Source organism: Mytilus edulis, chromosome 12 (assembly GCF_963676685.1).
Source record: "Mytilus edulis chromosome 12, xbMytEdul2.2, whole genome shotgun sequence".
Taxonomy (NCBI): domain Eukaryota; kingdom Metazoa; phylum Mollusca; class Bivalvia; order Mytilida; family Mytilidae; genus Mytilus; species Mytilus edulis.
The window spans coordinates 10,225,377-10,340,234 of record NC_092355.1 but is presented as its reverse complement, the minus strand read 5'-3'; the positions used below and the strand labels follow the sequence as shown (position 1 = coordinate 10,340,234).

The window sequence follows — 114,858 nt, the reverse complement described above, 5'->3', positions numbered from 1 at the left end:
TCAATTATTTAATGCTGATTGGTCTGTAAGAATGTCTTTCCTTTGTTTACACTTTGAAAGATTGTGTTGCTGGAACTACTTTCTTACATTTCTGTCTAAACCCTGTTATTATTCCATTGTGATGAACTTATTGGCACAAAAGGTAAAAGTTTTTGTCAAACAAGAACTAATATTCATCAATGTTTGAAACTAAAGATTGTGACAAGGGAGATAGTTATCCATCATCAATATTTAACACTACAGTTTGTGATAATAGAGATAATTATTCATTATTAATGTTTGTCACTTAAGATTGTGACAAGGGAGATAATTATCCATCATCAATGTTTGACACTAAGAAAAAGACAAGGGAGATAATTATCCATCATCAATGTTTGACACTACATATTGTGACAAGGGAGATAATTATCCATCATCAAAGTTTAACACTAAGAAAGTGACAAGGGAGATAATTATCCATCATCAATGTTTGACACTACATATTGTGACAAGGGAGATAATTATCCATCATCAAAGTTTAACACTAAGAAAGTGACAAGGGAGATAATTATCCATAATCAATGTTTAACACTAAAGATTGTGACAAGGGAGATAATTATACATGATCAATGTTTAACACTGAAGATTGTGACAAGGGAGATAATTATACATGATCAATGTTTAACACTAAAGATTGTGACAAGGGAGATAATTATACATGATCAATGTTTAACACTAAGATTGTGACAAGGGAGATAATTATACATGATCATTGTTTAACACTGAAGATTGTGACAAGGGAGATAATTATACATGATAAATGTTTAACACTAAAGATTGTGACAAGGGAGATAATTATACATCATCAATGTTTAACACTAAAGATTGTGATAAAGGAGATAATTATCCATCATCAATGTTTGACAATAAAGATTGTGACAAGGGAGATAATTATCCATCATCAATGTTTTATACTAAAGATTATGACAAGGGAGATAATTAACCATCATCAATGTTTGACAATAAAGATTATGACAAGGGAGATAATTAACCATCATCAATGTTTGACAATAAAGATTATGACAAGGGAGATAATTAACCATCATCAATGTTTGACAATAAAGATTATGACAAGGGAGATAATTATCCATCATCAATGTTTGACAATAAAGATTGTGACAAGGGAGATAATTAACCATCATCAATGTTTGACAATAAAGATTGTGACAAGGGAGATAATTATCCATCATCAATGTTTTATACTAAAGATTATGACAAGGGAGATAATTAACCATCATCAATGTTTGACAATAAAGATTGTGACAAGGGAGATAATTATCCATCATCAATGTTTTATACTAAAGATTGTGACAAGGGAGATAATTATCCATCATCAATGTTTTATACTAAAGATTGTGACAAGGGAGATAATTATCCATCATCAATGTTTTATACTAAAGATTGTGACAAGGGAGATAATTATCCATCATCAATGTTTTATACTAAAGATTGTGACAAGGGAGATAATTATCCATCATCAATGTTTGATACTAAAGATTGTGACAAGGGAGATAATTATCTATCATCAATGTTTGACACTATAAAGATTGTGACTGATGATAATTCTTCGTTTACTTAGTATTATTAATTACCACGAGTAATTATATCTACAATTATACCAGACAGTGATGAAAGATATGCTTTATGAACAAATTAATACAAATGTACAATGAGTCAAATAACACCTGTTATGACAAAGTTTAATAAACAAATAAAAATCCATGAAAAACATTTAAAAAAACTAACAAAAAAAACCAACAAATATACATCTCCACCACTATCAAGGCATTTTTTATCAACAAAACTTCATGATTCTGTGACAAGTGTTAATTAACATCATGATCTGTAAAATTAGGCCACAAAACCCAAAATTGTCTGTCATTTGTATATGTAGAACAAATAGAGGCATGCTAAAGTCACATTCTTTCATCTGCGGAACACTTGGAAACAGAACATATTTACATCATGTCTGTCATTTACATTTGTAGAACACCATTAACACATAGAGTCATACCAAAATATAATTATGTTTGTGAAGTCTACAAGATTTTCTTTTTTCATTTACTATCATGACTGTTGTGCAAAAATGATGATAACCTGTTACTAAATAAACTCATCATAGATACCAGGACTAATATACATTTTTTTCTTAAAATTAAAAGTAAAAACCACCATGAAAATTTCAATTGACCAGTATTTGACCACTTGAAGAGTATTGTATGGGGCGGTAAATACCACTGGTAAATACTGGGGGTGGTATTACCTTGTTTTTAAGAGCATGTCTGCCTGTGTAAATCTAGTGTTTTTTGGTCATCAAACTCTGAATTACATAGAAAACATGTATACACTGTATGATCATCTTCACAATGCACACGCAGGAGCTTCTTTGAATGAAGTATTTTCTTGCAGACAGGACAGCGATACCCTTGACCCTTTATATATACACAGGCAATAGAATGTTGACACAAATCAACCATATTTGAAAAGAACGCTGGGCAGACAAAACACTGATAAGGAAAGTGCTTAGATTTAGCATGATAAGAAAAATCTTCAAAACAATCATTATCCTTCCCACATAATATACACCTAACAACACCAAAACCAGTTTTTATAATTTCAAAATGTACATTTTTACTCAACTTAAACTGTGTTATTAAATGTCTGTTATTTTTGCTTATTATTTCTGATTTCTGGTCTTTCTTTTTCACCTGATTACTTTTACATTCAATTTTATGTTGCAGTAAAGAATTCACAGTACAGAAAGCTGCTTTACAAACGGAACATAAATATGGATAACTTTTTTCTCTCTTTCTTTTCCTTCCTTTCTGTGGAATATCTTCATTTTCTACCTGAGAATTAGAATGCATTAATGTATTTATATCAAAAGTAACGTTGCTTTCACTTTTACATTTCAGCCTTTTCTTCATCCTGGATAAAGTTAAATCTGAACAGGGATGCTTATTCATTCCATTTTCTATTAAATCCACATGTACACTGTCTTTTTGAGGTTTAGTTTGTTTTACATTAACTGGATGCTTATTCATTTCATTTTTTATCAAATCCACACTGTCTTCTTTTTGAGGTTCAGTTTTTTTTACATTAACAGTAGTTGCCTCCCTTTCACAAGTATTATGATGTTTAATTAAGTCAATCATTCTAGGAAAAGCACTTGTACAGTTGCCACATGCATAATTATATTTGTACCAGGTTTTTTTCTTGATCTCCTGGTTTTGCTCTTTAATTGTGTGGTTGGAGTTCTTAACCATGATGACTTGATCATCTATGGTTGAATGACCATCATCATGATTAGATGCAGTAGGCGCCTGATGCATTGATGGTGTACAACTTGTACAGTCATCATGTTTAGATGCAGTAGACACTGTATGACTAGGGCTGTACTCTTCATCGAACCCAGAATTGTTTATTGGAAATAAGTTCTCTTGCTTTGTAGTATCATTTATGCACCTGTTTGTCATTTTGTTCATTAAAAGGTTCTGAAAAGCAGATTGGGCTACTGAGGCTTTTCCATTAGAAGGTTTACTAGTACTAATTTCTTTGACATTAGAAGGTCTACTGGCCCTAATTTTTTTGATATTAGTAGGTCTATTGGCCCTAATTTCTTTGCCATTAGATGTGTTGCTGTTGCCTATTTCGATTTCTACGTTCTGCACTTTCCCTGTTACTTGGTTATACATGAACACAGGACGTCCTATTTGAGACTTTCCTCTTTCTGTCTGACCTTGAACCTGGTCACACACCTTTATATATTCCTTCTCTTTGTTTTGTTTTGTTTCTACATTATATAAGAGAACATACTTTTCCTTTTCAGTTTCAGCCTTTTTTGTTATCTTAACATCATACCTATCAGGAAGAGCGTTCGTTTCAGAAGTTATTCTTTGTCCGCATGGCCATATTTCTTCAGGGGTCATTACATGTAACCTTGACCTATTGACATAACAAGGAAACTTAAAATGATTTTTTTGTGCATGTTTTTCAAACTGATTTCGGTTTTGAAAAATCTTTCCACAGAGCAAACATTTGTATTTGAATACTCCATCTCCTCTGATTTTAAAATGCTCTCCTTCTTTTAACAGATAACCCATTTTCTGAATTTCTTTTGGTTTGCTTTTCTGAGTTTTTATTTCTCTTTGGTTTGTTTTACTAGTTTTTGCTGCCTCAAAGTCGTTTTCTTTAACTATTGATTCTCCTTCAAACAGTTGTTTGTCCCCAGCCTCTGTTTCACATTCTATTATAAAAGCATTCATTTCAGCCTTTATGATAAGTACTTCACCTGTTTCAGGTTTAAACAAGGTAAAAGTTTTAGTGTTGTTTTCTGGTACCAGAGCGTCTGTTATTGGTATGATAGTTTCTACCAGTCTGTTGTCCTGTATCCCTGTTCCAGGGTTATTCAGTGTCAAAGTATTTGCAGTAGTTTTTAGTGGCTCCTTAGAATGATGAATATGCATCATATCAGCTGTCTTTTGGAAAACTGCAAAATAAAACATTTTTATATTACTGAAAATTCAGTTGCAATATTTACATTAGTGAAAAAATAAAGAGTTGACAATATTGTCTGATGAGGTTTGACACAACTTTCTTTTTATGATTCATTCCTAAAATTTATTATGATGTCGAATTTTGTTTGGAAGATGAAAAAAATCTGTATGGGGGGTGCTTCAATTCTGTATTCTTTTTTCTCTATTCTTTAAAATTTTTGCCCATTATTCCATTATAAACTTATTTACATTTTTGGTATTTAGCTGTATTTTGCCTCTGAATGACCTTATATCACCCCCGAATAACCTTTTGACGACAAGCAACTATCACTTTTTAATTGTGACGTCAAATGTTTTGAATTATGATGTCAAAGTTTAAGGGGACCTGTGTGATAATATGTAATGGCGAACAAATTTGCATACAAGTGTAAATATGTCTATTCATTTATGGCCACACTTAAAAATATTTTGATTTGCCCATTATTCTCAATTTATTACCATTGTTTATATATTTACTGTAATACATGTTAAGGAAGCTGGCTTGTCATGTTTTGGACTCTTTTTGTCAGATTTTCGGAATCCTCTGGTTTTATCCATTTGAATGCCTTAAAAATATTCGCCCAGTGACCCCCATTTTTGTTTTTGAAAATCTTTTACATGTATAATGATAAGCCATCAGTAAAAGTCTTATAAATTTTAATTACTTTTTAACAGCTTTAAAATTTTGAGAACTTCAACTTGTCAATGATAAAGCTATGAAAAGTCAAGAGAGAAATTTTTCTGGCCAAAATTTCAATGGCTCATATCTCGAAATCAAGCACAGTGACCTATTTTTTTTTTTTGCTCTTTGGATTCCTTTATTTATTTCCTATCAATATAAACTAGTGTTTTAAAAAGTTAATTACTCTGAAACTGAGAAGCAAACTCCCTTAACATTTGAACCCCATTATTCTCCTTTCTTTATCATGTTTATATTTTTAGTCTGTTTTTCTCTAATGTTTTTTTTTAGCATTTTAATCTGTACTTTTAATTTTTACCCACTATTCTCTTTTCTGTATATCATGTACATGTATATCCCATCCAGACCCTGATGTTTATTCTAAGATAACCATTGTATGAATTTTTGCATTATTGTAAAAATTCAAATGTATGTTTCATGAATTACAGTGTGTAATACAAATAATGTTGAAAATCAAGATTTTGGGTAAAATCAACATTTTGTTGAATTATTTGTTATTCAATGCATTTGCCTGTATAACTCTATATTTTTGTAATAATAAACCATTTTTTCTTTATTTTTCTTCACAACTACATTTGTACATGTACATGGCTGATATTATTTTCTTTTTCAATCATTTAAATGATGCTATAGAAAAAATTCCTTGGAAACGTCATGACGTCACAATACTTTAACGTAAATGGCACAATTAATTTAAACAAAAACTGCAATGTAAAATTGTGATTCATGTATAGCAAAGTAAAAATATCTTCTTATTTATCCCTTATTTCATTGTATTTCATTATTTTGTATTTGCATTGTGTCATAGATCAAATTTATTTGTTCAGTGTATGTTCACTTGTGTTTATATATCTTTCGTTTGGGTTAAGCTCTTTCAATTGATATTTTGTTGTGTGTCTTTCTGTGTATGTAATGTTATGATGTTTCAGGTAAGAGTGAACTTACAACTTACATGTACAGTAACTATTGAAACGTTTAAACCTGCTGCATTTGTTTGCACTGGTCCGTAGTCATTTAAGTCAGGAACCTGATGTTCAGTAGTTGTCGTTTGTTGATGTGTTTCTTGTCTTATATCATGTTTATAAAGATTAGACCATTGATTTTCCCATTTGAATGGTTTAATGTCATTCTTTGGGCCCTTTACAGCTAACTGTTGGGTGTGAGTCAACGCTCTGTGTTAAAGGTTGACTTTGACCTACATGTACATGTATAATGGTTTTTCTTTAATTTACAAACTGTGACTTGCATGGAGAGTTGTCTCATTGGCACTTATAATATATCTTCTTATACATGTTATATCTACATACTTGAGTTTTAATAGCCTACATGTTGGGCAAATTAATATTCAAACCTGAATAAAAAAAAAATTAAAAAATCTCACCTGCTAATTCTGTAGAATCTGGTTCCCTTTTCAACATCTTATTCTGGTCAAAGTCACATGAGTCATGCAAAGAACTTTCTAATTTTACTTCTTTATTTCCATCATCTTCTAGTATGCCTATAGATTGATTTTCACTTTTTACAGCCAAATTTTCATCAGTATCAGCTATCAGATGTCCGATATTCACCGAGTTAAGAGGCAGAGGTTCTGTTTTAATGGTTACATGGTTGTCATATTTTTGGCAGTTGTACTCTACATGTAACATAACATCCTGATTGAGTGCAAGGTTCATTTCATGTTTACTTAAATCTGTATTGGTTTCCATGGTAACAACATTTGCTAAAGTTTCTACTGAATCTTGCTGTTCTGTTTTGATGTGAAGTGCTACCATATTTTTGTTGTTGATATAATTTCACTTGTCAAAATTACTTCTTGTTCCTGATGAAGTTCAATCAGTTTCTGGTATTAACAAATGTAACTGTCTTAGTTCTTGTCTTCTCTGTGGTTTTTCTATTCCACCAATATTGATTTGACTGAGTTATCTTAGATATTAAAGTTTTTTTAATACACATCATCTCATCATACTCTGTAAAATATAAAAGATGTCAACCCTTAAAATCTTGTTTTCAAATATATAATATATATAGTTACAAATACAAATACATGTACATATATACAATGTATATTATATAAAAAAAAGAAATTATGATATGATTGCCAATGAGACTACTCTCCACAAGAGACTAAATGACACAGAAATTAACAACCAATAGTATACTAGTACAAAAACGTAAGTTACAGTATAAATAGAATTTAATGGAATATGAATTAATGGGTCTCCCCTTTTGTGGGAAAAATTTGGTTGATTATATACTAGGGAATCTGAAGCATGACTGGAGCCATACCTGCCAACTTTTTAAAATCTCCATGGGGGATTTTAAGCGTTAGATACATTGTAAGTATTTTTTAACTAATACTACATTGTTTGAATGAGCATGTATGTACTTAAATACCCCCCATTTTACTCATTTGAATGCCTGTTTTGAGTTGTTCAGTTAAAAAAATAATGAGTTCCCGTAACATGTAAGGTTCATATACATGTGAACTTTAGGATTATGTACATTTGTACATGTACCCTTGTGTTGATTCAATGCTAAACATAAATGCATAGAAATTTTATAGAAAATCCACTTGTACTCTTATCGATCATATTTGGCAATTCCATGCTTTATTGATTATTCCTTAAAACAAGTTTATAAATTTAAATATTGGTTAAAACAAATGTACATGTTAATATGGACCAATTCAAGTACACCTTCTAGGGTGTGCTCGACTTTAGTGGCTGAGCACGAGGTGTTTTTGGAATTTATAGGTTCTTTAGGACTTTTTGTAAACAATAAACGCTATCTGATCATAGAAAAACAAGTGCGTAATCTATGTTTGAAATATTATAACAAAAATCTCTGTCTGAAAGTCTCTGGATTTTCTACAAAATTCTTTGTTTTATTTTCAACAAATTTTCTTTTTCTACTAAATGCAATTATACTATAAATAATAATGCTTTGCATGAATTTTTCCCTTGTTATATTTACAAAATGGTCCATCCCTATTATTCATTATCTTAGCTGTTTTGATACTATTGCAGTTTGAAAATTTTGTAATTGACAGGCCACAGAAGAATTATAGTTATCTTGTACCATTGTAAACTCGTACCAATGTCAACTTGTACCACTAAAATAAAAGTCGTATCAATGCAAACTCGTACCACTTCTAACTCGTACAACGATAAATTCATACCAATGTAAACTCATACCAACTTACAAAAAATGTATTTAAATCATAAATGCATTCAAATGGAGTTTAATGATGAATATATACTTTAATTTCACTCAATATATACGTCTGAAGTTGTAAAATGTACATAATTTGAAATTACAATGACCAATTTGTACAGAGAAAACCGTGGCAGATTGTTTTTGTTGTCTCCCTTGAACAGACCCTTTTTTATTAAACTTTTACTGAAAACTATTTGATTTAATTTTTATCATTCAAAATTAGAAACATTGAATGATTTCGGTAATTTTCTATTGTTTCTAAACAAAAATGCTAAAGGGAGTTTCATTTAATGAGAGAATTTAATAATAAACATTATACACTTAACGTAACGTACCCAAATTGCACCGAGTACCCAAATTGCACCTATTTAGCAAAAATAGCAGCGGACATCTTACAAGATTTTCTAGAGACTACACAATTTGTGTTTTTATGATTTGACACTATGCACATCTTTCAACATAGGTGAAAATATTTAGATATATGCACAAAACGTTCACAGTATTTATCAATAGATGAAGTGTTTACTGAAAAAGCAAAATGTACTGAAACGTCGCCATGTGACGTCATCAAAACGTCATCTTTTTAAAATGATCAAATACAATATGTTACAAGTACCCATTTAAAAAAAAAATGAAGAGTAAGCATGGACTTATATCCAATTGTTCAAAATATTTGAAGAAATTAAATAAAAGCTCTGTTATTCGACTTTTGACGATGCGAAGGCATAGATGCAATTTGGGTACTCCTCGTTTCAGAATCATTGATGGTTTGGAGGTCAGTTTAGATCAATTTTTCTATGATTCCATATGGATTAAAAATCGAATTGGTATACCTATATAATAAAGAAGGATACGGCTACAAAATAAACACAGAATGGACATTATTGTCTTTATCATAAAAAAACGTAGGTGATAAAACTGTCAAAATAGGTGCAATTTGGGTACCGTCAAGTTACCTTTCAAGCTGTTATTAAAATTATATAACAACAATCAAAATATAATCAACCAGTAATCACATAATCAAAGGAATTTAATATATAAATTAGCATGGTCATTAAGAAATAACATTTGTATTTTTGTCTGTTTTCATAAAATCTGGTATAAAATTATGAAATTTAAAGATATTTAATTTTTTTTATAAAGATAAAAAAATAATAATCATAAAACATTCGTATTTTTGTCTCAGTTTTCATTAAAATCTGGTATAAAAATTTAAGTAATACAACTTTTTTTTAAGTTAAATTTACAAAAAATAATCAGAAAAAATTCGTATTTTTGAATATATTTAAAATGGTACGAGTTTGCAGTGGTACAAGTTCTGAATGGTACGAGTTTGCAGTGGTACAAGTTCTGAATGGTACGATTTTACATTGGTAGGAGTTAACGTGGTACGAGTTTTCCATGGTACGACTTGCTTAAACCTTAAATGGCTACATTGTACATATTCATCTCAAAATTTACTCAAGAGTACACAGTCACGCCTACACATCTTGTTTAAAGTAGAGCATGCCCTAGATAAATTAGATTCTATTGCATTGAATGTTTGAGCTAAAAATCAAATGGTAGCTCCCTAATTTAAAACTTAATTTGATTTTACAGTGTACTTTTTTCGTTCCTGCAGATCTATGAACATGATGAAAATGGCTAAATGCAGCCATTTTAGACGAAGGGTCCATGTGAACCTTAAAACATCTAATGCAGGAACTCCCCATAATTTGGGGGAAGGTCTATTAACAGGACAGATAAAACCAGGACAGTTATTTTCGATACCTTTTTATCTGTAACTTTTGTTTTACTCAACATATTGTTAAAATCTGCCAGACAGTTGTTTTGGAAAAAATATTTCAATTATAAGTAAACTTTTCTCGGCAATTTCAGCCATTTTTTTCATAAAATTAAACTGTCCTGGCAGATTTTTTTTAACTTAGTTATTATTTATTTTTATATTTTTTGCAAATAATATAAGTAAATACCATGTTCTTTATTATGCAATTTAAATTTTAACAATATGTTGAGTAAAACAAAAGTTACAGATAAAAACGTATCGAAAATAACTGTCCTGGTTTTATCTGTCCTGTTTTTAGACCTTCCCCATAAATTGGGATAGTGTGCAGGACTGAAAATTTGCAAAAATTAACAGCATTGGCGCATTTGGCTTATGAGCAATGCATTTTAATGGGTACATATGGTTGGAACAGCCACTTCTTATCCTGGGTTTGGAATCCCCTTTATAAATGGCTGGATCCTTCAAAAAGAACTTATAATATATATTTATATATTATACAGATAGAAACAAAAACAAAGTTTTTTTCTTACCGGAAATTGTATGGATATTACAAAATCAAAAACAAATTGGACGGGAGTCAGTACAAATTTCCGAAAGCAGGATCATCTTGTATTCGCTTCACTCAAACGTCTATGAACTAAGTGTAGTTGTCAGCCGAGAACCAGCTTAATGTAAGCTATGTGAACCCGATATTCATCCGTGTATTATCAAGGATTTGAATAGTAAAACTAGTCTTACTATAGAAATCTGTTTATCATAAAAAAAAAACTAAAAAAACATTAATCAAACAGATGATATAAAAAAATTAACATATATATATAAATATTCCTAATTGGGTTCTTTAATGAATAATATATTATGTTACGGGAATTTTCTAAATTTATACATTTTGTAAAATGTTTGAAAACTTTAGGCACAAGTTCTAAAATGCCTGCAAGATTCAGGCATTATTTATTTATACTGACTATTTTTTTCTAGTCATTTTTACACAAAATGCCTGAAAACAATGAGAATTGAAATGTAAAAGAAATTTGACAATTGAAAGCTTTGAACACTGGAGCAGTTTTATCTATGATGATTACTGAATTAAAAAAGAAGAGTTTAAATAATCAAGGATAACTTTTATTGAATTATTCCAAATTCACACACTATACATAATATTTATGTAAGCACAGAATTTGACAAAAATTTATAATTTCGAAAAAAGTGTGCATACTTGAATTTACTGGAGTCAGTAAAGTATGGAGATACTCATATATTGGCATCACAACCATTTATGGACAACAACCGATAAGGAAACCCGGGAAGTAGAATACAAACTTGAATACATTTATTTTTATGTAAAAATTGACACCATGATCGCTCACTATACAAAGCCCGGCTTTTTTTTTTACCGGATTACAATACTGAAATTCGCTGTTTGGTATTAACGTTGGAAACGCATTATGTCTGTTTTCTATACACATCGTTGTCAATATAATTGAATCATTTGATGCGGCTGTCATACAAGTGACAGGTTTAGCTAGCTTTTAAACAAGGTTTAACCCACTATTTTCTGCATAAGAAAATTCCTGTACCAAGTCAGGAATATGACAGTTGTTATACATTCGTTTGATGTGTTTGAGCTTTTGATTTTGCCATTTGATTAGGGACTTTGCGTTTTTAATTTTCCTCGGAGTTCAGTATTTTTGAGATTTTACTGTTTACATCTCCTGGAATTTAAAATCAATAAATACGAATTGATGTAAAACAACTGTCGGAAAATTAGTAGCCTACTGTGCCCTTACCAAGTTGGTCGTAGTCATGTCCTAGGGTTTCAAACTCAAATTGTCAACACTAACACTACTTTAAATATATTCGCGCTTAGTTCTATTTTGAAAATTCAATCCCTCTCAAGTAGCCGTAAATTTTATTTCATAATAGTACATTGATAATAGTGACTGTCACACATTCAGTATGCTGTTTTAATATAGTTGAAATAATTAAAAGATAGGCGAAAGATACCAAGAGATATTCAAACTCACAACTCGAAACTGACAACGCACTGTAAGGAGTATTAATCCAATATCGTGTTTTATCTGTTTCATTTCGATTCAAGTAGTTTATATGGGGCGCTTTTTCAAAATATAACATAAATATATCTGTAAGCTAACGTGTCTTTGTCGATGTTTTTGACGCAATCATTGATGACCGCCGTCCCCGGGATGACCGCACATAGTTGCAACTGCGATATTTACGAAAAGCATTGATGATAGTATTATAATAATCTGTACGGTAACAGATTATGTTAGAGCATCTTGCATAGAATGCATGTTTAAAAGACACTTGCCTAGTGTTAAAGTGCATGTTGAATATGGTGTTGACACTTGCCTATTGTTAAAGTTCTGGTTGAATATGGTGAATTCACTTGCCTACTGTTAAAGGTCTGGTTAAGTATGGTGTAGACACTTGCCTAGTGTTAAAGAGCTGGTTGAGTATGGTGAAGACACTTACCAACTGTTAAAGTTCTAGTTGAGTATGGTGTAGAAACTTGCCTCCTGTTCATGTTCTGGTTAGGTATGTTGTAGAACCTTGCCTAGTGTTAACGATCTATTTGAGTATAGTGTAGACCTTTGCCTACTGTTAACGATCTTGTTGAGTATGGTGTAGAAACATGCTAGTGTATACGATCTGGTTAAATATGGTGTAGACACTTGCCTAGTGCTGAAATCCATGTTGAATATAGTGTAGTCACTTGCATAGTGTTAAATGTATTGTTTATATGATGCAAACACTTGCCTAGTCTTAAAGTACATGTTGAATATGGTGTAAACACTTGCTTACTGTTAAAGATGTGGTTGAGTATGGTGTAGACACTTGCCTAGTGTTAAAGTTTATGTTGAATATAGTGTAGACACTTGCAACTATCTACTGTTTAAGTTCTGGTTGAGTATGGTGTAGACACTTGCCTAGTGTTATTAAAAGGTCAAGTTGAATATGATATAGAAACATGTCTACAGTTATAGCTCATTATGAATATGTTGTAGACACTTGCCTACTGTTTAGTTCGTGTTGAATCTGTGAAGACACCTTCCCATTGTTAAAACTAATATTGAATATAAAGATATTTTCTAACTGTTTAAAGTTTATATTTAATATGGTGTTGAGAGAGTTTGGCATTCATAAATTCAAGTCATGTGCCTGAAGCTCAATTATGGTAATCGGTTCATCTCTCTCAGATTTGTTTTTGGTGAAAAAAAAATCTACAATCATTGACAATCAGGCTGTTAGATTTCCCAATTGTTTTTCTCATTGTTGAAAGTCTATAATTGATAACATCCACTTCTATTTGAACTTGGATAGATAGTTGTCTCACCACACATCTCCTTATCTTTATATAGACACCTGCCTACTGTTAAAGTTCTGGTTGATTTCTATATGTTTGTTAGGGTTTGTTGTTTTGTTGGGCTGCTGTCTCATTGACATGCCAAAAAGGGTACTTTTTTCAGTCACAAATGAGATTTACAGATTAGAATATAATGGATGCGGGAGTTTCTCGCTTCATTGAAGACCCATTGATGGCCTTCGGCCATTATCTGCTCTGTGGTTGAGTTGTTGTCGCTTTGACACATTCCCCATTTCCATTCTCAACTTTAGATAAGGAGAAAAATAAGCCCTTTACTTACAAATAAACTTTTACATTGTGAACATTTGACAAGTCACGTTTTAGAACATGATAGTAAGTATTGAAACTTACATTTTTTTCTTAAAATGCCCTGTACCAAGTCAGCAAAATGGCCATTCTTATATTATAGTTCGTTTCTGTGTGTGTCACATTTAATGTTGTGTTTCTGTTGTGTCGTAATTCTTTTATATTTGATACATATCCCTCAGTTTTAGTTTGTACCCCGGATTGGTTTTTTATCTATCGATTTATGAAGTCCGAACAGCGGTATACTAATGTTGCCATTAATCATATTACGGCGAACGACAACAGGGACGTAGATCTGTAATAAAAATATACATGTTATGTTAGTATCTTATAAAACATCGTAGTATGACTACACGTTAATATGATAATCCACATAAATGTAAAGACATTGTACTTTGAGATTCGTTAGAATTAACCAGGAAATTTTGTTTCTTTAAATTCCTTATCCTTTACACATGTCTTCATGTAACGGTTGTTTTCATTGTTATCCCCTTCATCAACGATGAAACTATGTATTTCAGGATTGTCCATTTTACTTTTACTTCTAGTTTCTCCAATACTCCAATCTGTCTTCTTTCTAGCAATTAAGTAGGTCACGATTTCTACTATTAGAACAATGCATCTCAGACTGAGGCTGAAACCATAGATGGCATACCGAAAGTTCAAATTGTTGTACAACGCGCATGATCCCTTTACTCCACACCTAGAGCTCCATATTTTGCAACACATATCAATAATTTCTCCAAAAATAACAGGCCCTAAGAACCAACCTAAAATTTACATTAATTTGTTACAAAAGTTCTATTTACCACAATATCTATAGAAAACAACGATTATACTTGAAAAAAATAAACATGTAAAATGATAAGTACACTATAACTAATTCACACAAATCACTATCATTCTTATCGATGGTATCTAGAAATCAGCCATCGAAGACTTTAAACTATCTTTGAAACCGCCACCGTTTCTTACGATTAAGACCAACGAGACACGTGATACAGTTCTTATTTGCATTGAAAAAAATAATGATAATTTATAAGCATTTGCAATTGATGTACAATTGAAACTACAAAAATTATATAGGTTTGTATTGTACATATGATAGTTTTAGTAGAGTAAATTATAATCAACATGTAGGACGTAACATTATTTGAATTTTACTTTTTTTATGCATTAATATGAAGTCATTATTTTGTAAGACTTAGTGTGAACCAAACATATTATCAGTCTGAAAGTTGTAAATCTCATTTCGCTAAAAAAAATAAACAGACACTTTGCATCGCTGTACCTTAGTTTTTGTTCAGCCGTTACATTTTGTATTTACATGATATAGTCCATGATCAATACATTGCAAACAAAAAAAGTTCCTTTTGCATTTTGTTAACATATAATTTTTCATCCTGTTTTGAAGGCATTTGCTGTGGCAACAAGTACAATTATATTAACTCAATATTTCATTTGGTACACATATACCTGAAAGGGAAACAGAAACATTATGCCAATATAGTCTGACGATTATCTAACAGTGTGAAAAAAAAGTAAAATCACAAAAATACTGAACTCCGAGGAAAATTCAATTGGAAAGTCCCTATAATCACATGGCAAAATCAAATGACAAAACACATCAAAAACGAATGGACAACAACTGTCATATTCCTGACATGGTACAGGCATTTTCAAACGATGGATTTAACCTGGTTTTATAGCGCTTAACCTCTCACTTATACGACAGTTTCATCAAATTCCGTTATATGTGATTCAGTTATTAATTAGAGGATCAGACACATTCAGAAAAAATAACGGATATGACCAAAAGCATTCTCCCGGGCTGTATAGCGTTTTATGAATATTGTAGATTAAATGAGATTTTATAAATAGACGTTTAACAAACACATTCATCATAGATAACATGTTTACAACCGATTCCATTGAGTGTGAGACAAATAATTTTTTATTAGCTTGCTTGCTAGCTGAACCGTGAAGTCATTATTAGGTTAGGTAAACTACCCTCGTTTAAGAGTAGACTAATTAGACAGATAACATCTACAACGTATCTGTCTGTAGGACTTGGCAACCTCGAAAGGAGGCTAGTATACCTTAATACCTAAATAAAGGTAACAGTTGTATACTACTGCTCGAAATTCATAAATCGATTGAGAAAAAAACAAATCCGGCTTACAAACTTAAACTGAGGGAAACGCATCAAATATAAGGGGAGAACTACGACACAACAGAAAACAACATTAAAATGTAACACACACAGACACGAACTATAATATAACAATGGCCATTTTCCTGACTTGGTACAGTACATTTTAAGAAAATAAAAAGTGGGTTGAACCAGGATTTGTGGCATGCCAAACCTCCCGCTTTTAAAATTTGATATAAAGAAAACATGAAAAAGTTGTGAAATTTTTTGATATGGTTCCAACATTCAGGCGGAAACCCGGTTGAAATAGAACAAAAGAATCGAAGCTCTTTGTTAGAGAAGGCGATAAATGCTTACTGTAATGTTTACTATAGTAATAAAAAAAATAAAAAGTTAATAAAAGCAAATAAAATGAAATTTGTTTTCTCAATTACGAAGTGTTTTATTTTAAAAAGAACATTTGCATAAGTTTTCAATTTATCTATTACAAAGTTAAGCGATGACATTGGTATCTATCAAGTTGGATGACAAAAATGCATAATCTCCGATTTGAAAAAAAAAATTAACACGGACGGAGAACATATCAATCTATTAGTTCAGTAATTTTTGTGTTTGCCCTTCCATTATGTGACTCAAGAAAAAATTCCAAAAGATGGGTAATAATTATCTCGAAAAGAGAAAATCGAGTGCATCTTTTTATGTTAGGGCGTGTTAGAGTTGAATATTTTGTCTTAAAATCGTACAAAGCAAGAATATTTGATACATCATCTCGGTTCCGATTCTATTATTTTTATATATCAAAGCAACAGGTTCACTTTATAACATAAAATAATCACAGTACTAAAAGGTGAAGTATATGGGTCAAGTGAAATACCTATCTACTGAATCACAAAAAAATGCATATCTTCGAAAAAAATCAATATTTTGTGTGTGATAACTATAGTTTATAGTGACTTCATGGTTAAGCTAGCAAGCAAGGTAACCAAAGAAATTAAATTTGCATACATAATTAATTGAACCGGCTGTTAAATCATGTTCAACACGATGGTTTCGTCTACAAATCATTTCATCATTAACGTTCAAATAACAAAAAGTAAAACGGCAAAATTTAGTACAAATTGAGTACCATAAATTTCCGAAATATTATGTGAGGTTCAGCTTAATTTCTCTTTTATTATGTAGAAACAACCGCACTGCTTACCTAATAAAGTTGATATAAATGCGAACACTGCTATAGCTATTCCTTTCTGCTTTTCCTTAACTGATCTAAAACAAGAAATATAGTGTATTTAATACTAGTATGTTTTATATATGGCATTTGGCTGTTATCTGCTCTTTGGTGGGTTTGTTGTCTCTGACCCATTTCCATTCTCAATTCGATATATCTTTATGATAACCTACATACACAATCTTAACTTCATTATTACATTTCTTTCATACCCGTATTTGAGAATGTTTAAATGCATTGTGGACGCGGTGCTTTCGCCTATACTGAATTGTTTTTTAATTCTTGTCTATCAAATGTTCAATAATTCGATTTTTATAAATTATCAACTGTATTTTGCATTGAATAAGATAAATTGACATGATGATGATTAAGATTCAAATAATAATATATATAATATGAATAATAATAATTTTACTAATAATCAACTAACCTCAACATGAACATGAAACTTGGCATAATAACTAATGATTCGACCAAACTAAACACACAGGTTACGACAAGATATGGAACCAACATTTGACAGTCAGTGGAACATAAACCTGGGGAAGCTGTCGCTGTTGGATCTATACATGTACAGTTAGTAAATCCCTTTAAAAATAAAGTTAAAATTATTTACGTTGCAACTGCGCAATTTGCGCAGTCAAAATGGATAAATCGTATGACCATTGTCAACAACAAGTACTTATCGTATAAACAAGTATGAACTACAACATAACAAACACGAGTACAAAAATTCTTATCTCCTTCGTGTTTCTCTTTACGTATGTTGCTTGTTTTGCATGACATTGTATAAGTGCACAATTTATATCTTTATGTTCATGATGCATTATATCTTTATGCATGTTACTTATGAGTACAGATTTGTTGAGCCAATGACTGTCAAATTGAATACAGTTTTATCTTCTGTTGTGTTTTCACATACATTTCGCCGGATATGGGGACAGTTATTATCACGTACACATGTTTGATTCAGCTTCATTTTTTATCTTTATTTTGAAAGCAAGAAGTTTGCTAATATAGCAGCTTTTATCTGCAGTCTGTTTCTATGTATGTTGGTGTTTGAGTATGTCGTAGTACAGTGTATCTGTGACTGTGGTGTTTGCCTCTTATGCTTGATATTTCCATTGGTTATAGTTTAATACTCGGATTTGTATGGAATTCATTAATAACATCCGCTGCATTTTCTATGTGCCTGTTCAAATCAAGTAGTTTGTCAATCAGTGTATGGTTATTGTGTGGTCTAAATCTGTCTGCTATTCGTTTTGTATATTCAATACGGTCAGTGTTTTGCAAATAGCCAAAAAACAAACTGAAACAGCAATTAACAGCTCTAGGTCACCGTACGGATTTCAACAATAAGCATTTTTACGTCGTATTCTTTACTTAAACTTGTACCTGTGATTTGGATGTACCAGAACAGCCGGCATGACAAGGTGAAAAGTAATTCTTGTTATCCGAACCGCACACAGGAAAATAACCCTCAGAATTGCAGTTGCAATTACTTGTACAGATGTCCGATGCATTGGTGAAATTTCTAAAATTGAAAAAGAGATATGAGCTCTTGAGTATTATTGTATCATGTGTATAATTATTAGTGTTTAATGGTTTTTATCAACCTTACCTGTGTTGCATGATGTCTAACTCCCGACATTTTCACCAAAATATGCTTGCTATTCCCTTTTCTACTGTTTCCCGGATAAGAAAAGAAAAATCCATAAATGTCGAGTTGTTTCGGAACAATCGGCTTAAAAATGTGTTATCCATCAATCGATTAGATAGTGACGTAATAGCAGAACAATGTGACATACAACTTTAAATTCGGCAAAGTTCACGAATTTTAAAGCCATCTATTGAGAAATCGTACTATGCTTAACGTTTATAGCAGTTTATATTTCGTTTGTGGTTTCCTGTTGTGCTGGTGTGCTGTAGTTAATTCATGGGAGCTGTCCGTTCTTAATCTGTTTAACATCCGGATTTGTATTAGCTTAATCGAATCATACTTTTAAACAGCGGTATACAACTGTTGCCATTAACCTATCTGTATATATTTTCAATGCAACTTATAAAATCTTAACCTACAATGTAAAAGCCTGTGCCTGTATGCACAAAGCTACTTAAATTAAAAGTTATTCCGAACGGAAGGATTTTGCTACATGTCCAACGATAAATTAGTAATACCACTTGATATCTGTTTCGGAATTTCAAATATGACGTAATTTTTGTGCCTTTCCACCACTTCGTATGTGACGTCACTTTTTTCACTTTTGCGTTGAGGCCTTGACTAAGTAGGGTGTGTCTATTTTTTTGTGTTGGTCTTCGTAATGTATCAAGGTTTTGTTTTTTGTAATCAGTTAATACTTCAGTTTTATCATGTATATCTTTTATATTCATTTGATAAAATTTACTGTTTGTAGTAGCATAAATTGTTCTAAATAATAAGGATGTTCTTATCCCATACAGAAAACCCTAGCCGTATTTGGCACAACCTTTTTGAACTTTGGATTCTCAGTGCTGTACAACTTTGTACCTTTTTTACTTTCGAACTTTTATATATGGACGCCACTGGTGAGTCGTGTGTGGACGAGGCGCGTTTCTGGCGAATTGAATTAAAAACCTAATGCCTTTTGTTAGCTATTATATTCATGTGTTTCTTTGTCTACTATGTTCTCCTATTTATTTGTATTGTAGTCCTGTAATAATATGTTGTCATTTTAATGTTATATTTAACATTGCCATTAACGTGCGAGGTTTGGCATGCCACAAAACCAGGTTCAACCCACCATTTTGTTCTTTAAAAATGTCCTGTGCCAAGTAAAGAATATGGCCATTGTTATATTATAGTTCGTTTCTGTGTGTGTTACATTTTAACACTGTGTTTCCGTTGTGTCGTTTGTTTTTTCTTATATTTGAGTGTGAATTTACATTACTATAAGACGTGTCACGGTACTTTTCTATCCCAAATTCATGTACATGTATATGGTTTTGATGTTATATTTTTTATTCTCATCGGATTTTGTCTAATGCTTAGTCCGTTTCTGTGTGTGTTACATTTTAATGTTGTGTCGTTGTTCTCCTCTTATATTCAATGCGTTTCCCTCAGTTTTAGTTTGTTACCCCGATTTTGTTTTTTGGCCATAGATTTACGAGTTTTGAACAGCGGTATACTACTGTTCCCTTTATTTAACTTAAGCTGTTTTAGGTATACGGGCCCTGACTTATACACTATTTAGAGATGTGCTTGTATTTTAAAGTCAATTTTGCAAAACAAGTCTATTGTTTGTTTGCTTAATTTAGTTCTGTGTATGTACTTCGTTTTCGTTATTTAAGCTATGTGTAACCAGTAAGTAAGATTACTGTGATAATGATGTAAGGCAAAACAGATCCCAAAAGTCTTAGAACTCATATGGCCGAGATTATATATGGAACTTTTCTTAGTTTCGGTTAAAAAAAAAATATCAAAAAACTTTAATCAGATATTATTCTGACTCATTTCCTTTGAAGTTGTCATTGGTCATATCTATGGAGAATACTTCATTAAATAAACTTTAACAAAGAATAATAGCGTGAATATAAGTTCAAAATAAATGCAACCAAACCTGTCGTATCCAATCATTTTGGGAGTTGGACAACCGAGGAACATGAGTATAAAGTAGTGGACAATAGTGAATAATGACAAAATAACGATCAGTCTTCCACATCCTAGCGGCGAAAGTTTCTTTTTGGACGTTAGATATCCACCGACGAATGTTCCGAATGATACTGCAATAATACGGGTTACACCTGAAATAAACAATAACTTCAAAGTTAATTCGTAATAACTGCTGAGATATGTGTTGTGAATGATATCTATAGAACAAAAACATTTAAAAAATTTTGAAAACAACACGTTTAATAATTTCAATGAGTCCGAAGCGCTTTTCTGTATTTACTTTCATCAGGAACGCTCAAAGCCAAACATTTGAAATCCGAGGATATATAAGTACCGAAACCGATGACGAGCTATATGACAAATATACCTAAAATTGATAGCCAAATTCATCACTTATGTTCAGCCTTTATCGAATTGCTTTTGTTTTGTTGACATGATCAAACATCTTAGAATAGTCTCAGAGGTCGAAAACAGATTCTTATTTGCATTCCGATATACATAGTTAATAGTTTATTGATAAAGCTTCAAACTACCCATATAAAGGATAAACAGTTTTTAATTTGGAATATCGATTTCCATTTGAACTAATCTCATCCGATTGGATTTATTTCTATTCAAGCTAATATCTATGTGTATGGTATACTAGCTCAAAATTACTTTCAAATGGTAGAGGCAATTTGCATACAACCGTTCGCAATAGTCCTATAGTGAATTTGTAGATGCTAAACTGTTGATAAGGAAAATATTTGATATAACTTTTAAGTTATTTGTTATTGTTAAGTATGGATAATAAAGATACCTATAACTAAATTGGACTTCCAAGCCGGCAATGTGAATTGAGTTTCAATGTATTTTGGTCCAAATGCAACACTCCCGCTTACTGTAATAAGGATCATACACCTACTAACAATGATCAGTACATACAATTTGTTACGAAGCAGTCCAAATAGATCTTTAAAAAATCCTGAAAATAAAAATGCGTCAATGCATTACGCTGTGATATAATATATTTGTGATATTTCGTATTAAGGATGTTCTTAGGTGAAATTTAGAAAATTAAGAATTTCAAATTGATACTTTAAGACAGAAGAACAATAGTAAGGATCAGAATAAGCTTATTACTATGATATGTTATAGAGCTCATTTTCGAGTGCTGGAGGTCGTTGGTTCGAACCTCGGTCAGATTACAACAAAGACTTGAAAAGGGTATTTAATAAGCTACAGTAAGTAAGCGGCATTTATAGTGAGAGCAAAGACTGACCGGCTCATATTCAGAAATGTGTCCGAGTAAGGTTGCATGCTTTTCTTCAAGGTGTTATTGTATTAATCTACCTTAAAACAATCTGGCTCATCATGTCGGTCTAATACAATGCAGGTCATATTACATTAAAATTGAGAATGGAAATGGGGAATGTGTCAAAGAGACAACAACCCGACCATAGAAAAAACAACAGCAGAAGGTCACCATTTTACATTAACATGTTCTTGTTTTGAATATACAAACAATTTTGCCGTTGGACGATTACTAGCCTTTAATAATCTGTATGTAATTTGTTAAGGCATATATTTGTGCTATATTGAACACTTGTATGATTCATTTGTGATAACAACTGTTTTCTTTGAGATTTTATTTTATAATTCACCATTGTACCTCTAGTTCCTTCTATCATTCTCACTTTTCCTTTCTTCTTCAGTACTTTCGTGTTAACCGGGGTTTGTTTCACATGAAATCTTTTTGGAAAACACATGACCGGAAGTGCAGTTAATAAACTTCCTATTCCGAATGTTAGGAATCCAACCCACCATGCACCAATCCATCTTGGGTCACGTGGCGAAATATCAACATCTGCAATAAAATATGAAAAACCCATATTTTTAAAGATATTACATATTACATTGTGTTAATAGTAACCTATAAATGACATTTTAACTGTTAACTTACAAAAATATCATTCAGGGATGAGCGTTCGTGACTACGGTAAATAGATGTTTTGAGTCGGGAACGACAAATATGCTTAACCTTCAAGAATGCGTGAATATAAACCACACTGGAAAACTTTGGTAGTAAAACGTTCCCTAAACACATTTTCAGCTATAAACAAGTAACTTTGTAGAAGGAACTGTGTACAAGAACATTGTCATTTACTGGAATGTTAAACATTGCTTTTGAATATCGATTTAAATGTGTCATGCGTTATCAAGGTACCGTTTATTATTTGTTTGTGAGGGTCTGGTGAGGGGCAGATATTAAACAAAAACGCGTGTCATAACAACTTGCATCTTCATGTCTTTTCTTGCTCTAACTTCGATGTAGATTGTATAGCTCTTGTTATGTTAAAGCCTTCTTTAAAAAAAATACCTTCTAAGGTGACATAAATTTTACTGAATAGACCACCAAATCCAAATCCCAGTACCGGTCCAAATATAGCTACGGCCATTACACTACCTGTTGAAATAAATTGTATTAACCAAAAGTTCCCAAAAAGAAAATTTACACTATGCATATACACATGGCGATGTGTTTTACTTTTAAGTCGAATTCGCTAATTTGTCGTGTCTGCATTTAGAAGATACACCATTTTTTCTTGTTTCATTGGACTGAAGAAGAATTTAATGTTATCCCCTAGCTTGAAAACTAGGTTTAAAACACCATTTTCTGCATAAGAAAATGCGTGTACCAAGTGTCAGGGATATGACAGTTGTTATCCGTTCGTGTGATGTGTTTGATCTTTTGATTTTGCGATTTGATTAGGTACTTTCCGTTTTGAATTTTCCTCGGTGTTATTATTCATAGGATCACAGATATATACAATATTAAATCAATGTCAGAAAATTATAAACTTAATTGTGTAAGGCTGGGAAACTGGGGAATGGAGAGGTATTACCGAGCTCTTCCTCAGTTTTGTGCCGAATACAAAAAAGTTTATATTTTAATTACACCTGACCTAAAATTATTTTTATCCCGCTACTTATAATTAAACATTCATAGCTATTTAAATTGTTACACATATTCTAAATTTATTGTCATCCCGTAACGAACCCAAGATATGGGAATAAGTGATCCCAGATGATATTTACATTGCACAAATTAAAGCTATGTTACTATCTTTAGGAATTAAACACAACTAGTTGCAATATAAATTATTTGAATTACTCACCGATGTAAACAGCTGTTTGTGTTTTCTTAACATTATTGTCGATATATGTAGTAATAAAAGCATTTCTTGGAGACTTGCCAATCCCTTGAACTATCATTCCAATTGCAATAAGTGTCATTGCTACAGGAGTGAATTCGTTAGCAACGCCTAAAGAGGTATTGGAATCTGATTGTGAACTGCAGCTCATATTAGAATTTAATTGGTCAAAAGTTGATGACGCTTTACACAGTTGTCCTGATGACATCATCTTTCCGAAAAAATCTCCACTCCGACTTACATTCGAAGTTTTGGACAAAATCGCTTTTGAATACATTGGTGAAACAAAGTATGGTATTGCACAAATCATTCCGGCTGCACCGAATAATAATGTTGAAAAAGAAAGAACCCGAGGGGCATGCAATATATCTGCAAAATAGCTGACAAAGAGAGTCACAGCCAAGTAACCAATATCATTACAACTCATTAAGAGACCACTTTGAGTACTTGTAAATCCAAACTGTTTTTCTATCGTTGTGATCTGTGATGCTATATAAACGGATAGCGTCGACGTCATCAGAGCTGATATTGAATAAAACACAGTAAATATTTTTAAAGTCGCACAACATTGTAAACAATTCGGTTTAAAGATACCAATGCCACACTGTATCCCTAGATCTGTACTCATGACTGCATCGAAGCTATATTACTTATGGTGTGGAATATGGATCCTAAAACATGACAATTACAATTCAGTTTCAAAACTTGTAATGAATGTTATGAATATTACAGACATTTAAAATAGAAAAAATAACACGATTTCAATAATAATTCGATATCCTTTTTTTTTTATTTCGTCGCATAAAACAGTCAATTTTAAAACTAACCACTGATTCTAAAGTTTTGCCGAATACAGATGAGGTAATCTATTCCTGAGGTGAAAGGCCTAAAAGTTTGTATTTCAAAAACTTTTGTTATCAATTAAAAGAGGGACGAAAGATACCAAAGGGACAGTCAAACTCATAAATCCAAAACAAACTGACAACGCCATGGCCAAAAATGAAAAAGACAAACAGAAAAACAATAGTACACATGACACAACATAGAAAACCAAAGAATAAACAACACGAACCCCACCAAAACTAGGGGTGATCTCAGGTGCTCCGGAAAGGTAAGCAGATCCTGCTCCACATGTGGCACCGTCGTGTTGCTTATGGTAGCAATACACAGTTAGAAGTTTAGTTTCGCATTATGGCCCCTGTGAATTTTTTAAATATGAAAGTTTTTGTACAATAAAATTGATTTTTAGTGGGTTTATATGAACATTTAGATTGATTTTAACATGTTTTATAGGCCATTTCTATGATTGACAGTCCGTATTTTCCTATCCGTACCGTTCATAGGTCTATAAATTATTGTAGTGTTTATCAACAAAGATTTTGCGCTCGATCTTTTCAATTCAATTTTATGGAAAAACGAGCAGGAAAGCATATGATTTTTTTTGGACCACTTTATAGATATAAACCTATGGATTCAGGAAAGGTATCACTGTAATTCATTGAAATTTTCCTTTAGACCAAATTTTGGAGACTTTTGTGACCTGTCCACCCCCCTTTTTTGCTATATTTTGTATCTAAGAAATGCAGATTGTTGCCATGGTTACACCCAAAAGGGATTATATTTCACCCTTCTGACCATTAGAAATCAAATCTATGGAAGATTTTCTTTCTACAAGTATATACATGCATAACACACATATAAAGCCTTCTTTGTTAGACAGGAGGGGAAAGAGTGTGTTTAAAAATTATGAGTCTCAATTTTAAGTTTTTTTCCTAACTGTGTATTGCTACCTATGTGATTTCAAATCCGGTAAATAGTCTAATTCGGTAGGTCACATTCATGAAAGGGAAGGGAATTGTAGTTACGACGTTAGGAACATATCCGATATCATTTGTGAAACGGTTATTCCATAACGGTCAACCAACTCGTGATGGCGTCCTTAAAATTTACGAAGGGATGATTTCAACTTCACCATTTGGAACTCTTGGTTTAATAGCTTCCTTGTGAGCAGTAACCCTCTATCAAGAAAATCATGATAGGAAATGCAAGCACGGGAATATCGTATCAATTGGGAGATATATACCCCGTATGCAGGTGATGCTGGAATGTTGCTACTTAAAAATGGAAAGTTCACAATTGGAAAGCTGAAATCATCTCTTTTGTCGTAAAGTTTTGTTTTCAATCGACCCTCATTGTCAATTTCTAAATGTAAGTCAAGATATGAAGCCGACTTAACTATATCTGTAGTATCCTTTATCTCCAATTCGATGGGATAGATGCGTTCCACATCATGCGCATAGTCACCAAATTTTGAATTGTTTAGTGAAAGAACGTCATCTATATAGCGGAAAGTAGAGTTAAAGGATATTGTTGACTTCTTATCTTTCTTCCTAAGAAGTTCCTGCATGAAGTCAGCCTCATAATAATAAAGAAACAAGTCGGCAAGTAGAGGGGCACAGTTTGTTCCCATTGGGAAGCCGACAGTCTGTTGAAAAACACGTCCTCCGAACGTTACAAATATGTTGTCAATCAAGAAATCAAGCATCTTGATAATATCGGTTTCAGAGAATTTTTTGTTTGAATCAGAGTGATTCTTTACAAAGTATGATTTATCCCTCCCTAAGACAAGATACTTGTATCTACGTTGGCCATTCTTTTTTATGAAGCAAAGTAATACTAACTCTTTCAATTTGTCTTTTAGTTTGGAATGTGGAATACTTTGAAAAAAAGTAGAAAAGTCAAATGTTTTAATACTGTTATAAGATGAAAGAGAGTTAGATTGTATGTACTTTAAAAGATCTTTGGAATTTTTAAGTATCCACATTCACGCCACCTCTAGAATAGGCAGTTTCACAATAACTTTGAAGCCCGTCTTTGATTGCTGATAAAATAGATGTTAATAATTTAGAAAGAGGTTTCGTGAAGCACTTGGAAGACCCAGCAATATACCGTTGTTTGTAAGGACACTTATGTAGTTTAGGTGTCCAATACAGTGATGAAAGATCCAGTTCTTCATCTTTGATTGAAATACCAAAGGAACAAAGAACATACCTATGATTATCAAGGATTTTCTCTTTGGTAAGTGTCGTGAGGGTATATGTTGAGTTTCCAAGTGAATTGTCTATACCTAATTCGTTTATCAAGCAATTAATGTAACTTTTACAGACAAAAACGATGTTATTTGGGGCTTTGTCTGCAGGGACAACAACATATTTATCATGGAGGTCGGATAAGTGTTTAGCAACATTTGGGTCTTTAAAGATTGACGTAGCATGGGCATTGATGGACCCATTCAGTTTCTTGATTCTGATTTGTATTAACGACCTCACTGCCTTAATCCATTCGGATAGAGTGTCTACGTCTTCCTTTTCACGTTTAGCCCATTGCCTGGCATAATCCTCGACTGAGTCCATCAAAATTTTAAAGTTGTATTTCCAATTGATGGATTTAGGCTCACGATATTTCGGACCTTTCGATAACACATTTCGTAGAGAGGTGTTATTAACAATGTTAAGGTCACCGGTAATAACGTGGCCAGCAGGATTATATATGAATTGGAAACTAGCACAAGTGCAATCAGGAGGTTTAGACTTGAAGTCGTCAATATCGAGATTCTGCAAAACGCGTTTGTAATTGAAAATTTTAGTTGCAATAGGTTTGGTATAGGTATAAGAAATTATTGGTACAGACTGGTCTTTGAAATAAGGAGGTATTTTCGATTGAACTAATTTATGATGAAGGATATTGCCTAGGTTGACGCCATCGAGACCTTTGTTGGCAAAGGAAAGATTTAGAAAAGATCTTTTCTCTTTTTCATCTTTTCCAATGCGAACTAGTTTGAAAAGTCTGTGACTTGCAATATCCGAAATTATAGCTTGAAGTTTGTATTGGTTTGAATGAGGGTTTGTAACAGTGGATTCCAAACATAAATTGAATGATTATAACCATATCATCAATAATTCATGTCAACACAGAAGTGTTGACTATAAGGATGGTGAAACTCCCCGGAAATAAAAACTTCACAACAGTGGCTTCGATAAATTCTATCATCCGAAAAAATGTTACATCCGTACTTAAATAATAAGAAACATATCTAACCCCGCCCATTTCTTTATGCGTCTGTCAGTGGTCGTCGTTGGTTAATGTCTGTCATTTATTTTTGTAATTTTGTTTTGTTTGTTTTTCTCAATTGATTTATTCCATACTTTTTCAAATCTTTTTATTGCAGATTATACGGTATGTGTTTTTCTCATTGTTGAAGTCTGCACGATTACTAATAATTACTTACATCCATTTCATCTGAACCCTTATTTACAATAATACCACATCATGATAGTCGTTATGTATGTACGATGCAAAATTTTAAATAATCATGTATACGCATAAATTCATTAAAGGTAACCCAATAACTTGGCCTGATATCGAATATTTTTAAATATCAAAGTCCCTTTAAATTGTGTCACGTCATGTGATGGATATTTTATTATTGTGGGGTTCGTGTTACTTATTCTTCAGTTGTTGTGTCATGTGTACCATTGTTTGTCTGTTTGTCTTTTTCATTTTTAGCCATGGCGTTGTCAGTTTATTTTCGATTTATGAGTTTTAATGACCTGCTGGTATCATTCGTCCCTCTTTTATTGATATTTGTTTTTTTATTTTGTGTCATGTGTACTATTATTTGTCTGTTTGTCATGTCATTTTTTTATTTTTTGTTCGATCTATGAGTTTGACTGGCCCTTTGGTTTTACCCATCTTTTGGCAGTATCATCACCGCTAATCATACACCACATATCATATTTTCATTAATTATAGCCTTTGCAAATATAATGCTTTTCATATATGAAATATACGTTTAAAAGACTTAAATGCAAATAAATTTCCCTATCGAACATGTAGAAAAATAAAAATAAAAGTTCTAACTAAACGCAGTATACATATCTACGTACATAATACTCATATACTATAAACATTTCCCATATTTCAACTGACTGACCTTGATGGTTTTCTGATGACCTTATCAAAAATGTTAAATCCAAATCATACTATGGTTTCAACAGATAGAACGAGAGGTTTTAAAAAAGATGAGACGAGTACGTATCTACTCTAACGAAAATTATTACTTTATAAAATCATAAACAATGATAGAACATATATCGCAAGGCTTGACATTAATTCTAAACTTAAAGTCATAAGAAACGAGTGACCGGTGAAAAATAATGTTATTCCAATTCTTGAACCAATGCATACAAACATCATAAACTTAGTCTTCTGTGCACGAATTTATCATTTTTTTTTCGAATAAATGTCGTATAATCGTCATTTTTTTTTTCAATCGGTCAGTGTTGTTGTGAAAATATGGCAGGTATTTAAAGTTCGTGTTTTGAAGCAGAAGTTTAACGATTGTCACCTGTTTGTCAACAATCAACAAAAAATCAACAAAAAAGCATGGACATAGAGCACGTGTTAAACATGTTAAACATGTAAAATCAGATAATAGTTTATTTTAAGGCCATCCATGCGTATTAAGATCACCGAAATTTTACGAGATGGGTCACATTGAGGTCACTTTGCATACGGAAATAATGTCGGGTGAATAACTGTCTGGAAGGAAGCAATTAAAATAAAGTAAACTTCTTCTAAATATGAACAAATTAAAGAATTTTCTTCAGAAAAAAGTATATGTACATAAGTTTTATAATGAAAACTAACCATTGAGTTATAAAAAAAACATATGCATTATTTTTTTTCAATTTGAGGTTTCTTATGACTTTAACAGTGTTTTATATGATAACGATACATGTACATGATTAGTTAATTAATACTTTTATTATATGATAATTGACAAATAAAATCATTAAAGACTTTGGATTTCATTTGTGCACATGCATTTAAATTCTTGACGAAAAAAATACTAGTTTCAGCGGCATAGCATTCCGAAGGCACTTGAAGGCTTGAAAACATATTAGTTTTGGCGGCACAGACCTCCTCACTTGAGCAGGTGCACTTAAATTTATTAGAAAAAAATAGCTTTCTCGACAATGCATTCCGCAATTTTAGCAAATACAAAAAAATAATGTGTTCAAGAAAATGATTTAACTAATATGACAACTGCAATATTTACCTTGTTGATTGTTACCTTGTAGGGTATATTCTGACACAGTATAACTGTTATCTTACCTGTAGGGATCATGCGTTTCTTTCTTTATTAAAAAAAACATATTATGCAATATCATCTGTAACATGATACCATGTGTGACTGTCTACATGGGGTCGTTGATAATAAATGATTAATAGAACCATATAAATAAGGCGATGTGGTATAATTGACAATGAGAAGCTATACACATAAATTTAAATGATGTGGATGTCAGCAATAATAGGCAACAGTTCCACCTTCGACAATGATAATAACGCATGTCGTATAATCGGTTATAAAAAGTCCCGACATGAAAATATGAAATCGTTAAATTGATAAAAACTATTTGTTAGTTTTTTTCTGCCGTAGATGATTGGATTTTTCGTTGGCTTTTGACCACCCTGATAAATAAAAGAGGGCTACAACGTGACGTTAGAGACACACAAATTCACTCAATCACTCATATATACAATTATCCAAGCTGTATTTATATCAGAAACATAACATTGAAATATAATCAAACGGCAAGAATGTTCTACTGCAAAAAACTGTCAGATATTCGAATTTGTATGAATTTGCATTACATCTTGGTCAAGAAATATATTTTCGACAGTAACAAAAATAATTCATTGATTGATTGACTGTTACACTGACGTCCAATGACAATTATATCTTAACATGACCTAGACCTAAACTTTAATAAGATAGTCATAACATGAAATCACACATAAATCAATGATTTCTTTTAAAAAAAAACGAAAAACGATTTAAAAGTACATAAACTCTTTATTGATATTTAAATATCATGTATTAATTTGCCTATCAAAAATCCTATTTAGTCATAAAGGAATCATTTTCATCATCGCACGATTTAAACGTCTATTGTGACCTTTTCATTTAATTATTATGTTTAATTCATTCATTTAAATTGAAAGTTGTAATTTTGAGATTATTTTTTTTTTACTTTAATTATTAAATTCTTCGATCAAATGAGGATTATTCAATTATTTTTTTAACAACTTTGAAAGATTCAATACCATCAAATGTACTTGGCTCCTTTGTGAAAGATACTGAATCATTGAATATTTAAAAACGGCAATATATGCACTTTCTGTCCTGTACATAAAAGGTACGTGAAAGCCTGAGTAAAATTAACAATTCAAGACGTGATGTGCATAAAACTACTTCGGTTAAAATTTATTTCGAAAGGACAAATTTTGACGATATATTGGTATTATGATTATATTGCTAACTCAAGATGTTTTATGCGTATCATCTCCGATTTGTAGAGTGATACCAATAATAGTTCAAAATACAAAGAATGCGTATTGTTCTTTTCATGTTATAACAGTCCTCCCCATTACTAAATAGGACACTGACGATCACATATATGTCTTTAAAATTGAGAATGGAAATGGGGAGTGTGTCAAAGAGACAACAACCCGACCATAGAAAGAACAACAGCAGAAGGTCACCAACAGGTCTTCAGTGTAGCGAGAAATTCCCGCACCCGGAGGCGTCCTTCAGCTGACTCCTCAACAAATATATACTAGTTCAGTGATAATGAACGCCATACTAATTTCCAAATTGTACACAAGAAACTAAAATTAAAATAATACAAGACTAACAAAGGCCTATGGCTTCTGACTTCGGACAGGCGTAAAAATGGGGCGGGGTTAAACATGATTATGAGATCTCAACCCTCCCCCTATACCTCTAGCCAATGTAGAAAAGTAAACGCATAACAATACGCACATTAAAACTTTGTATGGTTTCAATTTGAGTTTAGACATTTTGTTAATTTTATAGACACACCCGTTTATAGGGTTTGATATTCAGTATCAAATTTAACCCGTCATACATGAATTAACGTATTATTATATAACCACACAACTAAAATGTGAGACATTGTTATAAAGATTCTTAAAAATATTGAGAAAATCTAATGCGATGAAATACATATTAAAGGGATTACACATATTTTTCTAGATTAAAGTGATCTACAACCAGTGTAAACTGGATCAATGTACTAAATAAAAGCAACAGTAGTATATAAATAAACTCATCATAGATACCAGGACTAAATTTAGCATATACGCCAGACGCGCGTTTCGTCTACAAAAGACTCATCAGCGACGCTCGAATCCAAAAGCATTGAGGACCAACGTTCCTAAAAGTTTAGCCAAATACATCTAATGTAATCTATGCCTGAGGTAGAAAAGCCTCAGTAATTCAAAAAATTCAAAATTTGTAAACATTTATAAATATAACCATATCAATGATAATTTATGTCAGCACAACAAGTGCCGACTACTGGGCTACCGCTGTTCGAAACTCATAAATCGATTGAGAAAAAAAACAAATCCGGGTTACAAACTAAAACTGAGGGAAAAGCTTAAAATATAAAAGGTGAACAACGACAAAACAGGAACAAACATTAAAATGTAACACACACAGAAACGAACTATAATATAACAATGGCCATTTTCCTAACTTGGTAAAGGACATTCTAAGAAAAAAATGGTCTGTTGAACCTGGTTGTTTGCATGTTTTTGGCAATGCTAAATATAACAACAAAATTACAACATAACATGACAGGACTACAATACAAATAAATGGGAGAACATATAAGACAGAGCAACACACGAATAATAGCTAATAAAATGTACGAGGTTTTAAATTTAATACACCAGCCGTGCTTTTCGTAAAATAAGATAACACAAATGGAGTGGACTTACTGCTTGCTACCTTTTATACTGTCTGGCATCTTAAAATCACTAGTGTACGTGATTAATACTATATTAACATTTAAAATTTCTTATGTGAGTAACTTTTGCAAATCCTCTTGATTTTGTTTTATTTATTTGTATCACCCAAAACAAATAGACAACTATCGGCGGCCATTAATCAAAACTTTACGTCTGGATCAACTTCTTGAATAATTCGCTGTTTTAAATCTATATGATAATTCACTAGTTTACACACATAGGATAGCTCTTGAATGGCTAATACGGAATCTCGTGTCAAACATTACGATGCTTTTATTCCCCAAAATTGACAGGAGCGATGAATAACCTTTACAAATTGAAGCCTCAAACAAATAATCCAACTATTCAACGGTGAAATATCCCGACAATTTGCAGCCTTGATCTAACAATCCTATTATTCACCGGTGAATAAACCTTGTCGTACTCAATGATAACGAGTTTTCTCCCTTTAAAGTATGACGTCAATTAACGTCAGATAAAAAAAAAATGGTGACGGCCAAGTTAGAAGTCCATCAAGTGACGAACAAACAAGACCATTCATGACTTGAAATTTCATCTAGTGTCAATTTTATCCCTTTTAAACGGCCGTTTTCAGGGCCATCGATATTTTACAGAAAGAGTCTACCTTAGTTGTACATACAGCCGGCCATACTAGTATAGTCTTGCATTGTTATATGTGCAGCCATTGAGTACAGCATTATACTGTTTAATTGCTTTTTTCAATAACAAAAAAATATTGCATGTTAGCAAATTAAATTTGAAGTACCACTTGTACATACTATGAATTTCTTATTGCAGTTTTTTTTTTTGCACATCAATTAGTAAACAATATACAGAAAGAATGACTGAAAAGGCTGAAAACTATTTTAAAACTTATAATCTATATCGTAAGTTGGTTTTTAAAAACCCGATTGTTAGAAATACGTTTGTGGTAAAAGTTATGAACACATTTTTCATCCAAATTTTTAAAAAGGATCTGTTTCTAATAATTAAAAGAAAAAATGAAGAAAATACACAAAACACACGATAAAACCCAATGACATGTTGAAGGTTGTACAGTAGCATATATCTGATAACTTCTACGACTTTTGGTCTAGGGTGGTGGACAGTTATCTCGTATTCATTCATACGACATTTATTATTTGTATTTTGATAACCATATTGCAATGTTAATAAAATTAACGGTACCAATTTTCTTGCACCAGATGCGCATTTCGACAATACATGTCTCTTCGGTGATGCTCGTGGCCAAAATATTTGAAATCCAAAGCTTATATAAAAGATGAAGAGCTATAATCCAAAAGGTCCAAAAAGTATAGCCAAATCTGTAAAAGGAATCAGAGCTTTGCATGAGGGAGATACATTCCTTAATTTATAATAATTTATAATATTTTGTAACAGCAAATTTTAATAACACAAAAAATCCGTATGTTCATGCCAGTACCGAAGTACTGGCTACTGGGCTGGTGATACCCTCGGGGACTAATAGTCCACCAGCAGAGGCTAAGTTAATCAGGTTTTGACTATGAATGAAAGACAGAACCTCTTTATAGGAAAACATTTTAAGGACAGAAAACTATACATTACAGAAATTTTTGTCCTTAATAGAAACGTTAGGTAATTATTAGATAATGGAATCTTAACCAATTAATGCTTCTGCACAAGATTAAAACAAAATGTTTAAGTTTACTGATTTAACAAGGAAGTGTATACTTGAATGTGATGAGTCTATATATTATTTTATTGTCAGATCTTTTAATTCAACCTGCGAACGATATGTGTTGCAGTGTTTATGATTGTATAAATTTTAATGAAAAAATATTCAAAATTCAGTCAGTTTGCAATACAGTGAAACCTGTTTAAACCGAACCTCTTCGGGACTTTTTGTTCGGTTTTGGCCGATGTTCGTTTTTTATCAGGTTCACAACGCATGCATTTTGATATGACGGTGCTTAAGAACATGTTTGATTTACACTGGTGTTCCGTTTATGCAGGATTCGGTTTAGTCAGGTTTTACAGTAATTTGAATAATTTGTAAAATTCCATCATTATGCAGTTAAACCATAAACCTGATAAAGGCAATTAAGATCCACATTCTACCAATCTAGCTTCAAACTGGTTGCATAAAGATTACTGTTTGAATTTAGCCTAATCGAGTAAAATGATTAAAATACATTTCGGAGTTTAACAAAGATAAAAAAAAAACAATAATTCAGGGCAGTTTTTGCGATTAGAAGGTTTAACTAATAATTTTATTCCTCTTGAATCAAAATCTAGTAAAACAATAACATTATTTGAAAGTATGACAAACAAAACAATACATACTCAGAGAAAAACAGGTTGTGTAACTACAAATTGAAAGGTAAATGCAATAATTGATGAATCAAAACTGTTCTTCTTTGATCCTCATATATTTACTAAAAATATGATATAGCATAATTTCTCAGTGTCTATGTGCATTACTCCAGTCAACATACGGATAGCCCGAACTTAAAAGTGAACGAACGCTCATTGAGCCTAGTAGTCATCACTTCTGTGTTGACTTGAGTTAGAATTGATATGTTCATAATTATAAATTAACTGTTAAAAAAACATCATATTTGAGAAAAAATTAGGTTTTTCTACCTCAGGAATAGATTACCTTAGCTGTATTTTGCAAAACTTTTAGGATTGTTGGTCTCCAATGCTCTTCAACTTCGTACTTTATTTGGCCATTTAATTATTTTTTTTATTCGAGCGTCACTGATGAGTCTTTTGTAGACGAAATGTGGGTCTGGCGATAATATAAAATTTTAATCCTGGTATCCATGATGAGTTTATTTGACTACTTAAGAAATTTTTAATTTCTGTTAAACATGTTAGGGTGGAACTTAACACAATAGAGATATGAAAATGATTTAGTAGCAATAATTTTAAAAACATAAAGATTTAAGCTGGTTCAATTTTTTTTATTGTTTAAAAGCCTGGAAAAAAATGATTACTTGATAATAGTATATCAATTTTGTTTTTATTAATTTGAGATTGCACTGGCATTATCTCTAGCTCGGTTCGGTATAATGCACTTATTGTAAATTTATTATTTAATGTCTGCTGGAAGTAATGCAGTATACATATGTAAGCATGAGACAAAACGTTTCAAACATAACCATTCTATAAGTCAACAAAAACAATAGCATGTGGCTTTTTAGAAGTAAAAGTTCGTTAAATATGATATCATATGATACGGAGGTTTTGATATAAAAAAAAAGCAAATACCATAGACTTTCAATCAAATGTTTGACTCATATTTGTGAATAGTTTAGCAAAACGAAATGTCTAGGTCCCAACAAATACATGTAACATTTGTTCTGTTTTAAAGATTAAGACCTTGCAGACGTCAACTTGGTAGTCTAGTATAAACTTTATTTATATTTCATATATTTGATATTTTATATTGTGAATGATAATTTCTCCATCGACTCTTTGTTTGAAACTGATGTAATTAGCACATCGTTTTTTGCCTTAATTTTAGTTAAATAATGTTTTAATTACTGAAGATATCGTTATAGTTTTATAGAAATAATGAATTATTGAAGTCACTTGATCATTATGTTACAGACATAGTTAGATGTGTGGATGTAAACTGTCAAAACAGACGTGGTCAAAAAGCATTTGAAAACTGCAGACAACAACTTGACGGCTTTGAATGCAACATAAGTGGCATGTCTAATTATGTCACGACAGGTAAAAAATTGTACAACAATCTAAAAGAATGTGCTTTAAAATGATTGTTCAGATATAGAAAAGTTTTTGATTGAAGTTTTAGTTTCTGTTTCAAAACTAGTTTTCTATTTAAATAGCACCACCGTCAGACATGGAATTATGTAATTGTGTTCCGTTTTCGCTATATTATGTTTTAAATTTTTCGAATATATTATGCATTTGGCATAGTCAAACAAGACTTCTTTGACTGTAAAACAGAGACTGAAAAAAAAACACTACAAGTTAAAGAGATGTTACCAAATATTCATAAAATGACAAAAGACAAAAGAATATAACAAATAAAAAGGACTCAAATGCAAAACAAAGCAATGGGAAAAGCATAAAATCTGAAAAAATTAAATGGCATTCATTAACGGAAAAATAAAGTAAAAACCAAACCGCGCCCGAAAAGGACGACACAAATGGGAATGATATAATTTGATCCGGAAGGGTAAATTGATACTGCTCTACATTTGAATCCTCTGGTATTTTCCCTACAAAAAAAACGAAAAATTTATTAAGGAGAATTAGACTGTTATCAAAGTGCGAGGGTTAGCGGTATAAAACTAGGTTTAATCCACCATTTTCTACATTTGAAAATGCCTGTACCAAGTCAGGAATATGACAGTTCTTGTCCATTCGTTTTTGATGCGTTATGTTATTTGATTTTGCCATGTGATTATGGACTTTCCGAATTGATTTTCCTCTAAGTTCAGTATTTTTGTGATTTTACTCTTTTTGTGCTTCTCACAATGTTCTCCATCCAAATTCTGTTCTTTTCTTCTGTAATATTCGTCACAGGTTTAATTTCGTCTTGCTACAATTATCTTTCATGGTGTTGAATCGTCAAGGCGATTCTACAATCATTCCATGGGTCCATCCTCAGGTTGTAACCAATCCAAATCCTTTGAATATTCTGTAGTAAAATTGGAAATTATAGTTGACCAAAATATCTTGAAAAATTCGACGCAAGTTCCTGTGTTAAAGGTGTTATTTCTTTCTACATCTGTCTTGCTTCTTGTGAGGTCTATGAAGTAATATAGAATAACACACATACTTGAGGGAGGACATTGAGCTTTACATTAATGCATTATCAAGTGATATTTTGCAGTTTAATTTAAGAAAAGATGTTCATTTCAGTAATACCACGTCCAACAAATGTGTTTGCATCAGCTATAATTAGTTCATCAGACTCCAGTTCTTCATATATTGAATACGTATCTTTAAACAAACAGTCTATAGCTAAAAGCACCGTCTTTATTAAGGGCAAAATATCAAGAATGTATGCACAGTCGAACTCAGAACATTCATTGTCATAGGCGGATCCAGGGGGGAGCCTGGGGGGCCCGGGCCCCCCTTTCGTTGGAAAAATTTGGTTGATTATATAGGGAATCACTGAAGCATGACTGGAGTGCCCCCCCCCCCTTAGGTCAGTCAGCGGGCCCCCCTTATGAAAAGTTTTAGATCCGCCACTGATTGTTGTCTTTACGTGTAAAATCAGGATCATTACTTAACACTAGGAAACACCCAGTCAGTGCTGCATCGGTAAAAAACAGTTTAATTATAACTAAATCAAATAATTTTGATATATCAATTATAGTGCATAGCTCATTTATCACGAATAAATACAAAATGGATTTAATAGAAAAAAATATTATACATGGTACAACAACCAGGAATCCAAATAGTTCAACAATCTAGAATAGGTATAACTATATATTATGTTGTGTGCAAGTCATATCAGGTTCTCCTTCTACTGCAACATTACAGTGACATCAATATTAATTTCAGTATATTTTTTTTACTGCAGTTAGAATATTGTTTATACTTCATTCTGTCAAAATGCTTGAAATTTCAAAATTTCATAAAACTGTTTGCCTGAATCATGTTCATCCATATAAAACCTTATATAATACTAACTGATAACAGAACATGTTGGATTATCTGTCTTGTTAACACACTTTTTAGACAGCTACTAGTAGTAGTTTCCTTTCAAAGCTTGAACTTATCCATGCAAGATGTTAAATGATTTACCCGATTTTATGTTTAATTTAAGATAAAACAAAAACATACCTAAATACGATTGTCGATCCAGTATGGTCAATATGCACAAAACATTTCAAACATGCGTAATGTTATAGTACACTTTATGTTCAATTCCTTTATTCATATAAGACATGTACATATATATAACATGTATAAGATGATGCGGTATAAGTGCTAATGAAACAACATGTGTTAAAAGTAAAACCATTCAAACAAGGGAACAAACAGTCTTACCCATCGAGTCCATTTTTTATTATACCCCACCTGCGATAGTAGAGGGACATTATATTTTCTGGTCTGTGTGTCCGTCCGTCTGTCGTACCGTCCATCCGTCCGCCGAACCGTCCTTTCCGTCGTTCGTCCGTCCGTCTGTCCCGCTTCAAGTTAAAGTTTTTGGTCGAGGTAGTTTTTGATGAAGCAGAAGTGCAATCAACTTGAAACTTAGATCTGATTTCACTGTCAAATTCACTGTATCTTCAGATAATTCAGGTTTTACTGTCAAATGTTTGTTACATCCAGGATTCACTGTAAATTCCTCATCATTGTCAGGTTCTGTTTTAATTGACATATTTTCACCCAATTCTGTAGTTTGAAATTCTATTTTGAAGTTTAGTCCCAGTGTCATTGAAGTCCTGTTATACAGACTCTTCTTTTATATTGATGTTTCTACATCTTTTGTCCTTAAAGTAGAATGTTTTTTTACGGTTAAACATTAACATGATTAACATAAATAATACTGATTATGTGTTTTACATTTTCAAATCAGAATGTCAGATTATTGATGACTATGGTATTTTGTTGTTATTATTCAAAGACACTATTTATTTTATAATTTTCCTCATAGTTTTGTTGAAGGGTACCGCTCATAATGTCATTGTAATAATCACATTTATATGTTTTCTTATTGTAAATCCTTCAGCATCCTTATTAAAGATCCATCTTGACTTTCTAGCATAAAAAATCTTAAAAATCTTAAAAATAGAAATTAACATTAAAACTTACAAAAGAAATTTTTTACATTAATATTTTGTCTTCTGAATAAAATAAGACCTGGATAAATGACAACAACCTTGGCACAAATAAAATAAATTTTTTTCTCAGCTTCGCCCTCTTAAGTTCTAAAAACATATTGATTAATTTTTAAGAATTTTTTATTTAATATTGCCAGTGGCAAATATTTCATGTATGTTCAGACCAACAAAAAAAATCTCTCCATTTTCCCTTAGGTAGAGGTGGAAGATATCAACATGTCAAAGGGAAATTAAAAAGCTTAAGTCCAAAACAAACTGACAAAGCTATGGCAAAAATGAACAAAAGACAAACAATATCTATGAAACACTAGAGATCAAGAATATTTACTAAAGACTAAATAACATGAACCCAACAAATCCCCAGGGGTGATATCAGGGGCTCTGGTAGAGTAAGAGTGACAGAGTAGAAAGTGTTATCCTTGTGGAAACCTACTCCCTACATCATGTGGTATTCATGTTATTCTTTCCATTGCCTTAGATACAACATGTATGCCTGATCTCACACACAAGCTATCCAAATTGTTCATGTTGATTCCCATTGCACAGTTTTTATTATCACGTTAATGGGATTCCCATTGTACAGTTTTTATTTAGTCCAAAGTCATGAGTCTTTATAATTTCAGAGGTTGTCATTAATTGATGTGTTAAATGTTTGTTTTTCATTCATTATTTTGTACATAAATAAGGCTGTTAGTTTTCTTGTTTGAATTGTTTTACATTTGGGTTTTTACTGGGCCTCCTAAGGTGGACTATGGGGTATGTATGGGCTTTGCTCCTTGTTGAAGGCCATACTGTTACCTATAGTATAGTTGTTCATTTCTGTGTTATTTGATCTCATATAAATAAAGGCAACAGTAGTATACCGCTGTTCAAAACTCATAAATCCATGGACAAAAAACAAAATCGGGGTAACAAACTAAAACCGAGGGAAACGCATTAAATATAAGAGGAGAACAACGACATAACACTAAAATGTAACACACATAGACAAAATCCCACGAGAATAACAACTATAACATATATATATAACATCAAAACCAAATACATAAATTTGGGATAGACAAGTACCGTGACACGTTTTATCGCAATGTGAATTTACACTCAAAAATAAGAGAAAACAAACGATACAACGTTATAATGTAATACACACAGAAACGAACTATAATATAACAATGGCCATATTCCTGACTTGGTACAGGGCATTTTTAAAGGAACAAATGGTGGGTTGAACCTGGTTTTGTGGCATGCCAAACCTCGCACTTTTATGGTTATGTGAAATATAACATCAAAATGACAACACAGGACTACAATATAAATAAATTGGAGAACACAATTGACAAAGAATAAAGTGTTGTATCATTGGCAATTATATCACATCTTTTTATTTATAGAATTATAAATAATCAAAGAATTCAAATAAAGAAAAATATCTAATAATTGATTGAACAACACATGTATTTACAATGTTAGTGTGAGCTTATTATCAGAGTACAATATTAGTGGGAGCTTATTATCAGAGTACAATATTAGTGAGAGCTTATTATCAATGTACAATATTAGTCGGAGCTCATTATCAGAGTATAATATTAGTGGGAGCTTATTATCAGAGTACAATATTAGTGAGCAATGTAAGTGGGAGCTCATTATCAGAGTACAGTATTAGTGCGAGCTCATTATCAGAGTACAATATTAGTGGGAGCTCATTATCAGAGTACAGTATTAGTAGGAGCTCATTATCAGAGTACAATATTAGTGGGAGCTCATTATCAGAGTACAATATTAGTGGGAGCTCATTATCAGAGTACAATATTAGTGGGAGCTCATTATCAGAGTACAATATTAGTAGGAGCTCATTATCAGAGTACAATATTAGTAGGAGCTCATTATCAGAGTACAATATTAGTGGGAGCTCATTATCAGAGGACAATATTAGTGGGAGCTCATTATCACAGTTTTTTGGGGTCCCTTTTATATTAGAATTTTTGGATATATAGACGTGGAAAGGTAACACATGCCCACCGAAAGCTCTTTTTTTGAGAGCCCAGGTGGTCGTGTGGTCTAGCGGGACGGCTGCAGTGCAGGCGATTTGGTGTCACGATATCACAGTAGCATGGGTTCGAATCCCGGCGAGGGAAGAACCAAAAAATTTGCAAAAGCAAATTTACAGATCTAACATTGTTGGGTTGAACCCAACAATGTTAGATCTATATATATATACAACTCGTCTAAACATCAACCCAACAATGTTAGATCTGTAAATTTGCTATCGCAAATTTTTAGTTCTTCCCTCGCCATGCTCGCCGGGATTCGAACCCATGCTACTGTGATATCGTGACACCAAATCGCCTGCACTGCAGCCGTCCCGCTAGACCACACGACCACCTGGGCTCTCAAGAAAAGAGCTTTCGCTGGCCGTGTGTTACCTTTCCACGTCAGTTTTAATCTAGCGGCGTACTGCAGTACATGATATATAAGGCATGAAGATGTTATGGTTACAGATCAGCTAAATTATCTATAGTAAAGGATCCTACAAATTAATGTAATATACAGTCACAGAAAATAATTATATATATATATATATATATAACCCTACAACAGATGTATCCATCGGATCGCCATCAATGATGGTGATACATGGCTGTGTACATAATGTATATACAATTCGTCTAAACATCAACCCAACAATGTTAGATCTGTAAATTTGCTTTCGCAAATTTTTGGTTCTTCCCTCGCCGGGATTCGAACCCATGCTACTGTGATATCGTGACACCAAATCGCCTGCACTGCAGCCGTCCCGCTAGACCACACGACCACCTGGGCTCTCAAAAAAGAGCTTTCGGTGGGCATGTGTTACCTTTCCACGTCAGTTTTAATCTAGCGGCGTACTACAGTACATGATATATAAGGCATGAAGATGTTATTGTTACAGATCAGCTAAATTATCTATAGTAAAGGATCCTACAAATTAATGTAAGATACAGTCACAGAAAATAATTATATTCATAAGTACGTCTGAGTCAGTGACAACCCTACAACAGATGTATCCATCGGATCGCCATCAATGATGGTGATACATGGCTGTGTACATAATGTATATACAATTCGTCTAAACATCAACCCAACAATGTTAGATCTGTAAATTTGCATTCGCAAATTTTTGGTTCTTCCCTCGCCGGGATTCGAACCCATGCTACTGTGATATCGTGACACCAAATCGCCTGCACTGCAGCCGTCCGGCTAGACCACACGACCACCTGGGCTCTTAAAAAAAGAGCTTTCGGTGGGCATGTGTTACCTTTCCACGTCAGTTTTAATCTAGCGGCGTACTACAGTACATGATATATAAGGCATGAAGATGTTATTGTTACAGATCAGCTAAATTATCTATAGTAAAGGATCCTACAAATTAATGTAAGATACAGTCACAGAAAATAATTATATTCATAAGTACGTCTGAGTCAGTCTGAGCAAATTTACAGATCTAACATTGTTGGGTTGATGTTTAGACGAATTGTATATACATTATGTACACAGCCATGTATCACCATCATTGATGGCGATCCGATGGATACATCTGTTGTAGGGTTGTCACTGACTCAGACGTACTTATGAATATAATTATTTTCTGTGACTGTATCTTACATTAATTTGTAGGATCCTTTACTATAGATAATTTAGCTGATCTGTAACAATAACATCTTCATGCCTTATATATCATGTACTGTAGTACGCCGCTAGATTAAAACTGACGTGGAAAGGTAACACATGCCCACCGAAAGCTCTTTTTTTGAGAGCCCAGGTGGTCGTGTGGTCTAGCGGGACGGCTGCAGTGCAGGCAATTTGGTGTCACGATATCACAGTAGCATGGGTTCGAATCCCGGCGAGGGAAGAACCAAAAATTTGCGAAAGCAAATTTACAGATCTAACATTGTTGGGTTGATGTTTAGACGAATTGTATATACATTATGTACACAGCCATGTATCACCATCATTGATGGCGATCCGATGGATACATCTGTTGTAGGGTTGTCACTGACTCAGACGTACTTATGAATATAATAATTTTCTGTGACTGTATCTTACATTAATTTGTAGGATCCTTTACTATAGATAATTTAGCTGATCTGTAACAATAACATCTTCATGCCTTATATATCATGTACTGTAGTACGCCGCTAGATTAAAACTGACGTGGAAAGGTAACACATGCCCACCGAAAGCTCTTTTTTTTAGAGCCCAGGTGGTCGTGTGGTCTGTTTTCGACAATTTGGCACAACTTTTTGGAATGCTCTTCAACTTTGTACTTGTTTTCTTTATAAATATTTTGATATGAGCGTCACTGATGAGTCTTAAGTAGACGAAACGCGCGTCTGGCGTACTAAATTATAATCCTGGTACCTTTGATAACTATTCGAGGGTAGAATTATTGTCTAACAATAAGGTATGCAGTCACTATTCGTGTGTCTTTATCTAAACATCATTTATCGCAGCTCAAATGTCATAAATCAATTTTCAATTTTGTAAAGCATTCCCAATCTGGAGTCTTTTCTTCTGTCAGAGAGACTGCGCCATTCAAGATGTTGTAACATGTTACCAACGCTTGAGGTGTTTCTGTATTTGTTGGTAACAAAACGTACAGCCCTCCTTTGAACTTTTTCAATGCTATCTATGTCTTGTTGTAAGTATGGATCCCAAACAGAGCAAGCATACTCTAGTGATGGTCTTACTAGGGACTTATATGCTTGCTCCTTAATAGTTATCAAAGGTACCAGGATTATAATTTAATACGTCAGACGCGCGTTTCGTCTACATAAGACTCATCAGTGACGCTCATATCAAAATATTTATAAAGCCAAACAAGTACAAATTGAAGAGCATTGAGGATCCAAAATTCCAAAAAGTGGTGCCAAATACGGCTAAGGTAATCTATGCCTGGGATAAGAAAATCCTTAGTTTTTCGAAAAATTCAACAGGAAATTTAATAAAATGACCACATTATTGATATTCATGTCAACACCGAAGTGTTGACTACTAGGCTTTAACAGATGTTGAACTTATGTTCATGTTCCTCCTAAGAAAGCCTCGTGTGCTATTAGCTTTCTTGCATATGTTGTTTATATGCACATCTCATTTAAGGTTGGAACTGATGGTGACCCCCAGATATTTTGCTGTTGTTACATGTTCTAATGAATTATTGTGTAATGTGTAGTTATCTGGGTGGAATGTCATTTTCCACTTTTTTAGCAAGCGAAACTAAACAATTAAACGAAAAACAACAGTTTACAAATCACAATAAAGAAAATCAAAGACTGAGCAACACGAACCCTAACCAAAACCGGGTTACGGCCTTCTCTATTTGAGTATCAACATTAAAAAATGTCAGTCTAAAAACAGAATAGAAATTAATATGAAAACCAACAGAAAGTCGGGTCGACTAAATGTATATTTCTTGCAACCATTCTTTCAACAGTGAAACAATGCCTTTAGAAATATTTTGATGCGGTACATTGGACCAGTAGTGTTAATTACATTAAACTTTCATAAATCTTTTGAAGATCTACTTGAAGTTTTCAATCACTTTGTAATGTATTTTTCCAAGCTAAAACTTTTCAGTTTCCAACGCTTTACACTTGTATAACCCATTTGTAATTGGATGATCGAGAAAATCGTCTAAGTAAGTGTCTTTGAATAAGTGCTGACTTCTAATAAATCCTAGTATATTTCTGATAAATATTGATAACGAAACTAAAAGATCTATTCATATATTGATATGATATGATATTGACAAACTTTCAAATTGTCAACTTCCCATTTCTCAGCAGTAACATATCAGTTGTTCCTTTGTATGGTGTCTACATAACTCTATTGAGATGTAACGCTTGTGAATACTCAAATCATTTGGGCGAAGTTTTCAAGGGTTTGCCACTTGCAAAATAAATTCTCCAAATAGTTATGAGAGTGAATGACTGAAAATTAAAGTTAAAAGAAACCAAAGGGACATTAAAACTCATTAGTCGAAAAAAAAGCCACCAAATCCATGGCTAAAAAGTAAAAGATAAACAGACAAACAACAGTACACATATCAAAACATAAAAATCTAAAGACTGAGCAAAACTTACCCCATCAAGACCTGGGGTGATCTCAGGTGTTCAGGAAGAGTAAGCGGATCCTGCTCCTAATGTGACATCCGTTGTGAAAACAAAATGAAAATCGACACAACATAATTGTTACAGTCATCATCATGAATTGATTGACCTACACGATTTTTCTGTTTCTTAACTCACTATCGACCTCTTGTCGCAGTCTAGGATATGCATACTTATAGATTATCGTTGATCGACTCAACTAAATTGATTTTCTGCTTGATTCGGTACGGCGAAAGTGAGAAAAGCAATCGAGTTGAGATGACCAATGATAATCTGTTTATCGCTATTTTACCTATGACGACGATGCCAATTTCATGTCAATTTCATTGACAACGCTGCGTGCCTCCTTAGTGTCTTACGATATTTTTTTATATCACTTGACTCAGCTGAGAAAGAATATTATCAGTCTGCAAGATCAAAAGGAAAATAGTGATAGAACAGCACAATCGTCTTAAATGTAGTTAATAAAACGCCTCTTTAAGATTTAGATGAAACATGATTTACAAGAAACATTTGTTTTCATTTAATTCAAAGTTGATAATATACTGTAATTGTGACGGTGCATAAGAAGCAGATACACCGTCTCGTTTTTTTTGTAATTTCGATAATGCAAATGTTGAAATTAAAATAGCAACACTAGAACATGTAAGTTTTGCAAATATTCAAAGTCAGTGAACCATGACTGAAGGTACATGGCTAAGCAATTCCCATGGAAATGAGATGTACCAATGGTAATTAAATACAACTGCATACCAAATACCATTGACTTACCATAAGTAGTTCCCTTTAAACAAACATAAACACAATTAATACATAATGACTGTGGGGGCGGGGTCAAATAATCTCCATGGTAATCGGAACTTCATCGGAACTTCAATTACAATGATCAGTTTAGTTAAACCAGTGATATCCATGCAAAAGTGCTGACTAAATGATATAAATATCCTTTAATTCTTTTGCTTTTTGTCACTAAAGAAGAAAAGACTTGTTTCATTTTATTGCATTGTTTATTTATTTTATTGCACATGCATAATCAATTGCTTGTGCACATATGTTGTCAGTTACAACAAAGTAAAACATGTTGACAATGAAAGTCATGTGATTAGGTCACATGCCACCACAAGTATCATGTGACTTAACATTCATCAACCATTCTCTTACACACATACACTAACAGAATGGATTAATTATATGTATCTACATGTGATTTATATCAATCAAGTATTAAATGTTAGTAGTTCAGATAAAATATTTCAAATAATTTGCCAAATATTCAGCCAATAAAAATTACCTTCTAGGAATGATATTTTTTTACACTTTTTATTGTATTTCAGAAAATTCAGCTAACAGAGAATATTTTTAGGTATTTCAAAGATGACAGGCTAATAAGAGGGTGGTAAAGGGTTATTTTTGTGCAACTTGTTTTGCCAAATTTTTTTCACATGCAGCCGTGAATAAGTTTGTTATGCACTGTGTTTTGTAAAATCGGTCAAAAGATCAACGTGCAAGAAATGTTTAATTATTCGTTCATCGTGAAATGGCAATTTTATTTCACATTCTTCCGTGCAAATGCCCCCTTTATCTCTTATAATCTTGATGCTAAATATGTTATTGTAATATTGACATGTTATTTAGGACTCAATATAAATCGGATTGAAATGTATGCTTCAAAGTAATAAAATTGAATCCAAGTTTAATAAACTGTTGAAACAGATATATGTCTCACTTTCTTGTAAGTTTGATAGCATAATGCAAAAATATTGAATTCAAAAAGTTAATATTCAAACATGTAAACTAGGCAGCACTATCAAACTCAATGGACCATGACTGAAGGTCCAGAGCCTAACAACCTCCATGGAACTGAGAAATGCCAATGCTTAAAAAAAACTGCAAACAAAATGCCGCTGATCTGTCATAAGTGGGTCTTTTAAAATGAACCAAAAATTAAACTTGCAAACTATCACAAAAGGTTTAGAGTCAATAAACATAAGGGCAGGGGGAAATGGGGGGAGGAAGGGGGGCTTATTATCTCTGTAGAACTATAACTTACTTATACAACTGCATACCAAATATAAATGCCTATCTTATTGCACATGCATAACCAATTGGCTGAGGGGACTGGGACAAATGATTTCCATGGGAATGAGAAGTTGCAGTTCTAATACAACTGCAATGGACAAAGAACTAATTTTATTGTTTTATAATTAAAGGTCAGCTTGATACCCATGAAGAAAGTACTTTCAAAGTAATGATTTCTTTCAATATAGGTCAGCCTGATAACCATGAAGAAATCAGTTCATAGTTATGATTTATGTCCGTATAGGTCAGCCTGATACCCATTAGGAAAGTAACCTCATGGTACAACTTTTATGTTAGAGGTCCTGATGTATTGTAGTATGAGAATATTAAGTAAGAACCTACTTCAACACAACAGTTAAAACAAAGTCTTTGGTTGTAATATAATATATGGCAACAATTGGATAACTAGGAGATAGCAATAGGATATAAATTAGTTCCATTAGAACTTGTCATTCAGAGAGATGATATACTGATGTAAATGGTCACTGCTATCTACATTAGGTTACTGGGAGAAAACTATCATTTTTTCTAAGTGAAAAGAAGACGGAATATCATAACAATGTTTTTTTGTCATATTTGAGATGTTTTTTTGTCACTTTTTGGGGTAGATCACAAATCATTAAATCGTCAATTTTTTTTTTTAAATCAGGTCTGTTGATATTTTCTATAATAAACAACAATATCTGTTTAAGTTAATCAGCTGATCTCTAAGAGATACAATGTTCTAAACAATCATACAACATTCCATTACATGGAATTCCAGGGTTAAAAATTAGAACAATTCTACCAAACATGCATATATCACAACACAGTGAATAAATTAATGATTAATCCATAACAAAATATACATCTAAACACCTATAAACAATATCATGAAAACCAGTACTGACAAAAAGTAAGGGGGAAAACATGTTTGTCACCCCGCCCCGAAAAAAAAAAGAAAGATTGCTATTACAGCTCTTCTATAAAAGCATACAAAGCAAACCTTTGATCAACTTGCTTGCTCTCTTTGTTTGGATGTTTGTAAACAACAGGTATGTAGTCTGTTAAAGTCTGTTTACTATATACTGGAGTTTGATTGGACAATAAACATTAATTTCTTTTCCTGTCAATTTTTATTGTCCAATCAAATCCCAGTATATATAAAACAGACTGTAACTCTGCCGACTGTATCTATTGTTTGCAAACATCTAAGCAAACACATCAAGCAAGTTGATTAAAGTTTTGTTTTGTATGCTTTTATAGAAGAGCTGTTAAGGAAATCAAATTTGTCCCAAAAATATATAAAACTTGCATGAATGAGAAAATTAAAATTTCTTTGTCAGTATTTTTTTAAAATTTAAACAATTCTTACGGTATCTAAACACAATAAGTTGAATTTCTAATTCAAGAATACAGTTTTGGGAATTGTTTTAAATTGACATATATCTGAGAACATTAGATGACTGATGAAAGACAGTTAATGGGAAGTACTTGTTCAAAGAACATCATAAAAATGATATCTACCACTAAAAAAACATGATATTGAAAAATGTCCCAAATTGAATAAATAGTGAATTTGACCAGCAAATTACTCCATACAATAACTAATGCTTTGACATTTGTAAAAAACATAAATGTAATGTTAAAAACTATTGAACCCTTAAATCCATTCAAAGAAATAATGCATATGACTCGTAACAAAAATAGTGATGTATATTTATGCACAATATTACAAATGGGAGGAAAAAGTCTTCATCTTTATAACGGAGAGAACTCTAAATCATTAATTACAACATATTTATTTCTCAGTTGGCACTGTTTACTTGCATCAATAATAATAAAACTTTTGGCAATGTTAAACGACTGTAGGCATAACTGTGTTTAAAGTATCCAGTTATTAAAATGTAACTAAGCAGCTTGCATACATTCTTTATCTCGTGATTTTAAGTCCAAATTTTTGGTAGGTTTCTTGTTGTGCAGTCTTTAGATTTCTATGTTATTTTTTTACTCTGATATTATATTTTTTTTATAGTTTTCGGATTATTTAGCATGTCAATGTTTTATGTTTTAGACTTGTGAGTTTGAATATCACTTTGGTATTTTTTCTTTCTGTGTTATGGTGTGTTTTCTAATAGACAGTTTCTAAAGTATTATTTTCACCAAAATAAAAAATTCACAGTATTATTACATTGTCTTCCATAACATTTAATTTACAAAAAGACAAAATGCCTCTCTTTAAAAAAAAAGAAATAATAATAAATTTATTATCTCCCTTTCCAACATGTCCCTTTTATATTAATATTTAGATTAAAATTCAATTTCTGCCCTTTGCATTGATTGGCAATAATGAAACAATGGAATTTCAAATTATGTGTAAACAAATGAATATCTATGAAAAAGTCTACATGTAAGTTACATATAGAAGTGGTAATATAAAAATCTGTTAATAGGGGTTCCCAGAAAACAAAACCTGTCATTGTTAATGCTAAATGGGCTGATCAATATTAAATTCAAACATTTTCCATACAATAATCAATTGCATTTAAAATAAAAACTTTTAACAGCAAACTATTAAAATCTCTTAAATCAACATACACATATTAAAAATCATATGCTCACACTTAACAAAAAAATGGCCATGTACAATAACATTTTCATTTAAAACAGTTATCATCACCATCTAATTAAAAATACTTAATCACATGAAGAACTACAATGTAAAACATTGTCATCAAAAGAGCACTTTTATCCACACTGACAACTGTCAGTAATTACTGACAATTACTGACAGTCAGTATTCCATCACTTTGATTGACAACATCCAGCACCAAATACACAAATCACAGATTCTAAGCAGCTCTTCAATTGGTCGAAATAACAACACTGATTATAAGCAGTTCTCCCATTGGTCGAAATAGCAGTACAGCTTGTTTCTGATTGGACTATCATTATAACAGCACAGCTGTTAACAACCTATAATTTCAGATCCATAAAGACAGATTCCTCGTTCAATTCCTAATTGTTCACTGAATATTGAATGTAAAAATGTGTTCGTTGCCACCAGTCAAGAAATGATTTCTCCCTTTGAAGGAAAAAATGAATTCTCCCTCTGATTGAGAAATATGTCCTCCTTCCGTGAATATGAGAAGATTTGAATAATTATTGGATATGTCCAACTACCAGATCAAGTTTCAATACTATTACCATCCTCGTCACCTTTGTGGAAATAAACTACTCAGAAAGTTAAATATAGATCCTATTAGGCTAGAGATGCCGTCCCAATTTCTGAACATCATCACAATACTGACAATAAGAACAGTCGTACTCAAAACTCTTGTCCTGAAAATACAGAAAAATACATTAATTACATGACTACATACAATACTAATCCATCAAAATGTTATATAACAGTTATTGCAGAAAAAAAATTGGTATAGGGTTTGTTATTTTTGGTGTTACTTCTGCAATTGGTGTATTGTTGACTGTAAACAAAAATAAGTTCATTTATCAGAATTTAAAAAAAAATCAAACTTTTTCTTTATCATGTTTATTGTAGGATTGGCATGTCTTGCTTTCCTCTACGTTATTTTCCTGGAATAAACCTAAATTCCATTCAAGGAATAAAACTTCCCCAAGTAGGAGAACATATACTGAAGGTAAAAATTGTACAAATTAAAAAAAAAATTATGATATCACAAAATGGCCCTTTCAGTTTGGCCTTTTCCAGATAAAACAGTATGGAGGGTCGGAAGGCACTTTTATCAAAATTTGATGGGTGGTGTTTAATTGCTTGAACATTTAAATGAAATGTCTTAAATAAAATTAATGCATGGTGGGGTCAAATAAAAAGTGCCTTCCCAACCCCCCATACAATTATCTTTGGAACAGCCCTTACTTGAAACAAGAGGCTCTCAAGAGCCTGAATCGCTCACCTTAATTCTTTTGGTTAAATCTCTCATCAATGATTATTTTGGCTTTTCAATTTATTTAAATGTTTTTTGGATCGTCCTATTTTCTTCAAAAGCCAAAAAAAATAATCATTTTCTCCAATGTTCTATTTTAGCCATAGGAGCTATGTTTCTTGACATACAAGGAAATAAAATATAAAATTTATACTAGATACTCTGAAACTCATTTAGCCTAAGTTTGGCTGAAATTGATACAGCAGTTTCAAAGGAGAAGATTTTTTAAAGTAAGTCAACATGATGAACAAATTGTGAAAAAAGTCTTTAAAGGGCAATAACTCCTTAAGGGGTCAATTGACAATTTTGGTCAAATTGACTTAATTGAAGATCTTACTTTGCTGAACATTATTGCTGTTTACAGTTTATTTCTATCTATAATTATATTCAAGATAATAAACAAAAACAGCAAAATTTCCTTAAAATTATCAATTCAGGGACAGCAACCCAACAACAGGTTGTCTGATTCATCTGAAAATTTCAGGGCAGATAGATCTTGACCTGATAAACAATATTACCCACGTCAGATTTGCTCTAAATGCTTTGGTTTTTGAGTTATAAGCCAAAAACTGCATTTGACCCCTATGTTCTATTTTTAGCAATGGCGACCATGTTTGTTGATAGATCATAACTTCGGATACAATTTACAAACTAGATACCCTAAGGAACATTCAGTTAAAGTTTGGAAGTATTTGGCCCAGTAGTTTCAGAGGAGAAGATTTTTGTAAAAGATTACTAAGATTTACGAAAAATGGTTAAAAATTGACTATAAAGGGCAATAACTCCTAAAGGGGTCAACTGACCATTTCCGTCATGTTGACTTATTTGTAAATCTTACTTTGCTGAACATTATTGCTGTTTACAGTTTATCTCTATCTATAATAATATTCAAGATAATAACCAAAAACAGCAAAATTTCTTTAAAATTACCAATTCAGGGGCAGTAACCCAACAACAGGTTGTCTGATTCATCTGAAAATTTCAGGGCAGATAGATCTTGACCTGATAAACAATATTATCCATGTCAGATTTGCTCTAAATGCTTTGGTTTTTGAGTTATAAGCCAAAAACTGCATTTGACCCCTATGTTCTATTTTTAGCAATGGCGACCATGTTTGTTGATAAATCACAACTTCGGATACAATTTACAAACTAGATACCCTAAGGAACATTCAGTTAAAGTTTGGAAGTATTTGGCCCAGTAGTTTCAGAGGAGAAGATTTTTGTAAAAGATTACTAAGATTTACGAAAAATGGTTAAAAATTGACTATAAAAGGCAATAACTCCTAAAGGGGTCAACTGACCATTTCCGTCATGTTGACTTATTTGTAAATCTTACTTTGCTGAACATTATTCCTGTTTACAGTTTATCTCTATCTATAATAATATTCAAGATAATAACCAAAAACAGCAAAATTTCCTTAAAATTACCAATTCAGGGGCAGCAACCCAACAACCGGTTGTCTGATTCATCTGAAAATTTCAGGGCAGATAGATCTTGACCTGATAAACAATATTACCCCATGTCAGATTTGCTCTAAATGCTTTGGTTTTTGAGTTATAAGCAAAAAACTGCATTTGACCCCTATGTTCTATTTTTAGCAATGGCGACCATGTTTGTTGATAGATCAAAACTTCGGATACAATTTATAAATTAGATACCCTAAGAAACATTCAGTTAAAGTTTGAAAGTATTTGGCCCAGTAGTTTCAGAGGAGAAGATTCTTGAAATAGTTTACGACGACAGACGACAGACGACGACAGAAGACGGACGACGACGGACGCCAAGTGATGGCATAAGCTCACTTGTCCCTTTGGGACAGGTGAGCTAAAAAAAAAAAAAGAAATATGGACCAAATGTATTAAATGAATTATTTTTTTAGCAAATAACATATGCATGTAGTAAATGTTATATATGAACAATTTAATTACCCATTAACCTAAAGTTTCATAATGGTGAACTTTTAGAGTATTTTAGCTTACCTGTTAGCTATAAATGGGGCAAGACAGTTGGCAACTGTGGATACAAAAACAAGTATAACAGCTAATATAGCCAAAACAACATTCAGTAACTTGGTCAACAAAGTTCGAAAGGTCACATTCTCAACCATCTCCATGGAGATAATCTGCTGCTGTTGCTGCTGGAGCTCCATCTTTGTGATCTAAAATATAAAATATCAGACCTAAAATAAACTTTTTACACATCGTGATATAATTGGTCAAGATTTACCCAAAATTGCTAATTGACCCACATTTACATATTTGTATCAAAGATCTTATACATCAAGAAACAAGGATATGCAGGCATCTGAGATCAGATTTAAAAACAAGAATGTGTCCCCAGTACACGGATGCCCCATCCCTACTATCATTTTTTATGTTCAGTGTACCGTAAAAAGGGGGGGGAAATCTCTAATTTGGCATTAAAATTAGAAAGATCATATAATAGGGAACATGTGTACTAAGTTTCAAGTTGATTGGACTTCCAACTTTATCAAAAACTACCTCGACCAAAAACTTTAACCAAAACTTTAACTTGAAGAGGGACAGACAGACGGACGAACGAACGGACGCACAGACCAGAAAACATAATGGCCATAAATGGGGCATAAAAATCATACATTTTATGTTGATCTTTAGCCATATGTACATGTTATAAGATCAACTGTTACCGCAATATATTTTTTGAGTCTTACCACTCTACAACTTGTTTTCAATTGTAATCATTCTGTCAAAGAATTCGGTAATATCACTGGTTCTCTCCAGTGACAATCTCTATGTATAACATACCCTTGTGGTACAGTTCTCTAACATGTCATGTATATCGCTGGTCCTCTCGTCAAGTCTGTATTCTGTTTTCTCCTCCATACCAGTTATATCCTGTTCAAGAAAGAAGAAAAATAACATTAGAAACTACAATTGATGCCGTGTCATGTTGCCTGCAAAATATTTATCAGTAAAATATAAAATACAATAGAAAATAAATTGAGAATGTGTCCCCAAGGACACAGATGATGCCCCCACTTGCATAAAGCATTATAAAGGGACATGACTCAAGAACTATAAAAGTGATGCTACAAAAATTTGTAATTGATCAGAGATTTGTGGTAATAAGTATTGCGTACAGGTCTCATAATATAAGGTTAGGACAAACTTAAGTTACAGAACAGGAACTAAATTTTTTAATTTATAAATAGCCATAATTTGATAATGATTAAAGTGACGCCACCAAATTTCAACTTACCTGAAGCCTGTTATCAAATTTCAAGAGATTTTATTTATAGTGTCTAAAGAAAAATGTGACTTATTACATAAATGGCCACTATGTGTTAGAAAACATCTAACGGGAGGCCTACAGACATACAAGGGTAAAACAGTAGAGACCCTTCCCCCCTCTTACCTGTCGTAGATTCTGTATTTCATGTTGCTGTAGTTCTGTCATGTCATTAATCTGTACTTCTAATCTTTCTACCCGGTAACGTTCTTCTTCTAATAAGGTTTTTAACATAGCTATATCACTCTGGGCAGTAATCTGAAAACAGAAAGTACACCTATATCAAACCTTAGTCACTCTACATAGCACCTCTTCTAATACCATTATAAATTTTATAATGGTATTAGTATAAATATAATATAAATATAAAAGTGAAGAAATTTGGTTTGATTGCCAAGGAGACAGCTATCCATCAGGGAATCTTTCCACAAAAAATGGTACAACTAAAATTGATTTGAATTTTACTTAAAATTTCCGTCTTTAAACTATGATTTCTATTTGTAAGATTTTTTGTGAAATGAGTCTCAGAGGTCAAGACATTGATGTAAGCAATTCCCTTTTCAGAATCTAATGCATTCTGAGTAATATTTCCAAAAGGGTACACCAAAACGTTGTGATTGGTTTAAAACGTAATGAGAAATTGAAATTCAACCAATAATGTAACATTATTTTCATTTTGGTTTATGCACAATGAGATAGTTCTTTAGACATGTTAGATTTTGAAAAGGTGAATTGTTTGATAGATTCCTGAATGACCTTGCTGATAAGAATCAGTCATACCTTATAAGTTTCAAACTCATCAGACAATTGTTGTACAGATTCCTGAATGATCTTGTTGGCCTCATGTGATTTCTGTAGTTCCTGGATGATTGGTTCTAGATTTATTGACTGCTGTATAACAGGAAGTTGTTGTGATGTATGCTGGGAGGCTGACTGTGGACTATTGTGATACAAGCCTACGGATCCTGATGTCACGCTGGAGTTATCATCGTCCGAAAATTTGAAACTAGAAAAAAAATAATAGTTTTACTAGTTACACTCTATAAAGCATGATTTCATTTTGTTAGTTTGTTTTTATAATTTTTTACGTTATTTCGAAAAGACAGAAAAAATATAAGTCATTCCTTATAACTTAATTCTAAATTCTGTTTCAAGCCAGAGAAAATCGTGAAAAATGTTGATGACGTGACGATCACATGACAAAATTATGTCTTTGAGCTAATAGACAAAACACTGTCAGCCAATCAGAATTATTTCCTATTATTGTTTTTTTTCCATAATCAAGCCAGAATTCTAATAATTTTACATAGGGATAGTTATTATTTCACCAATGCAATATATGTAGATGTATATATATATTTTTAGAAGTGCTGATATTTTTTCATTTGTGATGCTAAAGGGCCCCACATGTAGATCTGGATTTGCTAACCACTTTCTAAATACCCAAGATTACCTATTTGACTTATGAGTAATGATTTTTTTTAACTGTCTTTCACTTCTTTTCAAAAACAGTTAACTGTAGCAGACACAGCATTTTACAAGTGTTCAACATTCTTTGCAAAATAAATTATGGCGAATTTTTTCAAGGTGTTTTTTTTCCATATTGAAATTAATACTAAACTACCTAAGGATTTGATATCCCATTTTTGCAACAAATTAAATCTGGAGATAATCAAAGTGTTTCAAAGTTGAGAATATGTTTTATTCCTACAATTCCCGACCATGTCTGGCTATGTCAAAATTTCCAACCATTGTGTATGCACGTATTACATATCATCAGCATGCATGATACAGACAGAAAGCAGACGACATCAGACTCAGTCTCATTTGTAATTTAGAATTTGATGTGACTGTCATACAAGTGAGTGGTTTAGCTAGCTATAAAACCAGGTTCAATCCACAATTTTCTACATAAGAAAATGTCTGTACCAAGTCAGGAATATGACAGTTGTTATCCACTCGTTTGATGTGTTTCGAGTTTTTGATTTTGCCATTTGATTAGGGACTTTCTGTTTTGAATTTTCCTGGTGGTTCAGTATTTTCGTGATTCTACTTTGTACTTATAAGTGTATGTTTTTATATATATGTATGTGTGTATGTTGTGTGTGTTTTGATGTGAGTGTTATAAAGATGACATCAGCAGTCACAAACTTGAACTCACACCTAGCTAAAACTCTGTTGATTAAGGGAATGAGTGTGTGTATGTGTGTGCTAAAAAGATTTAAAAAAAAACACAAGACAAAATCCAACTCATTTGTACTCATAGCCAGTAAAATGTATTGGTTATGGATGTAAAGGTGTGTATGTGAAAAAAAGACAGCAGTTAACAGCAGACAAGTACTTGTACTAACACCTAGCTTAGGTAAGCAGTCTGTTGAATAGGAGTGTAAGTGTGTGTATGTCTGTTGGTTGCATCTGTATGTATGTATGAGTATTGCAAGTGTGCATGCTGTGTGTGTTTATTGTGTGTTTATTGTGTGTTTTTGTTGTGTATGCAATACAAACAGCAAGCAGTTGTCTCAAAGGCAATCATACCACATCTTCTTTTTTATATGTACCTGTAAGCATAACTAGCTGGCAGTGTTTATTGCATGTGTATGTATGTATGTATGTATGTTGCATGCATGCATGTTGTGTCTGTGTGTGTATATGTGTTACAGACAGAAAGCAGACGCCAGCAGACACGTACTTGTACTCATACCTAGCTGGTAATGTACTGGTCTGATTTTTTATCTCCCCTTCTGGAATACTCGTGTCTTCTATCGATGTCTCTGTAATATCAATTATATTTTAACAATTACTACACAAACATTTTTTCTTAATTTACCTGCAACTTATTCAAAATCCTAAACAAGTGCTTTCAAGGTTAAAAAACTTAAGACTGATCGTAAGTATACAGAATTGTACATGACCTACGATCAGTTTTTGAAAACAATGACTCCATGCCTTCAAAACATAGCAAAAGTTTAAACCTTTTGTGTATGTTAAAAAACTTTCCAAGGCAGATTTTTTACATAAACTAGTGAATGTAGATCTTAATTAATATATTATGGAACATAAAATTGAGATTGGAAACAAGGAATTGTCAAAGAGACAACAACCTAACCAAAGAGCAGAAAACAGTCCTACAAGCTATTTTCCAAGATACTTTGGAGCATGTTTTGATTTCCCCATTTACATACTGACAATGATAAATCTGTCTAAAACATTTGGGAACAAAAGAAAATCTGCAATTTTTCCACTTGTAAAGGGGCATAATTTTAGAACAGTAAAAGTGATGCCACTGAAATTCAAACTTTATTTGTGTTTTCTGCTTATCAGCATTGTATATAAGATTGATAACATTTGATTAAGGACAAGTTTTAAAAGTTAGAGAATGGAAACAGAATTTAGCAATTTTTCCATTTGCAAAGGGATATAACTCTAGAACCTTAAAAAGTGACGCTACCATAATTCAAACTTGATCTGTGTTTTGTGGTAATAAGCACTGTGCATAATTTTCATAACATTTTGTTGAGGTAAAGTAAAGTTAAGGAATGGAAACCAAATTGGGGACGTACAAACGTACAGACTTACAGACAGACAAGGGTAAACCTAGATGCATTAAAGCAGAGGCATAAAAATGTATATATAATGCATAAACTCTTAAATTATGCACCTTCATTAAAATTTTGAGGACCATAGAAACAGATGTAAAGGTCACATGACAATATTTTGACTATGGACTTAAAAACTTTCATCCAATCAGAAGACATGTGACATCCAAAACTAAATTATATACATGTAACACGAGCCTTAATACTTACTCAGTTGGCTGATATTATCAGCACTTCCAAATTTATTCTTTATCAAATGAGCTAACTGGCTTGGTTTGGCCTTTATATGACTGAAAATTTAAATTAGATAAATATTAGCATATCGTATTAGCACCATACATTTATAATTCAAAGCTATGTACGATCAAATTTTGTGGAATAGATTTTCAAATCATCATCTTTTTTTTGTCATGGTGTAGTTATATTCTTAACATATTTTAACTATATCCCTTATTGAATCATGCATTATTTGTGGAAAGTTTGTTTTTTTTTCATCTTTTTTCTTTGACCATCATGTTTTGTTGTCTTTTGTTGGCTTATGGGAGGGGAAGAAATGGGGTAACTAAGGAGTGGTTCATCCAGAATTCCAGAGAAAATTATGTGTCCAAAACCGAACTCCTGTGTTTTTTTCCTGTACCGCAATATTATTTATTCCTGAATAGCAAAATTCCTACTGAAATAACTGGCTATTTCCAAATTTCCATGAATTAAACTGCTAAATCCCCAATTACCTAGAAGGATCCTTTGGCTATTTTTGTAGCTTTCCTTGGTTCTTTTAACTTATTTCACAAAATTTCAGACAAAACGGCACATTTTTGGAAGAATGTGATTTCTAAAGAATGTGATCTAAAGCCAGAAATATTTCCCAAATTAAAAATACTAATTAAGTCTATACAGAAATATTCAAGAAAAGAATGAGAATTGGAAAAAAATAATTTGATCTCCCGCAACCAAAATCCTCCTCACAAATTACTTTCAAGACAAAAGGGGAACATTCTTTTGAAATTTGATATGCAAACTTTAAATTTTATTTTCAAGCCTCCAACTCCTTTCTTTAATAACTCTTATTTACAAACTATTAAAATTACATAATATCAACCAGTTAGCAATGGTTAGATCAATAACTGTATATTTATATAGATATCTAACCATCAGCTTGACATTCCACTGATATGAAAAATATCCACCTGAGATAATATTTCATTAAATAGACAACCTCCCACAATGTCAATAGAATGCAATGTATAACATTGATTTAAACTGTACAACATGCACATGGACTTATCAGAGGGTCTGGGAGGGGTTGACAGAATAATGAATTTGGCAGAAAAAAAGAACTAGAAAGGGAAAATATATAAATATTTGAGAAAAGAATGCTGAATTACAGAAAAGAGAATAATGAGCTAAATAAATAAAGGATACAGGAAAAAATGGTCAAACAATTTAAACTAACTAAGAAACAAACGACGCCCCCTTTCTAACCCCATCCAGATCCTCTTCTAACAAATTTCTCATTACTTTGTAGTATTAAGCTGTCATATTACATTTTGTCTGTTTAAATAATACTGGAGTATAAATTCAATAAATGATAAATAGCATTAATGGCAATACACTTCCTGAACTGTTCCATTGGAAACTTCTGATCATATTGATACATAAAGAGTATTATTGGTAAAATTGGATGATAAATGAGAAAATGACTTTTTCCCGGCTGTTAGGACAGAGAACATCAATAGAACATACGTTTATATGATAAATATATATGTACATATATATTATAGTTAATATAATTTATTTAACCTTATTCATTTATTGACTTCAGAAACTGAGATACTAAAGTTAAAATTGTGATCCGACACTTGAAGATGGTAGGATTGTTTTTGGGACCCTGGAATTTGGCTTTTATTATTGAGGAAATTTGGGATTGTCACTTTTCATGATCCATGAAAGAATGCCATATTTTTCAGTAATTCTGGATTTAGCTTGATTTTTCTGGGAATTCAAGACAACCTCCCCCAGTCTTCAACACATTTTTTTTGGGGGGGGGGGAATCAATTGTGTTGTTTTCTGTACACAACCAAATCAACAGAAAACAGTCAATTATTTCAATCTAACAGTACCTACAGTAATCTTTATTTTACTTTTTGAACCTGCTCTTACTTGACAGAGTAACAGGATATCCAACCACAGAGAGGGTTACCTGTCTAAAAATTATGTACTCCAGAATCAAAGGTCAGTTATTAGAAAGTAGTCTGTTTCAAATATAGATTAATAAGCCCTCTTCCCAAACAGAATATAAATAATTAGTGCTACTGAGATGCTTTGAATAAATTTGACAAAACCGTTTACACAAACATTCCACCAATTTTAAAGAGTTATGTCCCTTACAATCTAACTATATTTAATACTTACTCTTTAGCACCTTTGATATTTCCAACAACACCCCTGAAAAATACATAGATAAAATATTTAATGATGGGTCTATTAATACAGTGTCTTCAATTATTTTTTTGTGGGTACCAATTTTACATGAATAGCGGAAACTAGGATTTTCATGGTTTTATCTGCCACTCATTTAACATTTAAATTCATGGTTCGTCGGTACCCAGGAAATCCACGAAAATTAGTACCCAATGAATAATAATGAATCCACATTATAGAAAATCTTAATTTAAAAAGAATTTTTAGTGTGTTCGTCCATGCTTGTATTTGTTTCAACATAATGACTTTTAATAAAGGATGTCGTTCAAGTATGTAATATTTCTATGATATTATATACAATCCTATTTATTTATATACTTACCCAGAAAACCCTGTAATACCATCAACAATATTTGCACCAACTCCCCTACAAACATAGAAAATAAACAGTAAAGGTGAAAATCGTCAATATTGCAATTGACCTCCATTTCGTCTTCAGTGACAACATATTATATTTTGACATGTTTGCAAGCTTTATTGGAAACTGTTGGCAGCAGCCTATCTGCCCCACCTTACTTTAATAGTAAACTTGGTTAAAAATCACAAGTTTGAGGTCATATATCCTTCAGACAGTAATACTGTGATTAAAATTTCACTCCTTATGTTTTATAAGGTTAAATAGCATGCAATACAATATTATCTTAACCTTGTTCAGCATCTAGTACAAATACTTACTTAAAGCCTTGACCCAAGTCCCGTAACCGCTCTCTAGCCTGTTTATGCCCAGTAAATCCATATGTATCTAAGTCATTCATTCGTTTATGATAATTTTCTACTTTTTTAGTCAAAGCACTAATAGTTTGTGTTGATTTCTGATTTTTCTTTTCAAATATTGTCTTTATTCTTTGTAGTTGTTGTTTGTCAGCGTTTGACGCTAGTCGTAAATATTCATTCACATGTTCTGAAAAATAAACAGATTATTAATATTTTTCTATATAGCTATTTAGAGGTTGTTTCATCTATATATAACAAGATCCATATTTATCATAAGGTTATATCCTAACTATACGACTGCCTATCGTTCTTTTATTTTTAAGCCATGTTTTCTTTGACTGTCCATAGTGTAGTGTTAAAACACTAATTCTCTGAGATGTGTTTTAATTGATTCTTGTCTCTGATGAATGATTTTTAATTATCAATTATTTTTAGGGCTTTCACCTACACATACCTTCAAATAGTTCGTTCATGTAAATTTAACCTGTTGACATAATTTGTAATGCATTTTTTTAACAAGAGTGCACATGCTGAAGTGTCTCGCCTTCTTTACTAATCATTGATATTATGTTGATAGTCCTAAATATAAAGCTTTATTACAACTGTCACATAAACATAATTAACCAAGAAAACTAAACATTGACCAATGAACCATGAAAATTAGGTCAAGGTCAAATAAAACATGCATGACAGACAGATATATCATAAAAAATTTCCATACACTAAATATATTGAACCTATTGCAATTAGTATAAGAAAAAAAGACCAAAACTCAAAAAACTTAACTTTGACTACTGAACCATGAAAATGAGGTCAAGGTCAGATAACACCAGCCAGCTAGACATGTACACCTTTCATCATTCCATACACCAAATATGATAGACCATAAGCATACAGTATAAGAATAACAGACCAAAACACAAATTATAACTTATGTTTAACTATAACCACTAAACCATGAAAAAGAGGTCAAGGTCAGATGACACCTGCCAGTTGGACATGTACAAGTTAGTCCTTCCATACACCGAATATACTAGACCTATTGCTTAATGTATCTGAGATATGGACTTGACCAACAAAACTTAACCTTGGTTTCCTGTATGAATGGTTTTACAATACATGCAGTAGTCATTTTTAATGCCTTTTAAAGCCTGCTGTTTCGTGAGAGCCAAGACTCCCTGCCAAGTTTTGACCTATAACTTTACTTTTTACACATTAAGACTTTGATGGAGAGTTGTCTTATTGTCACTCATACCACATCTTCTTATTTCTTATAAATACTCTGCAATCTGTGTAACTACTGCAAATTCAGAAATATTTGCAAAATTATTTTTCTCTCACCTGTTTGTTTAATTGCTAATGTAAATTGCTAACCAAAATTGTATTTTTCAGAGTATCAAAAAGATGATTTTTTTACCTTCTTTGACAGCTTGTTCTCCTTTGATGTTTTCCATTGTTTTATTGATCTTAGTCTGTAGGTTCTCCTTGGCATGTTTTGTCCTCTCCACATCAGAGATAGAACACTCTGTCTGTCCATCAATTTCATCAAGGGCACCTTCTCCACTGCTACCATTGTCCCTGCTACTCACTTCCTCCTGTAACAAACATTATCATTGGTTACTAAATATGTAACATACATTGTGATTGGTTGTTCAATAAGTGAATGGTAACTGAATATGTAATGAACATTGTTACCAATTTGTGAGTACAATTCAAGATGACCACATGTTAAAAATTAAATCCTTTGCTGAGTGCAGCCTGATACGACTGCAGGGATCAAACCCTTAACAGTTAGGGCAAGTTTGGACATAATATAGGTTTCTGACACAAAATAAATGAGGTCAAAGATCATAGAAATTTGAAATATTGTCAGATATAATCAATGTTTAATGAAAAAAAATTAAATAAAAAAAAATGTCTGGAAATTTGAAAATTGCTCGTTTTTGTCCCTTTTTTGCACCTAATTCCTGAAAGTTTTGGGCAATTACCCCCAAACTCAATCTAAAACCTCCTTTTGAAATATGAAACCTTGTGTTACACTTTCAGAGAGATCCATACATTTACATACAAGTTATTGTCAAGAAACTACAAAAATGCTTATTTTGGCCCCTTTTCCCTAAACTGTAGATACTAAGTTGAACCCCCAAATCAACCCCTACCTTCCATTGTATGTACTATTTTTAAAGGTCACAGTCAACAGGAGGATATAGTAACTCTATATACACACTATATATCCTAAATCTGAACTGTCTTTCTTCTGCGATTAGTGCCGTTTTTTAATTCTTTGAATCAAACTTAGGCTGTAATTTTTCTTGTTTGCATTGTTTTACATTTGTCATTTCAGGGTCTATTATAGTGCGGAATGGCTGTTACTCATGGTTGAAGGTCATATGCTGACCAAATGTTCTGTGTCATTTGGTCTTTTGTGGAGACTTTTCTCAATAGCAATCATACCACATCTTCTTATTTTTATATCAAGACATCTTGCAAGTGAGGCAAGAGCAATATCTACAAAAAAGATAAAAATGAGAGAATAAATCCACCAAGTATCCACAGTTATATTATAAAATATCATCATGATCATAACAAAAAACTCACACTTTCTAAATCCTCTGTACTCCTATGGACCATTTCATCTGAAGGTGCTGTGACCGATAATGTCGTTAAATTAGTCTTGGGTGTTGTACCGACATTGTCAGGTGATGTCTGTCGTTTCTTGGCAAGATTGGGACTTTTTGGTGTTGTACTTTTCTTTGTCAAAGCTTTTAGTGCAGGGATTTTACTGGCGTCTGACTTTTTCCTGAAATAGAAAAAGCATTCATTACAAAAGAGATTGGTTAAACCTACCATAATATTCTCACAACTATTAAGTAAATCAATGGAAGGGTTGATCCCTATGACTAACAATCATTTTTTTTTAAAATGTAAAAAGCATTAGCATCAGTCACAGTTAATACTTAAGTATTCCGACTCAATTTCTGAAGTTATATCACCGTGTGTCACTACTACTACAGTTACCCTCTAAGTTTTGCAAGATGACACAAAATAAATTTGACAATATTATTTGACTGGTAAATCTTTTCAGTTGGGGTCTGTCTAATAATTCCTGCATCAATGGTAAGTTTGCACATAATTTAAATCACAATTTTTACAAACAATTTGAACAAATTTGTGAAATAAGAGAAAAATATAAGAGTGGTGAATTTTTCAATGATGACAGCATGTATTTTATGTACAAAATTTATGGTGAAATATTATCACATTTAAGCAGCTAATCATGCACTTACTGCCGTAAACTAAGAACAGAATTGCCACAGTAAGGAAGTGTGATTCTTAAGTGCTTCTCAAATACTGCACTAGTACAAATATAGAGTTCTAAACTTGGTTTATTTGTCAGCAAAATAAAAATTAAACAGAATATATAAATATGAAATGGCAAATTGAATAATAAGGGTTTTGTTTTCTCAGGCTGTTCAACACAATGCTCTAAGCTATAAAAGTCTCAAAATAAATAAAATGAGCAAATTGTCCATACGTCATTGTTACAGAAATTCCATAAATTAAAAAAAATATGTCTTGCCAACAAAACAAACTCTTTTATTAAGGAATCCATAGATTGACGAATAATTAAACAGACCAAAACCTATAATAATTGTTCCCATTGATGTTACTGTGTTATACAATTAAATAAATAATCACTTCTGGGATTATAACAGTCATTAGTATTTAATAGATCAGTACTACGTCCCACTTTACAGTAACGTCATTGCCAAGGTTTTATTGTTTGTTGGAATCAATGAAAGTATATATCTGGAGCATATTACAATGTATTAGCTGCTTTTGTAATCTTATCTTGTCAAGAAATTTTTAAATTCTTCATTTAAATTACTCTTTAATGAAGCCAATTTTGAAAATTACATTACACAACCTTCATTATGTTTGCAGAATATTTCTATTCAATAAATTTTTCAAATATAAAAATAAGATGATGTGGTACCATTGCCAAACTAATTTAAACTAGTTCTCCATACTTGCTTCTCATTTTAGTTTGGTTGTTTGCCTATATGTCGAGCGACATATAAAAAACCAAACTAAAATGAGGAGCAAGTGCGTAAAACTCATTTTTTATCGTACTTTACTAATGAGACAACTTGTCACCAGAGACCACCAAATAACATAGAAGAGTTAATCATTTAAGATCTGAACACAACCTTCAACAATGAGCAAAACCCATATGGAATATAAAACTTTATACAAAAGACCTTGAAATGACAAATGTTAAAGAACAATTCAAACAAGGAAAATTATGGCCTGACTTCTATACAAAACAATAAATGAAGAACAAATATAACAAACAGGAACTGAAAACTATTATTAAATGTTTATGGTTATGGTTTTGACATTTGACATGGAATTTTCTAAAGGTTTTTGAATGACATACATGTGAAAAGGAAAGACATTTGGGTTTTCACAAAACTTGGTGTTCCTCTTTTAGTTTTGATATGTTAGCATATATACTTGTTTTAATAATTTTTAAGAGATTTCTACAATATGTAAACATTGAAGGATGGCTTGAAGCTCTCTGAGAACTATCTAATTTGAGATAGAGACTGTAATCCTTATGTTCAAGATCCTACTTGTATGACTGTCTCTGGAATATGATATACAGCAACAAATGTATATTCCCCATAATATGAGCTGTGTAGGAGAGAAATTGATGTTAGGCAAATGAATATCAATTTATCTGTTAATCTATTTCAGGTTGAAAATAAACTCTATGGAAAGGGTGTAACTGTTTGAAAAGTGAGTTATTATAAGAACCCTTCAAAACAAACCAAAATTCATCTTTTATTTCTTATTTGAAAGTTCCAATATCCATCAGTCTTATCTACAAGTACATTTCTATTCTAAATTTTAACATGTATACATGCACTTATATGAGTTCAGTTTCTATCCAATTTAAACACAGCTCATATCTGTCATGATTCAGGAAATGTTAAGAATGAAAAAAAAAACCAGACTTATATAAGCTGGTATCAACAGTCAAACTATATATATATCGTTAGATGGACCAATATCTATACTATTAAACGAGAAGACCTCATTTTGTGTGTCGCTTCCCTTCCTTCCATAAAAAATTAATCATCATGCCTCTGTGTCCTATAGGTAACATGCATAGTTGCATTTGTCATCCTTTCTTATGATTATTCAGATTGAGTTATTTTGGGAGAAAAACGACAAAATAGGTGTCCGGATATTGTTTCGGTCATTAGACTGACTTTTAGTCATAGATGAGACTTCCGGTTTTAAACATGCACAAGAACAACCAATCGTATGATAGATTACAAAAATGAAAAATAATCCAATCAGAGCGTTCTCCATATCATGGTTTTTAGATCACAAGAACCACAACTATTATACGTCCTGAGAGACAATTATTTTTCACGTTTATCCACATGTAAACTACGATTATGCTTAGCTATAATATATAGAGACTCTCTGTATTCTGTCTACTGTTTTCTTTGAAATATTTAGTATCTAAGGGGTCATATCAATTGCATATATATTGAAATAAGTAAAATATGTAGAAACGAGAATGTGTCCATAGTATACGGATGCCACATCGGCACTATCATATTCTATGTTCAGTGGACCGTGAAGTGGGGTAAAAATCTTTAATTTTGCATTAAAATTAGAAAGATCATAATTATCATAGGGAACATATTTACACTTAGTTTCGAGTTGATTGAACTTCAACTTCATCAAAAACTACCTCAACAAAAACATTAACCTGAAGCTAGACAGATGGACAGACGGACGAACGAACTAGAAAAACATAATGCCCACAAATGGGGCATAACAAATTATTGTTGAAAGTGTAAGTAGTGATTTGGCCAAAATGAAAGTAGGGTAGAGGGAGGCAGGACTTTTTCGGGACGTCGGGATCGGGTGTTTTTAAGCTCGGGATTTCCGGATTGATCCTTACAGGCCTAGGATGCCTGTAAATTCAAATTCTACCATTGACATGTTAATAGGGCTCTCAAAAGGAAAAGCACTGATGGATAGTCCTAGAAGCATATTTTATTAGATAAATAATGGTCTATAAGCAGTTTCATTTATTTCATGTTCGAAGCGGTGCAAATTTTTAATTTAATTGGACTTTTACCAAAAAATGCATTATGTACATGTAGCAAAGGGGAAGAATAAGTGTGGTATAAGGCCTGAAACACGAAAATAAAAGAATTTAACAGAAAGGAAACAAATAACGGACTTTGGAAAAACGGGAGAGGGCTTTTGATACCTAATATGAAATTCTCCAGACATAATATATTTTACAAAAATTCATCCTACAACAGTTTACAAGCTGTTTATGCCCGAGATTTTGCGTGTGTGTTCTAGTCACATTTAAACCCCTTAGATTGAAATTACTTCAATTTAGAAAAAAATAACCATTATTTAACAGAAAAACAATTTATTTTCTAGAATCATATGTAACAAGAAGTAATTGTAACAGGATGCTGTTACGAAGTCTCCCAAACAAAGCTCTCATATTAATTTGACTTGTTTAATTGTCCTATACAAGAATATATATGGTTTAGGGGTGGGGATCTTGACCGTTTACAAGTTTTCAAACAAGAGTGGGTGGGGTGACCCCCTAGGGACTTCCCTTTTATTTCATTTCATTTATTTTAGTGTCCCCTACAAGAATATATATGGTTTAGGGGTGGGGATCTGGACCGTTTACAAGATAATAGAACATTCTCAAATTGAGCGGGGTAGGGGTAACCCCCATGGACTCTTCCTATATTTCAGTTGTTGTGTTTTATTGTTCCATACAAGAATATACATGGTTTAGGGGTGGGGATATGGACCGTTTACAAGTTTTCAAACACGGGGGGGTGGGGTGACCCCCAAGGGACTTCCTTTTAATTTCTTTTCATTAGTTTTACTGTCCCCTACAAGAATATATATGGTTTAGGGGTGGGGATCTGGACCGTTTACAAGATAATTTCACATTCTCAAATTGAATGGGGTGGGGGTGACCCCCAGGGACTTCCCTTTAATTTCATTCGATTTGTTTTATTGTCCCCTACAAGAATATATATGGTTTAGGGGTGGGGTCGACCCCCAGGGACTTCTCTTTTACATCATTAAATTTGTTTTATCGTCCCATTCAAGAATATACATGGTTTAGGGGTGGGGATTTAGACCCTTTACAAGATAATAGCATATTCTCAAATTTAAGGGGGTGGGGATGAACCCCTAGAGATTCCCCCTTTAATTCAGGTGATTTGTTTTATTGTCACTTGATCATTTTCGAAGACTGTGTGTGTTTATCACTTAAAGTTTTCAAGTTATATTCATTTGAAAATTTTCAAAAATAAAATCCCATAGGGTTCTATAGTAAACCCCTCCCTTCTTTCAGCCCCCCAAAATACCCCTTAATAGACCCCAATGCACAAACGAACGATTGATGGCTCACCTAGACATGTTAGTCTAACATTTTATGAAATCCTAAGTAAATCTGACGAGTGGTTTTGGAGAAACGCTGCGGACAAGTTCATATTTTAAAGTGGCAGAAAAAGAAAAAGAACTAGATTTGCCATTGCAAGCAATAGCGGATGGCACCCTTCCCCTATTGCCAGGTGAGCGGCAGCCATTTTGAAAATTCCAAAGTCAAAGATTGCATCTACAGATGTGTATTAACATTGTTGTAACGTTTCATTAATTTTGGAGCATTTTGAAATTTTTGAAGTTTTTGCTATTTCCATGGTAACGGGTACCATTTCTAAAATTCCAAAGACAGGTGCCACTTTGGGACATGCCATGTTACATATCTATAAAGTTTCATTGGGATTGATGCTATATTCTTCAAGAAAATGCATCTTTAATGTATTTTCCCATAGGGCCTATGTTAAACTTTCGCCCCGTTTCCATGACAATGGCGGCCATTTTGGAATTTTCTTATATTGTCACAACATCTAGGCATACCAAGGAACATTACCACTAAGTTTCATCCAGGTAGGTCTTATAATGAAAGATTTAAAATTTGCATTTTTTTTCACATTTGATCAGTTTCCATGGCAACGGCGGCCATTTTTTACCATTCCAATGTCTCTTGCACAACTTAACATGGCGGTTCATATTATGGTATAGTTCCATCAACATTGGTCTGACCAATTCTGAGAAATAGTATGGACAAAATGTGTGGAAGAATAAAAATAATAATAATAAAAAGAAAAAAAAGAAACGAACAATAACAAGATGTCACCCCAACTCCGTTGAGGGTGCCATAAAAAGAAAAAGAAGAATAATAAAAATAATAAGAACTGAGCAAAAACAATAAGTCTCCAAACTTTGTTTGGGAGACTTAAAAATGAAATTCCCCTATAATATTTCCTCTGTAACTGTAACACTATTTTGAACTATACACTTCATTTGCACTCTGATGGATAAATCATTGTCTTATTCATGGTAATCATATCAAATGCTTTATTTTTATATATTATCAAGCATGATATGAATTCAATTAATAGTCAATTATTATAATTTCATAAAAAATATTGAAAATTTGTCTTGAATCTTACGACTAGTATTGTAACAGCTGCTTGCTAATTCAATTCACAATTACATATTATGTTTATTTACATAAATATTTCTCTCAAGGGAGATCCACTTCATTTAAACTCTGGTGGATAGAAGATGTTTCGGTGGCAATCTCCTTATAAATTTTAAATGATATATATATTTTCCTACCTATGTAAAACTCACGAAAAATATATATCCTCAATACACGAAAAATATATCCTCAAAACTGACCGAACTCATAGTACAATAGACTATTATAAGACATTCAGAGTAACTTCCAGAGGACATTGATATAGTATATGTGTGTACAGTATAAAGAAAAACAATATCATCAAAACACGACAGAATATAATATGACTATCATGACTATAGATACTCTGAATGATGAACTAATCCTAAGCACATTGATCATTTGATAGAGGTATAATGTACGTACAATATAACGAAAAGCTGTATTAGCAAAACACAGCAGAATATAATATTATGACTATTACACTCAGTCAATAACTTCTAAGGAAGTTGATATAAGTATATGTATGACCAGTATAACGAAAATCTGTATCATCAAAACACAGCAGAATACACAGTACAATAGACTGTAAATACTAAGAATAATATCCTCTAGATTGTAAGTATATGTGTACTATTGTATAGTACATTAGGATGTTAGTGTATTAAATACAATTATCTATGATAGGCACAGCTGACATTAGTGAAGTACTTGATCAACACAGAATCTGATATGATAACCAAGTTATTTTCATTCATAAAAATATCTCATTGTTGTTGATGTTATTGGATAATTTACCATGTTTACCTACACAAAAGTACAATTACAGAATCAACCTGTGATTTAGAATCAAATCAGGAAAATCATTAATTGGAAGCTGCAATCAAAAACAGGTTGATCTTCCTCATTTGCATTGACTTCTACAGTTAATGTTTAAACTGTAACCTCATATTAATATATCCTTTGACCTTGAACTTTGACCACTTATGTTGAAATAAAAACCTGTTTCATTTTTCCATAATTACATATAAAAGCTGATTATTTTTTATATATTGTAATAGGCTTGATAGAGACTTTGTGCTTCCAAATGATAACAAGCCTTTAATGACGCACTGTGTAACACGTGTTTGACCTTTGACTTGTAGAAATTTTTTTACATTTGATATTGACTTAGGACATTTGAAATACAGTACATCGTAACAGAGCTTGTAACAAAAAAAACTGTCTTGGATGAAAAATAAACAACAGAACTGTGAAGAAGTAAACAAAAATAAAGTGCAATGAAATAAGGCATATTACAGCAAAATAGATAAAACATTTTTTTTTTTTAATTCAGTTAAGACAAATGATAAGCGTACACGTATGTTTGAACATATCCTGGAGAATAGTTGTAAAAAGCTGATAAAGTATTGATCATCTATACCTATAACATTTGTTTAATCATTGAAGAAGATATCCAAAATAGCTGACATAAGCATTATTGAATTCTTTTTGTTCCAGAATTAGACCATCATTCCAAATCAGTCAAGTGTTTTTAACTATTAATGACTTTATCATGGTTAGCTTATTTCCAATAATGGTATTCTTCAATGAATCTGATTAAATAAAAAGCCTAAAAATAGTTCACTTGGAGCATTTTTAGCGGGATATTTTTTTAGTTCTACCAATAGAACACTAATTCATCATTTATCTCTAAGTAAACCTGACAAGGTACATATTAGGATTTTGATTGTTTTAGGCCATATGGTTCCTGACATTTTTTATTCATAGGTTTGAGTTTTCCTGATGAAGGTTACGTTCATTAACCCTGTCACAATCATTTCTGAATTTACAGTAGATCATGAATTAAAGGGCTTTGAATGTAAGAAATAATAAATTTCATTTCTTAAATTCTTTTTATTTTAAATTAAAATTTTAAATTCAGCAACCTACTTACTTAAAATACTTTATATCTAACCGTCATCTTCATTTGAATCCCATATCAAAATCATTTTTATTTTTACATTAACCAAATAGGTAATGAAGAATATCAAAATTAAAAATAAATGTCCATATAAAGTAAAAAAAACAAAAAGTGCTAAAGAAGGAAAACTAAAATAGTATTTGATTGACATCACATGTATAATCCGTTTCCTGATACTAAATGATATTATAACACAATTATAGGATAATTACCACTGTATCTTCTTATAGCTAACAGGTGCCCTTTTTATAATCCTTCAGTAATGAGCTATATACAGATAATCTATTTATGTGGTAGTATATTACATTTATATTGAAGATTCATTTCCAGCTGATTATTTCACTTTTATAAGGTGATTGGCGTGTTGAACGCCTACAAGAGCCTGTAGGGGGATTACAGAACACAGAAAAATGACAAGAAAATTAAGAATAAAAAATAAACAGCTGGGCCATGAGCGCAGGTTGGTAATACGCCCGTCAATTTTTCAAAGAATAAAGTTCAGTAATCTATTAATGTCATATAAAAAATATCCCCATTTTTTAATGATTCCACCCCAGTATCTCAGAAACTTAAAATCTAAAATTTATATAACTCTTAAGCTCATGTCAATAGATATAATCAATTCTTCAAAATGTCTTATTTTTGGTGAGTGTTTTTGTGTTATTGTCTGAAAACTGAAAAATTCCTATATTTTAATGGGGGAAAAAATAAAACAGACATAAAAAAGAAATAAATATGGTGCTCAATTATAAAGCATTCAGAATAATTTGGCCAAAATTCAAAGAATGGAGAAAAATGGCAAAAAAATTGAAGAATGCAAAAAGATTGGACCTCATCTAAACCCTCGTTCATCATTTTGTAATGAAGCATTGAACTCTTTATTAGATATATACAAGTACAATAGATTACTATCTGTCTCTGTAGGACTTGGTGACTTAAATCAATATGATATATGAATGGAAATAGATGATTCAATGGTTTAGAAAATACATGTTAAGGAACTTCTCTGGTAAGTTTCAAAATTACAGGATCCAAAATATACATTTAAAAGTGGTCATTTTAGGTCATTGCATATAATATTTATTTTTTAAAATATTTGGTCAGAAACAACTAGGAGTTGAAAGTGACTTCAGATTGAATATCTAATACATATATTTTATTTCCAAAAACCATTTTGTCGCCAAATCTTCAATTTAACAAAAATGATAAACAAGTACATGTTTCATACTTATATAGTTATATTGTTTCAAAATTTAAAATGAAGAGAACATATATTTTTCTAAAAGCATTGCATATTGTCTATATATTTAACACAGTGAAATTCTAAACATTTCCCGGCACCTGAATAATACAACATTTATACATACAATAACAGTCTGACACCCATCAAGAAGTTTCCAGAACAGTTCGTAGCTATTAAACCTCTAAATTTTCTAATAAAAAACATAATGCCCATATTGTATCTGCTGTAATGTTACATGATAATCATGAGTAATAGAAAGAGTCATTTTTAAGAAACAGTATTTCAGAATTAAGTTTTCACCCAAGCCTCACTTTCACACAAAAATATGTAGAATATAGAAGTCATGGCATATATAAGCTGTAAACACATCAAATAAATATTTATAGATACATCATTCCAATACCTTGTAGAAAAGATGTGAAAAGTAATATTTCAGTTACAGAGTTGTGTCCCTTGGAAGAGTTATGTCCCTTAATTGGAAAACATTTGTTCAAGCAGTTTTTTTAAGGATAGCCTGATAAAAATATGGCAAACCGAGGATATAAACAGGTTATCAAGTAATATTTAGTTAGAGTTGTGGTCCTTGGCATAGTTATGTCCCTTAATATGAAAACGCTTGTGAAAGCAGCTTAGGCTAGGCTGATAAAAATGTGGCAAGCCAAGGATATTGATTAATATATTCAGTAAGAGTTGTGTCCCTTGGCAAAGTTATATGTCCCTTTATACGAAAACACTTGTGGAAGCAGCCTAGGCTAGCCTGCTAATAATGTGGTAAGCCAAGGATATAAACAGGCTATTAAAGCATGAGAACTAATACATTATTTGAAAAGGGAAGTAACTCATCTTCCAATGACATTCATGCTGTATAAACAGGCTAACAAGTAATATTTAGAGTTCTGTTCCCTAGTAAAGTTATGTCCCTTAATATGAAAACACTTGTGGAAGCAGCCTAGACTTGCCTGCTTAAATTGCAGCAAGCCAAGGAGATTGAGTGATATGTACATTTAGAGTTGTGTCCCTTGAAATAGTTGTGTCCCTTTATATGAAAACACTTATGGAAGCAGCCCTAGGCTAGCCTGCAAATAATGTGGTAAGCCAAGGATATAAACAGACTATTAAAGCATGAGAACTAATAGTATATTACTTGAAAAGGGAACTAACTCTTCCTCCCATGACATTCATGCTGTAAATGAAGGCAAATAAAATCATTTGACAGTGCGTAAAAATTGAAGCAGTTGATAATAAAATGATATGATTTGTGCTTTACAATACCTGAAAGCAGGAAGACTACCTCGTCTTAAAAGACGTTCCACATTCATTGAGCTTGAAAAAATAAATCTTAACATTTTTAAAACCTAATAACATTAGAATTTAAGTACAAAATGAACATAAGGAAGAATTGAGATAGAATGAAACTGAAGTCAGCCTCAAACATAATTAGAATTTAGCTCTAAAAAATATAGGTATAGACTTCAAATCATGACAGCTACTACAGACTGGGGTTTGTTTGTCTGTTTATTTGGGCATAATGTTGCCATACTTCAACTTTAACTGTTTCTATACCCCCCTTTTTATTTAAGAAGCTTTAAACATCTTTTAACATTATCACTGCATTAAACATTCAACCAAACACCAAATAAACAGAAATAACTTAAGAAAAGATTTAGCAGCCCATGCTCATAGCTTGCTTTCAAAAATAATCCAAAAGTTATCAAAAATACACAGACTAAGTTCAAAATAAATATCACTGTTTTAAAATTGACACAATAGAAAGTCAAAAAATTCTCAACACACCAAAATAAAACAAAGGGTCTGCAGGATTCCAGGAAGACTTGGGTAAAATGAAAATGTATTTCCCACCATTTATAGACCAAGATACCTCACCTAAACCTTCTCCTGAAAAGACAAATCTTTTAAAATCATTCTTTTTCAAAGGTATCATTTTTTTCATATATTTGGGATTACCCCGAATATTTCGGCTCTGTTAAAGCTAAATATTGATTTTTCATTGCTGAAAGATGTCTGCTCATAATATTCACGATATTAGTTATATTTCCATATTTGTGTGTACATTTTTTATTGGCGAATAATTAATTAATTTTTCCAATAAAATTACCAGTTTATGTGGATTTTGGGGGTAAATAAGACCTAAAATAAGTACCAATTTTCTACAGACAGGCAAAATCATAAAATCAAATATCCACCCCCCAAAAAAATCCTCAAAAAACAAATCCACAGTATCCTACATTTCATAAAGACCTCTACCATGCCATAAATAATTACAATGTACTACAAATTTTTGCAAAACCATGGCAACAAATATAAAAAAAAATACAATTGGTCTTGATCCTTGATCCACCAAAAAGGTGTACCCAAAAAAAATAAAAAATTCCACAGTTTTATACCAATATATGAAGCAGCATCATCAGTAAGGCACATGCAAATGGTATTTACAGTCTTTAATTAGAAGTTAATGTTAAATGTTACAAGAACAATGTTCAAAGTTAACTTGCTTGTTTGTTAGGTTGGTTAATATAAACTTAATAATAATAGTGTTTATAAATGAACATGATACGAATGTATGAAATCATGAAATGAGTAAACGGAGACTTTTGAACTAGTTATATATCACTTCAAACATGCTCTATACTTATACGTAGAGTATATTCCAGTGTGACACTGTGGTGTATATACAAGGACGTCTCCATTGGGCAAATCATCTTAAATTGTTTAGATGAGTTACCAATGTATCTATTTTTTCCCTTCCAAAACAAGAGGATCTATCATCGCATGTCCAAACACTTTTATTGACTTACATGTTATTCTGTGGCCGATTTCCAAGATGTAACAGCTGGCCAACAAAACGCAGAGGGGATGTTGGTTTACTGACATTGGGACTGGTAGCTACATTGCTGTTGTTATTCTGTATGTCTACATTATTGGGTATATCTACAGTTAAACCTGCAATGAAAGAGAAGTTGACATTAATAGGGTTATCTATCTACAGTTAAACCTGCAATATTAATGTATAAGAAGATAACATTAACACAGGATTTCTACATTATTGGGTATATCTACAGCTAACCAGATGCTCCGCAGGGCGTAGCTTTATACGACCGCAGAGGTTGAACCCTGAACGGTTGGGGCAAATATGGACACAACATTCAAGCTGGATTCAGCTCTAAATTTGGATTCTGATTAAATAGTTGACACAGCAGAATGAATGTGTTCTAATGAACTTAAAATTTTTGTTTTCTCTTAGAGCAATTCACTATGCTGTTGAATATTAATCCTCTCAAAAAAATGTTTGAAGAAATTTTCTTTTTTATTTATGAAATTTCAAATGAGAAAAATTGAACCCAATTTTTTTAATCACATCCCCCTTTCCCTTATTCCAAAACTAATCTCAATTAAAATTTCTAATGGAGTTTGCAACAATAACTACTCATTTAAATACATCATAAAATATTAAGATGTAAAAAAACTGCTTGTTATCACTGAATGGTAAAGATTATTTTAATTTATCAGTTGGTAGTAAAAAGTGAATATACATTGTATATTGTATATAACAAAGATTTAAGTTGATTCTGGACAAAGAAAGATAACTCCAATTAAAAAAAATCTTGCTATTGCACAATATTTTGCAATTAGATATTTCTTGCTTACTATTCTGGACAAAGAAAGATAACTCTAATTAGAAAAAAATTTGCTATTTCACAATATTGTGCAATTAGATATTTCTTGCCATTGCGCAATACTGTGCAATTGAAAAGACTTGCTATTGCACAATACTTAATATAATAATTTTAGATCCTGATTTGGACCAACTTGAAAACTGGGCCCATAATAAAAAATCTAAGTACATTTTTGGATTCAGCATATCAAAGAACCCCAAGATTTCAATTTTTGTTAAAATCAGACTAAGTTTAATTTTGGACCCTTTGGACTTTAGTGTAGACCAATTTGAAAACAGGACCAAAAATGAAGAATCTACATACACAGTTAGATTTGGTATATCAAAGAACCCCATTTATTCAATTTTTGATGAAATCACACAAAGTTTAATTTTGGACCCTGATTTGGACCAACTTGAAAACTGGGCCAATAATCAAGAATCTAAGTACATTTTTAGATTCAGCATATCAAAGAACCTAACTGATTCATTTTTTGTCAAAATCAAACTAAGTTTAATTTTGGACCCTTTGGACCTTAATGTAGACCAATTTGAAAACGGGACCAAAAGTAAAGAATCTACATACACAGTCATGACAGTTAGATTCGGCATATCAAAGAACCCCAATTATTCAATTTGGATGAAATCAAACAAAGTTTAATTTTGGACCCTTTGGGCCCCTTATTCTGTTGGGACCAAAACTCCCAAAATCAATACCAACCTTCCTTTTATGGTCATAAACCTTGTGTTTAAATTTCATAGATTTCTATTTACTTATACTAACGTTATGGTGCGAAAACCAAGAAAAATGCTTATTTGGGTCCCTTTTTGGCCCCTAATTCCTAAACTGTTGGGACCTAAATCTCCCAAAATCAATACCAACCTTCCTTTTGTAGTCATTAACATTGTGTTTAAATTTCATTGATTTCTATTTACTTAAACTAAAGTTATTGTGCGAAAACCAAGAATAATGCTTATTTGGGCCCTTTTTTGGCCCCTAATTCCTAAACTGTTGAAACCAAAACTCCCAAAATCAATCCCAACCGTTCTTTTGTGGTCATAAACCTTGTGTCAAAATTTCATAGATTTCTATTAACTTAAACTAAAGTTATAGTGCGAAAACCAAGAAAATGCTTATTTGGGCCCTTTTTGGCCCCTAATTCCTAAAATGTTGGGACCAAAACTCCAAAAATCAATACCAACCTTCCTTTTGTGGTCATAAACCTTGTGTTAAAATTTCATAGATTTCCATTCACTTTTACTAAAGTTAGAGTGCGAAAACTAAAAGTATTCGGACGACGACGACGACGACGACGACGACGACGACGACGACGACGACGCCAACGTGATAGCAATATACGACGAAAAAATTTTCAAATTTTGCGGTCGTATAAAAATGTTTGGTAAACTGCAAGATGAGTAGTGCACCACAACCTATACATGCTATAGCATGCTCACTTTTATAACATTCAGGGTTTTTAAGAAAACCAATGGACATTTTATGGCATTGAAAGAACAGGAATATAACCCCCGACCAGCCGACCCACTTTCCTTTCAAATATGGTATATGGATCAATTGTAATTCATACTGAGTGCTATTTCTTGCTTCGGATATTTTTTAAGCTTAAGGAAGAGTTGCTTTCTCAGTTTCTCATTTCATACAAAATGTGCTGGTCTTTTCAAATTTATACTATCAAAATTGGCATAAAATTCTTCAATAATTCTCATATCCTGCATATATCTATAAGTTCTGGTTTCAATGTTACTTACCATGCTTCTTATTGTTACTTAACTGTATTTATAAAATACTTGAAAGTTAAGGTCAAAGACATAAAACTATATTTTACTGAAGGGAGGTGAACTGAACCTATTAACATCAGCAAAGAAATGTTTAGCTCCCTGTTCATTACATGTTAATTATTATGTAAGAGCAAAGGAAACCTCCAATCTCCATTAATATTATGTCTTAATTACAAACATGATGTAATCTTCAAGTTATTCAGAACAAGCCTATGTAATCTTTCTTTTACTTAAAATTAATTGACCTATCATTACCTACAAAATTGCATTTTGAATGAATTCTGCATACAGTTGCACTTCCACATTTTTGTGGAATGCAATTCATCATAGAAGCTTTTTCTAAAGGCTGAATGATTGATGTAAGAATTGAGTTACCCAACATTGAACATAAAGGAAAGTGACGATGGAAGAACTTAAACCACAGTTGGATTTTAACTTAATTTATTCCTATAGACATGATAGATTATCTCAAAGTTCAGAATGGATTTATATTCAATATCTTTAAATTTTATTAGCTTGTCTCTCATAATTGTTGTCAGGAATTCAAGTGCACACATCGATTCATGATTTTCAATCTCATTTATTATTACTGCACTCAAATAGGAATCCCAAACTTAATAAATTTTGACAGCTTCATTTAAATGCAGCATTATACAGACATTAATTGATCGTCATAATTCGCTTCTCTTGATAGACATTTCTAAGTCCCTCTTCCTTTGTAACACAGTTGACTACGGTAATTGAACCAGAAGCTCAATCTATTTGAAACTAATTTAAAATTTAAAATAAATGAAATATCATAAATTCAATTCTTCACACTAAGGTTAGCAATGCAACGGGATAATTAAAATTTTGTCAATTTTTCGTCTAATGAATTACATGTCTGGTATGACTAAGAAACATTGACAAGTGTTACCCGTGTATCTAATGACTCACATCAACTGACTAACGCTTTACGCTTTACAGTCAAGACTTAAAACTATGGAAAATATAAATAACATAATGTCTCACTGATGTAAATAAATGGCTTATATCTCCAAAATCGTATTGAAATGGGGAATGTGTCAGACCCAACAAAAGAGCAGAAAACAGCTAAGGGTCACCAATAAGTCTTCAAAACAGAGAGAAAATTTATGCACCACAAATGGGAAGAAATGTCTTTTAAGGTGCTTAAACGAATATACGCATTAGACACCTTGACCGCAACAAAACTAGGAGTCAGCAGTATGTACTTTTTACACATCACCACAAACAAAAGACAGGTGTCTAAACATGATGTGCATTTAACACTTCACCAAATGATAACACTCAGCAAATTCATTGTGTTAATTTCATTCATAGAATAGGATGAACCCAACAAAGATTAATAAAGATGGCACTGAAGGTTAATGTGTTTCACATTATAAATATTTATATCTACACGACCTATACAGTGAAAGAGGAAAATCCTAGAATAGTATTATTGTGTTGTGAGAGTATAATTATTTACAATGGTGTATATATCTGGTATACAGAAGAGTAAACAAACGTGACCACAAGTTCAACATTAAGTCAATCCTCTATCTACTGCAGTGATTTGTATTATTGATCGTAACTTACTGTGAATTTATTTATTTTCGTGGGTACCAATTTTCTTAATTACTAATTTTCTTAAGTACCAATTTTCGTGGGTACCAATTTTCTTAAGTACCAATTTTCTAAAGTACCAATTTTCTTAAGTACCAATTTTCGTGGGTACCAATTTTCGTAAGTACCAATTTTAGTGGGTACCAATTTTCATGGAAACATGAGTTTTCGTGGATATTTGATTTCATGGTTTATAGTCAAAGTCTGCTATAGAACTTGCAGAAAATTTGTAATTTGTTAAAACTTAATTTTGTGTTTGACCTGTACCTATGAAATCCATGGATATGTGTATCATAGAATAATAATGAATCCACTGTCTCTAATGAAGTGAAAATATTAGCATCTTCAAGTCAAGAGCATGCTGAATCTGTATGAAATATTTTCCACTTGAGTTTTAGCATTACTAAATATCAATCCATCAGTTTTAAGTTATAATAGTTGCCAGTGAGACAACTCTGTTACATGTCCGTATCTACCCAATGATCTGGATGTTAGTAAATAAAGGTCACAGTTTGACCTCAGAGGCCTCTCTCTGTATCATGAATGAAATGATCAGAGTACAGCTTTATACTATTCTGGATAACCTTACATTTATTTTTTTTGAAACACAGTACATCCAAATACAGTCTTCAGGATTTTGTGTTGTTGGATTTCTAACTCATTGATATATAACCTCACATCTCCTTGTATTTACACATACTCTGTATGACTATCGTCGTTACACATTTACACATACATATACCTTGACGATGACATGCAATATCTTTACAGTCTGTGGTATATATCCAATTCCTAAAGACCAACTCAAAGTAATATTGAATATAAGTCTAACATCAAGAGCACCCAACACATTTTTAATACCATTAAAGAATCAAGACTACAATATCTATGGAATTAAACAGTTAAGTTTTTGTTTAACAATACAATAAATCAATACTCTGGTAAAGTCAGTCCTTTTCCTTATGACGCAAACCTATGACACCTGTTACTGACACATGGAATCTGGGTGTGAAACATTTATCCCCATTTAACACACCATTCACACGTATATATTGTTAATAAAGATAAATTAGGGCACTGGGAGATATATGTTATAATCCTCTTAATACTTCAATGTAATCTCTATTTCCTTTGATCTAGTGTTTTGATCATGTCAAATTATAAATTGAGTAAGTCTATTATGTCAAAATCCTCCAACATTTAACATGGTTTCCTAAATCAAGGCAAAGGCTATTATCCCAAAACCATTGGACATTAAGGTTTTCTAAATCAAGGCAAAGGCTATTATGCCAAAATCATTGGACATTAAAGTTTCCTAAATCATGTAAATCAAGGCAAAGGCTATTATGACAAAACCATTGGACATTAAGGTTTCCTAAATCAAGGCAAAGGCTATTATGCCAAAACCATTGGACATTAAGCCTTCCTAAATCAAGGCAAAGGCTATTATGCCAAAATCATTGGACATTAAGGTTTCCTAAATCAAAGCGAAGGCTATTATGTAAAAATCATTGGACATTAAGGTTTCCTAAATCAAAGCAAAGGCTATTATTCCAAATTCATTGAACACTTAATGTTTTCTAAATCAAGGCAAAGGCTATTATGCCAAAACCATTGGACATTAAGCTTTCCTAAATCAATGCAAAGACTAAAATTAATGTCAAAATCATTGGACATTAAGGTTTCCTTAATCAAAGCACAGGCTATTATGTAAAAATTATTGGACATTTAACATGGTTTCCTAAATCAAAGCAAAGGCTTTATAACAAAATCCTTGGACATTTATCATGGTTTCATAAATCAAAGGAGATTATTATGACAAAATCCTAAGTGTATATATATCATGATTTCATACATCAAGGCAAAGTCTATCATGTCAAAATCATTGGGCAGTTAACATTATGTTTCCTAAATCAAAGCAATGGCTTATCAACAACATTTTCAAAATTGTCATGGTTTCCTAAATCATAGCAAAAGCTAATGAGATAAAATTCTTGAACATTCAAACTCAAAGTCATCATAATTTCTAATTCAAAGCGAAGGCTATATAATGACAAAATCCTTGGACATTTATCATGCATTCCTAAATCAAAGCAAAGGCTAATATGACAAAAAAACATTAATCATAAAATCAAAGTTCAGGCTTTTAGTAATGACAACATCCATAGACACTTAATATATTTGATACCAAGGCACAGTCTGATATGAAAAAAAAAATCCCAATTAGATGAAATGAGAAAAATCAAAAATCTTCTTTAGTGAAAATTATCTAAAATCAATATAACATGTAAAGATTTGTACTAAACTCCTTGCAAAAAACAGTCATTAAATTACAGATGATTTTCCAAAGGTAAAATATGTAGGAATATAAAACTCACAACAGAATTTCTTCAGGAAACAGATATAATCCCTCAGTCTGACTTAAAACTTATTAAACAGACATCCCTCAGTCAGACTGCAAACTTATGAAACACTCTGTCAGACAGCCTGCATTCTTATGAAACAGATATCATCCCTCAGTCAGACTGCACTCTTATGAAACACTCTGTCAGACAGCCTGCACTCTTATGAAACAGATATCATCCCTCAGTCAGACTGCACTCTTATGAAACAGATATCATCCCTCAGTCAGACTGCACTCTTATGAAACACTCCGTCAGACAGCCTGCACTCTTATGAAACAGATACCATCCCTCAGTCAGACTGCACTCTTATGAAACACTCTGTCAGACAGCCTGCACTCTTATGAAACAAATATCATCCCTCAGTCAGACTGCACTCTTATGAAACAGATATCATCCTTCAGTCAGACTGCACTCTTATGTTATGAAACAGATATCATCCCACAGTCAGACTGCACTCTTATAAAACAGATATCACTCAGTCAGACTCCACTCTTATGAAACAGATATCCCTCAGTCAGACTGCACTCTTATGAAACAGATATCACTCAGTCAGACTGCACTGTTATGAAACAGATATCATCCCTCAGTCAGACTGCACTCTTATGAAACAGATATCATCCCACAGTCAGACTGCACTCTTATGAAACAGATATCATCCCACAGTTAGACTGCACTCTTATGAAACAGATATCATCCTACAGTTAGACTGCACTCTTATGAAACAGATATCCCTCAGTCAGACTGCACTCTTATGAAACAGATATCCCTCAGTCAGACTGCACTTTTATGAAACAGATATCCCTCAGTCAGACTGCACTCTTATGAAACAGATATCCCTCAGTCAGACTGCACTTTTATGAAACAGATATCACTCGGTGAGACTGCTCTCTTATGAAACAAATATCATCCCTCAGTCAGTCTGCAAACTTATGAAAATATATCATACCTCAGACTGACTACACTACATACATGTGTTATGAAACAGATAGTCTCCATCATTCTGAGTGCCACTTCAAGTTTATAGGTTAAAGTACAAAGAAGATGTATCAATCAACTGCCTGTGTATTGACAACTATCGGAAATCAATTCACTCTTACTCTGTTATTTGGTCTAGTATTGTTTTGATATGATATAACATACCATTCACTTTAACAAACCGTCAATTGGTCAAGTACAATTTTTATATGATATAACACCAAGTCATGAACAATTTGTCCTTCAAATTAACATGTTTGATGTTTCTTTTATATTGGGTAGTTAAAAAAAACAATATCAACTTTAACTGATAATCAATACAATATGAAGTCAATCACCTTACACAGATGTTACAGTTTATAAATGAAATTATACATCAGAACATTGGAACCCGGAGTAGTTAAATAGTAATATTCTTTTACTAGAAAATACACAAATAGCTGATTGAGGTTTCTAGGAAAGGGGGGTGTATTATTATATATAGTAATGGCTAAAATATAGTGCTGGGCAAAAAGAAGTATATATCTAAAAAATTTAATGATTTTAATATTTTTTGCTGTCAAAAAGGGCCTCTACTTCTCAAACCTTACTATAATCAACCACTACCTTTCAAATAAGCCCATATATATATATATTTACCTCAATCTATCCATATTAAGCTTTCATTTCATTATGTTGTTGGGATACTGTTTAAAAAACTCTCTACATATATACTCATACACTGCACATGTACACTGCACATGTACACTGCATATACACACACACTCAAAATCTACTATACTTCACATAGACATTGTACAAATAGAAAATGTTGAAATTAAGGTTAACCTTACATGTAATTTATCTTTAATTATATATTTTAACTGTAACAAGATTAATACACTTACTGTGTTAGTCAATACACGTTACAATTTATATTATTGGCTCTCGTCTAAAATCAAATAATTCCCTCGATCATTATTCCAGTCGTTACGTAAGAAATCCTCGCTTTTGCTTTAAAATTTTTAATCCAGTTTTTATATTAATCCTTCCGAAATGCAATTACTATTAATTACTGTACACTTGCGACCACACAAACAAAATAGGTTAAACTTGATTAACTTTGATAGGAAATCAATTGGCTCGGACAATGTAAATCTGTCTTGTAAATCGTCACTGGCATAAAAAGCAAAGAGAAGGAAAAATCCATCAGTATATTCATTGATCAGTCTGATTCTTGACTAGTAAAGTCGTGTACATTCCTCAGTATTGACAATTTAATTAATACTGCCATCCAAACTTTACATCAGACAGTTTTAAAAACCAAAAATGTTACCACACTTCCCACAGTCTATTGAGCAGTCTATAACAAATTACATAAACTTCTCACAACCAAATCAAATTATTTCTGTTAAATTGCCTTTTGTTATGTAAACTCTATCAATGGAATTCTTTTACCATGCACTTCTTCTCACATTCTATGATGATAACAAATTACAAAAACTTCTCACAATGCAATTAAACTTATACAGTTAAATTCCTTTTGTTTAGTTAACTTAATAGCATTTTTTTTACCAGGTGTAAATTACATTATCAGGAAATATTAAAAGTGCACGGTGGTAAATGAATGAGTAAAATTAATAAATATCCCTCCACCATCAATATTGTATTAGACACATGCCTAAATTACACCCTCCTGTTAAATCTACACTGATTCGGACGACTTATCAACATGATCATAAGGATTCTTTGACCAGGTGTAAATTTCATTATCACATAATATAAGTGCACTATGGTAAATGAATGAGTAAAATTAATGAATAATATCCCTCCACCAATAATATTGTATTAGACACATGCCTTACACCCTGTTACACTGTTAAATCTACACGGATTCAGATGACTTATCAACATGATCATAAGGATTCTTTGACCAGGTGTAAATTTCATTATCACAAAATATAAGTGCACTACAGTAAATGAATGGGTAAAATTAATGAATATCCCTCCAACATTAATATTGTATTAGACACATGCCTTACACCCTGTTACACTGTTAAATCTACACTGATTCAGATGACTTGATTTATCTCTCCTATAATGAGGTCCTTCTCTCCTGGATTATTGATATTCCTGTGTTTACATGAAGGAAGTGCACTTTTATAAATGTACACCTTGAGGTTGTTCAGTTTGTGTAATCATACATGTGTAAAAATATATCATCCACAATTATACATAGGAAATTATTAATAAAATATTTTTTCCTGACAAGAAAGACGTTATATATTTTTGCCTGAAGCAAAGCTTGTGTCTGATCAGAATTAATCATATTTTTTTCATTTATTACGTAAATTCATTACTGGAAGCTCATTTAGACTTGATAGAAGAACTTGACACTAGTAGGAGGCTAAACTAGTTTTTTGTAAGTATTGTTTTCTTTATCCCTGGGCATGTTGTACTATACAGTTTTACACATGAATTCTTACATTTATTTTATTTTTCTAAGAAACTTAGCTAAGTACATTCAACGTTGAGTGATGAGCTTAAAATTCAAAAATTTCAATCAATATATAATCTATATAATATTTACATCTTGATCAAATTATCATGCATTTATCATGCTTTAATACAATTGAAATTATGAGTTGCCTAATATTTTATATTATGTCAAAAGAAGACTCTTAACCTGGACACATTATCTAATATTTGCTCTTATATATGCTAATTCAGACTTTCCCAAAAAGGTAACAACTAAAGAAGACCCTAAGCTGGATACATTATTCTGCTTTTAATTATTTAATATTGGCTCTTATATCATATGCTGAGTCAAACTTTTCTAAAAAAAAAATTGTAAAAGTAAACATTATCCAAAAGAAGATAGATCCTTAGCCTGGACAAATTATTCTGACTGGAGGTCTTTTATTTGCTCATTATCTTATGCTTGTAGCAGCCGAAACTATAAGCAGAAAATAAAAATTCTAAAATATTAAATTTGTTTAATTATAAACATGGTCAACATTCATTTAAGAATTGAATGCTTCTTTTTGTAACTTCATTGGGGTGTAAAAGCATTGAACAAAGTACATTTTGTATGTCTGCGCTTCGTTCTAAAAATGTGTGCACAGCCAACGATTTTACAACCCTATGAAGTTACAAAAAGAAGCATTCAATACTTATAATTGCATTTTTTAGCAAGGATCATGAAAACACGATTTGTATCAAGTTTTTATTTAATTTACCTGTGAACTTTATTGGGGGACCAAATGTCATCATGAATGATAAATTTTATTGTGTAATGAAGTTGATTACGGAATAACGTGAGATTGCTGTAAGCCAATCAGAATAACATATTATAATGAAACATACATCTAATATAATTATTTAAAGACAGCAAGATATTATTACATAACTGGACAGCAGCACAATTCTGTCAATATGAGGATAGAGCGTAAATAGGTCAGGAACCTTGTAACAATACATTTTACTAATGGAATCACTGGCATCATATAATAGTATTAGACTTGATATTAACAGCACAATGACAGGTGATAACTTGATATCATGATAGATTTAATTCCAGAATGAAAAACAATGGCAGTTCAATGAACTCATAACAATTGTTTTTAATATCTGCATCATGAACAGACAGCTGAGCTATAACAGAAGTGACCATTGATTCTGTACTTACAATTGATCAGAGCTTATTTTATTGGCAGGTTTAAACAGAATACTGTAAATATAGAAATTTAATTGTGTGAATTTATTATTGCGATTTTGTCATATCAGTGAACTTATTTCAGAACAATTACAAAATTAATTCACAAAAATTTCAAAAACATTGCATTATTAATTATCTTTTAATGTTGAATAAATATAGAATTATAGGAAATATATGGAAGACATGATAACATAAGATATTTACTCCAACAATTAACATTGCAATATCGTGATATTAGACTAAAATATGATTTTAATTTTTTGCAATATAGAATAAAATCCTGTTTAGTTCATATCAAAAATTTCAACAAGAGTGAACACCCTGAAATGTCTCACCTTCTTTACTAAATCATTGATATTATGTTGATAGTCCTAAATATAAAGTTTTATTACAACTGTCACATAAACTTAACATTAACCAAGAAAACTAAACATTGACCAATGAACCATGAAAATGAGGTCAAGGTCAGAAGAACCATGCCAGACAGCTGGCCTGTACAGCTAACAATTCTTCCATACAACAAATATAGTTGACCTATTGCTTATAGTTTAAAACAAAAACAGACCAAAACACAAAAACTTAACACTGAGCAATGAACTGTGAAAATGAGGTCAAGGTCAAATAAAACCTGTGCAACAGACATATAGATCATAAAATATTTCCATACACCAAATATAGTTGACCTGTATTGCATTTAGTATTAGAAAAAATTACCAAAACTCAAAAACACTTAACTTTGACCACTGAACCATGAAAATGAGGTCAAGGTCAGATGACACCTGCCAGTTGGACATGTACACCTTACAGTCCTTCCATACACCAAATATACTAGACCTATTGCTTATAGTATCTCAGATATTGACTTGACCACCAAAACTTAACCTTGTTCACTGATCCATGAAATGAGGTCGAGGTCAAGTGAAAACTGTCTGACAGGCATTAGGACCTTGCAAGGTAGGCACATACCAAATATAGTTATCCTATTACTTATAATAAGAGAGAATTCAACATTACAAAAAATCTTAACTTTTTTCAAGTAGTCACTGAACCATGAAAATGAGGTCAAGGACATTGGACATAAGACTGACGGAAACTTCATAACATAGGGCATCCATATACAAAGAATGAAGCATTCAGGTCTTCCACCTTCTAAAATATAAAGCTTTTAAGAAGTTAGCTAATGCCGCCGCTGTAGCTGCCACCGGATTTCTGTCCCTATTTCGAGCTTTCTGCGACAAAAGTCACAGGCTTGACAAAAATGCGAGTTTAAATTATTTGCAATTATATTTAACTTAGCTGTTGCATATTTCCTAATAATTTCTGAATTTACAGTAATTAACTTAAGTTAATATTGCCAAGTTCAATTGTCACGGTTGTAAATAGTTTGGCTGTTACTGATCATCAAGTTATGTAACAGTAATGAACAATAACATCCAACTATCTGTTTGTTTTTATCATTCATAAAAAAAATTGGTTACTGTCCAGTAATCTGTTCTAAATACATTGTCTATATGTTGCATGTATATTTTTGTCTAAGATTATATGAATGGAAGTATAAATAGAAACATATATAAATCAGGGGTAATCACCAAAGAGACAGCAACCCAACAACTTACAAAAAAAAGCATGAAGATAGCAACATATTGCCAAAAGAAGGGGGATGTAAGGATCAATTAAAAAAAAATATATATGTTCCAAGGATAGGCAAGCACCTTAGCATATTAACAATTGCAAATCATTCAGAAAAGTTCTGACGAAAATCAATAGTAGATTGAAAATCAATAGTAGATTGAAATTCAATAGTAGATTGGGATCCCACTAACATGTTTAACCCCGCCACATTATTTATGTATGTGCCTGTCCCAAGTCAGGAGCCTGTAATTCAGTGGTTGTCGTTTGTTTATGTGTTACATATTTGTTTTTCATTCATTTTTTTACATAAATAAGGCCGTTAGTTTTCTCGTTTGAATTGTTTTACATTCTCTTATCGGGGCCTATTATAGCTGACTATGCGGTATGGGCTTTGCTCATTGTTGAAGGCCGTACGGTGACCTATAGTTGTTAATGTCTGTGTCATTTTGGTCTTTTGTGGATAGTTGTCTCATTGGCAATCATACCACATCTTCTTTTTTATATGTAATAAATTTCTTCATTTAACCTCAAAAGTACATTATCCTGACAAATCAAATTGAGCATGGAAATGGGGTATGTTTTAAAGAGACAACAACACGACTGAAGAGAAGACAAAACAGCCTATTAAAGGCCCAAAATGGGTCTTCAACACACAGAGAAAAACCCACACCAGCTGGTGGGGGCAAAACTTAATTTAATTGCCATTAAAGCTTGTGAAATGCAAATAAGGTAACATATATATTACAATTCTTATGGTATAATATTCAAGAGCCTGTTATTTTACATTCTCAATTATTAAAATGTACTTCCAATTCAAAATTATTTCAGATCTATTTAAATTTAGCCTTGTGCATTGATTTGAATATAAAATTACAAATCATTTCTGCATCGATAATTCACACCGTATTTAAAGAAACATAATGCCAAAAAATTTTAAAAGCTGACATTACATTTTAAACAGTTCTTCCTCAGTAAGCAAATATATTAAGAACATTAAGTACAATTGATATTTTGGAACTTTTGAACGACCTTAAGATGCCACTGGTATCCTTATACTGCCATGTACCTTACAAAGGCTGTGTCAAGTTAAGACCCAATTACACCATGTAAGACATTTACAAAGGCCATGCCACTTGTCTCACTAACCTATATCATAACATGTGAGTCACGATAATGTAATATCTGCGATTATTCCGGGAACGTCACGCACAAAACTTCGGGACAATTACTTGTTACGTAACGTCGCTACAGCGATACCACTTGTATATTTGTCAGCCATTATTAAATTACTATCTGAACAATCAAGTCTTACTCAGATCTTTCAGATGGAAAGTATCATTTTCTTCAAATAGGGACAAAGGTTATTGTACAATTTTCTATGGATAAGATTAAAAACAATGACCATGTGAAACCAAACAAGTGACGGAACTTTTTCTCTTTACAATGGTAACTGACAGTGTTCCTTATTATATAACAATGGGTGCAAGTTTTACAATACACTAGCTATCACTTAACCGTGAATCCTGACTAACTTATAAGATCTAGATAACAATTTTGCATACAATGTAACACAAGTGTACTAAAAAGTACTTTTTGCTTGTGATCTGGTAAAAATGGAAAATACATGCATCTGATTTGAAAGTGAATGAGGGAACTTATTATGACAGATGTACACAGAACCAGTTAAAACCAGTACCAGTACATCTATTTTTCCATAGATGCTAATTATCAAACATGTCGAAGAGGTCAACTTGAAAATTTTATAACCAGAATGAAATCAATTATCAATGCGTTCATTTTTTGTTATTCAAGTGTACACAGTTAAGACCAATTTCTTCTAATAAGCTGGGGATTAATTCCAACTGACCACAGATGCTCTTGTTATAAGAGTGGTCAGATAGTGGAAAATTAGGATTGATTGCTTATTTGTTTCTTAAACCAGGCCTAATATTTATTACGCCACTTTGGTCAATGTTTAATAGTTATTTCATATTCTAACAATTATTAAACTAGAGATTTTTTTTCTTTTTCATGTGTTTCAAACAACCTATGTACCATTTTATTTAAATTTAAATGTCCATCATTAACAGTCTGTTGAACTATTGCATATACATGTATCTGCTACCTAGAAAAAAATTTAAGAAGATGTGGAAGGTCAATGCCACTCTAGATCTCTTCCAAGAACCAATACATAGATATGAAAAGATGTGGTATGAGTGCCAATGAGACAACTCTCCATCCAAGTCACAATTTGTAAAAGTAAACCATACATATCTGTATGCAGATTGGACTGAAATTGTACTAATTAAAAACATTTTTTAAATCATTCTTCAAAAATCTCTATAATCACTGCACACAATTATTTCTAACTTTACTGTTCACAAAAATACAACTTTTCTTCAATCCACGAAAATTAGTACACATGAAAATAAATGAATCTACCAAACATGAAACTATAAAAATTTTACTTACTTTCGTTCTTTATAAAAGCAGTGTATTAATAAAATCATGTAATTATAAAGACCTGAAATCTTTTATTTAGATATAACGATATATGTATATTAACTTTATATACTTTAAATTTGCTTTCAACATGTTCAAGGTTCTAAATGTAATGGACATAATTCTATTCATTTCATAATTTTACCCTGACAGTCTCTGCGATCATGTAAATAATAGTTACATTTAATGTATAGGAAATATGAACAAAATTCAATTACCGTCAAATTGTCTGAAAATTGATCACAAGTCACCTTGAGTCTCTGTTAAGATTGATAACTGTTGAGAATAGATATCATTTATACTGGATATCAATTATTGACGATTCATCGAAAAATGGTTGAAAAACAGATTTATTATTCATTTGATTTCTTTTCTCGTAGTGATTATGCAGTAAGAATAAAATGTAAAACTGACCTGAAATAACAATTAAGCTAGAAAAAATGGAAGAAAATCGTCTCTGATTCCGTTGGTAAATTCATGATATTATTTAAAACTCAGATTCGTGTTATTTGACAATAAACCGATGACACTGAATATAACTAATATTTACATCACTTTATACATACGTATAGATAAAATGTCAAACATATGAACATTAAACTGACCTGATATTAAAAGTAAGCTCGACAGAATTGAAGAAATATCTTCTGTGAATTCCTTAGATCAATCTGTAGTGTTATTTGAAACAGAGAGGACACTGAATACAACAAATATTTACATCACTTTATTACTATACTTGTAAATAAAACATTAAACTGACCTGATATTAAAACTAAGTTCGACAGAATTGAAGAAATATCTTCTGTGAATTCCGTAGATCAATCCGTAGTGTTATTTGAAACAGAGAGGACACTGAATACAACAAATATTTACATCACTTAATACTATACTTATTGATATACTACACCGGAAACACAGTGTCTTACTATGTGTCACACTTAAAGATCACAGCTTTATATCCAAACACATAAATATTCAATATTTAACAACTTACGTTACGTCTTTATAGAAAACTTACTATAAATAGATCAATGCAAGCTGTTATATCTATCAATCTAATTCTCATCACAAAACTCCGGAAAACTTTTCAAATTTTCAAATTTTTCAATGTACGTGTTTTTAACTGTGTAAAAGGTAAAAAGGTTATCCTTCAATGGGTTCACCCAAAAGGTAATGCACTTAAAACAGACCAAACTCTATTTATCCGATTTTGTACAAATTATAATGTACGATTATAGGTTCTATTGTTAAATACATAAATTGATATAGTCAATGTACTTAAAGGAAAGGTCTAATAATCATGTAGCCTAGATCTTTATTCTAATTCGCTTTAGAATTTGAGGGAATAAGTTTTAATAAGATTTCAAAGGGATAAGTTTTGAATTCCTTTTTTTTTTTTAATACAAATCATACAAAATTCACCTTTTTGTTCGTTGGTTACAATTTTTTTATGGATTTAGGAAAACTTCGAATTTTGTGGATCTCATGGTTTGGCCAAAGGAGAGTTAAGGGCAGATTTTGGCCTCAAATTTCAGGTTCATCTAAAGAAAGATTTTGGACACTTTTTAAATACTCAAGTGTCTATATCAATTGATTCAATTAGTTTATGTGAAAGATTCTAACTGATTTCGTCATTAAAAACGCTCCGATGCAAGCTTAAATATGAAAAATCTATCAAATATGCAAAAAAACGTCACTTTTCAGATGGTTTTTGACAAAAATGAAAGTGGCCGCATCCGTATTCATCCTTTACCTTTATATATGTTATGTATTATCATCAAATACAACTTACATTTCAATATTATGAATGAAAACGAATGCAGCCACTTCCATTATAGACGAAAACTGTCTAAAATTTAACTAAAATGCTCAAATTGTGAAGATTTCAGTAATTTAGCATGAATTAATGACGCTGGTATACGTACCCAACATATGTGCATTGTATTGTCAAAAACAGCCCATATTTATGTAGCAGAAGCATTTTACTTTCCAATTAATAGCTAAAAGATAACATGTGGAGAGGGCTTACGTAGGCTAGCTATGCCTGTTGCCCAATCCAATTCAATTTATTTGAATAAAATATTGTTTAAACTAAAAGATAACATTTTCAAAATTTTGTAAAACTGCTATATTTTGGGGCAAAAAAGGGGTCTTACTGTACCTGCTCCTTTGCATAAATTGAGATACGTCCGTGACTTTGAGATACCCCACTCTGTGACATTGAGATACAACACAGTGACTTTGAGATACCCCACTGTGACTTAAAAATACCTCAATATGAAATCGATAATGAACAATTCCTTTGCTTTTCCTACTATGGGCCCAGTTTCCATCTTAGAGGGTCAGAGATTATAATATTGTAAAAAGTCTCACAACTATTCAAATTTGTGATTTCACTCAAATATCCAGATTAAAAAAACATTAGATGATATCAAATTTCGAACAATATCCTAAAAGTTTTTGTCAAACAAAATTTTTTTGCTGTTGATTATTCTGTACATGTATGGTAAACTATGAAATGTTTAGTTTTATATGTTCTTTCTTTTTGGAAGGAGAGGGGGTGGGGAAGAATAGTAAGATTATTTTGCCTTTTTTTGTTAATAGTATGAATGTGTATTGCCATGTTGTATGAACAGGTAGTATGAATGACTTTTCTTATGCAAATTTTATAGAATAAATAATCAAAACAACAACTTATGCATCTTTATTGACAATATATACAGTAAAAAAATATGTGAACTCGTGATACACGCAGGGACGTAGACAAAAGAAATGAGCAGTGCCTTCTCCTATCATTAAAAAGTGCCCTGCCCTCCACTGGCACCCTGCCCCTTTTGAATTCTAGCTGGAGCACTGATTATTATCAATAAATTTCATCATTCTTTTTTATTTTCAGGTTTTAATTGTGTTCCTGTTTGCCAGAAGATATGTAGCATGGGCATGTACAAACATGTGAATGTTACGCTTTTACAGTGACTTGACTGATAGTGTTGCTATCCAACAATTGCAATTCATTCAAAATTTTGACCAAATTGCAATTTGTTTTATTAAACCAAATTGTTCAACTGGTCAGAAATTTGAACAAATTGTTCAGTCAAAATGTGAAAGTGCAAGGTGATAAAATAAATCATACTTACAATCCTATAAGACTTTAACTCCACTGTGTTGATGTTATTTTTAAATTAGTTTATCAATCTGTATAGGTATATATAGCTATTACCATACTAAAGGTGAACTGTTTTATTTGTAATTGCTATAAAAATGTCCAAACTAAGCTTTTATATAGTTTTTCTTTCAAAATGTATTCTATATTCATAAGAATCACACAGTATATGAATAAAAACATCATATTCAGTAAAATAATTTGTAAAATTGCAATATATTTGTAGGAAGGGGAGATAATCTTTTTTCGTTTCAAAAAGTCTTTATTCAAAAGAATAGTATTTTAGGTTATTTTCCCAAGGAAACTTATCAATAGCATATTGTTATTTCACATATAGTTTACTGAATATATGATGTATTATTTTAAATGATATATGATTCTTATAAATATAAAATCCTTTTCGAAAGAAAAACTATATAAAAGCTTAGTTTGGACATTTTTATAGCAATTCAAAATAAAATAGTTGACCTTTAGTATGGTAATGGCTATAATATAACATATATGATATAATATATCAATACAGTGGAGTAAAAGGCTTATAGGATTGTAAGTATATTTTATTTTATCACCTTGCACTTTCACATTTTGACTGAACAATTTGTTCAAATTTTTGACCAGCTGAACAATTTGGATTAATAAAACAAATTGCAATTTGGTCAAAATTTTGAATGAGTTGCAATTGGTATAATTATATTATATCATATATGTTATATTATAGCCATTACCATACTAAAGGTCAACTATTTTATTTTGAATTGCTATAAAAATGTCCAAACTAAGCTTTTATATAGTTTTTCTTTCGAAAAGGATTTTATATTTATAAGAATCATATATCATTTAAAATAATACATCATATATTCAGTAAACTATATGTGAAATAACAATATGCTATTGATAAGTTTCCTTTGGGAAATAACCTAAAATACTATTCTTTTGAATAAAGACTTTTTGAAACCAAAAAAGATTATCTCCCCTTCCTACAAATATATTGCAATTTTACAAATTATTTTACTGAATATGATGTTTTTATTCATATACTGTGTGATTCTTATGAATATAGAATACATTTTGAAAGAAAAACTATATAAAAGCTTAGTTTGGACATTTTTATAGCAATTACAAATAAAACAGTTCACCTTTAGTATGGTAATAGCTATATATAACTATACAGATTGATAAACTAATTTAAAAATAACATCAACACAGTGGAGTTAAAGTCTTATAGGATTGTAAGTATGATTTATTTTATCACCTTGCACTTTCACATTTTGACTGAACAATTTGTTCAAATTTCTGACCAGTTGAACAATTTGGTTTAATAAAACAAATTGCAATTTGGTCAAAATTTTGAATGAATTGCAACTGTTGGATAGCAACACTATCAGTCAAGTCACTGTAAAATCATCACAATAACTTTGACAACCAATACATTTATACACACTATGTGACCTACGACAATCTCTCTTATTAACCACCCAGGAATGAAGGATATATGTATCCTAGGTTTCAAGAAAACTTAAGTATATACCTCTCACATCCGTAATACATCTGACTGTATGTACTCTAGAGCAGTAATCTAATAAGAGCCTTATTAACCCATTTCTGAGAGAGAAAAACATGTATGACCTTATTGCACTAAGAACTTTTATCACATGTACTTACTTTGCTCATGAATCTTTAATGCACTGTGCATGAATAAGGTGTAAATCAAGGTCAAAACAATAAAGTATATATAATAAAGTGTTTATCATGTTAATCAATAGATTTAATGTATATAATGCTTCAATTCTCCCAAATGGACAATCAAATTCTCCCTAGGAGATATAACATTTAACCCTTTCAAATGAAATGGTAATCAATCTCTTGACTTCCTTGTTGATGTTTTGACAATCTTACATGGCTAAATTAAATGGACCACAGAAAGAAAAATATTTCTAATTAAATGGACCAAAGAAAAACAAGCTATTTCTAATTAAATATATGGACTAAAGAAAAAACAAGACATTTCTAATTAAATATATGGCCTACAGAAAAACAAGTTATCTTTAATTAAATGGCATGAAGTTAATTGGTAGAAAACAGTGTCCATCATACAAAAAAACTTCCATTAGCTTCTAACATTTTGTCTAAGAACTACTTTCATTTTGCAGTCAATGAGAAATGTTTAATGTAAAAATTAAATAAAGCATAATATGTGATTGAAAATAGCTTTGAACTTCAAATACTGTTAATTTAGAAACTATTGTGAGTTTTTTTTTTACTTTGTATTAATTTTGCCAATAATGCAACTGGGTGAATATCGCAATAATAACAATTCAAATTCTGAAATCCATATTTCTGAAATCCAACACATATATCAATATGCATTTTTTTCTGTATTCACAATTAGCATTCTCATATCTAAAAATAAAATCTACATTGGCTATTTCACGTTGAAGGTCTGGCCATAACTATAAGATGCAGAACAACGATAAAGATATTTTTGCATTGCTTTTAATTTTCATCATGTGTTCGTATGGATACACCTTTTTCCTTTATTTCAGGCACCTACATGGCCAAATGGTCTGAATTATGAGTGTGTCCATCTACGGCCATCACTATATATATATATAGCTAGCCTTACAACACTGAGGTTGTAGCTTCAAACCTGATAGACAAAGATTTATATAGTAAGTCTTACTACCGTATATAAATCCTTGTTTGAGGCAAGGTGTGTTTGACTTCAATCCTAATCATGCCAGTTTTTTCATGTTTTGCTACCCAAGGTTTTCTCTCCAGCTTCCCCAACTGCTGCAGTTATATGGTTATATACCAAAAGCTTTATAACTGTGCTAAAAACAGTAACAGTGTTAACAAAACACCATTATAAATCAATCAACCTTTCTTTCATTGTATTTAATCTGTCTGTTACATGCTGTCCACTAGAATGGTTTTTCCTATAAGAGTATTACAGTTTAAAGCTTTGCAGCTTTCTATATATATGCGTCTGTGATTTAAGGATTTTATCTGCCAATGACGTCAGCACTGCTCTTATTTCTTTATACAGACCAAAACACATCTATGTGTATATACTGCTAATTTGGAATTGATCATGAACAAGAATACTAGCTATAATAGATCCTTTTTATAAGACTTTTACAGGCTGTCATCTACAGATGCTATTTTAAGCACCACTTTTGGGCTATTTCGTGGCGTTCAGTTTTTATAGGTTGAGGAAGACATAGTGCCTGGTGAAAACCACTGACCTTGGATAGGTAAACTGACAATCCTAGTCAATTAAGATTGGAGTCGAGGGCACCAGAAATCAACACTGAAGGCCAATGGATAGGTAAACTGACAATCCTAGTCAATTAAGATTGGAGTCGAGGGCACCAGAAATCAACACTGAAGGCCAATGGATAGGTAAACTGACAATCCTAGTCAATTAAGATTGGAGTCGAGGGCACCAGAAATCAACACTGAAGGAAAATGAAAACAAAATTATTATCTTTTTTTACTCTTGGCTGTAAATCCTTCCAATCAAAATACACATACAATATAACTTTTAGTTTAATAAATTCTTCAAAAAATGCTGAAAAAAGGTGAAGGACACCCAGTTTCTTCCTAATTTTTTTCTGTCTATTGACATGATTGACGTGTACATTATTACATTACAAAAACAATTTTTACTTCATCGTCAACATTAACCTACTATCATTTTCAGGTAAATTGAAACACATTTTCTCAATGACAATGTTTTGAAATCACTAGACCATAATGTTTACAATATAAACTAGCTTCATTGAGGTAATATCATTTTAACACCTACAGACACCCTATAAAGAAACTATGAAAGTAAACAGCCTGCAGACATTGTCAAAGATTTCCTAATGACAAACTGATGTTAAGTAATTGTGCTAATGGAATTCTTTTTAAAACTCAAATCTAATGAGGGTGTAATATAAAATTTAAAATGGTCAACAAATTAACCAGTATCTATTTATGTGAATGAATGCAGACTTTTGCACAAACATGAAATCAAATATTCTGTTTTTTAACGTTTTCGTTAAAATTGGCACACACGAAAAATAAATGAATACACAGTAACGTTCTTCAACTCTTTAAGGTCTTCAGTCATTTTAAGAGTTTCAAAGGACTGTTGGAAAACACAGGAGAAATACAGGATTGTTTCAGTCAAAAAAATTATGGTAACCAAAAAATATATTAGAAGTTAGACTTCTCTAATTTGTGTCTATTTTTAGACAGAACCTAATTTGCATAATTCAATAAAATTAGCTAAAATTCCTTCAAATATCTAGGTAACGTGAAAAGTACTTTAAAAGTCACCATTATACATGTATTATTGGGTTTCTCTGGAAATATATATAAAAGGTCATAAATTATGCATTTATAAAGCGTTTTCTTTCTTTTTGCAAACTTATAGGGTGCTCTCTTAAATGCCTTATTTTGAATATATACGCTGTTATCTCACTGACATCAATCTCCTCTTACTTTTGTCAACAATATATATTTATTTTTTTAAATTCTTTAAAAAATCCCCCGTAAACAACTTTGACATCACTCAAGTTACTTACAAAACAACTATGTTCTATTAACATTCCATTTATATGGTAATTTAACCGATATAAACAACATTATACGATAGACCAAGTTTTTGTCTTACCATTCTTACCAATGGTTTAGATTTCATTATGGATGTCAAATCAGGAATGTAGAATAACATATCTTCAGGGCAAAGATTGAGAAAGTTTATAAAAATTAAAATATTTGTTAAAATAAAATAAATGTAAGTAAATGGAGAATACAGATGGTGCCCCCTCTTGCATATGAAGTAATAAAGGGATAAAACTCAGAACTGTAAAAGTGACACTTCCCAAATTTGGACTTGATCTGAAATTTGTGGTAAAAAGCATTGTGAAAAAGTTTTACAACATTTGGTTAAGGCAAACTTAAGTTAAGTGAAAGAATGGAAATTAAAAATTCAGCAATTTTTTTCATTTGTAAATGGGCATTACTCTAGAACGATACAGTGACGCCACTGTGTTTTGTGGTAATGACTTAAATAAGTATTGTGTATATAAGTTGTATAACATTTGGTTAAGAGAAATGAAACCAAACATACAGATATAAAGATGCATGGCACAAAGACTTAGGTACAGAGGGATTTACAGAAGGACAGTGTAAAACTAAATGCCCCCTCCACTCCAGCAGGGAGCCCTAGGTACAGAGGGATTTACAGAGGAACAGTGTAAAACTAAATGCCCCCTCCACTCCAGCAGGGAGCCCTAGGTACAGAGGGATTTACAGAAGGACAGTGTAAAACTAAATGCCCCCTCCACTCCAGCAGGGAGCCCTAGGTACAGAGGGATTTACAGAGGAACAGTGTAAAACTAAATGCCCCCTCCACTCCAGCAGGGAGCCCTAGGTACACAGGGATTTACAGAAGGACAGTGTAAAACTAAATGCCCCCTCCACTACAGCAGGGAGCCCCAAGTACAGAGGGATTTACAGAGGAACAGTGTAAAACTAAATGCCCCCTCCACTCCAGCAGGGAGCATAAAAAAAAGAGGACATATATGGTATGATTGCCAATGAGAAAACTATCAATGAACCTGGTATATTTCTCATGTATATTAAAAGTACAACTTTTCTTTTTCATAAAAACAAGTCACAACATTGCAGTGTGCATGATGTGTGGGAGTCATTTCTTCATCAAATAACTAAAGATCAATCATTATGTTAAATGTAGGATATATTCTGATATAAAATGACACATTTTTTCTAACACATTCTGTTGTATTTCATTTTGATAAACAGAAAATCTCCTTTTAAACATTTTTTCAGGTGGACTATAGCTATAAAGAGGATTATTCAAGATTTGTAAGACTTTAAACATGGTTTGGTTTTAAGGTTTTATATGTTCCCAATTCTGGTCTTAGCCTACTTCATGGGGACCAGTTTATATTGGTGGATAAAGCTTACTTTATAAAAGTACATTACCTAATCTATTGTGATGGTGAGGACTTGACCTTGATCTGACCTTTAAACTCTGTGATCTGTTAAGGTTCTGATTATGATCTGTAAAAGAAAACAACATCAAAATTTGAAATATATACTTTGATTCTATACAACTGTCATGTTTAAACCCTGTCAATATATAATACAAATGTATTTTGTTAATTATTAGGCAACCAAACAACACAAAAGGGGAAAATAGGTTTAACAAGAATGTGTCTACAGTGACAGACAGAAGAACGGACAGACACACAGACCAGAAAACATAATGCTCATATCGTAGGTGGGGTTTAAAAAGTTAGAAAAATGAAGAAATGTAGGTGCCCTCCCAATCCAGACCCCAAGTAAATAAATTAATTTTAAAACAGATCAGGCTTCAATATGTCATTCAGTTCTGTTTATTAGATGTTGATTGCATTGCAATGTCTGCATTTCAAGTTTAACATCATAAAGGATGACAACCTCATTTGAAATCAATGAAAGCAATGTGACAAAACTAAATAGAAACTATTGACCAAAAGTCCATTCATCTCTTGTTTGTAATTGTTTTTCAATTTTGTTCATCAAATTTGGGATTAGAATATTTGTTTAAGAAAAAAAATTATACCCCCCCCTCCCCCGCCCCCTTGTTGAAGTTAAATGGTCATTTCCATATAAATCAGAGAATAGAAATGTGCTCCGGACTAACCCTAACATTTGCTAAAAGGTAATATTTAACCAATCGTTAAACAACAAAAAAATACTTTTTTAAAATTTTTGAATCGAAGAGCATTTGTACGAAGACCAGGAAGTCGGCTAATTCATTTAATTTAGAGGTTAATGTTCTCTGTAAACATTTATTTATTTAATTACAATGTGACACTTTAACATGGTATATTGACACAGATATTTAAACACCAAGTGTTTATCAGCTCTATTAACAATACACAAATATTCTTTAATCTTTTGTGAACACTTATAATGCCCTTACTAATGTCCTAATTCAATACACTAAATACCAATAGAGATCAAAAAGGGATTAACTATCTAATTAAATATACAAAATGTACAAGATATGTTCTTAAATATATGTACAACAAATATAAACTATCTACTCATAACTATCGAATTAAATATACAAAATGTACAAGATATGTTCTTAATTATATAAACAATAAATATAAACCCTCTACTCAAATAAATATATCCTTGTTTTCTAAATTCCAATAGGGAACATATCTTTTATAATTTTTTCATCTTTTCAATGTTTTAAGAAAGAATGGCAGCCATGTAGTTTAGAGGAATAATAAACAACTGAAGAAGGCCAATGGCCGAAACGTCTTGAACAATTGGTTTATTTATACAATTACAAATATATATACACAAACTGTTGACACAGATCTTTGTCTGGACTGTATATAAATGTGATGGGCTAGGTATATGTACTGCATACCAAATATCCCATTCTTATAATAAACTGCATACCAAATATCCCATTTTTATAATTTAACTGCATACCAAATATCCCATTATAAGATTTAACTGCATACCAAATATCCCATTATAAGATTTAACTGCATACCAAATATCCCATTCTTATATATATTTAACTGCATACCAAATATCCCATTCTTTTAATAAACTGCATAACAAATATCTATACCACTATTTTACATATAATTAGTGGTTCCCCTTAAACTGACCTAATCAAAAGATATCTTAATGAAGATTGTGTAATGTGGTTCCCAATTGGCCGCCAAGTAATTTATACAGAGGAAAGGATATTTTTAAAACAAAAAGATGACGAAAGATGACAAGAATCAATAATACTTTACTCAAATTAAAAAATCTTTTTTTTTCTATTTATTAATTTTTCTATTACCAGTACTTAAAATGCTATGTCCTTATCCTGTATAAAAATTCATTAATCGAGAATGAAAATGGGGAATATATATGTCAAAGAGACAACAACTGAACCAAAGAGCAGTCATGTTTGTAACTCAGTTGGTATAGAATTCAATAAGTATAATACAAGTTAAAAAAACTAGACCTAGATACTCTCTGCTAACTCTAGGCAACATACAAACAAATACAAAAATTTAATTAACCTGTTATAATACATGTAATACCACAATTTCAAGGTCTCACTAGTAACACTTAAATTTAATTAATCTTGATACATAACACCACAACTTCAAGGTCTGTCTCGTAACACTTAAGTTCAACTCAATCAATTATTATTTTCCTAAATTAGAAAACACATTTAATTAGCTTTTCAAATTTTTATACTGTTACGTAATTCTACCAAACATGAATCTGGTTTTTCCATTCAATTATTGAACAATGAAATACTGTTAGGGACGACATCAAAAGTTCAATGTAGGATAAAAAACTTAATTCACATAGTTTTTTCACTGACCCCCCTACTTCCCTCTTAACTTAATTTGGGAAAAATTGATTTACCAATAGGGATATGTGTAAAAATCGATTTTAGATTAACAAAACTTTCAGAATTTTAACCCCCCCACCCCCAAACTATTTGATTTAAGTTTTGTATCCTACATCGATCTTATGATGTCGTCCCTTATATTTGTTCAAATTTGTTTTTTACTGATCTATCGTCTCAGTCTTATTACATGTAAGGTTTTAATCAATATTTGTATATATCATGTCTCATAACCATATCAAGGTTGACCTCTAGGAGTCTTAAAAGGGATTGTTTGGGACAGACAAAAGGAAAAGACAAAAGAAATAATGCTACAATTACAGTTTTACTAAATGGTAAACAACTGCGACCTAGACAGTCTGCACCAAAAACTTTTTCAAATACTAGTCCAAAGACCAATATTCTGACATTTTTCTTTATTTGGCCAAACAAAGTTTTGCAAAAACTTACTAGTCTGAATGAAATTTTACTAGTCTGGGGCATCAGACTAGTGGCTAACGGTGCAGACTGCCTAGAAGTTTTACAATCTCATCTAGGAGTCTACTTCAGTATTTCGAGGAAGAGAAAGAAAAGCTCTTAATCAATACAGGACAGTCAAACATTTGGATGCTCAGTCAAGACACACAAACCAGAAACATATTACTTCCCTTTGTAAATTTTACGGACGTCATCACGAGTTGGAAATTGAATATTTGTTTCACGATGATAGAGGATATATGTTCCTCAGCAATGTCGTAACTAAAATCAAGTTCCCTTTTCACCCATGTGACCTACAAATTAGACTTACATTGTATTACCAGGTTTGTAATAACATGAGCAATACAACGGGTACAACATGTAGAGTAGGATCTGCTTACCTTTCATGAGCAATACAACGGGTACCACATGTGGAGTAGGATCTGCTTACCTTTCATGAGCAATACAACGGGTACCACATGTAGAGTAGGATCTGCTTACCTTTCATGAGCAATACAACGGGTACCACATGTAGAGTAGGATCTGCTTACCTTTCATGAGCAATACAACGGGTACCACATGTAGAGTAGGATCTGCTTACCTTTCATGAGCAATACAACAGGTACCACATGTGGAGTAGGATCTGCTTACCTTTCATGAGCAATACAACGGGTACCACATGTAGAGTAGGATCTGCTTACCTTTCATGAGCAATACAACGGGTACAACATGTGGAGTAGGATCTGCTTACCTTTCATGAGCAATACAACGGGTACCACATGTAGAGTAGGATCTGCTTACCTAACATGAGCAATACAACGGGTACCACATGTGGAGTAGGATCTGCTTACCTAACATGAGCAATACAACGGGTACAACATGTGGAGTAGGATCTACTTACCTTTCATGAGCAATACAACGGGTACAACATGTGGAGTAGGATCTGCTTACCTTTCATGAGCAATACAACGGGTACCACATGTGGAGTAGGATCTACTTACCTTTCATGAGCAATACAACGGGTACAACATGTGGAGTAAGATCTGCTAACCTTTCATGAGCAATACAACGGGTACCACATGTAGAGTAGGATCTGCTTACCTTTCATGAGCAATACAACGGGTACAACATGTGGAGTAGGATCTGCTTACCTTTCATGACCAATACAACAGGTACCACATGTGGAGTAGGATCTGCTTACCTTTCATGAGCACCTGTGATCATTTTTTACTTTATCCCTATTGCAGGTTGGGTATTATAAACTTTGATCATCCATACAAAGAAAAGTGTTTCAACTTTTCAGTTATATTTTTTTTGTAAACATTTAGGCTTTATTACAAGGTTGGGATTGGGTTAAATGAACAGAGCAAAATAGTATAAAAATCAAAGAATACAGAGATTAATACCCCAATCTAGACTTGGATGGAGAGTTGTCTTATTGGCACTCATACCACATCTTCTTCCTATATCTATCTTATATCCAATGTTAAGGGGTCCCAAAATGTAATGACCTTGATTAGAATTATCATTCTTGTTCATCATATTCAAAACAAATCAATGTGAGGTAATACTGGTTCCCTCGTAACCATGCAGACTTCCTCAAATATTTAAAAGTCAGTATATCTTTATATTAACTCATAACAAATATGTCAAAAGTACAAAAAAGAAGTTCAAAGTAAAATGAAATCTTTTGACCTACCTATAGTTAGTTCAATTTACGGTCAATGTGAAAAATTATATAATTCATAACGATTACAAGTAATTATTGCATTTAAATACCATGCATTGTTAGTCTAAATTCAAACTGACATACTTAAACAATTCTTTGTTTGAAATTCAATGCAAGATATATAAACAAAAGACTTAATACTACACAGTAAATCATCAAGTTTAATCCTTACTTTGGCAAAAGTTTCAAAAATATTTTACAAATGTTTGTTCGTACTATGCAAACATATTTTTATAAAAAGCATCATCTTTTTTTATTGCAGTATTTGTATATGAAAAAAGTACATGTATAGGAACCAAATATAGTCAAATATGAGGCCTTATAGAACTCATTGTAACTATTTCTTATAACTATTAAGTCCATCGTACTAGACAATGGTCTTAACCTCATTATATCTGTTCTCATTATTTCAATTTTAATGTTTAAAGAATCAATATACAATACATGCATTGTCTAAATTCAGGGATCAATTAATGTGATACACAGTCAGATATAAATGTGATACACGGTCAGATCTTAATGTGATACACGGTCAGATATTAATGTGATACACGGTCAGATAGTAATGGGATACACGGTCAGATATTAATGGGATACACAGTCAGATATTAATGTGATACACGGTCAGATCTTAATGTGATACATGGTCAGATATTAATGTGATACAGGGTCAGATACTAATGGGATACACGGTCAGATATTAATGTGATACACAGTCAGATATTAATGTGAGACACGGTCAGATCTTAATGTGATACACGGTCAGATATTAATGTGATACACGGTCAGATATTAATGCGATACACGGTCAGATATTAATGTGGTACACGGTCAGATCTTTAATGTGGTACACGGTCAGATCTTTAATGTGGTACACGGTCAGATCTTTAGTCATCAAATAAAGGTTCATTGATCAACATGCTGAAGTTGAACACGTGAACACGGTCTTCATTAATGTTCAAATTAGACATTGCTAGAATGTGGATTCAACTAGGATTAAATTATTGACTTGCAAGCAAATAATACATCAGCAATATAATTAAGCTTATTTAGACGAAATTTGACCAAACTGTGTGCTAATTTTATATTATTTCTTAGGTTTATCCTTTTATTTTAAATCCAAAGTGTCTGAAACAAATCAGTTTGGATATTTTACATAAATAGTTACTGGATGTCTCAACTTAGTACTCATCTCTACCATGAAAGGATAAAGCTGCACTAATCGTCTTTATGTATATATGTTCAGTCAAGAGATCACAAAAGAATATAGATCAAATGATAGTTAAGATTACCCACAAACGTTAAACTTGATTCATAATGCTCAATCCACAAAAATGGATACCTAGAAAGAAAATACCAAAACCATTTGTAAAACAGTTACTTTTTCCCCACAATTAAATCTATTAAAAAATTATATACTACACCTACTACAGAATCAAAATTCTGTAATATGTAAATGGTCTGTAACATTTCTCAAATTTGAATGGAACACCTAGTGAGTAATTATTTTATAATTTATGTTAAGAATGCAACAATATCTAAAAAAAAAAAAAAAAAATTAATTTTTAAGATTACTGGTAAGTGAAAAAATTAGATAAAATATCAACAATTACCTGTACTAAGAATTAGATCCTGATTTTCCATATAAGGTTCTTTTTCTATTCTCATCACTGTGCCGAGCATGTTGACTAACACACCAGACAGAATGTTAGGTTTTACGTGTATTGATTTGATCTTTCTCAGCTGATTCCAAATGCAATATTAAGCAATCCACGTGCTGACAAATGGCTTAAGCCTAATATAGCCTACACCCTCAAATTTTATTGTAAAGTGCCGATTATGGGCAAACTCAATTGTTTGTCTATATTGCTAATTGTAAATCTGGCAGAAATAATTACGAATCTCAGAATGAAATTTACAAGTCTGAGTCCATTAAATGTTTTTATAGATGTTGCTAAACTTGATCATTGAAATTAGAATAAATATTGCAAAAAAACAGAATCAAAGTGTTATTTAATGTTTGACAAAATATTGAAATATTCCGCTACATTTGTAAATGCGTTAAAAATCCAGAATTGATCACTTTTCAGTATACAAATTTATCCAAAATTGATCACAAACTTGTAATATAATTCTATAGGCTTCTCCAAAATGTCTCACTAAATCTCTTTAAAATCCACTTTTTATCAAAACAGAAATCAATTAAATTTCAAGAAATATCGTCAATCGAAATTTTCCTTTCTTTTCAACTAATTATTTCTTTAATTGCCTAAATGTCAAATTATCCAATATTTTCAGTGAAGAAAGTGCATTGACCGTAAGTTCATTAATGGCAATGTTCGATCATTCACTTGTACATATCCTTTTCTTTCTTTGCATTTGAATTGAATATTAATTCTTCACTAGCATAATGAATTTTGTCAACTGCTCTAATATATTGTCACCAGTTTATATTTACAATCCTGTTGACATTTCTATTATTAGATTCATTGCAATCGGGTAATTCCTTACTTGTGTGTACCCGATATATCAAAATAAAATAAATATAATATCAAATCTAGTAAAATCCACTAAATTAAATTTCTGAAGTGAAATGTCAATGTTGCTTGTTACTTCCATATGAAAAATGAATACTTTACTTCTACATTTCTATACCAATTTCTTGATCTATCAGAGGCACTTGAATATATTTATATCTAAATAAACATACATGTAGCACATCTAGCATGTATATAATTTTCAATCCATAGGCAAGTGTCTTAAACTTATGTCATTAAAAACAGGATAAATTACTGTTTTAATAATAATTGACAATGTTCATGATGTTATTATAACATAGATTTCCGTAGGCTATTAATACCACTTATGAAACACTACATTATCGGAAGATATTCCTTTTTCACATTTCCTTATCACATATAACATATGACCAGGATATAGGTATTTAAATTTTTAAAGAAACCAGAAAATCCAAAGTTGTCAACAATATACACAGGGTAGTCAATGAAATGATGATCTATTTATAGACCTTGTACAATGATTGGTGTTCTCAATCTGGTCCGATACTCTGGCCTTTAAATATCCTACTTCTGGTAAAGAAAAGATTAACCTGTATATAAATTCCCTACTTAAAAAAAATATACTTTTAATATCTTATTTCTTGCTACATGTATATATGTAATGAAAAGATTAACCTGTATTTAAATTCACTTCAAAAAAAAATATTTATCTAAAGATCATTTAATTTACAATTATATTTATAACTAAGACACAATAAACTTTCTAATTTTTAATGTTGATTTTAATTTTATTGATTTAATATTCTAATATTTAATTAACATACATGTACTTTCATGTGACTTTTAATATTACATGTTTAATCCTGTAATTAACAAATGGTCAAATTAACAAATACAAGGAATACACCAGGGTGTGTTTTGATTGGTCATCAGAAATTAGCAGTAATAGAATTTTGATACAAGATAAAAAATAATATTAACTTCCAAATTTGGCTAAATAAAAAACAGATTACATTTTTTCCTTAAAAAAAAGGTATGCTGTACTGTACGGTGTATATTGAGATGCAGTGACAATGTGTTGAAGGCCCAACGGATGTCTAAAATTGCTTTCAGTCATTTCTTTTGAACTTTGGTGGATATCTTTTTTTTAATTTTAACTATAGATGGAATGCTGGTAAAAGATGTGTTGGCTAGCATTATTATGTCATAACACCTTACTTTAGAATTTTAAGTTTGAGGTCTGTCTGATTCGTTTTTAATTTACATGTAACAGTGGACTCTGCGGTGTAATGTTAACGCTGACGGCTGAAGCATAATGGTCACCCTGAAAACGATAGACTGTGCTGAAGTTTTGGCATGACAATTTTTTATTCCATGTTAATTCAAAAACAAAAGATTGATATGCCGGCTAAAGAATAAGATTTTGTAGAAGATGTAAAGGAAAAGCAAAGTTAAGAACAATTCAAGTCCCAAACATTTTTTGCGTTGTCCATGGATGAGGAGGTTACAAAAAATATGGAAACAAAGCAGCTAAAAGATGATCCTGATCTGCAAACCAGTGTTTTGCAGTATGCTGCAACAATTTGTACAACTAGTAAAATGTCTCGATCTTAATCTTGACTTTCTACAACCTGTCTTCAAGTATGTTTCACTTGATTTTTGTCCAAACTTTAATTAAGCTACATGTATCAACAAGAAAACGTCACAATGTAAACATTGCCTGTCCAAAGTGGGTTTGAATACCATCATGGTTCTGAGTCCTATATCATGTTTATATAATATATTATGGATAATTTTTTTATAAAACTTATAGCGTGCAAAATATAAATGGTTTCATATCAGTATAGGTTAACCATGAATTCAAGTACTCTATGTAAAACAAATGTTTGAAAGCATTACCTGGTTCATGTATGCAGATTTCAGAATATGTCAAATGTATGTCTTGTCTTCTTTTATCTTTTATTGTGGTTAATACATATAAATGAAAGAATTTCTTTAATTTTTTAACAAATTGACATTGTTGCTGTATATCATAATATACATTAATTAATAATTAATTTTCTCATTCAAATTGTTTTACATTTTTGTACCTTTGTCATTTCAGGGTCTTGTCGATATGTTTTGCTAATTTTAAAAGACCTAATGGCGACCTATAGAACTTTTAAGATACTGAGTTTATCTTCAGTTGGTCTGTATTGGAGAAAAGTCTCATACTCACATCTTCCTACTTTTATATTACTACAAAGTTATTTAATTTGCATATAATTAATGTTATAAATTTGGTCTTTCAAGGGAGATAAATATAATGCATGATGTATTCCATCATGTATAATACGCAGTAAGGTATACATTGTAGTACACAGTCCCATTCCATCCCCTCAAAATCATGAAAAAAGTTAAGTTAACAAAAAAGTGGACAAAATAGTGGGGAAAAAATCCTTTGATGGGGACCTTTTAATCCATGTAATAAATCTTCATTTAAGTCTTTATAAAATTAATAAATGGGGAATGTGTCCATGGGTAAAAATTAATTACATCATTGATATTTTTACATCAGATATTAGAATCCTACTTTTCCATTTGTAAAGGAGCAGAACTCAAGATTGGTTGATGTGACACCACCAAAATTCAAACTTGATATGTGTTTTGTGGTAATAATCATTGTGTATAAGTTTAATAACACTTGAATCGGTTGAGGCAAAATAAAGCTAGATATATTTAAAACCAAAAATTCAGCATCTTTTTCATTTGTAAAGGGCCATAACTCTAGAACCTTAAATGTGACGCAGCAAGTTTCATACTTGATCTGTTTAATGGTAATAAGCATTTTAAATAAGTTTCATAACATTTGGTTGAAGCAAACTAAAGTTAAGAGAACAGTAACAAACTTTGGGACATATGTAAGGAAGGACGTACAGAAAGACACATGTAAAACTTAATGCCCTTATGCTAAGACGGGGAAATAAAAATAATACAAAACATTATTTGTTCATTTAAATTTTTTGTGTAATCATGGCAATTTTTTTTTTTTATTAAATAATGTATAAAGTCATAAAAAAAATGATAAACAATGAATGGTAGAGCTCTAGTCATGTAATTATCCTTTATTATTCTATAAAACTAAAAGTAATTTTTTTTATCAAAGATCCCTTTTAAAATCAACAAAGTCTAAGCATGTCCGACTTCAAGCTGATGCACTGTTCAATTAATATAAAAGAAACAAGAGAAACCGTAATCTACTGCTCACTGATGATACCCCCCCCGCCGCAAGTGGATAATATTAATAGTGTAAAAATATGCAAGTGTTCGGTAAACAGGAAGTAATCGAGTGATGACTCTGAAAACGCATCACACAGTATACATGTACATGTAGATAACTTATATAAACCTTGAAACCAAATTTCAGAAATCCTTGTATAGTAGTTCCGGGGAAAATTGTGACGAAAATTTTTAACTTCGCTATCATGTGTAAAATCATACAAGTGTTCGGTAAACAGGAAGTTGGCGAGTGATGAATCTGAAAACACATCACACAGTATAGCTGACTTACATGTATATCAAGCCTGAAACCAAATTTCAGAAATCCTTGTAGTGTAATTCCTGAGAAAAATGTGACGAAAAATATTCATGGGACGGACAGACTGACTGACTGACGGAAGGATGGAAGGACAGACAGAGTTAAAACAGTATACCCCCCTTTTTTTAAAGCCGGGGTGTAATAATTGGAATGTTATGGAACAAAAGAAAAAAGAGATCAAACATTAATCTAAATTAATAATAATTAATTAAAACTTCAAACTCTTTAATCTTATATAATCTTTTCATTGATGCATGATCATGTTGATTTTTTAGCCTGGGATTATTAATTTAACACAGGTCTGTCAAAAGTTGACATGATTATTTAATTGCTACACACTAATACTTAGTCCTTATTTACCCCTTTTGATTACTCATGCACACCTTATAATTTATCTGTATCTACAAAAATTGTGATGTGTACAATTAGCGAAAAATTAAATATATTAGATAACACAGAATGAAACAGGGAAGTTTTTAATGATCGATCGGCAAAAAATCAAGAATTTATAGGCAACATAAACAATGTGTGAAAACCGAACACTGCGTCTGTCTGAACATTTTCAAAACTGAGTGACTTACAATGGCTCTGTTTTGCTCTGGTTCACTTCCACTTGCGTGTGAGACAGGAAGATATTCCAGGCCACCTACACCCGTAGGACACAGAATATGTGTATTGTGTGAATCAAGCAGGGTTGAAACAGGAAAACACTTTCTAATTATGGAATGCTTATTATATGACGAGCTTCGTTACAATCTCTTTAAAGAATGCTCAAAACTTGACTTTCAAGATCTTGTTACAAATAGAAAACTTGGCTTTCAAGATCTTGATACAAATAGAAAACTTTGACATCATAATAGAAAATATCTGTTGCCACAATGGAAAACATGGAAAAGTGATTGTTGTATGACTTCAATAGATGAAGCAAGACAGATTCTCGTTTCAGTCAGGAATAGCGATAAAGTGTATTGTTTTCGCTCATGTACTTCACGAAAGCTTTGGTTGATCCGAGACTTTAACTTTGCCTTTAGCGTGCAATGGTTGCATTATGCATAGTTTATCTGTATTTTGGAAATTTCGACTGCAGTTTAACTTTAACCACACAGATCTTAGAGGTAGAAGAGATACGGTTTCGTAGATATATCTGTTACATGTACACACTTAAGAAAACTGATACAAAATTATATATCAACAGACAACACTGACAACAGATACACTCGCTATAAGGGGTAAAAGAAGAAGATTTTTTTCTTTCCACTTTACACATAAGCTTACCATTATCAATTGTTTAGTGATACTCTAAGTCGAAAATAGCTAGGCATTAAGCTGTTCTCCTTTAAGCATATATATTCTCCAGATAGAAATCTTCGGCCATGTCATTAAGTCATACAATCGGAAGTGGAAAAGGGGAAATAACCCTATACCTTAATATTTTAACTAGAGGCCCCCAGTATGTTAATTTACTTAACGGCCTGCTATAATACGAGGCTATATATCCGCTTACCGCCTTTTTTTATATACTATTATTAATGTTAATTTTAAGATTTTAAAGATAAGATTTTAGATTTTAATACCACGGTACCGGCAAATTATCCAATGCTTTTTTTTTTTTATTTCAATTGACTCAAACAGATTTTGTTTTTTAATTCGGAGTATTAACTTTTGAAACAATTATAAAAATGGTTTGAAGAAATTAAATGATTTTGCTATGAGCAGACAATTTGGTTCAATCTCGTCAAAATAAGCTAAAACATGAGTGGTGTATTATTTACTTGCCAGTCAATAATCCATATGCATGCACTCTTTCAATTTAAAGAAGATAGCTGTGATTGTGGGCCATCCATTACAGCGGAATGCGTTGAGTGTGTAGGAAAAGGTATTATCTTTTGTTAGCTTGCTTGTTAGCCTAACCGTGAATTCATTATTAGTTTAGGTATACTACCCTCTTTTCGGAGTAGCAGTCTAACATCACGGTACCCAAATTGATTATACAAATTGATTATCCAAATAGCACCGAGTACCCAAATTGCACCTAATTAGCAAAATAGCAGCGGAAATCTTCTAAGATTTCCTAGAGACTTAAACAATTCGTATTTTTATGATTTGATACTAATAGTCTATGCACGTCTTTCAACATCGGTAAACATATTTAGATATACACAAAACATTCACAGTATTTATCAACACTGAGATGAAGTATTTACTGAAAAAGCAAAATGTACGGAAACGTTTCCATGCGACGTCATCAAAACGTCATCTTTTTTAGAATTAGCAAATATATGTTACAAGTATCCATTTCTTTAAAAAAAAAAATGAAGAGTAAGCATGTACTAATATCCAAGTGTTCAAAATTTTTGAAGAAATTAAAACAAAAGCTCTGTTGTTCGACTTTTGACGATGCGAATTTAAGCATAGATGCAAATTTGGGTACTCATCATTACAGAATCATTGATGGTTTGGAGGTCAGTTCAGACCAATTTTTCTATCATTCCATATGGATTCAAAATTAAATTGGTGAAACAATATAGTAAATAAAGATACATCTACAAAATAAACACAGAATGAAAACTTTTGTATGAAGCATAAATAAACGTAGGTTAAACTAGATGTGTCAAAACGACACGAATGGCCCCGTTCCAAAAATTAAATTTGAAAAATATGCAAAATCTGCAATTTCAACAACACATGCGGACACAAACAAGATGGTAGTCTC

General features: G+C 31.9%; 3 protein-coding genes across 24 annotated transcripts; all 3 read right to left on the bottom strand.

The window, feature by feature from the left end:
• Window positions 1-1,661: 1,661 nt before the first annotated feature.
• Window positions 1,662-10,833, bottom strand: LOC139497095 (uncharacterized). Its single transcript, XM_071285149.1, has 3 exons — window positions 10,807-10,833; window positions 6,656-7,241; window positions 1,662-4,528 (listed from the first exon to the last, which is right to left on the bottom strand). Exons 2-3 carry the CDS (start codon window positions 7,044-7,046, stop codon window positions 2,310-2,312), a joined length of 2,610 nt encoding a protein of 869 aa, XP_071141250.1. The 5' UTR covers window positions 7,047-7,241; window positions 10,807-10,833; the 3' UTR covers window positions 1,662-2,309.
• A 3,095-nt stretch (window positions 10,834-13,928) lies between these two features.
• Window positions 13,929-30,475, bottom strand: LOC139497094 (solute carrier organic anion transporter family member 3A1-like). Of its 2 annotated transcripts, none has more exons than XM_071285148.1 (10): window positions 30,368-30,475; window positions 24,155-24,861; window positions 23,356-23,442; window positions 22,648-22,842; window positions 21,796-21,960; window positions 20,944-21,127; window positions 18,743-18,881; window positions 17,778-17,935; window positions 17,321-17,385; window positions 13,929-14,737 (listed from the first exon to the last, which is right to left on the bottom strand). In XM_071285148.1, exons 2-10 carry the CDS (start codon window positions 24,816-24,818, stop codon window positions 14,379-14,381), a joined length of 2,016 nt encoding a protein of 671 aa, XP_071141249.1. In that variant the 5' UTR covers window positions 24,819-24,861; window positions 30,368-30,475; the 3' UTR covers window positions 13,929-14,378. The 2 variants fall into 2 exon arrangements, with proteins under 2 accessions (XP_071141249.1, XP_071141248.1); XM_071285147.1 differs by having other exon boundaries at window positions 30,312-30,415.
• A 16,571-nt stretch (window positions 30,476-47,046) lies between these two features.
• On the bottom strand, window positions 47,047-113,558 carry LOC139497102 (transmembrane and coiled-coil domains protein 1-like). 21 transcript variants are annotated; one of them, XM_071285158.1, is made up of 17 exons: window positions 109,244-113,545; window positions 107,663-109,158; window positions 101,425-101,502; window positions 76,768-76,912; window positions 75,224-75,274; window positions 64,745-64,946; window positions 63,564-63,741; window positions 62,108-62,333; window positions 61,755-61,799; window positions 61,364-61,396; window positions 59,162-59,241; window positions 58,045-58,126; window positions 56,136-56,361; window positions 55,482-55,613; window positions 54,872-54,961; window positions 54,065-54,243; window positions 47,047-51,458 (listed from the first exon to the last, which is right to left on the bottom strand). In XM_071285158.1, exons 2-17 carry the CDS (start codon window positions 107,730-107,732, stop codon window positions 51,332-51,334), a joined length of 1,944 nt encoding a protein of 647 aa, XP_071141259.1. In that variant the 5' UTR covers window positions 107,733-109,158; window positions 109,244-113,545; the 3' UTR covers window positions 47,047-51,331. The 21 variants fall into 21 exon arrangements, with proteins under 21 accessions (XP_071141259.1, XP_071141260.1, XP_071141261.1 ...); XM_071285159.1 differs by lacking the exon at window positions 107,663-109,158 and having other exon boundaries at window positions 113,421-113,545; XM_071285160.1 differs by lacking the exon at window positions 107,663-109,158 and having other exon boundaries at window positions 58,057-58,126; window positions 113,421-113,545.
• Between the last annotated feature and the right edge of the window lie 1,300 nt (window positions 113,559-114,858).

Excerpts from the sequence above, each read along its gene's own strand:
- LOC139497095 (XM_071285149.1), bottom strand. The coding sequence starts at position 7,046 with ATGGTAGCACTTCACATCAAAACAGAACAGCAAGATTCAGTAGAAACT. Across the intron at positions 4,529-6,655 it reads AGATTCTACAGAATTAGCAG|TTTTCCAAAAGACAGCTGAT; the intron begins GTGAGATTTTTT and ends TTTATTTTGCAG.
- LOC139497094 (XM_071285148.1), bottom strand. The coding sequence starts at position 24,818 with ATGAGTACAGATCTAGGGATACAGTGTGGCATTGGTATCTTTAAACCG. Across the intron at positions 22,843-23,355 it reads AATTTATGTCACCTTAGAAG|ATGTTGATATTTCGCCACGT; the intron begins GTATTTTTTTTA and ends ATTTTATTGCAG. Across the intron at positions 18,882-20,943 it reads AAAATGATTGGATACGACAG|AAATTTCACCAATGCATCGG; the intron begins GTTTGGTTGCAT and ends TTTCAATTTTAG.
- LOC139497102 (XM_071285158.1), bottom strand. The coding sequence starts at position 107,732 with ATGCTCGGCACAGTGATGAGAATAGAAAAAGAACCTTATATGGAAAAT. Across the intron at positions 55,614-56,135 it reads ATGAGTTTGAAACTTATAAG|ATTACTGCCCAGAGTGATAT; the intron begins GTATGACTGATT and ends TTCTGTTTTCAG. Across the intron at positions 54,962-55,481 it reads AAATACAGAATCTACGACAG|GATATAACTGGTATGGAGGA; the intron begins GTAAGAGGGGGG and ends TTTCTTGAACAG.